The sequence below is a fragment of the Eublepharis macularius genome, chromosome 8 (genome assembly GCF_028583425.1).
Source record: "Eublepharis macularius isolate TG4126 chromosome 8, MPM_Emac_v1.0, whole genome shotgun sequence".
Classification (NCBI taxonomy): Eukaryota; Metazoa; Chordata; class Lepidosauria; order Squamata; family Eublepharidae; genus Eublepharis; species Eublepharis macularius.
The window spans coordinates 98,918,747-99,062,925 of record NC_072797.1 but is presented as its reverse complement, the minus strand read 5'-3'; the positions used below and the strand labels follow the sequence as shown (position 1 = coordinate 99,062,925).

Genomic DNA, 144,179 nt, shown 5'->3' with positions numbered 1-144,179 from the left:
GATCATCCTTGGTCTCTGCTAACAATTACAGAACATTTATCTGATACTATTCACTATTTTTAATTGGCTGTCAAAGATAAAGAAGCACCAGTTATACACCATACTAGAAAAAGAACTACAGTGAAGTTCATACAGTGTTATTTAGAATGCATATGTTTCACTAAGTATGTGTTCTAAACCATAATCAGCAGTCTACTGGTTTGAATCCCATTACTGACATGAGCTCAGTAGGTGGCCTTGGGTCAGCCACTCCTCTCAGCCCCAGCTCCATTGTGGGGATAAGAATAACACTAACTTGTTCACTGCTCTGGGTGAGGCACTAATATGTGTAGAAGAGCGGTATATAAGCACAGTTATTATTATTATTTATATTTCCATGACGCCATCCCTTGACCTGTGAAATTAAGTATTTTGATAAATATGAAAGTGATACAAAATATAAATGCATTGCATAATGTGTGAGTGTACATATACAAACTTTAAAAATTTTATTGGATAATACCGCAAAGCATGATTACTGAGAAAGCTGCTTTCACTGCTTTCAGTGTGGAGAGCTGCTTGTAGATCACCTGGCGAGCTGTCTTCATGCAGAGTGCACTTGATTCTCTTGGCTTTCAATTCTGCTTTCGTTCAGCACGGGTAAATCAATGTGTCAGCAGCAGTAAACATTTGTATCACTCCTCTCTGAATGAACTTTTAAATTTTACTTCCTATTGTGTCAAAGCAATTAAAATTAACAATACAGTTACTAAGCTGCCAAGATCAATTAATGGCTCTTAGGCTTTATCTATTGATCTAGTGACATCTTCAAAACCCACTGGTAACAGACTATACATACTTCTCTTCTATCCACAATATATACACAAGGATTAATTACATATTCTTATCTTCTAAATTACATATTTAAATGACATATTCTTATCTCCTAAATTAATTAGTCAAACTCTTACATCAAGGATTGGTGACAAGTTGTGGACAGACTATGCTTGGACAGAATGTACACTGAGAATAAATGACATCAAACAAATTGAAAACTACATCAATCACTTTTATTTAACAAATAAATTTCTTCTGAAGTCTCTTTAGAAATTAAACAGTAGAAACAAACTATGTGGCATTCCTCAAATCCACGTGTAGGATGGTATGGAAGTGGTACTTAGAGGGAAATTCATCTCCATTGCCTCCTGTCATGAAGAGCAAAAAGAAAACATTAGAAATGAAATGATATCTAGAATAAGAAAACTAGAAGATGAACACAAAAAGGCCACCCAATCTATAAACTTACTTGCTTGAAAATTAAAGGAAAAAACCTCCTCACATTCTATACAAGCTATTAAAGGCACCCAGGAAAAACTCTAATTCTGTAAATACTACCAAACCATTTGTACATCAGACAATCCTGACACTAATCACATTTTAAATTATTTATCGTCACAGGAAATTATTTGCAAAAAAACTCACAAGAACATAAACAATATCTTGACCAACCAATCACAACAGAAGATGTTACAGTCACTATCAAATCCTTGAAAAAAATAACAAAGCTTCAGACAGGGATGGATTCCCTGCCAAATTTTTACAAAAAAATACATTCACCTACTTTCAACTCCACTAACTGCCACATGCAACTCTGTTATGATAGGAGGTAGCATCCCTCTATCTGGGTCAAAGGCTGAAATAGTAGTTACTCCAAAAAAGGACAACGATATTACAAATAGTAAATCTTCGCAACCAATACCCTTACTGAATCAAGACCAAAAGATCTTTACCAGCATATTTGCCAAAAGATTGTCTAAATTTAAATAACCAACTACATTCACCTTGACGAGACTGGCTTTATGCCAATAAGGAATCTTATTGACAATACACGTAACACTTTAACTATAATTAATTTCTGTGAAGCATACAAAATCCCTGCATTACTTCTGGCCTTTGATATAGAGAAGGCATTCAATTAAGTGAAAATACCATATCTAAAACTTTTACTTCAAAAATGGGTTTTGGCGACCAATCCTAAAATGCCATTAATGCTCTTTATCTTTCTACAAAAGCTACAGTTAGGACCAGCAATGTACATTTGATAGATATCCATATAGCAAGGGGAACTAGACAAGGCTGTCCCCTTTGTATTGTCGAAGGCTTTTACGGCCGGAGAATGATGGTTGTGGGTTTTCCGGGCTGTATTGCCGTGGTCATGGCATTGTAGTTCCTGACGTTTCGCCAGCAGCTGTGGCTGGCATCTTCAGAGGTGTAGCACCAAAGGATAGAGATCAGTGGTGACACTGAGAGATCTCTATCTTTTGGTGCTAGACCTCTGAAGATGCCAGCCACAGCTGCTGGCGAAACGTCAGGAACTACAATGCCAAGACCACGGCAATACAGCCTGGAAAACCCACAACAACCAAAAGACACTATTACACTTATTAAGCAGATTTTCCCAGAGGATGTAACAGCCTTATTCCATCATTGTCTGACAACCAGTCACTTCCAATGGGATAACGAATTCTATGAACAGATGGATGGGGTGGCCATGGGGAGCCCTCTCAGCCCAGTTATAGCCAACTTCTACATGGAACATTTTGAAAAAACAGCTCTAGAATCAGCACCCCACAAACCTAGTGTATGGTTCCGGTTTGTGGATGACACATTTATCATTTGGAGCCATGGGGAGGAAGAATTGATGGGGTTTTTGAATCATCTCAACAACATCCACCGGAACATACAATTCACAATGAAGAAAGAAATCGAGGGAAAACTCCCATTTCTGGATACCTGGGTCATCCGCAAAGCAAACTTTCAGTTAGGTCACAAGGTCTACAGGAAACCAACTCACACTGATCGGTACTTACACAAAAACTCCAATCACCACCCCCGACAGAAAAGAGGCATAATGAAAACATTAGTGGATCCTGCAAGATGGATATGTGAGCCGCACTTTCTCAATGAGGAAATTAATCATCTAAACCATGCACTTCAGGCAAATGGCTACTCCAGAAATGAAATCCGAAGAGCAATCAAACCCAGGATGAATCAAACAACCAAGGAAAAACAGTCTCCTACAGGAAAAGTGTTTTTGCCATATATCAAAGAAATTACTGATCAGATGGGAAAGCTTATGAAAAAGCATAACCTTCAAGCAGTATTCAGACCCACCCGAAAAATACAACATATGCTACGATCAGCAAAAGACAGTAGAGACCCCCTCACCTCTGCAGGAGTATACCGTATACCCTGCAGCTGTGGACAAGTTTACATCGGGACCACAAAGCGTAGCATCCAGACAAGAATAAAAGAACATGAAAGACACTGCAGACTTGGACAACCTGAAAAATCAGCAGTGGCTGAACATAGCCTAACTCAAACAGGGCACAGTATCTTATTCCAGGACACCAAAATACTGGACAACACTTCCAACTACTTTGTCAGACTGCACAGGGAAGCCATTGAAATTCACAAACATAAGCAAAACTTCAACAGGAAAGAAGAAACCTTAAGAATGAACAAAGCATGGTTTCCAGTTCTGAAAAACACCAGGCTAACAATACCCAACAATAGCCCTGCAGAGAAGATTAGCACATCAAGTACCAATCCATATGCAAAAGAACCTCCTCAGGATACAGTGAAGCCTCCCGCCATTAGCATTCCACACCCTGGGAAACTCTTACAGGATGACTCAGCTCAACCCCACCCCTCCTGAGTAGATAGAAATGACCTGCCAACATCTTTTCCACACTGTGACACTGAGAGATCTCTGTCTTTTGGTGCTACACCTCTGAAGATGCCAGCCACAGCTGCTGGCGAAACGTCAGGAACTACAATGCCAAGACCACGGCAATACAGCCCGGAAAACCCACAACAACCATCGTTCTCCGGCCGTGAAAGCCTTCGACAATAAATCAGGGCCTTATTTTGGAAATATGAGAATTATTTTTGAAGGGTTTCAGGGGACTCAATTTACATTCCTGGCTGTGAGGCTGATACTTTGTTGATTCTACCACTGTAAAATCTCTTCTAGAAATCCCCTCATCAGTTTTATTATTGAACACACTTTAATAGCATTCTTTTCCATATTCTTAAAACTGTAATTATTTGTGTCCCTTTAAGGCAGAAAATCCATCTGTTTTTATGCTGGGAAATATCCTTACAACATTATATATAATATTTTTAAGCAGCAGAACTTTTGAGCAACAATCATATACAGAAGTATGCTAAATCCATAACAAATCCCTAATTGCAAAAGCATAAAGAACAAGAAAGAAACACAGTATGTGTGCAATATACCATGTTAATGGTGGTGGTAACTTTTCTTATATTCCTGTATATCATTAGCAGCTTTCCCATTCCTGAAAGAGGTATAATTTAGTTAAAAGAATTGCCTTGATTTCAGATTAAAACAACTTCATTGATATAATAGGTAGCTAAGATGGCCAAGCCCCAAGCCACTTACAATTCTGGTGGCAGGAGAATTTTTTTTTAAATGTAGCCATCTGTACTTATTGGAATTTCTTACTGGAAGTGACAGAGGGTAGCTCTAGGAATTGCCGAAAACAATGGTTTTATCATAGAGTCTCTGGCAATTTCTAGAGCTACTCTTTGTCACTTCCAGTAACAACTTCTGATAAGCACATGAGGCTGCATTTAAAAACATCTTTTGCTATGCTGCTCCCCCCCAACTCTCACGCTGGTGCCTGGCAACCCTATATCTAGCCCATATTTTGTTTCTTTCTCAGAGCAGACCTGGCATTACCTTGAACACAACTCCATAAATTTAAATATAGCAAAACAGACTGTGAAGAACGATGGTCAGTGATCAAGAAATACTAAAAACTCCATCCCCGAGAGTATGGGAGTTACCAATTATTTCTATGACAGTAAAAATGCATGAAAAGAGATTAAAAAGTCGGTGCAGAATGCTGCCACTTGTTTATTATCAGGAACTAGGAACAGCATGAATATTACTCCTTTTTGCAGTCACATGACTGGCTGCCTATCAGCTACCAGGCTCAATTCAAGATATTGGCTGTCACATACAAAGCTCTTCATGGCCTTGGTCTGGCATATGTATGGGATTGCCTCTCTCCCTATGTTCTGCATGACAGCTTTGGTCATCTCAACAGGGCCTTCTTCAGGTGCCACATTACATATGGGCAAAAGCTACCCCATAGAATGACCTACCTGAAGAGGTCAGGAAAGCTCCCACTCTCCTGGCTTTCCACAGATGATGCAAGACTGAATTCTTCAAGAGAACTTTTTACTCAGATAGGAAGGCTGTAGTGTCAGATAGTGGTCTCAAAGAGATGCACAAGTAAAGGGATAGGGATTAGGGACTATACATTTTACTTCTATGTATTGTCTATTGCTGTAAGTATAACCCTAATGGAGAAGGCAAGCCTAGGCCTGCTGGCAACTTTGGAGGGAGAATTCTCACCCTCCTCCCCACTGGCCTTTCCTATTGCCGCTTAGCTGGGTGGCGGGAGAAAAGGTTTCTAAAGGACAGCTCCACCCAAAAGAGGAGGACAGTTGTTTTGTTTTTGTAGTGCCAGGTGAAGTACTGTTGGTCACTTGAAATTAAGGAAGTGGTCTCAAAGAAATGCATAATGAAAGGGATAAGGTCTATAGACTTTACTAATCTACTGTCTGTTGTAAACCTGATCCTACTGGATAGTTTATATGTTGCTTAATATGCCAGGCTTGGAATTGCTTATGCTCTGTTTAGCATTTCTTCCGCTCTGTATTAGATACCCGCTAGTTTTAAAGCTTTGCAAATTTGCATTTATATAACCAATTTACATTGTTCATTGAAATCCCTTTGAAATTGACTACTGACTCATGCTGGGTCTTCTGACTTTTAGTGAGAAAGGCGGATTATAAATGTAAACAAACAAATAAATAATATCTATTTGAATACATTACCAATGTTATCCCAATTTACAGCTGCCATTTCTTCCAGAGGAACTGATCTCTGTAGTCTGGAGATCCATTGTAATTCATGGAGAACACTTTTAAAGAATATTGTTGCATATGTAATCCTTTGATGTGGATGAAGTCACTGTTCAAATATGGAAGAAGGAGGCAAGAGCAGTGTGGTTTAGCATTATCTTCACTGTAAAGCATAAAATAGTGGATGCATTCAACATGGCAGCTTAATTAAGTTTTCAAGGCATGGTTTTATTTTTTCTTATGGTGTTCCAAGGTGCCCTGGCCCCTGGATCACAGTTAGGCAACCTAGGGAAATTTTCCCAAGCCTCTAGAAATCATTGGGTAAAGAAGGACTTCAGCTACAAATGTGCTGAAATCTAATTAATGCAACACTACTCAAAAGATTACTTTCAAAACGTTTAACCCATGTTCTATATTTCTATGCCCCAGAACTCCATGAGAATCATTGGCAGAGCCCTTACAGCAGTGTATAGCAGTTGGAAAGATGTACTTTAAATTATTAGGACAATTACTGAATACCTGCTCTGCCTTGTATTTGGTTTTGCTTTGTTACCTTAAAAATAATACTGGCATATAGTAGTCAGTTTGCTGACCTCAGTTAACATTTTGCACACACAGGCAAATCATCTTCCAGTTTCAAACATTTGAATATGTAAAATATAGCATATAGAATACTAACATGTTTGGGAAAGGAAACTGGATGCCATTGAACAATTTATGAAGCAATGGTTTCCCTTCTTTTTGTACTGGAATAAGACTCTGCCTAATATAAACATCTGACAAGAAGTTCTTAAATTGATTCAATAGGGTAGCTATTAATAACTCAATATATCAATTTTGTGTAGTCTAGAGTGCTGATTGCCTATATTTTAGAGTGTGTTTTTCTAAGGATTTTTTGCCATGTTTGGTACTTTTATAAATATTTTTACTTTTATTTTTAAAATTATGTTTATACATAAATTATGTTGAAGATGGATGTTCCCTTTAGATACCATTGCAAAGAGCTATTGTTAATCTGAGATTTTAAAAGGCTACTCAAGTATAATGAATTTTTCCAATGCTTTTATTTTATTTACAATATTTGTATCTTGCTTTCCAATAGTTATTCACAAAGTGGTACACAGAATAAAATATAAAACAGAAATTAGTACCAAAAGCAATCGGTTAAAACTAAGAATTAATCACAGGAAAAAAATAAGATAAAACAAAGCAGCAAAAATTAGAAACCCTAGAGAAACGAACTCCAGTTAACAGAGGAATTTGTCTCAAAGTCATGGTGGAACTAGAATTTCTGCCTACAAAAGAAGGAAAGTTGTGGGGCTAAATGCATTTCCCTGTATGCAGGAGTGACAACTGAAAAAGGCCAGCCCATTGCAGATGCCAGTCTTGTGTTCTCCAAAGGTGACACCTTGACAGGCCTCATTGGCTGATCTGAAGCATGCAGGAAGGGAGTGTCCTGTTGGAGAAGACAGTCACTGAGATTCTCAGGGATGACATGAATTTTGATATGAACATGGTGTCTGGTTAAAAAGATCATGATTGCACTCCTGTTTACACACAAGTCAAGCCCTGACTGGATTGCCTTGATGTTGGCTCAAGTTAAGTTCAAACCCCATGCCAAGAAGCTTTGCACCTGCCCGGTAGCTGCTTATGCTACAAGGCCAGGAAGTGCCCTTCTAAATAAGCTACATTTTAGGGTATATGACTGTCAGCAGATTCTGTTTGGTTTTGTGCCTGGGAAGTTGGTGAACTGCTTCATCACTGGAGAAGGCAACACAGATCTCCCAGGATAATGTTTGGGTGACTGAAATAACCTACTTGTTGAGCACAGAATTGCTGGAGTTCACTCTTTCTTTATGGCTGTGGGTTTGGAGGCATCATTTAAATGAACTATAGAAGTAGATAAATTGCTTGCAAGAATGGGAAAGCAGGCATTTTCCCATAGCTTGACTGCCTTTTTGGTTAGTTTTTCATTGTGGGCATCATGTGTCAAAAATACTGCTGCAAAAAAGCCTACAGATACCTTGAAAAAGGCTACGTTTGGTAGCAGACGCATGTGATGGGAGAAAACTACAATTCCCATGAGGCAGTGTGAGAACATGAATGAAAAAATTATCTGAATAATCTGTAAAGCTCTGCAACCATTAACAAGCACTGACAGTGCCATGAGGGATACAGAGACAGCACTTAACTAAAAATTTCATTTTTTTGCGTTTAACAATGTGTCTTTTGACACTTGGAGGCAACAGACGTGGCAGCCAGGTGGCAGGGCGAGGGAGAGGCAGCTGTTGCAAAGCAATATATAGGCATGCATGCACACACAATCGTCTTTTTAAATAATCAAATCAGCTTGTGCTATTTGGAAACAGACAAACAGTGTGCTGAATGTTTGGCTCCAATGATGGCAACCTGAGAACAAGCAGATGATTGAGCATCCTAGAAGTACTCTAGGTCCCAACAGTTTACGACTTTCAACTGAGCCCAGAGACAAAAGAGCAACTAATGAAACTGGCAGAATACATTCAATATGCTCTCATTGAGTTATGCATGTTAAAAGGTGGGTAGCAGCTGTCTGAAGTTTGTAGGTTGTTTTCAAGAGCAGCTCCGTCCTAACACGTAGAGCGTATTACAATAGCCCATTGTGTGCTATGCACAGGAGAGCTTCACTTTGGTCAGAACCTAGCTCCTTCTTATCTAGTTCATTGGATAATCTTAAACTCTAGTGTTAGGAGCAGGGCTGGTGCATCCACAGAGGCAGAGCCAGCCGCCGCCTTGAGTGCTGAACTCTGAAGGAGGCACCATGCCAATAGAAAAGCGCCTGCCTGCCTCTCCAGCTCCCCCACCAGACTCGAGGGCAGTGAACTTCCCAAAGCAGAGCTTTGAGTTCAGCCCCATCAGCTGGGACATTTCTCTCTTTCCTCTTTCCCCCCTCCTCCCAAGAGACACTCTAGCTGGCTGGGGAGCAGTGAGCTCCCGTCTGACCTTTTCTCCCCCTTGCTCTCTCCTTGCTTTCTTGCTTCTCCCCCGCCCCCGCCATGTACTAAAAGGAATGACAGGAGGCTTGCCCATTGGCAATAATAGGAGAGGGTTGAAGGCCCATTAGAGATAATGGGAGCCAGGGATGCCATGCCAATTTACTTGCCTGTGCTCCATTGAAATGCATCACAACACAAAAAAAGTTGCAAAGAAACTTTGGAAAGAAACTTTTTCCATAAAGGTCTCTGGGACCAGACAGAATACTCTGGGAGTGGAATGACAGCCCCCAGAGTGCAATGTCGGTTCCTAGCTATAGAGTTTGTGTTCTGGGACCAGAAGGACAGGTTTCAGAGTGGAATGACAGTCCTTGGAATAGGCTCAGTGCTCTGGGACTGGAAGGACAGCCCCCAAAGTGCAGTGCAATGACAGCCCCTGGGAGTAGAAGAAGCGTTCTGGGACTGGAATGCCAACTCCCAGAGTGCAATGACAGCCCCTCAGAGCAGAATCTGTGCTCTGGGAAGGAATGACAGGTTGCACAGTGGAATGACAGCCCCTGGTAGTAGTAGAAGCATTCTTGGAGTGGAATTACAGGCACTACAATGGAATGACATCCCTTGGGAGTAGCAGAAGTGTTCTTGGACTGGAATGACAACCCCAGTGTGGAATGACAGCCCCTAGGAATAGAACCGGTGCTCAGGGACTGGAATGACAGATCACAGAGTGGAACGACTGCTCCTGGGAATAGGGTCAGGGCTCTGGGACTGGAATGACACTCCCTGTCATTCCACACCCACTGCCATTCCAGTCTCAGACCACTGATTCTCCTCCCAGGGACTGTCATTCCACTCTGGGGCCTGTGTTGACAGATCAATGTGTGTTTGAATTTATTTATGTATTTTTTGCAGTGTAGTTAAGAAAACATACATTGTGTCACTGATGTCGCTTGGAGATGCTCTGGTATTTGGGCAAACTACAAGTTTTTTGCACTCAAAATGATAGTTTGACCAAAAATGATTTACATTTATACTGTCTGTGTGCTATAGTGGGTCTTGATAATTTGAGCTAAGGAACTGGTAATGAGCACGGGGGCTTTTCTGTGTGTGTGTGTGGGTGGGAAGACTTTCTATACATTCTTATCTGGCCATGATGACTAAAGGGAATCTCCATATACTGAGGTAGCAAACCTCTGGATACCAGTGCTATTCTCATACTTATTTAAAAAATTAAAAATTAAAATTTAAATTAAGAAAAAAATTAAATTAAAAATGTAAAAAGTTTCAAGTTTGGTGCTTTTCATTTTTCCTACATTTCTTCTGATTTTTAAAATTGGTTGGGGGCGGGGCGCAAGTAGGCATCTCACCTCAGGTGCCAGAAACCCTGTCACCGGCTCTGGTTAGGAGGGGGAAATATTTCCCCCCCCTCATACTTTTATAACCCTTATTATGATCCCTGTCCCTATTTATATTTCATCTAAAGTGTTTCCACTCCTATTTTAATGATTGTGGCTGGTTTTGGTAGACCTGATGGTCTCATTTTGCATGGTTCAGCTTATGATTGACTCCTGTGGCTTCCAGATACCTTTCAGTATCATCCATTCCTCTGACATATCAGAAGGGAGTAATTTGAGACATTAGACCTTCTTACTTACTGAAAACCATCCAGAGAGCAACAGGACAGAAACCTGCTTTAAGTATGTTGATCAGAATCTCTACCTTAACTACTTTATGGCTTAAATGGGCACAGACACACAGACACAGACAAACATATATAAAATCAATCAGAGTACAGGAAACAATCATTGGTCAAAGAAGCCCACACTGACATTTTCAAGCCAATTAACACACATAAAATGTGACGTATAGTTCTGCAGATATGCAATGGAGATTTTATTTGTTTTGTCTTTAGGATAAGGTATTAAGTGTCTGGGGTCTGGGCCTCAGCCCCCGGACTTGCTGGGAGGGAGGCAACTGGGAGACAGCAGCCCTGCCGCCCCAGCCAGCAACCAGGGTCAGAACCCACCTACACCCAGGGAAAGGGGCAAAGGGCCAGGGCCTCAGAGGGCTAGAGGAGGCAGAGAGGCACCAGCTAGACCCACCCTCCAGGGGGGTGATAGGGGGCTCAGCAGAGCAGAGGGCAAAAGCAGGGAGACTAGGGACCCAGCAGCTGCCCAAACAGAGCTCTTACCTGGCAGAGAGGAGAAGCAGCCACAGCAGCTCAGAGCCATGCCCCAGCCTCCACCTCAGCCTGAAGACAGCAACCTGGCTTAGGAGATGCTCAGAACCAAGCCCCTCCAGGTGAAGCTGCTGAAGGCATTCTGTGGGAAGAGCTGGGCAGCCAGCCAAGTGGCCACAGCTGGGCCTACCTTCAGTAATCAGCTCAGCCAGAGAGGCCTGGCAGCCAGCCTACATGACGCAGCTGTTGCTGATCCAGGCAGAACAGCCAGCTACCCCAACTGCAGCAGCTTGAGACAGCCCAGGCCAACGCTGGAAGGCCAGGGAGGGGTGTGGCCTGGCAGGCAGGACCTGCAAGGAGGGTAGAGCGGTGAGAGAAGGCCCTATAAAGGCTGGCTGGGGAGAGCTCTGAGGTGGTGGGTGTGAGTAAGGAGTGATGGTGTAGAGCGAAAGGGGAGCGAAAAGGGAGGCTTGGAGGAGAGTTCTGGGAGGAGATGATGGAGGATGCAGGGGGTGAGCATGCCAGGTTCAGCAGGCCAGCAAGTGGACTGAGAGGGAGTCTGGGTGATGTATACCGCCCCTCCTTCCACAGAGCAGGGTCCTGCAGCATCCCTGGTACTCCTCTGATGTCAGGGCCGGCCTAGCCGGCGCCCCGCCCAGCGGCATCAGCAACAAGTTCTGACATTAAGAGCATTTGAGAAGCAGTGGCTGAAATCAGATCTCCTAACAGAGAATTCAACTCTAACAATTTTAACCAAGCTGCCAAGAGGAAGATTTTAAGGCTTGTTCTTTTTTGGAGTGTTCAGCACAGAAAAATTTTCTTTGGAATAACAATATTAAGAGATTTGGGTGGAGGTTCTCAATGAAACATAAAAAGCTGTTTGGAAGCTCTTAAGAGTTCATGAGGGGTTACCTGACTTGGCATAAAGAGATCTTATGTGCGCTGCAATTCTGAGAACCTGCACTTCTCAAGTTTCACAGCTTAGTGGTCAATAAATCAACCCTTCCCCACAGTGCTTATTTAACTATTTCAGCAAAACTGAATGCAGAGCACAGGGGAAGAAAAACAACCAGGAGGATAGCTGACCTTGAGTGCATGTTCGGCTGAACACTCCAAAAGGAATCAAATGTGTTTGATTATATTATGAAGCAATTTGTCTGGCTTGGTTAAAAGACTGGATAACGCTAAAAGACTGAGAGGAGTTAGCCGTGTTAGTCTGTAGTAGCAAAATCAAAAAGAGTCCAGTAGCACCTTTAAGACTAACCAATTTTATTGTAGCATAAGCTTTCGAGAATCAAGTTCTCTTCGTCAGATGCATGATCCGAACTGGTCAAATACAGAATTTGACCAGTTCGGATCATGCATCTGACAAAGAGAACTTGATTCTCGAAAGCTTATGCTACAATAAAATTGGTTAGTCTTAAAGGTGCTACTGGACTCTTTTTGATTTTGCTAAAAGACTGGAAATTGCTGGCTTTGGAGGGACATAAAAAAATTGTTTGGATGGCATGCCTAATTGTGGTACAATAAAGTTAAAGCGGACTCTATGTTTTTGCATCACTATATCAGAAGAAGCCTTTTCACAATCTGGAAGAAATATAAGGATTACATGGAAAGTGGCATCCCCTCATGGGTGGTACCATATGAAGTAATAGATCCGAGAACTGTCTATAATGAACAATGTTTAACTTATAAAGAGATAATGTTGATGGAACATAGAATATTAAAAATAAAGACACAAGAAGAGTTATCTCCTCATTATGGATGGTTTCAATATAGGCAAATCAGGGATCTTTACAACTCGGATTGTTTAAAGGGAGGAATAAGATAGAAAAACTCGGAGTTAGAAGAAGTGATTTTACAAGAAGGTAAAAAAGACATTTCGAAAATATACAAAATACTCTTAAAATGGCATACGGAAGACGAGACAGTCAAAGTCCAGATGGTGAAATGGGCAATAAACTTTCATAAAGAAATAACAATGGAATCATGGGAACACTTGTGGAAAAACACTCTGAAGATTTCAACTTGTACCAATATTAAAGAGAATGTATATAAAACGATGTATAGGTGGTATTTAATGCCTAAGACGATTGCGCTTGGAAATGCAAATATGTCAGATAAATGCTGGAAATGTAAAAAGCATGAAGGATCATTGTATCATATGTGGTGGACTTGTGAGGTAGCTAAGCAATACTGGGGAGAGATAATCGAAATAATTAATGAGGTTTTGCAAACCCAAATAAATAAGAACCCAGAATTGCTGCTACTGAACTTGGGAATGGAAGATGTTCCAATGCAGTATAGAACATTGCTATTTTATATGACTACAGCAGCAAGACTTTTGTACGCGCAGAAATGGAAAGTGCAAGAAATACCAACTATAGAAGATTGGATTTATAAATTGTTGTACATGGCAGAAATGGACAAAATGACAAGAAAATTGAAAGATCTTGATCCAGGAGAATACATTGCAGACTGGGGGAAATTGAAACAATATCTAGAAAAAAAATGGGATGTGAAAGGAGGACTGTGGCAGTTTGAGAACTATTAATTTGTGATTTTATAAAGGGGAGAGAGAAGTAACTTTACCATTAATGGGGAAATTTAGTTATTAATTAATCTAAGCTAATATTATTATTAAGAAGATTGTATTAAAAATAGATAGGTTAAACAGTTAGGTATAGAAGGGATATATTAGAGAATCTGAGATATAGAAGAATTTGAACATGCTTAGAATAAGGGATACAATATATATAAGATTTAGAAGAATATAGTTAAAAATAATTTAAACGATAAGATGGGTTAAGGGTTGGAAAGCTGTTGGAAGTCTATAAGGAGGGGGGGAAAGGGTGGGGGTCGTTATAATTTAGGTAATATGGAGAATTTATGTAAAATTTATGTACTCACCAATAAAATTTAAAAAAAAGGAATCAAATGTGTTTGAAATGGAACACTTCGCTGTGCCTGGAAGACATCGTTGCTATGAACTGGAGTTTTCATTTCGTTGCTACCATAGCAGTTTGTGCCACAACTGTTTTAGAACTGCCAACTAACCTTCCAGGTTTACTTTAGCTATGCCTGTAGTATTAGCCATGAAACTGTGAAGAAAAAGATGGGATGACTCAATAGCATATATCAAAATATTAGGAAATAATAGACATGACTAGGAAATGAGCTGGATTTTTAATAAAATCTCTATTTCAGTTTCAATTGCTTAACCGCAGCGTGCATAGTAGCTAGAGTTGCCAACTCTTATGTTGGGAAATTCCTGGAGATCTATGAGATGGTGACTAGAGAGGGGAGAGATCTCAGCAGATTACAGAGCCATAGAGTCCACCCTTCAAAGCACCCATTTTCTCCAGAGAAACTTATTTCTGTAATCTGGATACCAATTATAATTCCAGGAGATCTGCAGGCCTCACCTGGAGGTTGGCCAGATAAGCAGTCAAATTTTTTTAAAAAGGGGGGACTTGGCTCCTGTATGCCCTGTTTTTAAATGATGATAGCATAGCACTATCAAATATTTTTGTCAGCAGATGAAATGGATAGCCAGTGCTGCATAGTGGTTAAAGTGTCAAACTAGGATCTGGGACACCTGGGTCTGATTTCCCACTCTGTCATGGAGGCTCACTGGGTGACTTTGGGCCAGTCACTCTCATATAGCTTAATGTACCTCATGGAGTTGTTGTTGTGAGAATAAAAAGAAGAAAGGGTGAAAAGCAGGGAATATATACCTGAAAAAACAAACAAACCATCCTGCCATCTGCAAAATTGTACAATCCATCCCACCTCCTTTTGTATGTAATGGCTGGATTATAAAGGTTGAGTATACAGATATGGGATCGTGGTAGCCTATCCCATTTTGATTAAGAAGTCAAAAGGGTGTTAGTTCTTTAGGTTAAAGTTATACAAGTTAAAATTAATTGTTATATTACATGGAGTTATGAATATGATCTCAGAATACACTTAGTAGTCCATGACTGGAATAGCAGACTCCATACTGCACAATGTTTTAGAGTTCATAAAATAAAATGCACCCAATCTATCCTGTCAGATTTATTCTTATTTAAATTACTTCTGTGCCCACCTTTCTCCCAGCCAAAGCAGGACCCAACAAACAAATAAATAGTCAAATAAAATATAATAAAGTCATATAATATTACATAATTAAAAAACATAAAAATAAAAAATAAATAAAATATGTAAAAACAACACTGAAAAATACTTGTACACATCTTTCCAGTGGCCCAGACTCAATCACCATTCTGTAGAATAGTTCTGTAGAATGTTTTGTAGAAGAGTTCTGTTCCATAGCCTTACTGGCAGAAAGGCAGAAGTCCCCTGTCCTCTTCCAGGGCTGGGAGTTTGTTCAACAGGCATGGAAGTGAAACTTAAAAATCCCTAGACAGAGACGGAACACCCAGTAGTCTGTGCAGTCCTTCAAGCCCTGGGGAGAGAGCCCAAACCAGAAAAATGACAACTCTAGCAACTCACACTAACAAGAAAGTGGCCCCAAAGGCAGAACACAGACCAAAACAGAGCCATTGATTTACCAAGGACATATTCAAGGCAGAAAGGCCCCCCTTAAATAGAGATGCTTGGACAGAGTTAAGCCATGCCCTGGATGATACAAAATATTCTGTGTGTGATAGCAGGGGCTTGTGAACCTGAGACTTCCTCCCAGGGTCAGACAATGGCATTCTCAGGCAGCTGCCAACTCTCTGGCAACCCTAACATGCCTACTGCCAACCCCTGACCTGTCACCATTGTGGCTATGTACTTGCCATTTGCTTGTTCTCCTAGGGACTGGGCATGGCAGTAAGGCACTACTCTTCCTGCTGTATCCTTCTGGGCCTACGGGGCTCAATCCTGGCTGCTTAGAAGAAGAAGGCAGGCAGGCTGTGGTTTACCTTCATCATTGCCTGCTCAGTTCCTTGCCTGATAGCTCTCTATTTTAAATAATACAAAATAAGCTCATGTTGCCACCTCCAGATTGCGAAATTCCTGGAGATTTGGGAGTGGAGCCTGGGGAATGCAGGATTTGGTGACGGACCTCAGTGGGTTTAACATAATAGAGTCCTCCCTTCAAGTCCAAAGGAGCCATTTTCTCTAGGGGAACTGATCTCTGTCGTCTGGAGATGACCTAGGAGATCTTTAGACCTCAGATAGAGGTCGGAATCACTAAAAGGTGAAATTGATAATAACAAGCTAACTTAAGTTTTGTTAAGCAATTTAATTCCTGTAGTGGCTGAGAAAGATGTTAGTTTTGTTCAGGGTTTTTTTGTGTGTGTTGGTACTCATCAGATCCCAGAAGCTATGCAGGGTCATCCTTGGTTAGTAATTGGATGGGAGAACTCCAAAGAAGAACTGGTTTGCAGAGGCAGGCAATGGCAAACCACTTCTGTTAGTCTCTTGCCTTGAAAACCCTGGCAGGGGTCGCCATAAGTTAGCTATGACTTGACAGCACCACCACCACTCACTGATAGTGAGTAATGAATGACACCCTGGTGGGGGATCTCCCAAATACTGAGTGGGAATTGATGGAAATCAGTGCAACCTTTTATGAGTATGGCCACTTTTTTAATCAACAAAAAGCACGGATATTGTTTAACCCCTGGCTGATATAGTCAAATCCCTTGATAAATTCTAATTCTGCAGTTTCTCAAGCCTTCCTCTTAAGATCCTTTTCTGAAGAGCGGACTTTCAGGTCAGCAGCAGAGTAACCTGGAAGACTGAAGTTTTTTCTACAAAAGATTTCTATGGAGGTTTTCATATTCTTTACATTTTTAAAATGATCATCCTCTAAATATCGATGACCAGTTTTAATTGTACAGATTCTTTTTGATTTTTCTGACAACTGCTACATATGATTTATGGAGTTGCCTTATACTAGCAGACCATCAACCATTCAAGTCACTGTTGCTTATCCTAACTGGGAAGAACTCTCTGGGTTCTCAAGCAGGGGAAAAAATTTCCCAATATATGCCACCTGAGATCTTTCAGCAGGAGCTGCCGGGGTCTGATCACCCTCCAACTTCTCTGAAGCCCCTGAAAGACCTTTCTGCCTTGAGGGAAGACAAGAGAAGAGAATCCAAACTTGGCATCTTGATTTGTTGGGGAGTCTGGTTGCTGGTGTATATCTCTTTTAGGTGGTCTATCATTGTATTGTCGAAGGCTTTCACGGCCGGAGAACGATGGTTGTTGTGGGTTTTCCGGGCTGTATTGCCGTGGTCTTGGCATTGCAGTTCCTGACGTTTCGCCAGCAGCTGTGGCTGGCATCTTCAGAGGTGTAGCACCAAAAGACAGAGATCTCTCAGTGTCACAGTGTGGAAAAGATGTAGGTCATTTGTATCTACTCAGGAGGGGTGGGGTTGAGCTGAGTCATCCTGTAAGAGTTTCCCAGGGTGTGGAATGCTAATGGCGGGAGGCTTCACTGTATCCTGAGGAGGTTCTTTTGCATATGGATTGGTACTTGATGTGCTAATCTTCTCTGCAGGGCTATTGTCGGGTGTGGAGTGTTTTGTTAGCCTGGTGTTTTTTAGAACTGGAAACCATGCTCGGTTCATTCTTAGGGTTTCTTCTTTCCTGTTGAAGTTTTGCTTATGCTTGTGAATTTCAATGGCTTCCCTGTGCAGTCTGACAAAGTAGTTGGAAGTGTTGTCCAGTATTTTGGTGTCCTGGAATAAGATACTGTGCCCTGTTTGAGTTAGGCTATGTTCAGCCACTGCTGATTTTTCAGGTTGTCCAAGTCTGCAGTGTCTTTCATGTTCTTTTATTCTTGTCTGGATGCTACGCTTTGTGGTCCCGATGTAAACTTGTCCACAGCTGCAGGGTATACGGTATACTCCTGCAGAGGTGAGGGGGTCTCTACTGTCTTTTGCTGATCGTAGCATCTGTTGTATTTTTCGGGTGGGTCTGAATACTGCTTGAAGGTTATGCTTTTTCATAAGCTTTCCCATCTGATCAGTGATTCCTTTGATATATGGCAAAAACACTTTTCCTGTGGGAGACTGTTTTTCTTTGGTTGTTTGATTCATCCTGGGTTTGATTGCTCTTCGGATTTCTAACTGTGACCGAACTGAAAGTTTGCTTTGCGGATGACCCAGGTATCCAGGAATGGGAGTTTTCCCTCGATTTCTTTCTCCATGGTGAATTGTATGTTCAGGTGGATGTTGTTGAGATGATTCAAAAACCCCATCAATTCTTCCTCCCCATGGCTCCAAATGATAAATGTATCATCCACAAACCGGAACCATACACTAGGTTTGTGGGGTGCTGATTCTAGAGCTGTTTTTTCAAAATGTTTCAGAGACTTTCAGTTAGGTCACAAGGTCTACAGGAAACCAACTCACACTGATCGGTACCTACACAAAAACTCCAATCACCATCCCCGACAGAAAAGAGGCATAATGAAAACATTAGTGGATCGTTCAAGACGGATATGTGAGCCGCACTTTCTCAATGAGGAAATTAATCATCTAAACCACGCACTTCCGGCAAATGGCTACTCCAGAAATGAAATCCGAAGAGCAATCAAACCCAGGATGAATCAAACAACCAAAGAAAAACAGTCTCCCACAGGAAAAGTGTTTTTGCCATATATCAAAGGAATTACTGATCAGATGGGAAAGCTTATGAAAAAGCATAACCTTCAAGCAGTATTCAGACCCACCCGAAAAATACAACAGATGCTACGATCAGCAAAAGACAGTAGAGACCCCCTAACCTCTGCAGGAGTATACCGTATACCCTGCAGCTGTGGACAAGTTTACATCGGGACCACAAAGCGTAGCATCCAGACAAGAATAAAAGAACATGAAAGACACTGCAGACTTGGACAACCTGAAAAATCAGCAGTGGCTGAACATAGCCTAACTCAAACAGGGCACAGTATCTTATTCCAGGACACCAAAATACTGGACAACACTTCCAACTACTTTGTCAGACTGCACAGGGAAGCCATTGAAATTCACAAGCATAAGCAAAACTTCAACAGGAAAGAAGAAACCCTAAGAATGAACCGAGCATGGTTTCCAGTTCTAAAAAACACCAGGCTAACAAAACACTCCACACCCGACAATAGCCCTGCAGAGAAGATTAGCACATCAAGTACCAATCCATATGCAAAAGAACCTCCTCAGGATACAGTGAAGCCTCCCGCCATTAGCATTCCACACCCTGGGAAACTCTTACAGGATGACTCAGCTCAACCCCACCCCTCCTGAGTAGATACAAATGACCTACATCTTTTCCACACTGTGACACTGAGAGATCTCTGTCTTTTGGTGCTACACCTCTGAAGATGCCAGCCACAGCTGCTGGTGAAACGTCAGGAATTACAATGCCAAGACCACGGCAATACAGCCCGGAAAACCCACAACAACCATTGGTCTATCATTGTTGGTAAAAAATCCCCCCCCACTTAAGGAGCTGTCTGTAAGTGAGAAAAGGCCTGCCACCCAAGACTTGTGAGACAGAAATGTTATTATCCAGGATGGGCCACCTAAGAAAGACACAAACTCAGGGACCAGACCCCTAAGAAGTCAAGGTGCCAGTGTTGTCTCTATGTACACTTAGGCAATACTATTACAAGATTTTATAACATCCATTGTACCATCCTGAGCTTATCTATTTATGGGTAGAGTCATGTTATTTGTTAGAGAACAGGATTGTTTCTACCCATAAATGAAGTGGTCAGTCCTAAGGAGGTGGCTGCCAATTTAAAGAGAGGAGAAAAAGCTCTAGTAGCGCACTAAAGACTAATAGGTTAATTATGGCATACATTCCATCGCAGCCTAGTAATTGGATGAGAGACTGCCAACAACGATCAGGGTTGCAGAGGAAGGCCATGGTAAACCACCTCTGTTAGTCTCTTGCCATGAAAACCCCACCAGGAGTCGCCATAGGCCAGCTATGACTTGAGGGCACTCTCCACCACATCTCTAGGTAAAAGACCTCTACCTGAAGCTGTTGCCAGTTTGAGTAGACAATACTGACCTTGGAAAACCAGTGGGCTTACTCAGTATAAGGCAGCAGGCACCACGAGATTCTGTTCTGTATTGCTGTTACGGCTTACCATCAAAATTTGGCCATGTTCCAACAAATGAGGGGAAAAAGCAAAAATAATAGGAAATTAGTATGACTGAATTTATGTTATTTGTTTTCCCATTTTCCCCTTCATCTTTCCACAACTTGGACCTTCTAGCCAGTATACAACATGATAAAAAATACCCTTAAAAGCTAGATAAAATATTAAACTTTAACATGTGAAAACAATGTATCAAAAAGTGAAACCAATTCATAACCTCATCCTCCTTAATATTTCCCCAGATCAACTTTTTTAAATCGCTTTCACGTGAAGCATGAGGCTGCTGCAGTGAGTGATATTTCATTTGAAAACATTCTCTGATGGCTGCAAATACAGAACTGTGAGGAACCATGCTAAATATCGCCATCTGCTGGAAGTAGTTAAATGTAAACTTTCTCTCAGAGTATCACATTACACTATCTCTACAGATAGTACCAATTGCTGATGTCAGCAGAGATCACGGGAGGTAAAGCACACTTCTCCTACAAAATATGAGCTTCGTAATCAGCCAACACAATGAATGTTTCATTGTGTTCTACAGTTGTTCTTAGAAATTACTAGAACATTCTCAAGCATAGGGCTTGACTTGGATCTGAATGAAAGGGTTTTAATTTGCCACGATGAAAATTGACAAGGTGCAGATACTGGTGTTACAATTGCTGGGTTATTTCTTTTAAAAGATGGTTGCTATTCATAATCTTCATACAATAATAAGATATTATATTTGCTCAGCAACTCTGAAAGGCTATTTTTCCTGCCCTTCCTTTGAGGCTATTGGATAAACTACATAGATGCCTAGAGGTAGGAAAAAAGGGTAAAGGTGTGTGCAAGTGTAACCCTTGTCCACTAGAGGGAGATAAAGAGTTGGGGTATTCCTTCTAAGGAAAAAAGGCGCAATTTTCCTTGAGAGACTGGAGGGCCTGAAACTGCAGGGAGAAGCACTCTCTCCACAAAGCTGAAGTTGGTTCCCAGTTCCCAGTTCCTTATTCCTTATTCGCAAAGCCAAAGAAAAATATTGTGGGAAAACTGAAAAGCTCTAAACTCCAAAATGAAGTTTGCAGGGGCACATACTATACACCTCCATATTCAGAAGACTCAGCACTCTAAGTGGACCTATACTGGGTCATCCTACAAAATCCAGATCTTGAGTAAACAGCATCAAAATAGGATGCCCCCAGAACAATTGAATAAGAAGAAAGGGGCGGCAGCTGCAGCAGAAAAATACTTTGGATCACCCCAAATCACACACCCCTGAACTCCAGAGACTGTCCCCTACAAGAGGACATGTGCTGGTGCTGATCCAGTCTCTGGTTCTGGACCTAAGGCCTCCTATGTGGCCTGCCTGGAAAAAAATTGTATTAGGCATTGCTGTGAATAAGGAAGTGGGGAACTATAAGCCCTCTGAAACCCAAATCACACACCCCTGCACACCAGAGACCCCTACAAGAAGACATGTACTGCTGCTGATCCAGTCTCTGGTTCTGGACCTAAGACCTGGAATGTGGCCTCCCTCCAAGCACCCTGTATTAGACATGGCTTTGAATAAGGAAGTGGTGAAAATAAAAGCCCTCTGAAACACAAAACAATCTTTGGATCACCCAAATCACACACCCCTGAACTCCAGAGATTTTCCCTACAAGAGGACATGTGCTGGTGCTGATCCAGTCTCTGGTTCTGGACCTAAGGCCTGGAATTTGGCCTTCTTCCAAGCACCCTGTATTAGACAAGGCTTTAAATAAGGAAGTGGTGAAAATATAACCCCCCTATTATTAAGCTAGCAAGAAGCATAAGATGGATTCTTTATGTTTTAAAGTAACTGGTCTCTGTCTTTAGCCACCCCCCCTTCTTCTCCCTAGCTGTACATGGAAAGAGAGATTGTCTATCCTTGAAGATAGATAACTGGACATTCCTGCCAGTATATGAACAGGGCAAAGCTAGAAACAAAGGGAGAATTATAAGTTCCACCCTTTCCCCCTTTTTGGAGAAGAGAGTTTGTGTAGAAAAGTAACCAGTTGTGGAATGAAGGAAGATGCTGCTATGGAGACCAAGAAAGGATGGTACATGATGTTGTCGCGAGACTGAACGGTGGACAATAGTCCAATGTAAAGGTATAAAAGTGATCAGGTGCCTTATTTTGAATGTGACTTTCGTTTCTCCAAAATGATGTCACAAGCCCTTAAAAGTAACATGTGCTCCTTTGTTCTGGGGTACATTCTGAGCTCATCTTGAAGCCTGTACCTATATTTGCAAATATACTTTTTTTCACAACAGCCCTTATCTGACTCATCTCCTCTTTGCTCAGCGGATTGGAGGGGCAAGGGGAAAACACTTTTTGTGTTACACCAGCAGATGTCCTCTTGTAGGAGACAGTCTCTGGAGTTCAGGGGTGTGTAATTTGGGGTGATCTAAAGATTGTTTTGTGTTTCAGAGGGCTTACATTTTCACCACTTCCTTATTCAAAGCCATGTCTAATACAGGGTGCTTGGAAGAAGGCCACATTCCAGGCTTTAGGTCCAGAACCAGAGACTGGATCAGCACCAGCACATGTCCTCTTGTAGGGAAAATCTCTCTCGTTGAATTCTATCCCAATCTACTGATTTTGTTTGCTGCTTCTCCCAATTCGATGTCATCTGCAAATTTAATGCATAGCCCCTCCACACCCTCATCCAGATCATTTATAAAAATATTGAAAAGTACCAGGCCCAGGACCGAGCCCTGTGGCACCCCACTGGGCACCTTCCTCCGTTCAGATGAAATGCATTGACATCTACTCTTTGAGTGCGGTTCTCCAACCAGTTCCCTATCCACCTAACTATCCTAGAGTCCAGTCCACAGTCCTCTAGTTTACCCATCAGAACATCATGAGGAATCTTGCCGAAAGCTTTACTGAAATCCAGATAAACTACATCAATTCTCACGATCCAGTAAGCCTGTCACTTGATCATAGAAGGAGATGAGGTTGGTCTAGCAGGACCCATTGAGGACAAATCCATGCTGACTTCCGCATAGCACTATGTTGTCCATCAGATGCTTGCATACAGACGTGTTTAATATCTGTTCCAATATAAATTTTTTTGTCACTGCATCTCACTGGCTGCTCATATTTAACTTACATTCCATCTGAACCCCAGGATCAGCTGTAAATCAAGGAGAACTCTAGGCCCCATCTGGAGGTTGGCAATCTTATCCAGTCTCCCGCTCTTCAAAAAGATTTTCACGTGCAAAGTGCAAAGCTATAATTCATTAAGTGGCGTTAGCAAATTCTTTTCTCAGCCTACAGCTGCTAAATATTACATCAATCAAGAGTATCTTTACACTTATATAGCTTATATATAATAGCTTATATATATATAATTATAGCTTTGCACTTTGCACGTGAAAATCTTTTTGACTGGAGGTTTGTAAGTATGAGGACTGTTTTTTAAAAAAGTATTTTTATAAACAAAGTATTTTAATAGGTGTAGGAAATTATAATGCAAGAATTGTATGTGTTTTTACTTTACAGTAACTAATGAGAATTAACAGCAATCAAATTGGTAATTGTGAGTATGAATATCCTAAGGAATGTTTCAGGATTTCTGTATAATGATTGTGTATGTTTCATGTATATTTCATGCTTGTATCTTATAGGAGTAACTGCTTTGAGAAAGGGGAATCCGGAACGGGCACCTCTTGCTGGCGATCCCGTCAGCAGTTACATCTTTTGAATTTTCCTAGTGGCATGTGCAATAATATTATGGAATATTTGAATATCTGAATGAAATTTACATATGCATGTATGGAGCACACTGTTGCTGTACTTTGCATTCTTGAATGATAGCAGTTACATCTTTTGAATTTTCCTAGTGGCATGTGCAATAATATGTTTGGATATAAGGAATTATTGAATAATTGAATATCTGAATGAAATTAACATATGCATGTATGGAACACACTGTTGCTGTAATTTGCACTCTTGAATGATATTTAAAAGTTCTTTTGAATTGAATTTGAGGACTCCACATATTTACTTTAGTTAGTTGGGCACGGTTATTCGCATAGTTGCTAAGAAGAAAGGGGCGGCAGCTGAAGCAGAAAAAAACTTTGGATCACCCAAATCACACAGATCTGAACTCCAGAGATTGTCCTCTACAAGAGGACATGTGCTGGTGCTGATCCAGTCTCTGGTTCTGGACCTAAGGCCTCCTATGTGGCCTGCATGGAAAAAAATTGTATTAGGCATTGCTGTGAATAAGGAAGTGGGGAACTATAAGCCCTCTGAAACCCAAAACAATCTTTGGATCACTCCAAATCACATAGATCTGAATTCCAGAGACTGTCCCCTACAAGAGGACATGTGCTGGTGCTGATCCAGTCTCTGGTTCTGGACCTAAGGCCTCGAATGTGGCCTGTCTCCAAGCACCCAGTACTAGACATGGCTTTGAATAAGGAAGTGGTGAAAATATAAGCCCTCTGAAACCCAAAACAATCTTTGGATCACCCCAAATCACACACCCCTGAACTCCAGAGACTGTCCCCTACAAGAGGACATGTGCTGGTGCTGATCCAGTCTCTGGTTCTGGACCTAAGGCCTGGAATGTAGTCTTCTTCCAAGCACCCTGTATTAGACATGGCTTTGAATAAGGAAGTGGTGAAAATATAAGCCCTCTGAAACCCAAAACAATCTTTGGATCACCCCAAATCACACACCGCTGAACTCCAGAGACTGTCCCCTACAAGAGGACATGTGCTGGTGCTGATCCAGTCTCTGGTTCTGGACCTAAGGCCTGGAATGTGGCCTTCTTCCAAGCACCCTGTATTAGACATGGGCATGATAGAAGTGTACTACACAAAATAATACAACCCACTTCACCGTTTTTGACAGCAGTTGTGTTTGTGTGATTCTCTGATGTGAAGTGAGTTGTGTTATTTTTATGTAGTACACTGCTTTCATGCCCTGTTGTGCCTTCCTACTGTGTAACCTAAAGCAGTTAAGGAAATAAAGTGCTTTTGACAGCAATATTTTGGGGTGATTCTCTGATGTTAAGTGAGTTGTGTTATTTTTGTGTAAGATACTGCTGCCATGCCCTTTGGTGCGACCCCCTGCTGTGTATCCTAAAGCTGTTCAAGAAATAAAGTGTTTTTGACAGGAATTGTGCTTTTGTGATTCTCTGATGTTAAGTGAGTTGTGTTATTTTTGTGTAAGATACTGCTGCCATGCCCTTTGGTGTGCCCCCCTGCTGTGTAACCTAAAGCTGTTCAAGAAATAAAGTGTTTTTGACAGGAATCGTCTTTTGTGATTCTCTGATGTTAAGTGAGTTGTGTTAATTTTTCTGTGTGGGGGACTGCTGGTGTAATGTGTCATAATGCTTTGCCTACTTGTACTTTGAAAGGGAGAAAATAATTTTTAAAAAACTTTATTTTGTGTTGTTCGTGTTTTATTCTTTGTTGTGCAGTTGGTTCCCATCATAGGGAACAATGGGGCTGGCTGGCCAGCCATCTCTGTAGGTGGTGGGGGAATTTGAGAGAGGGTGTCTGTGGTTCAGGTGCTCTTTCACAGGGACCAGCTGGCACTCAGAAGTGTGCCCACCATTGTGGCACACCTGGGCTGTGCAGAATTGGCCAGGGAAAGAGAGTTTAGAAATTCCCAGCATAGGGAACAAAGGGAGAGGGCTGGCCTTTGCCAGCCTGTTCCTGGGGTTATGGGTGTGGGGCAGGTGGGGGTGGATTTGGGTCTGTGAGGGGCTAATGTGGGGATTTGGGTCTGTGTGTGGCAGCTGGGGGGGGGATTGGGTTTGTGTGGGGCTGTAAGGGGTGGACTTTAGGGGCTGAGAGGACCTACTTGGGGAGGCCATGAAATGCCCCCCCAAGTGGGAGCAGGCTGAGCCTTGGTGGGGGTGGGAGGAGGGGTGGGAGAAGGGCCCCTGAGGGCTGGGGGGCATTTTGCATGCAAAATGCCACCCCTGGCAAGACAAGTCTCCCCCAGCTGTCAGTGGTAGAGAAAAGAACACCTGCTTGGGGAGGCCATGAAATGCCCCCCCCCAAGTGGGAGCAGTCTGAGCCTTGGTGGGGGGTGGGAGGAAGGGTGGGAGAAGGGCCCCAGAGGGTTGGGGGGCATTTTGCATGCAAAATGCCACCCCTGGCAAGACAAGCCTCCCCCAGCTGTCAGTGGTAGAGATTAGAGCACCTACTTGGGGAGGCCATGAAATGGCCCCCCCAAGTGGGAGCAGGCTGAGCCTTGGTGGGGGGTGGGAGGAGGGGTGGGAGAAGGGCCCCTGAGGGCTGGGGGGCATTTTGCATGCAAAATGCCACCCCTGGCAAGACAAGCCTCCCCCAGCTGTCAGTGGTAGAGATTAGAGCACCTACTTGGGGAGGCCATGAAATGCCCCCCCAAGTGGGAGCAGGCTGAGCCTTGGTGGGGGGTGGGAGGAAGGGTGGGAGAAGGGCCCCTGAGGGTAAGGGGGCATTTTGCATGCAAAATGCCACCCCTGGCAAAGGAAGCCTGCTTCTTCATTTTTTCCCCATAGGAAATAATGAAGAAGATGAGCAGCAGCATGCTAACAATATGCTACTCCTTCGCTTTCTTATGGGAGGATAGGGGGACCTGCTTTGGGGGGCCATAACATGGCCCCCCCAAAGTCCAATCAGTCTGAAACTTGGGGTTTTTTTAGAGAGGGGTTAGAGGAAGGTTCCCACCAATTTTGGTCTGATTCGGTGGTAAAATGCCTCCCCCAGACGTCCGGGAAGACGAAGGCATTTTCCCATTGAAAAGCCGAAAGCCGAAAGCCGAAAGCCGAAAGAAAGCCGAAACAAAGCCGAAAGCCGAAAGCCGAAACGGCTGGCCGTTTCGGCTTTCGGCTTATTCGAAAGAGATTCTTCTTTCGGCTTTCGGCTTTCGGCTTTAGCCGAAATTTTTTGGCTTGCACACCCCTAATTATAATATACTATGTGGTTGGGTTATATTGTGTTGTGTGCTGTGCTACATTGGTGGCATAGCATACAATCTATGTTTTATGATATATACTATGTTGATAATACTTGATGGTATATATGTCTAAAAGAAGAGAAATAGAAAATGTTTAAAGTAAGAGATATTGAGATTCCGGCTATATATTATACCATATTGTTGTGTTATACTGATATGATAAATACTATATTGATAGTATCCTTGATAGAGTTTATGTAAAAGAATAAGAATGTGCTTAGAGTAAGAGATATGATTTAGAGGTGGTAGGAACATTTAAATGAATCAGATTTAAGCAATAAGAAGGGTTAAGGGTTGGAAAGCTGTTGGAAGTCAATAGGGAGGGGGGAGGAAAAGGGTGGGGGATAGAGCAAGGGGAAAATGGGATTATATGTGTTAAATTTGGAAAATTCTTTTCTTTTGTTTTTTCACTCACCAATAAAATTTTATTAAAAAAAAAAGTTTCCCGGGCTTGCAGATTATTGGCTTTGAGCGAGGTTCCCCTTCCAGGTCAATCTAAACAATAGCATGGTAGGTATACACATTAACCCCATAATGACTGAATCTCAGACCTTGCAACACACATATATTCCAACACATTTATGGTACAGGTTTCTCATACTTGTTTTACATATTGGTAAATGTCTTGTTGGGGTAGTGGTGCTCATTCGAGAGTCTTTCTCCATCAGGCTGCTCCCCTTGCCAAAGATTGCTGGCATTGATTGTGTGGGCCTGGTGTGGGATGCTGAGGAGCGTATAGCCATCTGTCTGGTGTACCGATCGCCCAGTGCACCAGGAGATGCTGTGCCTGGCCTGTTAGAGGCGGTGGCTGGCTGGGCCTTGGAGTACCCCAGGCTTCTGGTCTTAGGAGACATCAGTGTCCATGCCGATGATGCTACCTCCTCACAGGCCATGGACATGATAGCCTCCATGGCAGCATTAGGACTCTCCCAGTTTGTTTCAATGCCCACACATCGAGCAGGACACACACTGGATTTGATCTTTGGGTTCAGGCTACAGGTGGATCTGGATGAAACTATAGCTGTGCCATGGTCAGACCACCTCATCCTGAGGGCTTGTCTGGGCACCATGACCCCCTCCTGCTTGGGCGACGAGCTGATTTATGCTCGCCCGTGGAGTCAAATGGATCCAATTGAATTGCAGAACGCTCTGCAGGATCTGATGCCCCCTGGTGGCTCATTGGATGAGCTGATAGAGGACTGGAATGCCTGTTTCTCTGAAGCTATTGATGAGATTGCTCCCCGTCGCTCTCTCCGCCCCCGAACTAGAGTCGCTCCTTGGTATACTGATGAGCTACGACAAATCAAATGGGAGCTGAGACAGCTAGAGTGGGTGTGGCGGCGACTCCATGATGAAGTGACAAGAACATCTTATAGAACGTTTATGAAGGCCTATGAGATGGCACTGAAAGCTGCAAAGAGAGACTACTATGCAGCTTCCACTGCGTCCACTAGTTCTCGCCCAGCACAACTTTCCAGAGTGATTTGGTCTTTAATGTCCCTAACACATGGGACAAATAAAAATGTAAATTTGGTAATAAGCTGTAAGGCTTTTGGAGACTATTTTGCGGATCAGATCTTGTCACTCCGCCGGGATCTGTCCACCACAGTTGATGCAGTATGTGTACTGGAGGCCCCTTGGTTGTCCTCAGGGTTGATATTAGATCAGGCCACTCTCCCAGGAGGAGGTGGGCAGGGTCCTGCATGCTGTGAAACCTACCACGTGCCCACTGGACCCATGCCCATCATGGCTGGTGAAAAGTGGTGGTGATGGGATTTGGGCACCATTAGCTGACATCATTAATCTTTCTCTGAGTTCTGGTTTTTTTCCAGACTCACTGAAAGAGGCACTGGTGTGGTCCTTATTAAAGAAACCATCACTGGATCCTGCTGATCCAGCCAATTATCGTCCAGTTTCGAATATTCCGTTCCTGGGTAAGGTAATTGAGAGGGCGGTAGCGGAACAGCTGCAGGTATACCTGGGTGATGCCTCTATCCTGGATCCATTCCAGTCCAGCTTCAGGCCTGGCCATGGTACAGAGACGGCTCTGGTTGCCCTCACAGATGATCTGGACCCACACCTGGACCGGAGTGGGTCGGCACTGCTGATACTTTTAGATCTTACAGCAGCATTTGACATGGTCAATCATAATCTTCTGACCCACTGCCTTGCCGATGTGGGGATTCGTGGAACAGCCCTGCAATGGCTGAACTCCTTCCTTCACAATCTAAGAAAGAGGGTGGTACTCGGGGAACAGATGTCTGCTTACCATTCTTTGGTATGTGGCATCCCTCAGGGGGCGATTCTTTCCCCGATGCTATTTAACATCTATATGTGCCCCCTTGCCCGGTTAGCCCGCAGCTTTGGGCTAGGTTGTCACCGGTATGCAGATGACACTCAGCTCTATCTGCTGATGGATGGTGTTATGACCTTTACTTTCTCTAGGGTAGATTTTTCTTTTAATCTATCCCTTAACCCTCTGGGTAGTCTGCTGCCACCAGGAATAATTTATTCCAAGAGATTTTATTTAAATTTTCCCTTTGGTAACGTTCCTAAGCATCAGGCTCCTTTATGGTTCTATGTGGCCCTGAAGATAGGAAAGGGATATAGCAATGACAGCTACACTGGGATATAACAAAACAAAAATAAACTTTTATTTAGTCAAGAAGCGTATCGGTTTCATAAACGTAGTTCTCAGTTCTTAAAGTTACTTCATTTACTTTCATTCACACAGCTGGCCTCTCTTTCCCTGACTGTGTGTCCTTTCACAAACATGCTCAGTTCAGGTTCCACACAGGTTATATTTCTCTCATAAACAGTTCAACATATTCAGGCAGCACACAGCTAGCCTGCTTTCTTCTGACTAAAAATTTTCTCTCTACTCTCAGTCTCAAACTGCATTCACTCCACCCACCCTCTCAGTCCTCAACCAATCATATCACTCACTCGTCCATGTCCTTCACCCCCCACTCTTCACCTATCTCATCAAGCATTTAAAGATACATGCACACATTTACTTGGAATCATTACAGATGGCCAGTCCGATCTTGCTTTGGATTCCTTGGTCAAGGGTCTTGAGGCTGTGACGGTATGGTTACATCAGAGTCGCCTGAAATTGAATCCCCTGAAGACAGAGGTTCTGTGTCTGGATCATGGGGCAATCGAGCTGGGAACCGGCTCCCAGCCCTCAATGGGGTACAATTGAAACCTTCACTGATGGTGAGGAGTCTGGGTGTGACCTTGGATGCCACACATTCAATGGAGGCCCAGGTCATGACTGTTGCCAGGTCTGCCTTTTTTCATCTTTGACAGGGCAGGCAACTGGCACCCTATCTTTCACCCCAGGACCTGGCCATAGTAATCCATGCAACGGTCACCTCCAGGCTAGACTACTGCAACTCACTCTATCCTGGACTGCCCTTGGGCCTGACCCAGAAGTTACAGCTGATCCAGAATGCAGCAGCACGCGTCCTTACCGGAACGCCCATCCAAGCGCACATTCATCATGTGCTGTGCCAGCTGCACTGGCTTCCAGTGGAGTTCCAGATCCGGTTCAAGGTGTTAACCTTGGTATTTAAAGCCCTTCATGGACTGGGACCTCCATACCTGCGGAACCGCCTCTTCCATTATATCCATTATATTCCATTTAAATATGTAATTTACAAGATAAGAATATGTAATCAATCCTTGTGTATATATTGTGGATAGAAGAGAACTATGTATAGTCTGTTACCAGTGGGTTTTGAAGATGTCACTAGATCAATAGATAAAGCCTAAGAGCCATTAATTGATCTTAGCAGCTTAGTAACTGTATTGTTAATTTTAATTGCTTTGACACGATAGGCAGTAAAATTTAAAAGGTCATTCAGAGAGGAGTGATACAAATCTTTACTGCTGACACATTGATTTACCCATGCTGAACGAAAGCAGAATTGAAAGCCAAGAGAATCAAGTGCACTCTGCATGAAGACAGCTCGCCAGGTTGTTTTGATCTACAAGCAGCTCTCCACACTGAAAGCAGTGAAAGCAGCTTTCTCAGTAATCATGCTTTTTTTTTAAAGTTTGTAAATGTACACTCACACATTATGCAATGCATTTATATTTTGTATCACTTTCATATTTATCAAAATACTTAATTTCACAGGTCAAGGGATGGTGTCATGGAAATATAAATAATAATAATAACTGTACTTATATACCTCTATTCTACACATATTAGTGCCTCACCCAGAGCAGTGAACAAGTTAGTGTTATTCTTATCCCCACAATGGAGCTGGGGCTGAGAGGAGTGGCTGATCCAAGGCCACCTACTGAGCTCATGTCAGTAGTGGGATTCAAACCAGTAGACTGCTGATTATGGTTTAGAACACATACTTAGTGAAACATATGCATTCTAAATAACACTGTATGAACTTCACTGTAGTTCTTTTTCTAGTATGGTGTATAACTGGTGCTTCTTTATCTTTGACAGCCAATTAAAAATAGTGAATAGTATCAGATAAATGTTCTGTAATTGTTAGCAGAGACCAAGGATGATCTGGTCATGTAATTTTTCCTGTCATTTTTACTATCCATCTCTCTTATCTTGCAGCTGGGCATAGTGGTACTTTTGGCTAGGTAGAATGTCACACGATTGGAAATAGTAAAAAAGAATTAAATTATGATTGGTTTGATATTTATCTATGTTATCATATGAAAAGATCTTAGATTTCTGCATAAGATAATATATAAAAATGGTAATCCAAATAGCAGATCAGGGTTTGGGCCAAAAGAAATCTCATGAAGATCTAGGCAGGGAACTTACCCTTGTAATATGTGCTACGGTAACTTGAATGCATTTCATCATTAATCTGACTGAGTTAGATTTCATTAAGAAATGTTAGGAAACTTAATTCTTGTTGTGTTCATCTGTTCTATTTTTCTATGTTTTATTTAAATGAACATTTATATTTTGATACCTCACTTAATGAAAAAGACTAGCGTTTGTTAATGAAAGAAGTCATTAAACTCTTAGGAGGAGTCTGTCTCCTGGTTGGGAGAGTGCAACAAAAACATTCATCCCGTTTATTTTGTACTGACAAACAGTTTCTCTAAAACAGAGAAACGTATTTTCAGTTCTCACTTGAAGGTTTCAAGCTGCTCAGGATTTAAGATAAAACCTTCAACCCATCTCTACTGAGTATTTAATACTTTTTACTTAATGTTTAAAAGTTATGTTTAATATTTATGCCTAATATGATTATAGAAGCTATACTGTTTGAATTATCTATACACTTATTTGAGTTGGATTGTTAGTAAAATTACAATTTTATGAAATTTTTACCATGTTATAACATTACAACTTTGTACCACAAAAGTTTTAAGTTTTGCATGTAGAAGAGGTTGCCAAAAATAAATTTGCCCTCGCCCTCGCCCTCGCCCTCGCCCTCGCCCTCGCCCTCGCCCTCGCCCTCGCCCTCGACGAAGACGAAGACAAAGACAAAGACAAAGACAGCCGGGCCCCCGGGGGTCGCGGCTGTGCCGCTCCCCCCGACGCCCCCCGCCCCGCCTCGGCCCCCTGTTCATGAACAGGGCCATGTTCGTGGCTGTTCGTGAGTCCCTGTTTGTGGATGGCAATGAACATCATGTTCGGTTTTTTTCTGTTCATGCCCATCTCTAATCCTGTCCTCCCTAATGGTTCAAGGAGTTTTACAGAAAACATGTCTCATGCAGGCCTATGAATAAGAATAATAAAATTGTACAAATCCAAAGAAGCAGAACATAACTAGGACATTATATACACTAGGAATTAATATTAAACTCAGTCAAGCGGCATTCTAACCAAGACTGCCTGACCACACTTCCTGAAAGCCAGCCTGGGAGGTGCCATTCTGATCTCCAGCAGGGAAGAGGACAGTCTTCTCCAAGGACTAGATCCTGCTGTCAAAAAGATCTGTGGATAAGCTGGTTACGAGATCTCAGTCAGCAACAATTCATGAGGAAGGTGCTGAAATCATTCTGCAGTGGCTTGGAGAGGCACGACATGAGGTAAAATTGTGTTTCACAACTGAATTAAACCCCAAAGGAAAAGTGCATGAAAAAGAATTCCCTTCTGTAGGAAGAAAAAATGCTGTAGGTTTGTTGAGGTGTTAAAAGTAGTGAGACCAATATTGTGGGAATGAAAGTATGATGATTTGTACTCTGCAATTTAGCTGCATATGTGAATGAGGTCTAGTGTATGGTCAGATTTAAATGCTCATATATGCCTTGAAAACAATACTGTGCTCCCATATTGTGGAGAAGCAGTAGTGTTAAAGTGCTATTTAGTGTACTTGAAAGCATTGAATGTCCTTTAAAAAGAAATTTTAAATGTTGTAAAGTAATATTTCTGATGAAATGTTTCCTCCCCATAGAGGTGTTCGACGTATTGTCGAAGGCTTTCACGGCCAGAGAACGATGGATGTTGTGGATTTTCCGGGCTGTATAGCCGTGGTCTTGGCATTGTAGTTCCTGACGTTCCTGACTCAGCCCAACCCCACCGTCCTGAGTAGATATAAATTACCTGCCAACATCTTTTCCACATTGTGACACTGAGAGATCTCTGTCTTTTGGTGCTACACCTCTGAAGATGCCAGTCACAGCTGCTGGTGAAACATCAGGAACTACAATGCCAAGACCACGGCTCTACAGCCTGGAAAATCCACAACAACCATCAATAATTCTGAGTTCCTATACACTATATGTCATAATTATATCTATTGTTGCCACTTTTTCTGACATCATCGGGTCATTAAAAGGGAGCGTACTGGGATATTGTGCTAGGAAGACACTTCATGCTGTGAGTTTGTGTGATCTCCCGGGGTGTGTGTGAAAATGGCCATTCACTATAACTTTTGAACAGAAAGGATCTCATCTCTGTGTTGGAGGCCTGAGAAGCTAACCAAATGCAAAGGATGGCAGGGATCATTTGTCTTTAATATTTGCACAATAGTGAGAAATTCAGTGGTGCAGATTGTTAAATAGGCTGAGAAACGCTAAAATGTCCTATTTTGCACAACCATTAAAATGAATTAATGAACTTGAATTGAAAATGTTATTGTATTCCTTGTCATAAAATGGATCCAAGACAATGCCTTCTTGGGAATATTCATTTGTACTTATTCTGCCACAGATAGCATACAGAGGCTTGTATTTGTTAGATGCCAACAAGCCTGAAGTTAGAGTGGGGACTGAAATAATGATTGCAGAGGTCACGAAAACACTGCTAGGACCTTAAAGCAGGGAACAAAAGTGCTGCTTCCCTATGTGGTTCCAGAGCAGGAGGCATTTGGGAGGTAGGGTTCTCAACAATACCTTGGCAAATGCTGGGAGATTGGCCTGCAGTGCCCAGGGAGGACAGAGTTTGGAGAGGATGTGACATCACTAGGCTGCCTCCCCTAATCTCTATGGTCTTAACCACAGAGACTAGGGGAAATTCCTACAGCATCACCATGCGGCTATTTTTTCTTCCAGTCTTCAATTTCTTTGGGGCAGGACATTGAGGTTGGTGGCTCACCTGAGTGGATAAATGGGATCCCTATTGGGAGGCTGTCCTGTATGCTGACACTCTGGTCTTAGAGCGTCTGCAAGTCTTCACAATGAGGCTTTCTCCCAGGAAAGTGTCCTTAGGATTACACTCTAAACATTGTAGTTCTTCAGACTATTGATCACCTTCCCTCCTGCTTTCAGATGGTCCTTCTTTCTATATCATGACCAAAGCAATTCATATGAAAGACTGGATAAATAGCCTTGCGTGAGTCTGAGCAATTCTCAGAAAAGATCTACTAGTAACACAGGTTAGTTCTGAAGATTTACTATGGACCTAATATTTCGAATCATTCACTGCCTTAATTTTTTATAGTCTTTATTATTTCAGTTAAGGATATACCTAGTTAACAATATAGAAAAACAAACAGTCAAGTGGTATCACCCACCACACAGACCTGTATATCTTATGCCTCCATGAGCAAATTCATTATGCGTTCCAGAAAAAGTATATTATGGCCCAGGCATTGCCCTTCACAGCAGATTCCCTAAACTCTTCTCTGTTTGACATTTGGTTCATCACAAGGATTCCCCAGCACCAAATTTTCAGCACTTAAATTATAATGTGCATAACCAAAGCATGTGCCATGCCAGAATTTCCTGTAGGCCAAAGAATGCCAGAGTGTTGTGTATGTAGCGGGCCTATAGAGCCATAATAAAGTCATAGAATTCGGCTTCCTGAGAATTTCAGATTTCATGAAACTTTACAGTCCTTACAGTAGCAATAAATATGCTTGAAAGAGTATGGAATATGCCTGGGTGGTCTCTGCCACCATCAATGATGCTCCATGCTTCTGCCACCACCCAACTGAAGCCAGACGAAAGGCCAGGAAGCTGCAACATATTTTGAACAAAATCAGTTCAATAAATTCTGCCTTGGAATTACAGCCTACCTCATGTTTAAACCTGCCACACTCTGAATCATCATAAAAGAAAGAAAACCAGGTTGTGGCTTCCAGAGCCTGTTCTGTGTGAAAGCATCAGTACCCCTGTCCTAAGCATTTACTAGTTTGGGAGATTACAGTGGGCATGCCCATAAAACTTATGAAATCTCACATAACTTGCTTAAGAATTTTACACTCTCTTTTCCAAAGTGTCTGTACATTCTCGTATGGCATCATGTTCTACTTCTCTTGTCAAAATCTTTAGCTATACAATATGGTGCGCCCTGCTGGTGCCAACTTCCAGTAAGATTTCAAATGCCCCCTTCTGTTTGAGGGGGCAAAAGAAAAAGGGCAAGGTAAAGAAACGCTTCAGTCTTATTGACCCTCCTACACCATCCCTAAATGGCAAACTAAACATTCATGAAATATGAATGACTTGGGAAATTAGTACCTTCTAATGTTTCAGAGCATGAAACTGCACCAGCACCCTTTCGCCGACAGACAAAAGTATGGTGATGTGCTAGATACTTTATCTTGAACTGCTTATCCCAGTAATTGCCCTCGCAGCCAGTAGCTCCAACAGCCCTGTGAAATACAGTCAGGATGCCTAGAAGTGAAAAGCCAACCGCCTCACCAAGTAACGGTAATTACAATTTTAATTATACATCTTATTCCTGTACTCTTTAGGTGCATATTTTCAATAGTACCAAGGAGGCTGAAACTCCAGCAGTCAGTTTGGGAGAACTTTCTTGAACTGTGAAATTTGCATTTGTTTCTTTGCTTTTAAGCATCTTACTTTCATTTTGGCAGCCTAACTAACTTGTAAATCAAAACTGTGCAGCAGCAGTCTCTGGCAACCAAGACAGAAAGGAAGAAAACACAGTTGGAGCCTTTGATCAGGCAGAGATCTATTTCCCCATATCTTATTATAATAGTTGACAGTAGTAAGGAGAAGCTCCAGCAGTTCCTCCAACCTAGTGCCAATAGCATTGGAAGCACTTGGAAGCACTTCAACTGACTCTTTGAGAGTGTCAGGGTCCACAAGGCTGTATGAGCTATAGATATCAATCATATTTATTTTTGTTTAAAACTCATCAGCATGCACTAAAGAAGTGTTCACCAAACCTTTTGCAGTTGGCATCAGGTTTTTTTAGCATCTGTAGAAAAAATTATGAAAATAAATCACTCTTTGAACTTGTGGGAACTGTATTGTACCTTGCATGGTGTCCAACTCATGTCCTGCATAGTTAAGATAATTAGGTAGACCCAGAGTCACATGAAATTAGAAATGTACAAGCAGAGAACCCGTAAGGATTGGCAAGGTTCAATTCATTTCTCCCAGGAGCATCTTCTTCCTCTTCCTCTCCTCCTGGTAGCCCCATATCCTCACCCCTTTCTCTATTTTCTTCTCTACTTTCCACCCAACCTTTCTTTTACCTGCCCTCCAGTCTTTAGCTTTATTTATACCCAACCTTTCTCCTTAATGTGAACCGAAAGTAAGCTATGTTGTTCCCTTTCTATTTTACCTCACAACATACTGTGAGGTAAATTACACTGAAAACTTGAAAGTTTCCTTGGCAGACTGATGTTTTGAACCTGAGTCTTTCAGATCCTACTCTTGACACTTCAACCAGTGCTTCCTTCCCCAGCAACCTCTGCCTGGGAAGTTTGGCCAACTTGCAAAGTTGTGCAGTAGTAAGTTGCTCAGGTGAGTTGTAGTGGCCATTGTGAGGCATGGCCAAGTCACACAAGTCGTGCAAAGGCTGCTGCTGGCCCCAGGTGACTTCTGTGGCATCAAGTTGTCCATTAGCCACCACTGCAGTTGGGTCAGTTGCTCAAACTGCATGGTATGAAGTGTTTTGGCACTTGCTGCTGGGCCTGGCCCCAATGAGCCCTCCCTCCAGGGCAGGAGGGAAGGAAATAGAAGTGGACTGGGAGGCCAAAACAGCCCTGGAAAGAGCCCTGTGACAGAAACTAAAGTTTGAAGACTGACAATATTGCTGTGGTTATCTAGCAGCCCACACAAAGGTCACTGAGATCTCCTTTCTTCTATTATTTTGGTTTTTTAAAAAAATTCCACAATATGTGTGTGTGTGTGTGTGTGTGTGTGTGTGTGTGTGTGTGTTTTAAGATTTCCGATTTTTCTGCAAACTTGGTGCTTTTCTCAGGTTCATAGAAAGAACTGCCTTTTCTGTTCATGGCTCCAATCTGTGGATTTAAGTATTCACAGTTGGGGCCATGTTGAGAAATATATTGTATATTTATTTATAGGACAACATGTTGTCTTAATCAGACATTGTGGATTGTATTAAATGAATTCCAAAAGTAAATTTCAGGCATACTGAATTTTCAATAGTTTGCAATGACTTTTGTCCTGAAACTTGAATTTTATATAGACTTACTTGAAAAAATTGATCCATCTACAATTTTAGATTCAGAAAATCCTATTGTTTTGTGGTTTTTTGACTTTGGATTTAATTTGACACTTTTTTGTTTTGTTTTAAGAGTCATTGAGTTATAGTAGTTATTTATATAGTAGTTATAGTAGTTATTTAGTAGTAGTTATATCTGCCCCAGCTACTACCCACCCTCACCTAGTTGGTGGGAGAGGAATGTGGGGAGCCTGGTTGGAGCATCTGGCAGGATTCTTTGTACTTTGCAGGATCCTGATAACATTACTTCTGTTTGGGTCTCAGTGGGGCCAATTCTTTAGGAATATGCTCAAAACATAGTGAAAATACTATATTTTAGGCTGATTTCTAAAGAATTGGCCCTACTGAGAACCATTGCTTCCGGTTTAAACTGGAAGTGATGTCATTGGAAACACATGGAGGAAGAGAAGTGATAATCCCCACCAGGAGCCCCTTCCCACTTTTTTTCAAAGTAGGGAGACCTGGCAATGCTGGTCTGATGCAATTCACAACATGATAAAATAAGTTCATAGAACAAAGAAAAACAAACCAAGATCAATCTTAAAATCACCTAAATTAATAAGATAACAAAAAGGTAAGAATAAAGCAGGAGAAAAAAAAAATGAGAAGCTGGTCAAAATAAAAATTCCCATTCAGCCAGGACGCTCACCAGGGGGTGGACACTTTCTTATATTAATTTACCTCACAGGGTTCTTGTTAGGATTCCCTGCCACTATTCACTTGGCTGGTGGAGGAGAAGGGAGCGGGAATGGGTCTCCCAGGCATGCATCCTGAGGTGGCACAATGACATCACTCCCTGGAGTGACATCATTGCACTGCCCCGAGAGCACATGTGTGCTTTGCAGTGGGCCAATTTACGCCCCAAATGAGCTGACTTGGTCCCCAAACGAGCCTAATTGGGCTTGTTTGAGGCCTAAATTTGCTTCTTGTGAAGTGTGCATGTGCTCCTGCAACCGGTCGATGACATCACCCGGAAGTGATGTCACCAGAAGTCACGTCATCGCGCAGGCATGAGTGAAACATGCTGAGGCAACTAGAAAGGTAAGCCACAGGTCCCCAGCCTCCCACCGAGACAGTAAGGGGACGTAGCAACCCTTGTTCCTGTGAGGATAAAATGGAGTAGAGAATGATGTATACCACTCTGCATTTCTCAGAGGAAAAGTGGCATAAAAATTTAAATGAAAGTTATTGTTATAAATCAATTTTATAATATTATAATATTTATAATAGAATTGTTATAAATCAGTTTTATAATATTGAGCCAAATCAGTCTAGTAAAAAAAGGATTATTGGAAGTACCATAGACACACTACAAATGATATTCTATTAACATTTTAAAACTCATAACTGTAAAGTTCTATTTTCTATATAAAAGATACGTATTCTTGTCTGCACTATTATTAATTAAATAAAACATCTTTGTCCTCCCTCCCTCCATTCTTTTGGTGATATTGTTACATCACTTAGGTCATAGAAAAAATGGAAAAAGACATTTTTAAAATGTAAGATAAGGAATTGTTACATTCCCTGAACCTTAGAGACTTGAGCTCTAAATATAAATAATTAACAGGCAGCAATATTAATCTTTTCAGTATCAGCATGAAATATTACCCAGTTCAATTGTGTTCCACGGACAACTACATTAATGTTTGAAATTGCAAGTAACTCCGGAACAATTGAGTAACAAGTGTGAATTGCATCCCTAAAGAGACCGCAGATCCATTTCATTCTAGTGCCTTAAATTGTTTGTAATAGCTTAGCTTTCAATCGATATTTCTTAAAGGGGGGCATATTAGGTTATCCTATAGCTTATATGCTTGACATTGCGCATTCTTTTGCGATCCACTCTGAACCATGCTTTGTGATTGTGAGTTAATCCACTCATACTTGGCTTTTTGACAGAATCTCTCTTTATTGTTAGCTTTGCCATTTGTTTTTGTATATCTTTACTATTGAATATCAGGATGCTGATGAAATAAATGCACCAAGCTTCCCATTACTTGGAAGAAATTGTCTTCCTTCCCACTTCTGTCACCAGACACATAAGCAAAGTGCTGTTTAGAGCAACACCTTCTCTTGCCTGCTGGAAATTTGTAGCTTGTTAGTTGTTCTGTGCCACCATGCTTAATTAAACTCAATCAACTACATTGATGATGTATTTAAGGCTAGGTTATGGAGAGTGCCTTGTTTGTTTTTAAATATAATAACATTGATTTCTGCAGGAGTTATGCACTCGGCTGTAATGTACTGTGCATTCCAGCCGTTCACTTATTGCACATACTCATCGGGATCCACTGTGTAGCCTGCCAATCCCATCTCTTTAGAATGCTTCCATGAGGATTTTCTCTTTGGCTGAAAGAAGATCAGCAAAGGCATTTATTGCATATAAAAGACCATGTTCTAACCTAGTATGCAAAGCATCTTTTCAGAAGCTTTTGTCTTCAACACTGCAAGCACTCAATGGCAATTGTAATAATCTTTGTATAATGTGGATCTAGTTACTGCCTCCAACCAAAAGCATATCTCCATACTAAACAAAAGAGCACTCATTTTTTGCATTCCACTCTCGATATTGAATAACATTTTTGCATAATCCTTGAAAAAAAGATTATGCAGATGTTGGTGGAAATGACAGAATGTGTTATTGGCTTTGTGGAAAGAATTTTTGCTTCTTGCATGTGTGCCTTTTTAAAAATAAGCCTGTCAAATTCTGAATAATAACCGCTTGCACAGTAACACATGGAAAGAAACAAGACCCATAGCTGTTCTTTTCATAGCATTACATATTTAGCCAGTCTTTAATCTCCTGCTTTATCAAAGAAGTGTTCAGTTTTGTTCAATTAGTTTTTGCTTGATAAATTAGCATTTGCGTCATCTTTTTTTAAAAAAACAAGGTAGGCTTCTTCCACTATTGTTTGATTTATTAATAAATATTTCAACTAGTTACAGCAACAACAAAAATCAAAGACAATACTAAATGCACTGAACTGACTTCTTGAAAATTAATGAATGAATATAGGAAGAAAAATGACTGCAGGGATGGGGAAGAGTAACCCCAACACTCTTTTTTATTACATAATTAAGACAAACCGAGAGCCTAACTGTTTAAGACACTGAGAGATAGGTGCACATCTTTGCTTACATTTCCTCCTGTTTTCAGGGTTAATAATAGCCCCAGAGGCAATTTTGGTCAGTGAAACTGCAGGAGAAAGGTAAATCTTCTCCCCTTTTTTCCATGGTCTGAATTGGGGCTACCTAGCTTTTTGTTTTGCTTTGTCTTTCATAGCCTACCCATCCTCCAGTAAGCTTAAGGAAGCAACTAGCTTCCTTCTCAGACACTGAGGCACAAGACCCTAAAAATGTTAACCAAGTGATAAAATATATTGGAATTGCACAAACATTTGTTGCTTTCTCCTCTATAATCTGCCCACACTAAGCCAGTTTTAAATTTAGCTCTTTTCATTTTACTGTGTTTTTTCATTGCATCTTTCTTCACAAATCTCTAAAAACATATTCTCTCCTCTTCTGGCTGCATCTAGGGCTACCATTTTCTTTCCCTGCCACCAATCCTGCTGCAGGTGGGACAAAAACAATGTTAATGTTAGAAAATAATGTTTTGGACATCAGTCTGCTCTAGGAATCACTGGAAACTCTATGGTTTTACCACAGAGTTTCCAGTGATTTCAAGAGAGATATAACATCATTTCTGGGGTTTCCCCTAAAGTGACAGCACCCACCATGTCTCTGCCCTTCCCAGACTCCTGCTGGTTACCAGCTCAGCATCATTAACAGTGTGTTCCTAAACAGAGTCACACCCTTCTAAGCCCATTAACTTCAGTGGGCTGACTTTTGCTTCATGCAGATGCAGAGGTGATGCCTCCTGGGTTCTTCCGAAGTACCTTCTGCACTAAGGCAGGGGAAAGCTAGGAGCAGCTCTTGGTTTTGGGGAGGAGATGCTGTCTGGTTTTAGTTTACAAAGAAAAGGAATTATTTTATTCCACCATAGTCACAGGGAGATGTTTCAAAGCCCAGACACATAAAAAACCTTGTTTCTTTAACAAAGTCAAGGCTGCACAGTCATGATGCGCCTGCCTGACAGGAACTCAGAACTTTGCTAGTCACTCAGCTGGTAGAGGGTGAGCCAAAGCGTCCTTTCCTTTCCTTTCCCTTTCCTTTCCTTTCAGATTTTACACCCCACTACCTTAAGAAGCAACCTGAAATATATTATGGACATCATGGTGCCTCCAGGCCTCCAGGCACCATGATGGGGCTTACTGTTTTAGGGTATAGTGCTAGACCTGGTCATTAAATAAAACAAACTGCTGGGAAATAATACATTCATTTAGGACCACCATGTTAAAAGAATCCCTGGGTGGTTTTTTTTTCCTTTCACTTTTTAATCCTGCTTTTCTTTCACTCTGGAGAATCAATATAGATGACAAAATGTCAAGAAAACAAAATACAGTTCAGAGAAAGAGATACCACCAAGCAAGCCCTTATACACCCTTGAAGCATAATATAAGCCCCAAGGATGTCCCTGGCCACTGTTGTGTGCCTTGGCCCTTGTCCTTCAGCTCATGCTAAATTTCCAAGAGATGACCAGCCTTTAGATTACTTGAAGAAAAGGAGTGACAAATGCTCAGTCCAGGTCTTATTGGATGTTTTCCATTCCCTTCTTGCTATGTTTTACAGAATCTTTGCTTTTCTTCCACAGTGAACATAGATGTTGACAATGATGGAGGCAGTGCTGAAACTGGAGAAGGTAAGGATATCAAAGGAGGTGGACAGTTTGAATTCGGTACATACTTGTCTTCTGAAGGATGAAGAAACCAGACCAGGAGGGAACGTATCAGTTGCACATGAACAATGCAAAAGGGCATTATTCAGAGACCTTGGCATGCAAATGATTTTGCAGTTTATGAATAATAATACCAAACCATCTTGATTTGATACTTAACAAGAACTCAAGCAATCATGATTACAGAATAGAATGGCAATACAGTGTCAAATGAGAATTTTTCAGTTATCAGGGCAATAGCTGTTGTAGCATAGTGGAGGTCACCTTAGGTAGGCCACTCCTTTCAGCCCAGTTCCTCAGCTGTATTGTAAGGATAATAATCTGACCTCATTACTGCTCTAAGTGCAGCACTAATCTGTCCAGAAGGTGGTATATAAGCATACTGTTGTTGTTGTTATTACCTTATTCCTAAATCCATAACTCATTGCAGTTTAAATAATTTAAATAATGTATATCCCATGCTCTTGTGTTCAGAGTGGCTTACAATAAATGCACATAAAAACAACAAATGAAAACAGCTAAACTAGCCTGTCAATGGATAATAATCTCCAACAAGAAGAATAAAAATAATCATTAACTACCTTCCATAAAATGTACATGTTGTATGTGTGCGCACGCATATGTGCACGCGCGCACGCACACACACACACACTCACAAGTCACATAAGGCAGTGGTTCCCAACCCTTTTTGTATGATCACCCAAAACTCCATATCAACTTAAGAAAAACAGAGAATGCATAAATGAATAAAAAAGCAAAACCTTGGGACCCACTTTCATAGGCTTTACAACCCACTTTTAGGCCAGGACCCACAGAATGGGAAACACCAACATAAGGAATCCCACCGATATCTTCTGGAAGATTGTTCTACAGGACGGACACTACAACTGAACAAACACATATACTGGTAACAATAGAGTGGCCCTGCCTGGTCGGGGGGGGGGGCGCGGTCACCTGAAAAGCCTGTCTGCCTTATCTAAGTTGGTGAATGGACTCACAGCCATTGCGTATATAATGTAATTTCACACTTGCTTGATCAGTCAAGACTCATGCAGTTCTGTAGATCTGTTTCTTGCTGTTCAGTTGTTCAGGAAGAAGTAAGGGAGGCCACAAGTTACACAGCAACTGTGAAAAAAAACAAGTGTCATATGCGACCACCATGTACCAATACTTCCTTTCCCAGCTTGCAGATTAACATCTTCAGTCCAGAAAAGCAAATCTGCAAGCAGAAACAGGTCTCCATCATAAGACATTGCCCACAGGAACCAGAGCAACAGCATCTAGGACAGAGTGAACATACTGAAACTGGTATGCCCTGCCTAAGGTTTGATCAGCAATATTATGATGGTTGCATTCATTTGTAATAAAGGCAGTGCTCTGATGTACATCTTTCTTAGTGCTGGTCATGGGTAAGGCAAATGTGGAGGCTTCTAGTGTAATCACAATCCCTTAGGTTGGTGCCAGTATGATAAAATAAGTTGTACTGGATTTCTCAGTTCAGCTCCATGGCAATGGGACTCTTGGTTTCTTTGAGGCAGTTATGCATTTCCCTGAAATTTATGTACGCTCCTTCTAGGGAAAATATTAGCCTGGGCCATTCCAAAGCTCTTTTAAAGAACTTAGTATTTTAATTTGACACTTGTGATAGTTTCTAATGTTAGATAACAAGTTTAATACTCTAAAATAGTGCAAGCCTTGTAGACCATACTTGATCATCAAAGCCTTGGCCCTATAAAACCTTCACCCCTCCATTATTTGTGATATTTGTATACAAGTCTTCCTCTGTCAAGCTCAGAGTGATGCTTAAGCTTCAGAATATCTGCAAGATGTGTTAGACTACAAGGCCACCTAGCAAGGTTCATAGAATAGAACTGAAACGTGCTACTATCACAACCATTCATACCAGTAATGTTATGTCTGTGCTGTCGATGCTATGTTCCAGCTGAGCCATTGTCCTACAGTAGTTACAGTGTTGGGCTAAGATTGGAGTTCAAATCCCTTCTAGGCCCTGAAGCTTTGGCTAGTCGCTCTTTCTCAGCCTAACCTATCTCAGAGTGTTAAATTGGGGGCAGGGGCAGATCCACATACACCACTCTGAGCTTCTTGCAGGAAGGGTAGGATGTGCAATATAGATGGTATTTCCTGTCCTGCCTGGTAGTTGTTTTAAGCCTGGAGGTTGTAACTCAGTAGGTGTTATCCAACGGCTTACATGTGTCTACTCTCCAGAACTTCCCCTTGAGCATCCCCTTGAGCATATCTAGAGTGCAAAACCAGTGCAAAGAGGTTGGTTAACTCTCTTATTGGGGTCTATTCCTATGTATATAGGAGTACCAGATTTTGGGTAGTGAGAACTTAGAACAGGGAATTTCCACAATTATTGGAAAGGAGAATGAGGTTACTGGGCAGACAAGCAGGGGAATGGCTACAACAACACAAACAAGAAAACAAACTACAACAAATATGTAGAAGAAAAGTGGAATATCGACAGAAACACACTTCATGATGGAGCAGTCCAGACAGTTGCAGAACAGACATTGCTACCATTTACTATCTTAAATGATCCTATGATAGAGTTGCCAGATCCCCTCATCCTCCCGGCAGGAAGGGGGGCATTTGGCACACACCATGGAAGTCTTCTCATGCGCATGTGCACTCCCAGATGGGGGCGCAATGATGTCACTTCCAGAAGTGATATCATTGTGCCTGGCAGTGGACATGCTGCCATACTTCACAGGGGTCAATGTGGGTTTGATGTCATTGCGCCTGACATGATCTCGCTTGCGGCATGTTGGCTTGGGTTTTTTCTCTCCTTCCTATGCCATTCCTCAAACCTCCCCCTCCCACCGGCCATGTGAGTAGTGGCAGGGGGCAGAGTCTGGGAGTGGTGGAGCCCTTGCCCCCACCGAGGGACCTGGCAACCCTCTCCTCTAATCCTACTGTGTGTATGTTTGTGTGTATAAGAAAACTATGTGACCTGTCCTGTAAAGGCACATCCCTGGGCTGATGCAGTAGTAAGAACAGAGCAGTGTGGAAAAATGCTCTCGGCACACCTGACCCTTGAACTGATGCACAGGATGACCTCACATACACTTGAGGGGTGGGTGGTTCCAAGAAAAAATACTAAAATGTATATGCAAAATAATTAAAAGAAGGGAGTTACTAGGGACACAGTACATGTCTCAGTCCATATTGGACTGTCCTGTGGATTGGTTTGGATTGGATTGGATTGGAAATTTGGGATATTAGAAATTCAGTGGGGAAAGTTAGGGGGTGTAAGACTGATGTTAAGGGATGTTACGAAGGAGGTGAGAAGATGGGTAAGGACAGATTAATGAGAGGCATGTTTCTGTGATGCAGGTGCTTATCTGGAAGGGATCCAACTTGAATAACACCATTTAGTTGGTGGGGGACAATAAACTAGACTGAGAAGGCATGAGAGACAACCTAATTAAAGTTAGCTTACTCCTTAAGGGTTAGATATACAAGTAAATCTAAAAGTAAATCTAAAAAAAATTTAAACTTAGCTGAAGCCTATGTTAGCTGAAGAAATAATCTCTCTGTGTTGGGTACTAGAACTGCAAAGTGAAATAAAACATAGCTAGGATGCCAGTACCATATAATGAGTGTGAAGGGGGTGGTGGTGGCAGGAGAGAGTGAGGTGGAAAGGGTCTATTCCAAGTTGGCATGCTCTTTTATGACACAAAAGTTCTGCTTGCAGAGCCTCAGCAGCTTTAATGTTCTCGGTGAGACTATGTGCAGAAATCAAAATACATAATACACAACACAATATGATACATAGGCTCTACCAAGAGCCACAGCTTCTCTGAAGCCACAGTGCTGAGCTCAATCAATACTGTATCAATGTTGCGGCGTTGCAATATGGACGCTGTGACATCACATAGGCATGATTGTGCCAGATTCTAATAAACCAGTCACATAATTTAATGGGTTAAATTAATTAAAACTATATGACTAACAGTGCGATCCTAAGCAGAATTACTTCAGTCAATTGTCTTAGACTGGAATAACTTTGCTTAGGATTGCACTCTAAGACTCTCATCTTTATAACACCAAAGGACATACAGCAGAAACACAATGTAAATGCTATATTGATCTACATTATGTATTGCTGTTGTCATGTTTCAGTTCAAACCAGATATCAAGTACCATTCTGAGGTAAGAAGATGTCTGAACATCTCCTCAGCTCTTTTTGCTTCTGCTAACCGCTTCCAATTGTCAAAAATGTCAACTATCTTTTAACTGTCAAACTTCTTTCCTGATTGAGCCTCTGTGGAATGGTCAGGGGCTCCATTCAGATCACTCATCAAGTACCTTTCTTTGACAAAGTTTTTTAAATATAGCAGTTTTTCAGCTTCCATACAATAAAATATTTCATCACAGGAACCTAGGTTTCCCACATCCACATATAAACATTTTAACTATTACATGGATTGATCATTCACGACTTTCATCTGGGGCAAAATTATGACACCAGAAAAGACTTTGGTGGTGGTGGTGGGGTTGGGAAAGAAATGGGTGCTTGATAAAAGTGAACTGTTTTTTGTTCATCTCCCTACTCAAGATGCAAAACAAAAGAAAAAAGCAGCCAACAGAAAAAACAGAGAGAAAAATGAAGCCGATGAGGATGAAGATGACGAAATAACAGCCGCGGAACGTAGGCGGCGATACAAAAGACGTCGAAGAATAGAAGCTGGGCTTGAGGATGACGAGTCTGATGGAGAAGACGGCAAAGACAGGAAGAACAGAATAAATCAGAGAAGCAGGGATGGGTCATCATCAGAAGATGATATATGGGACAGAAAAATGAAGAACAGGGGGAAGAAAGACAAAAAGAAAAAGAGAAAAGGATCAGGGTAATGCATTATTATTTACATCTCTCAAAAAGATATAGTTTTTAAAGGCTTTATGTGCTTATGCACTGACTGAAACTTGTGTGACTCCTTTAGCTCTCAGAGCCAGGACTACAAATATTCAGCACTCATAGAAATGCATTATTTTCATAAGGACTTCACAGTCCCAGTCAAAACTGAGCATTTAGAATTTAGAAAGTGTATGTGTAATGTTAAGTATATAAACATATTTCAACAGCTCATTACCTAAAGGAATAAACTCATTTGAAAATCTGATTACTTATTGGAACTGCAATTTGGGGAGGGGGGAGGGGAATGATCTCTTTTATGAACTCCCAGCTGCTTCTAAAAAATTCTGGCCTTTGCCTCTTTCACCACTTCTTGGCTTCCACCTCATCCATTTCTATTACTTGCATCATCCTTTGCAAATTAATCATATAATGGAAATACCATAATATTCAGTGTAAGAAAACAGATATCCATATTTCAAAGATAAAGAAAGAAGAACATACACTGATCCTCTCACTCAGTTCACAGATAGATGATGTGATAACTAAGGTTGGCAGCCTCCGAATGGGGCATGGAATTCTCCTAGAATTACAACTGATCTTCAGACTACATAGATCAGTTTCTCTGGAGGATATGGCAGTTTTGGAGGGTAGACTCTATGGAATTACATCACTGCTGCTGAGCTCTCCCTTCCCTCCCCAGGCACTGTCCCCAAAGTTACAGGAATTTCCCAAGAGTAGGGATCCCATCTACCTAGTAGGGGATCCCCCACTCCCAGCCTCGCCACCTGCCACTACTCATCTGGGTTGTGGGGGGCAAAGGTGGTGGGAACTGGCTTGCAAGGCAAGAAGCCTCCTGGGCAAGCATGCAGTGGGCATGCTCCCGATGGATGTGACATCACTTTCTGAAATGACGACATTGCACCCAGTGGCAGGCACGCTCCTGTGTTTCGCAGTGGCCAGTTTCGGTCCCTACCGGGCTGAATGGGCCTTGTGCAAAGTGTGGGGACACGCCCACTGGCAGTGTGATGACGTCTCTTCCTGTGGGAAGGAGAGTCCTAGTAAGTGCCAGGTCTCCACTCTCACCAGGATGGTATAGGGACTTAGCAACCCTACAAGCTGACAATCATACAATTCTATAGAACTGGTTTATTAAATATGTAAAAAGGAAAAAGGACAATTTAAATAAAAATTCCCAATCATGAAAGTGTGTATCTGTGCTTAAGGTGCTTGAAACACGATTTGGAGTTGCTCAACATTGCCTTTTGACTCTTAAACCAGATTTTTGTGTGTTGGGGGGCATTTGACTACCCTGAGATACCCTGAGACTGAAATTTCAGTTGGGGATGGAGGAAAGAAATATTTGTGTAAGATTTTACACAGTGTTGTAATAGTAAACATCACACAATAAGTACAGCAATATATAAAAAACAACAGTACTTAAAAGCCAGCTAAAAGACAAAAGTGATAAAAAGAAGCCAGTAAAATAACATGGCTAAAACCAGAAATTCAATCATGGAATCAATTACCTAACCACATAAACAGAACTTATAGGTTTAAAGATCTCTTAAGGAACATAGCAAGGACAACGAAAAGGGACAAGCAGACTTTGCTTAGGAGGACATCCCAGAGTTGTGGTAGCTATCATCTTGCTATCAAGATGGCCATTCAGTTTCAAATGATGGGACACATGGAGCAAGACTGCTAAAATTGCCCTCAGTGTCTTTGCAGGACTGTAGGGGAAAAGACAATCCATATTACACTATGGTCCCGGACCCAGACCATTTAGAGATTTTAACAATACTTTGATTTCGTCCTAGAGACTATCTGGAAATCAGTGTAGGTGAAACAATATAGAAGTCATACGTTCCAGGTAGCCTGTCTCAATGAACAACCTGAAGGCTGCAGCTGCTTCTTTCTAATACTTACAAAGACAGTTCTTCCCCTGAGAATGTTAACAGTATTCTAGCCTAGATGTCACTAAGGTATACAGGTGTAGCAGTTGGTCCAGAAGCACCCCAAGTTCCAGACCTGGTTTTCAAGGGGAATAGATTTTAATCTAGTGAAGGTTATGTTGGCAGAGTGCCTATGCCGCAGTTAGGACACTGAACTCACTAACAAAAGCTTTATTAATAGAACGAACAAACTGGATATGAAAGAAAAGAAAACAAGTCTATCTGCCTTGCTAGCTCAGAGTATGCCAAGAAGTAGAAGAAAAGCCTAAGGATAGCATTCTGCAGGCAGACAAGGAGAAAACGCCTGGTTAGAAAGATGGTACTCCCCCTAAAGCCCTATCTAACTAGAGTTTGCTGCTCCCTGCAGGATCTTCTTTTGCTAGACTTCAACAGGGTCAACACCCATCTTCAACTTAATCATGTTAACAAACATGAACATTTCTATCTTTTCTGGATTAAGTTTGAACTTGTTTCAGCCCATCCAGTCCATCTCTAATCCCTGGCTCAGAATCTCTTCTGTCTCTGCAGGATTTGACAGAAATGAGAGAGAAATTGGCATATTGATGATTACAAAGCCCTAATCTCTGGATGATTTCCCCTAGTAGATGTCAAATGTTAAAAAGCTTAGGAGAATACTTTTTTATTAAATAAGATCAACAGCCCAATAAAAAGGGCAGAGAAAAGAGAAAGTAAAGAAAAAGGAATAGAAAAAGAAAGTATTCTGCAAAAAAAAAATCACAAAGCTTAATGTGTGCATTTGTAAGTGGGAGACATTTAATTTTGAATATTAAATGTTTGCTTATATTCTGAGTAGGTGAAAAAAAGCTAGGGAGACAGAACCTTACAGCTTCCTATGAGTTAAAGGCCACGGTTTAAAGCAGTAATCTCTCAGCACTACCTTCAAAACCTACTTTCCAGAAAGTAATGCATCCATCACAAAATAGTCCAGTCCCGATCCAGCCAGGTGATCAAGAAAGAGACAAGATTAATAATATTGAAAATCCTTGCGATATCCAGGGAGACCAAAAGCGATGGACTCCATATTGACGTGAATCTAAATGAAAAATGTTCTCCCTGGAGGCATGTGGCCATCACATATTCAAGCAGGTTGCCCAATAATAGAGCATTGGCGACATGATTAAAATTAGATGGCTCAAGTGAGGATTTCATAAATTATAGTCTCACCACAGTCTTCTTTAGCAAGATAAGGATCCTACCCTCCCTTAGAGAAGCATTTATTACACCCCCCGCCCCCACCAAACTACCTTCCTAGTCTTTCCTGGCTGATTTAACTAGCCAGAGGCAAGAGCCAGGAATATACAAGGTAGACTTCACATCTCAAAGGATTATGCCCTTATCCACAGCTGGAACAGGCTTAAGGTATCTAGTTAAAGTTGTTATACAATGAGATCCCTAACTGAATGTGGTACTCAACTTGGAATGAAGATGAGTATTTTGTCCACAAAGTGAATTGGACACAATTCATCTACTTCCTGTTGTGGACCAATATATAACAAGCTTTGGGCAATTTGGAAAAGTCTGCAAGGTGTCTCCATAAAGATACAGTAATAGTGAAGAAGAACATTTGGTATCATTGAGGTAATTGAATAAGCTGCAAAATGGACTTTACTTTGTGTCTGCTTAGACTACTTCTAGTTTTGTTTTGTTTTTTTAGTCATCGTCAGTCTACCCATTATCCGGGCTGTTTTATTGTCTGAAGCTGTTCAGTACACCAGGGAACCAATCGGGTTTTTATTAACTGGAAGAGGGCAACTTGGTACTGTAGTGGGAATCCCTGTCCCACATGACTGATAGCATGAACAACCATGGCAGCTGGAAAATCCTCAAGAATCATCAGGAAACCATCCAGACATATTAATCTCTAGGGGCATACCATTTGAATCAATCACTCACCCCTGCAGAGTTTCAAAACCTATATTAATTTAACCCCTACCAGGCAATGATAGGTTCAGAACAAGGAAGGCACCATGAGCTTTCCTACCCCAAGATCATGTTCTTCATGTCCAAAACAGAATATCTGTGGTGAATTTACCCAGCAAAGAGCATGGGGTGAGAAAAAAAAATCTGAGCCAAATTATTACAGCAGCTACAAAATCCTGAGCCATACCCAGACAACGAGGTGCCTGGGTATATGTATTGATCCTAAGGGAAGCCAGTCTGGAACTCCTCTCACCCCACCCCCAGTCCATCTTTGTCAGCTCAAGAAGGAGTTTGTTGAGCAATGGAGTGGGCAACACACCAATAGAATCACTACGTTCTATCATCTAGCATGAGTATAAATATGAACGCTCTACAACTTTTCTAGAATTTGGACAGAGTTATGAGAACAGTGTTGGGATTTCCATTCACCAAGTCTTGACTTCTGAACTCTGTTGGACAGTCTAATAAATCTGTCTACCCAAGCTTGGTAGTAAAAATGGGAATAAATACCGCTGTGTGTGTGTGTGTGGAGTCCTCCCAGCTGAGGGATGTAACTTTGAAGTTCCCTAAGGATCTACTTTGCTTTATAATTTAATCTTAAATGATTTGGAATCAAATGTGAATAATGAATTAGTGCATTTTTAGATGACTCAAAATAATTTAGGATGGTGAAAATCCAAGCAGACTTGGACTAGGTGAATGGCCAATGGAATGGCAAGATTCTGGTGAAGTTCAAAGTGATATACATCATGGCAAACAAACAAACACTCCTGCAGAAAGAGAGCTTTTGTGAATACTTGTAGTATTTATTAATGACCTTTTTTCTAAAATGTTGCTGCTGAATATGGATCAAATAAAGATTAATTAAAATGATGCAACTCATTTTACAGTTGGTGATTTCAGAATGGCTGAAGGCCTAACTTTCCAGGTCTATGTTGGTGTTCTCCAGCAATGCTTCCATCTATAGACCCTAGGGTTGCCAGGTCCCCTGACCCTCCCAGTGGGAGGAGGGATCCAGCACTCACCTTTTTGTTGCTTCTCGTGTGTGCATGCACACGCTTCTCAGTGGGCCCCAAACGGTTCTGATTCAGGCCCAAATCAGCCTGCTGAGAAGCATGGGTGCACTCTCAGAGCAGCGTGATGATGTCATTCTTGTCACCCTGGAAGTGCGCCCAGGAGGCCTCTTTCCCCGCCTTCCCCCCTGCTGGCCAAGTAAGTGATGACAGGAGGCAGAGGGTGGGAGCAGAGGATCCCCCATCCTCACTGGGGGGGGGGGCTTGGGATTCCTAATAGGCCCATTCACAGAACTCTTTGGTTCCTACTATCATACTTCTCCCCTTTTAAAGAAAATATTACTGTCTGTATCTGATAGATATTCTTATCACTCTATCCTTTGATGCAAACATTTCAGTGTTTGATATCTCACTGGCAATGTTTTTCCTGGCCTGTCTCAAAACTCTTGTTTGTCTGTAGCTAGATTTGCCAACCTCCAGGCAAGGCGTGGAGATTTCCTAGAATTACAACTGATCTCCAGACTACAGAGATAAGTTCTCCTGAAGTAAATGGCTGCTTTGTGAGCCCTATCCTACTGGTCTCCTGCTCCTCTCCTTAAGTGGCTCCAGTCTTAGTCCTCTGCATATCTCTTCTGGGCTTCCTATAGATATCTACATGCATCACCAGTCTGAAGGAAATACAATCTTGAGGACATAAGTTGCTCACTCATCACACAAGAAGGATTACATGTGGATAATCAAGTGAAGGGGGCTGCAATGTTAGCTGGGAATGTCACCTGGGAAAGCGTAGTTTGAATTTCACCTTTCAACAGAGTTGGCAAAGATGACTCCTCAGAGGGTTTGTTAATTTCACCTCTCTACAGAGCCAGTAAAGATTGTTCCTCAGAGGGTTTGTTAATAATTGAGAGAGCCTTCCCTGAAGCAAAGAGGAAATTAACAAACCCTCTGAAGAGCAATCTTAGCCAGCTCTGTAGAGAGGTGAAATTAACAAACCCTCTGAGGAGCGATCTTTGCCAGCTCTGTAAAGAGAGGTGAAATTCAAACTATGCTTCCCGGCTAATGTTGGAGTTCCCTTCACTTGAGCATCCACGTGTATTCATCTCAAGTGGTATAGCTCTCACTGTCATAGGCTTCCATATCACATTCTAAGTACAGATGGTACCTACCTGAATCTTTTCTTTTTTATTTATGAAGAACTTTTGCACTGTAGAATATTTTTTTCTCCTGTTGCCCCAGCTCTCTCAACTACTTAATACTTTCTTTGTCTCACATATATCCAATGAAGGAGTGAGGGCTGAATCAAATTGTCTCAGTAATTTGGTTCTCTCAGTCTGTTTGATTGTATACCATGCCCTATGCAATCGTAAATTAGTAATTTAAATTTACTAAATTTAAGTTAAATTTAAGTAAGTTAAATTTAAACAGTTCTCTAATTTCACAAGTTTTTGCTAAAAGCTTTTCATCCATCACATATGGATATATACTTTCACTTTCATTTGGAGTTCCAATAATTTGTGCTTTCCATATATACTATTTCTTCCTGATGCACTGTATGCTTCAAACTGAATTTTTCCTGCTCTGCATTGGCACAAGACTGAAAAGTATTACATTCATATATTGATCTTCACTTGCCACATGAAAAATTATTTCTTATATGCTCTACTTGCCCAACTCAAATCCACCTGTTTAATCCACTTCTGTAGCCTTTTGGCAAACATCAGTTTTATTACATTACATCAGTACATTTCTTGCTTCACAATTTTACTTGCAGTTTCTCTTCTGATATCATGTAGCATTTGCTCTTGCAAACTTCATACAAAGTTGTCACAAGAGACCAGTGTGGGACAAACATGTTTCACTAAACACAGGGCAATTGTTACTCCAACTGCTGTTTTTAAAAGAGCTGTCTTGATGGTTTGATTCTCTAATTGTATTTCCCAGGACTACTTTGATCTCTATAGCCACTCACAGAGGACACTATTGTGTCCATAGCAGAAGGTTTACTGGAAAGGCCAGCTCAGTATGTTATCATAATAAAAAAGACCATGTTGGCATTTATAAAGAAATGGGAATGAAAGAGAAATAGAAGTAGAAAAGCCATTTTCTGTCAGGATTTCTGTATCTTTAGTAGTTGCATGAGAACACAAAGTCATCACATGAACCTTTGCCTAATATGATAAAAAGCACTTAACTTACTGAAATCCTACTTGTCATATAACTGTTAAAAATATTGGGGGAAAAGTGAAAGTCCTGTCACTGTAATATGCAGAACCAGGCAAGAGACAGTTATTTCATCTGATGGGGGGAACAGTCCATGACTGTAGAATAACACCTTCGCAAGGGGAATGGAAGAGAGACGGATGGATAGTGCTTCTGTGCAACAAGGAATTAGACTCTTTGTTTTTTCTGATTTAGGAAATGGTTAAACAATTACTCTCCCCTTTCATACATGTAGTTTATAAAAATGGTTAAGTCCCCTCTTCATTTAGTAGTCCACTGACTGGATACTTTCCAGAGAAACTGATTGGGTGCCATATAGCAGCTGAACTACCAGATAAAGAGCTTCTCGCTGCAAACTGGGGTGGGTCTGTACGTCAGAAGTGTAATAGGTGGGTTCCAGGCTGCTGCCTCCCCTTCTTCCAAAAGCTGAAGCATCATTAAAGCATTGGCTTGGAAAAGGGGAGCCTTGGATGGAACTGAGAGTTGGACATTTATTTATTTCATATATACCCCATTTTTTCCCCCAATGGGGACACAACTCAATTAACAACATTCTCCCCTTCTCCATTTTATTCGCACAGCAACCCTCTGAGGTAGGTTAGACCACAAATGCGTGAGTGACCCAAAGTCACCCAGCAATCTTCCATGGTAGAGAGGGGTTTTCAACCAGCATCTTCCAGATCTTAGTCCAACACTCTAAACATTATATCATGCTGGCTGTTGCAATTGACTTCTGCTTCCCCTTCTTCCATTAGAAAAAATTAATCATGCTAGGAAATGACTTATGGGGGGGGTAGTTTTCTCAAACTATGATATGTAAAAGAGCACATTTTCAACCACTTACTTTGGAGTAATCCCATTTAAATTGTTAAGGTCAAATTCTCATTCATTTCTGATGCTTATAGGATAACCATCAGATAGCCATTCCCTCTCAGCCTAACCTTCCTTCTAGGATTGTTGTGAGCAAAATAATAAAATAATGAAATGAAATAATACTCATCCAGATACACCATTTAAAGGGTGGGATTTAAGTGTGATGAATAATAAAATTAATTAATGGGTTGAAGATTTCAGTTTTCTGGCTTTTGGATTCTCTGTAATGTTTCCTGTAACGTTGGGAGATCAAAATGTCCACAATAAGGCATATTTAGAGCTGTGGCATCTGAAAGAAAACACCTCTAAGGAAATGTTTTTTAAAAAAATAGAAATATGGGACATCCATCAGGCTCTATGAGATTGTGATGGCAGGAGATAAAAAGCTCCTCAGAAAATGAAGGACATCCAACAACCAATATGTCTTGAGATAATAACTAAGGTAATTTAAAGTAATCTAAGTGTCTGTAAGAAACACTTCTCTTAGATTTAGATGAACAGTTCATCAAGATCACATACTTTTCCGAGGCCTGATTTTTATAGAAACAAGCTATTTTTAAGTCAGATAAAATCCTGCAGGATACCAAAAATAAATAAATAACAACCCTCTGCTTTCATCACGGAAGAAAAGCAAGTGTATCTGAAAATGACATCCTGAAGACTAAACAGTTTATAAAATGTAAAGAGAAATGCTTTTCAAAGTGTATGATAGCACTGACAGCTCTATATAAAACAGCAAAGATGTTTTATGGCAATACAAATAGACTATATAAATGAGGTACATACATCCATTCAGAAGCCACTTAGCTCTAATTCTGAGATGGATCAGAAAGATATGAGCTTTAGCAAGTTGGCCAATTTCCATAAACCCCTCCCTCTTTCACCTCACATGGCCTCCATCAAAACTGAGCATTTTCAAAACATTAGTAAGATCTGATCACAGTGTTTGGTTGCCAACATGACAACTGATCACCAGACAACAGAGATCAGTTCCTCAGGGAAAATGGCTACTTTGGAGGGTGAACTCCATGGCTTCATATGCTGCTGTGGTCACTCCCCAAATTCCACACTCTCCAGACTCTACCACCAAATCTTCAGGAATATCTCAACCCATAGTTGGCAATCCTAGCCCAGTGTCTTGTCTATATTGAACCTAAGCTATTTTTTGAGCCAGGTGTGATCAAATGGGGCAGGGTTTCCTGAGATCGGCCTTATCTTGTGGAATTCTTTCCTTCTTGAATAACTTGGGTGACCATCTTTGTTTGCATCTCGGCAGCCGGTTATGATCTTATTTGAGAAAAAAAATTAACTATGCACTCTAGATTGTAATTGATGTTGGATTTATCAGGATGAAGCTAAGTTTTAAATTTACTTTTTAGACTCATGTTTTATTGCTTTTTCAGTACAAATATCAGTACTGTAAATATACAACAAAGAAAAGCAGTATAGAACTTCTAACCAAGTTCCTAAGTTTTTCTTCTATATTTGCTTTTTTTAAAAAAGATCTGATTCTAGTTCTGATGAGGATGAAATGACAGAGGAGGAAATGAATAAGTTGAAGGAAGCAGTGGAAGAGAAAAAGAAGTTAATTGCGACATTACGAAACAAGCCTTGGAAGATGAAAAAGAAAATGGAAGTCTTAAAGTATGGTCTCACTGTAATACCTTCTTGTTGTAGGGCCAGTTCATAGATTCATATATGTTATGCAGTTATTCAGCTGTTAATGACTTGTGGATGAATGTGTGAAGTGACAGCATTCTCTTGTTTGAGATAAGTTCTGTCTATGGTGATCTGATTGGCTCATTCACACAAGCAAGTTACAATTTGATTTGGCTGTCATCAATGCCTTGTAACAGTGACCCATGTGTTTGAAACTCAGAGCCAAGCTACAAGTGACGCCTTACACAGGTTGGACACTTGTCAGCTTACCTCAAGTTTTGATGGGAAATGTAGGCGTCCTGGTTTTACAGCTTGGCTCTCCATTATAGCTGCAAGACCAGGATGCTTACATTTCCCATCAAAACTTGAGGAAAGCTGACAAGTGTCCAACTTGTGTCAGGTGTCACTTGTAGCTTGGCTCTCAGGGTCATATAGTGCTGCCAGTGGGCTTGTAGCTTGTTAGACGTCACTTGTGAAATATGGTGCCTCTGTATGGGGGATTTTGTGCCTGCCATCATCTTCCCAATTGCCACAGTCCTTTTATAAATATCCATAATTGTGCATATCACAGTAGTCACGCTGTCAGTTCTTACCAAGGCTCCTCCATATGAGTAATGAGTTCAGTGTTTTGTGGTGCTTAGTGTTGGGCTACAATCAGCAAGAACTGAGTTCAAATCCTTATTTTGTCCTGAAGCTGACTGGGTGACATTGAGCCAATTACTCACTCACTCTTAGCCTAATTAACCTTCAAGAGTTGGTGAGGATAAATACAGGCACAGGGTAAATCCATGCACACTCCTTTGGAAGGTGGGGGGACAGACAGAATACTGCTGGGTATCAAACCTGGTCTTCTACATGTGGTTGTTGTTGTATTTGGAATGATGAACACACAAACCAGATAATATTGTACCATATGCCCATTGTCACTTGCACATGTGACTGTGTCATCACAGATCAAACACCAGGGACAAAATTTTAATCTCATATGATATCATTTCAAACAGAAAGTTTTACAATGCCTTTTGCATACTTCTGATGGTGTACACTATTGTCTGTGTAAACCCATAGCACAATACAAAAAGGTAGTCCCCTGTGCAAGCACCGAGTCATTACTGACCCATGGGGGGACGTCACATCATGATATTTTCTTGGCACACTTTTTGTTATGGGGTGGTTTGCCATTGCCTTTCCCAGTCATCTACACTTTACCACCAGGAAACTGGGTACTCATTTTACCAACCATGGAAGGATGGAAGGCTTAGAGCCAAGCTACAAGTGACGCCTTACACAGGTTGGACACTTGTCAGCTTCCCTCAAGTTTTGATGGGAAATGTAGGCATCCTGGTCTTGCAGCTGTAATGGAGAACCAAGCTGTAAAACCAGGATGCCTACATTTCCCATCAAAACTTGAGGGAAGCTGACCAGTGTCCAACCTGTGTAAGGCGTCACTTGTAGCTTGGCTCTAAGTCAATCTTGAGCTGGCTATCTGAACCTGGCTTCCGCCAGGATCGAACTCAGGTTGTGACTCGTGAGCAGAGCTTGGGCTGTAGTGCTGCAGCTTACCACTCTGTGCCACAGAGCTCTTCCACAATACACGGGTGATTATTTAAGGTGCCGCAGAACTCACTTTGTTTTGTTGTTTGGATCAGTCAAATTATATATTTCTCTCTTTACTTTATTCATCCCCCATCTTTTTTCCCCAGTGGAGTGGGTCTCTTCATGATTCTTCATGATTCAGATCTAAACCGCTTACATTCTTCTTCTTTCTTACTATTTTACCCTCACAACAACCCTGTGAGGTAGGTTAGGCTGAGAGCATGTGACTGGCCCAAGGTCACCCAGCGAGCTTTCATAGCACAGTGGGGATTCGAACCTGGGTCTCCTAGATCCTAGTCTAACTAATGACTATACCACACTGGCTAATTGGCTCAAAATTGTTAGAACGAGTATAAGTATGAAGGGCCATATAACCTTAAGGAGCAACAAAATCTGGCAACAGTGGTGTTTTTGCCATTTTTTAAAACCAGTCATCTTAAGTCCAAGTTGATCAATATTAACAGCACATTGCTCTTAATGAGACCTGAGCTGGTGACTGTATCCATCCTGACCTGTTACTGAAAAGTTGAGCAATCCTCCTGAATCGTCTGCTTGTGCTGCAGCCTCTTAAGTTCAGTAATTCATTCCCCACTTTTGCAAGCCTTAAACAGCTCAAGTACAGGACACCTAGCACTCTGAGAGTTGCAACCTCATACCTACAATTAATTATTAAGCCAGGCCATTTAAGGACAATAATACCTGGCCTCATGAAGCATTGATGCATCTTGTGTTGGTAATTAGATTAATGTTTCTTTGACTTTAATAATGCTTTCATGGTTAGCTAAAAGGGAACACTTTGGCCGGTCTTGTGTTATTGATAATTTACCTATAACACATGATCCAACTGATTACAAAGCTGAGTTTTGTATTTCCTGTGTTCTGGCACTTTCTCACTCTTGAATAAGGATGCAAAAGGTTTGCTTTATGTTTTAAAGAGGCTTTATAAACTTTCAGATAATTTAAGAAAATGACTTGGCGTTTATAAAGCACTCTAGAATGTCCATAGAATTTCTCTCTCATGCACACACACACACACACACATTAACTCACATTCTCACTCTCTCACACATATTCTCTCTCTCTCTCTCTCTCTCTCTTTCTCTCTCTCTCTCTCTCTCTCACACACACACACACACACACACTTATCTTAGTAACAACCTTGTAAGGTAGGTCAGTGTTATTTCACCTCTCTCCATTCTTTGCTAAAATAAATTTTGTTCCATTGGCTATTCTAAATAGATCAGATCTAAGGTCTTGCAGGATTGCATTATCAATATATTCTCAACATGACTACATCTGTGGATACTTAAATCCAGAGACTGCAACCATAAATTGACAGTACAGAAATATATATATATATATATATATATACATATACTGCACTTGCCCAGCGGCCTCCTCGGTCAGCACAATGGGGAGCCAGGCCATTGATTGGCTGGGCTGTGCGCTTCCCCCCCCCCCTGCAGAGCCGACTCGTCACCCAAGTGGCTGGGTGACATAGGCGCTTGCCTTGAAGAGCAGGGTGCGGAGCCGGGGCCACAGCATGACTGGGCTGCATGCTTGCCTCCACCCCACCCTGTAGAGCTGACCCGTCACCCAGGTGTCAAGCCACGGGTGGCTGAGAGGTGCGGGTGCCTGCCTAGCAGAGTGGGGCAGGGAGCCAGGTGTGTGGCTCAGCTGGGCAGTGCGAGCTCACCTGGCAGCTGCCATGGCAGATCAGCTGAGCTACACAGGTTGCCTCCCGCCCCCGCAGAGTGAGCGCAGGGAGCCCGGGCTGAGGCGTGCATGGGTGGCTCAAGCTTGCCCAGACCTGGCAGCCTCCATGGGTGGTGCCATGGGAGCCGGGCCGTAGATCAGCTGGGCTATGTAGTTCGCCTCCCCCCCGCAGAGCGAGGGCAGGGAGCCAGGGCTGCGGCACGGCTGGGTGGCTCGACCTTGCCCGGGCCCGGCAGCCTCTATGGGTGGCATGGCTTGCTTCAGCTCCCCGCCTGTCAGCTGAAGCAAGTTTAAAGCACCTGGATTCACACAACCCAACAGACTGTTGGACCAGCCAAAAGTTGTTGCATCCATAAAAAAATGGGTGTCCCACGACCCACTGGTTTGCAAATGCTGAACCTAGCCAGTCTGTGTTAAATTTTGGTCCATTATATATGTTTATGTGTGTGTGTGTGTTATGTGCTGTCAAGTCATCTCCGACCTATGGTGACCCTATGAATGAAAGACTTCCAAAATGTTCTATCTTTCACAGACTTGCTCAGATCCTGTAAATTGGAGGATGGGGCTTCGTTTATTGAGTCCAGCCATCTTGTTTGAAGACTTCCTCTTTTTCTGCTGCCTTCCACTTTTCCTAGCATTATTTTTTTTTATATTTTTTTTTTATTTTTCATAACTACAAAACACTACACAGCACTACACAAGACTATCACAAGGAAAGGGGAGAGGGAAGGGACAAAGGGGGGTGGAAAAAGAAAAAAAGAAAAAGAAAAAAAAGGGGGGGGAATGAACTACAAACACTAAACACTACACTTCAATGTTTTCCCTTCATACTGTCATAATACAAAAATAGTTCCATAGGATAATGATGGAGTGGTTAATCATACAGAGAATAAAAATTTCAAATTCTGATTAAACTTTCCTCCCCCTTCTAGGTCCCGGACGCAGTTCTCTCTGTGCAACCGCTGTTGCGGTGCTCTCCTCCTCCTCCTCCCCCCCCTCCGGCTCCTCCTTTTCTTCGTTCTCGGTGCAGCAGAGTTCTGGGTTTTTATTCTCAAAATCCTTTAGTTGATCTTCTGATAATATCTTATAGGCCTGATCTTTATATCTGAACCATATTCCTTCCGGGAATAACCATTTGTACTTTATTCCATGGTCCCTCAGAAGAGCTGCAAACTTTTTATATTTAAAACGCCGTTTCCGGACTAGAAATGGAACGTCCTTCAAAATCTTGACTTTCAAACCCATAAAGTCCAAATCCGCATTGTATGAGTTATATAGGAAGGTGTCCCGAATCTTTTTAAATGAAAAGTCAATAATGATCTCATGAGGCAACTGTCGCTTTGTTGCATATTTTGAAGAAGCCCGACGGAGCTCCAAAATGGCGCCAATAGTTCCGAGACCACCTCCCACAGATCCTCTTTTTCCTCCTCTTTCACGTTTTGGAGACGCAAAATTGTCTGCGTTCGTTCCATCTGTAGCCCGATCAGCTGGTTCTCAACCAGCTTCAGCTCCTTTTTTGTAGCCTTCACAAGTGATGCACTTTCCAGAGCAGACTTCTCTGCCCCCCCCGCTGCTGCCTTAATGGTTTTCACTTCGCTTTCAATTAAGCCCACCCTTTGATCAGTTTCGTTCAGCTTGTCAACAAAGGGTTTTATGGCTTCCACCACCGCCCTGCGCACCAACTCTTCGAGCGACTCCCCCTTCAAGGTAGCCGAGATTGACTTACCGAGAGCGGGACTTTGCTTCTTTGCTGCCATTTTGGGGGGGGGGGGCGCCAACAAAATTCTGGAACTCAGCGAAGGGGAAGAACGAGTCTTCTTCAGATCAACCTCTCCTTCACAAACGCTTGTAGAACAGAAGAGATTCGCTTGTTTACGGGCTTCCGCCTGTTTCTTTTATTTGCCGTTTCTCGTTGCCTGGCGGCACTCGAGGCGCCGCGCACGTCTGCCGGCCTCCATAGGGACAAACGGGCAATTCCCCCCCCCCCCCGCATTGATTTCGGGGAGTTCTTCCCGCCGCGTCCCGGACCCTGGCTCCCTCCCTGGGAGTCCTGGGGGCTAATCCTTGCGGATCAGCCGCCCGGTCAGGGTGCCCGGTCGTTTCCTCCCGAACCAGCCGAGAGGAGCGTCCGGCATGGCTGAGAAAACGAAACCGAATCACTTTTCCTAGCATTATTGACTTTTCCAGAGAATCTTGTCTTCTCATAATATGACCAAAGTACGATACCTTTAGTCTTGTCATTTTAGCTTCTAAGGAGAATTCAGGCTTGATTTGATCTAGTACCCACTTATTTGTCTTTTTGGCTGACCATGGTATCTGCAAAATTCTCCTCCAGCACCACATTTCAAATGAATCAATCTTCCTGTCAGCTTTCTTTACCATCCAACTTTCACATCCATACATGGCAATGGGGAATACCATAGTTTGGATTATCTTGATCTTGGTTCCCAGAGAGACATCATTATCTTTAAGGATCTTGTCTAGCTCCCTCGCAGCTGCTCTTCCAAGTCTCAATCTTCTTCTGATTTCTTCACTGCGGTCTCCCTGTTGGTTGATGATTGAGCCAAGGAATAGAAAATCTTGAACAACTTCAATTTCCTCATTGTCAGCTTTAAAATTGTGTAATTCCTCGATAGTCATTACTTTTGTCTTCTTCTTCTTTTTTTTTAAAGTTATATTGTGGAGAAAGTACAAAGATTTATTAATCAATTTTAAACATATATTTTGGCAATGTTCTTTTTTTTCCAACAGCAAAATAAGATATTGTACAAAGATTTTTAGCGTTACATTATCACAAGGATTCTACATCTAAAAGTGATTATAGTTAAAGCTATGAAAAATAATAATTTGGAAAATTTTACCAACATGCCTTAACATTTACGTAAACAGTTGTCTACCCTCCCTCCTGCTGAAATTGCCCACCCCTCCCTCCATCCTTAACAAACCTTCCCTCCCTAACCTCCCCCTCCCCCTACAAAGATAGATACAAATTGCTAGATTCGCTAATCAAGTGTTATGCACTAAACAAAAAAAGAGAAGAATTACAGTTAAACTTAAATCACTTGATCATGTTATTTAAACAGCTCTCTATACCTTGTGGGTATATACCCCACTCAGGTACTTGGTATCACTTACCAAGGTAGAAGAGCCGTAATACTTCCAGGAGCTGAACCTGAAATAATATAATGCTTTAACTTTTCCCACCCCCGAACCTTAATTAGTAAACTAGAACATTGTATTTGTTAGAATACATACAGAGGCTTCTATGCAGAAAAGTTAGAATTATAAGCAGGCTACAATGAGGAAAATGACTATTAAGTATGTCTGATTGGAATTTTACTACCCTACTTTTGTCTTCTTGATGTTCAGTTGTAATCCTGCTTTGGCGCTTTCTCCTTTAACCTTCATCAGTAGTCATTACAAGTGTTCACTATTTTCTGCTAGTAATATGGTGTCATCTGCATATCTCAAATTGTTAATGTTCCTCCCAACAATTTTCATTCCACCTTCTTCTAGCTCTAATCCAGCTTTCCTTATGATATACTCTGCATAGAGGTTGAACAGGTAGGGGGATAATATGCATCCTTGTCTGACACCCTTGCCAATTGGAAACCATTTAGTTTCCCCATATTCTGGCCTGACAGTAGCTTCTTGTCCAGAGTACAGGTGGCACATCAAAACAATCAGATGTTGTGGAACCCCCATTTCTTTTAAGACTCCATAGCTTTTCATAATCTACACAGTCAAAAGCTTTGCTGTAACCTATGAAACACAGGCTGATTTTCTTCTGAAATTCCCTGGTATGTTCCATGTTTATGTATTCCCTCCATCAGACAGGCAGTACCTGTACATTTAAGAAGTGGTTGACCTCTTGTATCTGGGGGCATTGTGTGGGTTGCTTCGCAATGACACTATTGCTTGACTTCAAATCTTGGTTTTTGTCATTAAATGGTAGTTGGAGGGCCCCTTCCAGGGCTAGTTTGGCCTGCCACTCCATGAGGGATGACTAATTGAGGCCTATCCCAGCAGCAATGGCCAGACATCTTGTGTCATCAGAGAGTCCCTCGTCCTTGGTTCCTGGTGATGAAACAAAATACTTGGGGGGCGGGTCAGGAAAACCCTGCCCCCACTTTCCTCTGACTAACCCTAGGCTCAGAAACCAAGGGAATAAAGTCTCAAGCCTTATCAGGTGTTACTTTGGAAATCAACCCAGTTTGAGAGAGCCAGTTTGGAGTAGTGGTTAAGAGAGGCAGGGCTGTATTCTGGAGAACTGGGTTTGATACCCCACTCCTCTGCCAGAAGCCAGCTGATCAGTTCCCCAGGAGAAAAATGGCTGCTTTGGAGGATGAACTCTATGGCATTATACTCTGCTGTTTTCCCCTCCTTCCCCAGTCCCCACCCACAAAATCTCTAGGTATTTCCCAAACCAGAGTTGGCAACTCTAGCAATTGGCCAAGGTGCTGATTTAAATGGAAGCCCAAACCCAGAAACACCACTCAGGATTAAAGAATACATTATTTATTAAAATTGTGCATAAAAGATAAACTGTTAGAGTACTAGACAAGATAGTTAAAATAATAAAAGACTAATTAAACTAAAAGCCCTAAACATCCCTTGGAGGATCTTCTGCCAACCATGCCTTGTAAAAATCAGCAACACAATGGCCGAGGGCCAACACTCTAACTGAACGTTGGTCCAAGAGCAAAGTACCATACTGAAACCCCATCTTATTCCATATTGGCCAGCTGACTTTAAGAACCAATCAGGGCCTTGCTAGGACATGTGGTTAAATCATACCACCCATCAGAGCAATTATTCCAAACTAGTTTCTGATAAGCTTAGCCAAATGGAATGAAGGAGATGAACCACCCCTTGGCTGCTTGGTGCCTGTATGATCTTACACCTGTATTCTGCAAAACAAGTTGGAGGAAAGGCAGGGGAAGTGGCCTCCTGGGTGTGATCCTAGGATGTTGCCATGACGGCACTCCTGGGAATGATGTCATTGCTCCGCCCTGAGAGTGCTCCCATACTTCACAGCATTTAGAGCCCAAATTGGCCCGCTGTAAGCATGTGCACGCTCCCGCGCCTGTGCGATGAGCACTCTCAGGACGGCACAAAGGTGAGTGCCGGTTCTCCCCCTCCCCCACACCAGGTGGGTAAGGGGACCTGGCAACCTTACAGGAGACTCAGGTTCAATTCCCCTCTCTGCAATGGAAGCTTGATGGGTGGCCTTAGACCAGTCACACCTTTAAGGTTGCCAGATGTCCCATTTTCCTCCGGACAACTTGTTTTTTTATTGCAAAGTCTGGGAAAAAGCAATTAAATTAACAGAGATATAAATGTCTGGTATTTTTGTGCACGGGAGAGGAGTGGCTGACTGCTGGGCTGCAGAGCTGGTGGTAGTGCCAGCAGGCCTTCCTGCGCTACCTCTGCCCCCTCTCCCCCGCTTTCCTGGTGGAGTTGCTGTTGTCCCTGCCCAGCATCCCATGATGTCTGTGCCACCTCCCCCCTGCTTCCAGCTCACTTGCCTGCTGGATTGCTGGAGGAGTGACCGACTGGCTTGGCCTCTTCCTGCGTGCCTGGGAAGCAGCAGTCCTGTTCACTCACCTGAGCACTAGAGAAGCGACCAGCTGGCTTGGCCTCCTCCTGCACACCCAGGAAGCGGCAGACCTGCTTGCCCACTGCCCAGCCTCAGCCCCAGGGGGACTGGCCAGCGATGATGTCACTCTGAAATGACATCATCACACAGGCCCCGGTGCACGTGTGCGCATGAAGAACTCCATAGTCTGTTGAATTTTTTAATGCAATATAGCAACTCTACACAGACCTACCTCACTGGTTGTTGTGAGGATAAAATGGAGGAGGAGAGTATGATGTAAGCTGCTTTGGGTCCCCATTGGAGAGAAAGGTGGGATATAAATGAAATAAATAAATATTAAAGCTGAAGATGGTGGGGAGCAGATAAAAGAAATGTTGGTTAGTGAATGGGATCGAGAGAAGGAAGCAGGGAAGGGGGAGTGGAAAGGGGGTGAACGAAGGAACAGTGCGTGGAAGGTAATACAGAGAAAAGGGAGGTGACCCCAGCAAGTTGCTGCAGCTTCCCCTCCTTGTAGAACCTAATTCAGCACCTTTGAATAATTTATGGTCCAGCCTTAAAAGTGGTAATAAGAAAGTTTTTAGTTTGATGTTAATGAGCATTATAAAAACCGATAATAGTCAGCCCATTGAATTAAGTCCCACGCAGCAAATAACTGTTTGCTTTCTTTATATGCATCGCATAATTTAATTTGGTTGGGTTAGAAATGTCTGTAAGCTGCCCTGGGCTCCTCTGTGAGAAAAGCAGCATAGAAATGACTAGCTAGCTAGATATTTACAAGAATGAAGTCAATGCAACATGAAATCAGGATCTGTAGGGGAGGCAGCTTGAGGAGAACAAAAGCGAGAGTGTTGTGCCACTTGGCTTAACGGCTGCTGCAGCGCTCAGGCCCTTTTAATTAGCTCATGGGATGCGCTCATATATACATTATTTCTCTCATTATCCAGTAGTCTTCTTTTGTAATCTTCCACTCTAGCAGCAGAATTGCTATTTATATATTTTACTTTTAAAAGATCCAGTGGGGATGCTTCCTGGAGATGCATACTTAAGTACCTATTCAATAACATATTTTAATTCATCATGTAAATGTTCCTGGGGTTGGTTAATGAGTAAGTTGTGGGAGAATACATACTGGTTATTCTATACCCTCCTGGCATATGGCAAGGCCAGTTTCTAGTACTTTTAGAAAAGAGCAAGAGTCTAGTAGTAGCACCTATAAGCAGGGCTCCTTTCAAGGGGGAATGCACTGGAATGGCGTTCCGGCAGTTCCCCCAAGTCAGGTGGCCCTGCCCACCAGACTTTAGGGCCGTTTAGGCCTCGATTGGGGTAAAAATGACCTGAATCCAGGCCAAAACAGCCGGGATCAGGTCGGTGCCAGGTGGGGGAACCTTCCCCCACCCAGCACTGACTGATCCCGGCTGTTTTGTCCTCAATCTGGGCCGAAACGGGCCCAAAATGGCCATTTTTGGCCATTTTGGACCCGTTTCTGCCTGGATAAGGGCCGAAATGGCCCAGATTGGGGCTGCAACAGCACAAATTGGGTTGGTGCCAGGTGGGGGAAGCCTCCCCCACCTGGCACCAACCCGGTCCCGGCCATTGTGGCCCCAATCCGGGCTGAAATGGGCCAAAAATGGCCATTTGGGGCTATTTTGGGCCTGTTTTGGCCCAGATTTGGCCTGAAACAGCCCGGATTGGGTTGGTGCTGGGTGGGGAAAGCCTCTCCCGCTGGGCACTGACCAGGTCCTGGCCTTTTTGACCCCAATCCCAGCCAAAATGGGCCCAGATGGCTATTATTGGCCATTTGGGGCCCATTTTGGGGCAGAAGGGGCCTGGATTGGGGCTGAAATGGCCTGGATCTGGGTGGTGCCACATGGGGGAAGCCTCCCCCGGCCAGCACCAACTCAGTCCTGCCCATTTCATCCCTGATCCGGGCCAAAACGCACCCAAAATGGCCTATTCTGGCAATTTTGGGCTCCTTTTGGCCCAGATCGGGGCCGAGTGGGCCCAGATCTTATCAGTGTCAGGCTGATCTGGGCCATTTTGGGCCTGATCCAGGCCAAAACGTGCCCAAAATTGGCTATTTTGAGACATTTTGGGCCTGTTTTGGCCTGGCCATTGCCAGGTGGTGGAACACTCCCCAGTCTGGCAGCAGCCAAATCCTGGCCATTTTGGCTCAATCAAGGGGTGTGGCATATGCTAATGAGTTATGCTAATGAGTTTCTGCAGCTCTTTTTCTATGAAATGACCTCTGCCTATAAGACTAACAAAATTTGTGGTAGGGAATGAGCTTTTGTGAGTCACTCACAGCTCATGTCTTCAGATACAGCTAGAATGTGAGTCCATCTGTTCTTATATCTTGGGGAGTCGAGTGATTGCAGAAGCCAAATGATAATAGCTGGGAAATGACAATGACAGGTGTGTTAAATAGGGTAAGGTATGCAGAGGGGCAGTGGATGTAGAGAAATCAGTATTGGTAATGAGATTGGAAGCCTAGGTCTCGATTCAGTCCATCTGGATGCATTGTCTCGAGCTTCTTTATCAGTTGTAATTCAGCAGTCTCTCTTTCTAATCTCCCTTTGAAGTTCCTCTGCAGGATAACTACTACTTTCAGGTCAGAAACTGAATGTCCTGGAAGGTTAAAATGTTCTCCCACTAGTTTTTTGAATGTTTTGGTTTCTGATGTCAGACTTATGTACATAATTCTTTGTTGAAGGGATTGGCCAGTTTGTCCAAGAGGGTGGAAAGGCATTGCTAACACATGATGGCATAAATCACATTAGAGGATGAGCAAGAGTATGAACCTGAGATGATATGGCTGATGTTATTGGGTCCACTGATGGTGTTGTTAGGATCTCGTGCTTTTATGCATTTTCAGCTGATGCAACAGTACAATTTCAAATGGAGGTGACTTAGAATTTGTGGGTGAGTATGGACCTCTTTCACTTGAGTCAGTCTGTGGTAGGGACCAGTAAAGAAACATGGTTGTTGTAGTGGTCTGTATGCTATTTTGCATGGTGTGATATCCAGATTTTATTTTCCATTGTGCTTTCTACTTCTGCCAACTCTGCCACAATTCCTTTTTATAGTTTTCTCAACTCTAACAGACTCACAGTTTACCAAAGTTATTTTTTGGATAAAGGTGTTTGAGCTTAAATGGCTGGTGCATGCCCAGTCGGGGGCTGTCAGTCCACCTCACTCCCATGTGGCAGAGGGGTGTACACCCACATGGCATCCCACTGACTGTCATCCCATGGTTCCCCCCCTCATCAGGGGTCTGAGGGGGTGTGTGGGTCATTGGCATGACAGGTGGGTCAGCCGATGCTCAGATCTGTGCCCTATGCGCACCTTTGTTCCTTGAGCTGTAATCTCAATAAAGTTGTGGCCTCTTTACCTCCAGCACTGTGTCTGTGTGTTTTGTCACCGTGCCTCCTCCCCACTCTCCTCCCCCACTCAGCACTCGCCTGCAAGGCAGCTTCAGGTGCACCCTGAAATAATATCCAGGGCCTGTTTACAATATCAGTGCAAAGTGGTGAACTGTGAGTAGAAGACTTTACACCTTATTCTAGGGGCTGTTTGTTAGTACACCAGAATTAAGATCCTGTAGTCTGGTGCTTCACATATTGAAATGTCTGCTAGCTCATGATGCTCTACGAGTTGCTGTTAAATATGCAGTATATTCCTTTTATTGTGAAACATAACTCTTTTTAAAAAGCAAAAGGCGTTCATGTAGATAGTCATCCCAGTCCAGAGCCTTGTGTGTGAGCCCATTCATTTCCGAAGGAGTAGTGTACCACTTGACCAATGAGTAATGTACCAGTTGCCTTGCCCTGGATGACCCAGGCTAGTCTTGAAAGCTAAGCAAATTTAATCTTGGTTAGTGCTTAGATGGGAGACTACCAAGGAAGTCCATGGTCACTACACAGAGGCAGGCAACATCAAACCATCTCCATTCATTTCTTTCCTTGAAAACCCTACAGGGGCACCATAAGTTGGCTGTGACTTGGTAGCACTTTCCCCCACCAGTGTACCACTTATGCGAGGAAGCACAAGTACCTATCCTGTGGGAAGAAGATTTAATTGTTCAATCATGATAAATTTTACAAATGCTATTCAGTTTGTGTACACCACAGTGGGTGACAAATTGTGCGGGTCTGCCTTACAGGGAATATGGGATACAAATGTGGTAAATTATAATCATTATGCACACAAATAAGATACTATTATGTAGTAGAAAACCAGGAATGCCATAATATCAGCATTTATAAAAATATAGTATATATTCCATAAGGAAAAAAATCAACTAATTCAACTGTAATTTGTTCAGATGAGGCAATCTTGGTGATCTTGGATTCTCTGTCAGAACAGTAGCTAAGAAGAATTGCATTTGGTGACTCCTAGCTGTGCTAAGGCGAAATATAATGTTAGACTAAACACAGGACTACTGGTAAAAATGGCAGCTGCCTGTCTAGTTTCTCCTTTTCTCCTTTAAGACATCTATTCTGATGTCAAGATATTTGCCCCTGGCCCTGTTTCGTATCATTAGATGTGGCAGGAAACGGGTGGGGAAATGCAGAATACTGTAGAACTGGGACAAAGGCCAGTTGTATTAGACAGGAGAAAGAGGGAAGTGACTTGGCTGCCATTTTGGGTGGCAACCACACAATTAATGTGTGTATGGTGTCTACTTTGGTCCTAAGGTCTCATGTGGAAAGATCAGTCTTGAGGAATGTAATATGCCTTTCAGCATTTCAGCGGAAGAGACTACCAGTCATACAATTATCCCATGTATGCCTTTTTATGTTCCTTTTTTTCAGAGAAGCCCAGAGGTTTGTGGACAAATTTGAAGGGGCTCTTGGCAAAGGCAAAGGCAAACAGTTTTATGCATATAAAGTGATGATGATGAAAGTAAGGTTTATTTTTGTTGTTTCTATTTAATGACAATGACTTTGAGTGTCTTCTAGCATGAATGGTAACTGTAATTTGGGTTGTATTGAGTTGTTTTTAAACAATCCTTGTACATTTTTGGTACAGGACATTTCTTTCAATGCTGTGTAATATTGTTTAGATTTTATATAAACTGTTGTTGCTCATGTTTGTGTTCTCTTCTCACCTTTACATTAAAGCTCAGCAAGAATCAAGCAGAGGAAAACAAGAAACAAACAAAAATGAAATTCTGAGAATTCAAGTATTGACCCAATCAGTGGGGGATATACCTTTTCATGAAGATTTACACTAGGTGTAAACAGAGAATAGATGTACACATCAAAAACAGACAATGCTTTAAAAAAATCACAGACTGAGAAATCCAGATAATTTTATATTAGAATATAACTTTGTTAAACTTTCTGCAAAATCAATGGATGTTCCATTGCGCATACTTAACAGTGGTATGCAACCTAGAAACATTTTAAAAAGCTAAATTTAGGATCCTGATATTTAGGATCATGTTTAAGTCCCAGTGCCTTCACTAAGAGGTTTAGGGAAATAAGAAGCAGCTTCAAATGTTGAAGAAATACACAGATGGGGAGGCAGATGCATGCTTTCTGTCTTTGTATTTCTCATTTCATCAAAAAAATGAATTTTCACTTAACTCCTGATAAGCAGATATACATGCTCCTTATGGGAGAAGTGCTGCACATCTCTTTGCTGGGAGAAGTGGAAATACTCAATTTTGGATAAAGTAAAGAAGTGCAGGAACAGGAAGCACAAAGCACTGTAAAGAAAATAAAACCCACTAGCCCAGAGGAATCATTTAGGAGTAGGGTTAAAGCCCTGCTCCTAAGTGAACGCACACTGAATGCAGCATTGGTAGTGCTGCTACCGTTTTCCCCAACCAAGTCCTAGTTGGACTAAACTGGTCAGGGCACTCGTTTAGGTTAAAGCCAAGGGTCAAAGAAATGCCACACAGTCATAAATAATATTTTGTTTATTATAAATGTGCATAAAATGTTATATTTTGGCAAGTGTGTAAAAGGACAGATAAAACAATGAAGATCTAACTAAGCCTAACACTGTACATACCAGGCTGAGACTCTTGCTCTTCTAAGACGTGATGGTACAACATAGGTACAACAGAGCATTCTTAGCATCAACGTTTCTAAGTCCAAAGCATCAAGTCAAAGATCTATTCTAAGGGTGAGAAGTAGGGGTGTGCAAGCCAAAAATTTTCGGCTATAGCCGAAAGTAGAAAGCCGAAAGAAAATTCTCTATCGTTAAAGCTGAAAGCCGAAACAAGAATCTCTTTCGGGATTCGGGATTCGGGATTCTTTCGGCATTATTTCGGCATTCTTTCGGCTTTTTTCTATGGGAAAATGCCTCCGTCTTCCAGGACGCCTGGAGGAGGCATTTTCCCACCGAATAAGCCCAAAATTGGTGGGGACCTTCCTCTAACCCTTCTCTAACAACCACCCAAGTTTTGTGCAGCCGGTAAGACGTGTGAAAACAGCCTATGTGGACTTGGTGTAACTGCAGAGCACTAACCTCACATGATGTTGCACGGTGCTGATCGGTAAGTGAAATCTTCCATGTTGCTATGTAATTGGGAATAAATGGGGAATGTCAGTTGTGCTTGTTTCTCTCTGTCTGTCTCTTTTTGGGATCTCCCTGAAGCCCTTATGTATTTTTTCAGTTATGGGTGCCTTCTCACTAGGGATGTGCGTTTCGGCATTCAGAATGCCGAAAGAATGCCGAAACAAAAGTGTTTCGGCTTCTTTCAGGGAATGCCGAAACGTTTCGGGGAATCCCGAAACGTTTCGGGTAGCCGAAAGAAAAAAGCCGAAACGTTTCGGGATTCTTTCGTCTTTCATTCGGCTTTTCAATGGGAAAATGCCTCCGTCTTCCCGGACGTCTGGGGGAGGCATCTTCCCACCGAATAAGCCCAAAATTGGTGGGGACCTTCCTCTAACCCTTCTCTAACAACCACCCAAGTTTCAGACAGATTGGACTTTGGGGGGCCATAACATGGCCCCCCAAAGCAGGTCCCCCCATCCTCCCATAAAGGAGCATCTTCTTCATTATTTCCTATGGGGAAAAAATGAAGAAGCAGGCTTCCTTTGCCAGGGGTGGCATTTTGCATGCAAAATGCCCCCTTACCCTCAGGGGCCCTTCTCCCACCCCTCCTCCCACCCCCCACCAAGGCTCAGCCTGCTCCCACTTGGGGGGGCCATTTCATGGCCTCCCCAAGTAGGTGCTCTAATCTCTACCACTGACAGCTGGGGGAGGCTTGTGTTGCCAGGGGTGGCATTTTGCATGCAAAATGCCCCCCAACCCTCTGGGGCCCTTCTCCCACCCCTCCTCCCACCCCCCACCAAGGCTCAGCCTGCTCCCACTTGGGGGGGCCATTTCATGGCCTCCCCAAGTAGGTGCTCTAATCTCTACCACTGACAGCTGGGGGAGGCTTGTGTTGCCAGGGGTGGCATTTTGCATGCAAAATGCCCCCCAGCCCTCTGGGGCCCTTCTCCCACCCTTCCTCCCACCCCACACCAAGGCTCAGACTGCTCCCACTTGGGGGGGCCATTTCATGGCCTCCCCAAGTAGGTCCTCTCAGCCCCTAAAGTCCACCCCTTACAGCCCCACACAAACCCAATTCCCCCCCAGCTGCCGCACACAGACCCAAATCCCCACATTAGCCCCTCACAGACCCAAATCCACCCCCACCTGCCCCACACCCATAACCCCAGGAACAGGCTGGCAAAGGCCAGCCCTCTCCCTTTGTTCCCTATGCTGGGAACTTCTAAACTCTCTTTCCCTGGGCAATTCTGCACAGCCCAGGGGTGCCACAATGGTGGGCACACTTCTGAGTGCCAGCTGGTCCCTGTGAAAGAACACCTGAACCACAGACACCCTCCCTCAAATTCCCCCACCACCTACAGAGATAGCTGGCCAGCCAGCCCCATTGTTCCCTATGATGGGAACCAACTGCACAACAAAGAATAAAACAAGAACAACACAAAATAAAGTTTTTAAAAAATTATTTTCTCCCTTCCAAAGTACAAGTAGGCAAAGCATTATGACACATTACACCAGCAGTCCCCCACACAGAAAAATAACACAACTCACTTAACATCAGAGAATCACAAAGCACGATTCCTGTCAAAAACACTTTATTTCTTGAACAGCTTTAGGTTACACAGCAGGGGGGAACACCAAAGGGCTTGGCAGCAGTATCTTACACAAAAATAACACAACTCACTTAACATCAGAGAATCACAAAAGCACAATTCCTGTCAAAAACACTTTATTTCTTGAACAGCTTTAGGCTACACAGCAGGGGGGGGGACACCAAAGGGCATGGAAGCAGTATCTTACACAAAAATAACACAACTCACTTCACATTAAAGAATCACCCCAAAAAATTGCTGTCAAAAGCACTTTATTTCTGTAACTGCTTTAGGTTACACAGTAGGAAGGCACCACAGAGCAGGAAAGCAGTGTACTACACAAAAATAACACAACTCACTTCACCTCAGAGAATCACACAAACACAATTGCTGTCAAAAACGGTGAAGTGGGTTGTATTATTTTTTGTAGTACATTGCTATCATGCCCTTTTGTGCCCTCCTACTGTGTAACCTAAAGCTGTTCAAGAAATAAAGTGTTTTTGCCAGGAATTGTGTTTTTGTGATTCTCTGATGTTAAGTGAGTTGTGTTATTTTTGTGTAAGATACTGCTTCCATGCCCTTTGGTGTTCCCCCCCTGCTGTGTAGCCTAAAGCTGTTCAAGAAATAAAGTGTTTTTGCCAGGAATTGTGTTTTTGTGATTCTCTGATGTTAAGTGAGTTGTGTTATTTTTGTGTAAGATACTGCTTCCATGCCCTTTGGTGTTCCCCCCCTGCTGTGTAGCCTAAAGCTGTTCAAGAAATAAAGTGTTTTTGACAGGAATTGTGCTTTTGTGATTCTCTGATGTTAAGTGAGTTGTGTTATTTTTGTGTAAGATACTGCTGCCATGCCCTTTGGTGTTCCCCCCCTGCTGTGTAGCCTAAAGCTGTTCAAGAAATAAAGTGTTTTTGACAGGAATCATGCTTTGTGATTCTCTGATGTTAAGTGAGTTGTGTTATTTTTCTGTGTGGGGGACTGCTGGTGTTATGTGTCATAATGCTTTGCCTACTTGTACTTTGGAAGGGAGAAAATAATTTTTAAAAAACTTTATTTTGTGTTGTTCTTGTTTTATTCTTTGTTGTGCAGTTGGTTCCCATCATAGGGAACAATGGGGCTGGCTGGCCAGCCATCTCTGTAGGTGGTGGGGGAATTTGAGGGAGGGTGTCTGTGGTTCAGGTGCTCTTTCACAGGGACCAGCTGACACTCAGAAGTGTGCCCACCATTGTGGCACCCCTGGGCTGTGCAGAATTGCCCAGGGAAAGAGAGTTTAGAAGTTCCCAGCATAGGGAACAAAGGGAGAGGGCTGGCCTTTGCCAGCCTGTTCCTGGGGTTATGGGTGTGGGGCAGGTGGGGGTGGATTTGGGTCTGTGAGGGGCTAATGTGGGGATTTGGGTCTGTGTGTGGCAGCTGGGGGGAATTGGGTTTGTGTGGAGCTGTAAGGGGTGGAATTTAGGGGCTGAGAGGACCTACTTGGGGAGGCCATGAAATGGCCCCCCCAAGTGGGAGCAGGCTGAGCCTTGGTGGGGGGTGGGAGGAGGGGTGGGAGAAGGGCCCCAGAGGGTTGGGGGGCATTTTGCATGCAAAATGCCACCCCTGGCAACACAAGCCTCCCCCAGCTGTCAGTGGTAGAGATTAGAGCACCTACTTGGGGAGGCCATGAAATGGCCCCCCCAAGTGGGAGCAGGCTGAGCCTTGGTGGGGGGTGGGAGGAGGGGTGGGAGAAGGGCCCCTGAGGGTAAGGGGGCATTTTGCATGCAAAATGCCACCCCTGGCAAAGGAAGCCTGCTTCTTCATTTTTTCCCCATAGGAAATAATGAAGAAGATGCTCCTTTATGGGAGGATGGGGGGACCTGCTTTGGGGGGCCATAACATGGCCCCCCAAAGTCCAATCTGTCTGAAACTTGGGTGGTTGTTAGAGAAGGGTTAGAGGAAGGTCCCCACCAATTTTGGGCTTATTCGGTGGGAAGATGCCTCCCCCACACGTCCGGGAAGACGGAGGCATTTTCCCATTGAAAAGCCGAATGAAAGACGAAAGAATCCCGAAACGTTTCGGCTTTTTTCTTTCGGCTACCCGAAACGTTTCGGGATTCCCCGAAACGTTTCGGCATTCCCTGAAAGAAGCCGAAACACTTTTGTTTCGGCATTCTTTCGGCATTCTGAATGCCGAAACGCACATCCCTAGTGAGAAGGCACCCATAACTGAAAAAATACATAAGGGCTTCAGGGAGATCCCAAAAAGAGACAGACAGAGAGAAACAAGCACAACTGACATTCCCCATTTATTCCCAATTACATAGCAACATGGAAGATTTCACTTACCGATCAGCACCGTGCAACATCATGTGAGGTTAGTGCTCTGCAGTTACACCAAGTCCACATAGGCTGTTTTCACACGTCTTACCGGCTGCACAAAATCATGCAAAACTCCCGGAACAACAGTGTCTTCCTGGCGCAATTTCCCATCATGACTCTGGTCTGTGGAGTGAATTGCCGTCATTCCAGGAGTTTTGCATGATTTTGCACGGCCGGTAAGACGCGTGAAAATGGCCAAGGTGTTACCATGACACTTACCGTTTTCTCTTAGGAACCACAGCTGAGTCAGATAAGCTTAAACGGCTGAAACGCTTGGCCTTGCCTCTAACCTGGGAGGGTTCAGCAGCACCAGCGCTTGTCTTATAGAAGAAGCTTCAGTGGATTCCCACTCACGATGGCCTCAGTTTCCCACCATTCATACAGACTTTGGCAAGCAGGCCTTTCTCTTTACAGGCATTTGCACTTTCTATGTCCTTCACTTTCCTACCATCTGTCTACACTGTGCACAGACTATAGATTTTTTATGAACACAGGAGGTTTACTATATCAAATATAGTATTTGTTTAAAATGCTTTCCACTTTTTCTAGCTTTTATAATATAAATGCTTTTTTTTCAGAAATGGATGAAATTTCAACGTGACTTTGAGAATTTTAAAACAGCTTGCATACCGTGGGAAATGAAAATCAAAGAAATTGAAAGTAAGGTTCTGAAAAAACAAATATAATTGGTGCGTATGAATCTCTACTCAGACTTTACCCATGAGTTTACTGAACATACGTAGAGGGGACAGGACAGTTTGGTGTTATGCTTGCCAAACTCCAGGTGGGACCTGGAGATCTCCTGGAATTACAAATGATCTCCAGTTTACAGAAGTCAATTCCCCTGGAAAAAATGGCTGCTCATTCCTCTCCTCATCAAGCTCCAACCTCCCCAGGCTTCATCTTTAGATCTGCAGGAATTTCCCAACCTGGAAAACGTGTTGTCTTCACCTACACACATTCACATGTTCAGCCAAATAACTGCTTATAGATTTCACCTATGAGACCTTGTTGATGCATTTTTATGTGCAAAGAGGAGCCTATGCTCATAGCCAGTTGCTGAAAAATGTAGGAAGAATGCATAAATGATGGGGGTCAATGAATGTGTGAAGAGGGCATTCATGAATAAGAATTCCTGGGTTCCAACATAATGTTCACAATGTATCATTCCCCCAATATTAAATAGTGCCATTCAATGAAATATTAATTACAAAAATAATATACTTTAGAGGGAAAAGACCTTCCTATCTACTAATGTTTTCAGTCTACATTCTAATTCCAAAAAAGGGGATGCCAAAGAGTGCAGCAACTATCAGATCATCATATTAATTTCCCATGCAAGCAAAGTGAGGCTCAAAATTCTACAGCAAAGACTCTTACCATATATGGAACAAGAAATGGCAGATGTTCAAGCTGGATTCAGAAAAGGAAGAGGCACCAGAGATCACATAGCAAATTTATGATGGCTAATGGGACATACGAGGGAATTTCAGAAGAAAATCAGTCTACGATTTATAGATTACAGCAAATCTTTTGACTGTGTGGATCATGAAAAGCTATTGATGGTGTTAAAAGAAATGGGGGTACCACAGCATCTGATTGTTTTGATGTGCAACCTGTACAAGAGGCTACAGTTAGGACAAAATATGGGGAAACAGAATCATTTCCAGTTGACAAAGGTTGACACCTTTGTCAACCTTATCTCCCTACTGTTCAAACTCTATGCAGAGTATATACTCTATGCAGAGTATATAATAAGGAAAGCTAAATTAAATTTAGAAAATCATTGAGTGAAAATTGGTGGAAAGAACATTAATAATTTGAGATATGCAGATGACACCACGTACTGGCAGAAAATAGTGAAGACTTGAAATGACTACTGATGAAGGTTAAAGGAGAAAGTGCCAAGCAAAATTACAGCTAAACATCAAGAAGACAACAGTAATGACTACTGACTATTGAATTGCAGAATTTTAACTTTGACAAAGAGGAAATTGTGAGGGAGGCAGCCATGAGGGAACTAGAAAAGATCCTTAAAGATAAGGATGTCTGTCTGGGGGCCAAGATCAAAATAATCCAAACTACGGAATTCCCCATTACTATGTATGGATGTGAAAGTTGGACAATGAAGAAAGCTGACAGGAAGAAAACTGATTCAGTTGAAACGTGGTGCTGGAGAGAATTTTGCAGATGCCATGGATGGAAAAAAGACAAATAAGTAGGTTCTAGCTCAAATCAAGCCAGAATTCTCCCTAGAAGCGAAAATGACAAAACTGAGGCTATCTTACTTTGATCATATCGTGAGAAGACAAAACTCTGAAAAAGTCAGTAATACTAGGAAAAGTTGAAGGCAATAGGAAAAGAGGAAGAACTGTCAGACTATGGAATACCTGTTATCTAGAGTTCGTCTCCCCCTTCTGCAAGAAGCACAATTTCTTGATTTCAAAAGGTTGTATTGAAAGACTAGGCTCTGATACAAGTATTCATATTCCAAGGCCCAGGATGGACCTTAGCTGAACACAGTCATTGTCGAGAATGGGAAAAGATAGCACAACATGTGATACATCAAACCCTTCATTCCCAGCCTCCCCCCATCTTCCAGGGCGATGAGAACTTTGCTGTGAGAAGGCTCGGCTCGTCAAGTATTCTCTCCCATGGAAAGCGCAGTCAAAATAACACTTGGACCTGGAGGGAGAGAAAGACTAACAACTATCCATTTAATATGGCGTAACTCAGGTTAAGAACCTAAAACATGACAGATCCTGACAAGAACGAGATGACTTGACTCAATAAAAGAAGCCACATCCTCCATTCTGCAAGATCTGAGCAAGTCTGTAACGATAGGATGTTTTGGAGTTCTTTCATTCATAGGGTCGCCATAGGTCAGAGGTGACTTGACAACACCTAAAACACACAATGTTAAGTTTAACATGTGATCTCCACAGTGACTTGCCCAGGCCTGATTCAGTTTGGGGCCATGGCATGGTGGCAGAAGGGACTACAGCCTTTCCCCCATGTCAGTTTCTCAACCTGATGCATCCTGGGCATACTATATGCCCTTTGGTGCTGTTGCTCTTGCAGCCCTCAATGCACATGCAGCCAGTTCCATGCAACAAATAGTGCTTCCCAGGACTGTTCCAAATTGGGAAAACAGCATTGGGGGAAGGCTAAACCTCCTCTTCCCACAACGTGGTCTTGATCCAGATTGGGCTGTGATCCAGATCCGTGGCACTGCAGAATTGACTTTCCAGAAAGAACTTGCAGCTACTATCTGGCTACAAGTTCCTGGGACAATCATGTGTTAATGTAGTTCAGACTCAAAGCAGCAAAGGGCACAAAAGCCCGTGTGGTACAGTGAGGACAGTTGATTTGTGAAACTCCATATCAAAATCTTGTTCAGCCATGATATTCAGTCGATTATCTTGGAATGGCCATCTTTTAGTGGGTGGAACTGGATTTTCATGTAAGTGTGATATTCCATATAAAATAGTGGTGGGGACTTACCAGCTTCTGGTGGTTTCTATTGTCGTACTGGGCCAGCATAATCTATGTCAGGGGAGTCAAACTTTTTGATCCAGGGACACCTTAAAATAACTTTGGTGGGCTGGGCAATGTCTGTGGTGGGGTATGCCTCATTTTGCAAAGCCTTGCCAGTCCAGCATCATAAGCACCTGCAACTAGTATTGTCAGTCTCCATGCTGGGCTTGGAGAGCTCCTGGAATTACAACTGATTTGCATTCTATAGAGATGGCAACCAGACTTGGCAACCATAGCTGCAATTCTGCCTTTTAAGTAGTTCCTGCCTTGCTTCTTATGGGCTGGAAATGGACCAAGGGTCAGTGCTGGCCTGTAGGACCATAGTTTGAATACACCAAACTATATGTTTCCCATTTTCTGTGTGAGCCTGGCTGCTTATGTATCGCTGGGGCTCCTTGCCTGCTGAGGCCTCCAGACAATGTTTCTATGAGTCAGTGTTATGTAGCAGTAATGGATGACTAATCAATATTAAGACTGCTGATTTCAGCTTGGAAATCTCTGGAGATTTGGGGTTGGTGCCTGGGGAGGGCTTGGCAGGGTGATGCCACAGAGTCCAGCCTCCAAAGCTGCCATGATGTGTTGATCAAAAGCTTCAGCTGTTGAACAGAATGGCTACAAAAATCAATTGGGCTTTGAGCTTACAAATGCATGGCATGAAGAGAGGTACAGAGTTTCTGGCAATTCCTAGAGAGGTGTGCTATCACTTCCAGGTTCTCCTGGAAGTAGTGTCATGCACTCACCAATGGCTATGAAAAAATTGTTTCTCCTGCTGGCTGCTGGAGTGTCTGCTACCCTCTGGAATTATATAAAGCCTCCCCAGGGTGCAGGGGGAATGAGAGCAGATTTCTTCCCACTTCCCCCTTCCTCCCACAGCTCAGTGGTGGGAGGATCACGAGCACCTTCTTCCCACCTTCTTGCAGTGGTGGAGGTGGCTTGGGCACCATACCCTTGGGTGTCCAAAATACTGGAGCCAGCTCTGCTCTCAGGGGCCACTGCTTCTCCCCATTGGATACACGAATTTATTTCATAATTGTTTAAATGAAAATGCAGCCCAGTATGGAGCAGAGAAGATAATATTCTACTGATTAGTAGGATTTGGGGTTAATAAAACAGGCTATCAGATAGTTTGACCCACCTTTACAAATGCTTTGGTTTTATCCCACTATTCTGATCAAATATTCTGCAACATTTATTATCAACAGCCTATGAGGAAATCCCTAATTTGTAGTCTGTTAAGCATAAACGTTCTAGATTGTATTAATTTCCGTTTCAAAGTTCAGAGAAAATGAAGGAGAATTCATGTGCCCATTTATCTCTTTTATTCATGCATTATAGGTCATTTTGGCTCTTCAGTTGCCTCCTATTTCATATTTTTGCGATGGATGTATGGAATAAACTTGGTTCTTTTTGGACTGACCTTTGGTCTTATTATGGTGCCTGAGGTAAGGATGACTCAGTGGAGATGCCCAGCTCGTTTGTTGTCATGTCTCTGATTTAAATGTCAAAGATAAGCCTGGTGTGCTAAAGTGAGAACTGTAGCCTTTGGTAAAATTTCACTGTGAGGAAGACCAGCTTCAAGCCAAAGCTGTACTGGAGCAAAAGAGTCTCCCTTCATGCTGCAGCACTTTGCGTTGTATCCCGCACTGTTCCAGAGAGTCCCCAGTCTTCAGAAGCAGCTTTGAACGGGACAAGGGGGGGCTGGAATGACAAACTCAGCTCCTTAGAATCCAAGCCACATATTGGAATCACTGAGGTCTCAGTGAGGCATTGTGGTGATCATTCTTTTAATTAGTGTCTGAGGTAATGTTTATAGGCCCTACTTTCAAATGCAAATAATTGAACATCACCTTTCAATTAAAGAATGAGCAGAAGCAGTAGCAAGAATGTAATGTTTAAAAATTACTAGGCAGGAAGCTCCCTTATTGCAATATTTCTGGATTCACAGATATGGGTACCCAAAAGAGGAATGGCTTGGAGCAACTTTAATATGAAGAACTAAAACATCTTGTACTGCAAGTTCTAAGCCAAACAAAGGTCATGTAATTTGGGGGCAAGTTCACAAATGACCAATTCCTTAATTCTATAAAATATAAGGGGAAGTCTGTAAATGCTATCGATCCAGTTCCTGCTTTATTTGCAGGCTGGACCTTTGCTTGTTGGGGATGTGATTAAAATGTGAATGCTTTCCTCTGTGTTTGAACACAGGCCCTGATGGGGAAGCCCTACGGCAGCTTAGCCAGAAAAACTGTCCCAAGAGCTGAGGAAGCGTCGGCAATGAACTTTGCTACTTTGTATGACTTCAGTGTAAGCGTGCAATTCACAAGCACCGTGTGCTTAGCCGTTTTTTTTAATTGGATGGATTTTTGGATTTTACGTCTTAACAATTTGTTTTTTATGTTCCTTAAATTGGCATGTGGCATTCAAGCAGGTTAACTACTCCCTCCCTCCCTCTCCCTCTCTCTCTCTCTCTTTCTCAATTTCTTTATCATTGGGTCAAGGAACACAATTTGGCATCAAAAACTCAGCAGAATTGTCCCATGTCACGAAGAAAATCAATATGCTGCCTTGACTCTAAAGTTTGTGACATATAAAATTAGTAAAAAGGGACCGTGAAGGTGCATCTGAAAAATTGCTATTTTTCTCTCTCTCATGTATGAGTTTACATGTCATAAAATAAGCCCCAGAGGTTTCCATGTTGAGTCACCTCAGGCCAATTTCAGGATGTAGCAGCCGGTAGCAGTAAACACGGCATGTAGCAGTAAAGGTACCCTATGGAGTTAACGTGACCCTCTGTGGTTGGCTGAAATAATAATCCTGTAATCTGACAATGGACATGAGAACGAAAAAAAAAAATAAAGGAGGGGATACAATAATTGAACTCCTGTGTTTCATGCTTTTTACTTTTCCCATTCCATGGTACTGTTTGTGTTGACAGCTATCATGCAATTTGCAGTCTGCTACTTTCCTAAGTGTGTTCAGTTGCTGTGGGAACTTCAGGGCCAGTGCGAGGTTTTCTGAGGCCAGATACCTGCACCTGGGGGCAGCTTCAGGGGTGTTGCTACCCCACCCAGTCTGCGTGATGACATCGCTGCATGTGACGTCATCATGCAGGGTGTACTGCTGCGAGCCGGCTGCCCCACTGGAGAGGCAGGCAGCTGGGATGGCATGCAGATGACCTCCCACCCTTCTGCTCAGTTGCCCCACACCTCCCTGACCACCTGCTGCACCTGGCTGGCCCACAGCTGTGTGCTGGTGGTGGCGGCGGCAGCACAGGGCAACTGAGTGGTTGGGCTGGGAGGCTGCCTGCTCAGTTGCCTCACACTGCCACCATCAGCATGCTCTCCTGGCCAGGCACCTGCAGGCCAGGCACGGCAGGCAGCTAGGGAGGCACACAGGAGTGGCTTCCCAGCCCTCCTGTTCAGCCGCCAGTGCTGCTGCCACCAGCCCCGCAGCGCGTGCCCCCACCCCCGGTCAGCGCTCGAGGCGGCTGCTGGCACCGCCTCAATGGATGCACCGGCCCTGAGGAACTTTATCTAGCAGTTTAAAATGTAGTGGGAAGAGGTTTCCAGTGGAATGCATGTAATCCCAATCCCCATATACTCTACATATTTGCTACACCCTCCTTAACCTTGCAAACCCACAGGCTGAAAGTTGCTAGGAACCTGACCACACAGTTGCTTTCTTCCTTGACCACACTATGGCTCATGGCTAGAAAGTAACTGTGTTGCCCAGCCAGACCCTTGCTATTGTCCTGGATGGTAAAAAAGAAGGGGCCTCTGTCTTCTCTCATTGCCAGGACAAGCGGCTAGTGAATCAGTTCTGGCTGTTGGGAAGTCAGAAGCATAGTCCATCAGAAATGGTGGTCAGTCCCTGAACTCATATGAGAGGGCAATACAAGGACTGGAAATGCAGATATTTTTAATTTACTGTAAAATTCTTTGCAAGTAATTAAAACATTGACGACTTAAGAGTTCACTACTTCCTCATCCTGGGAGTCAATATCAGTACTGAAGCAAGGAAAGAAACAAACTGATCAGCAACCTAGGGACCTATTCCTCTTTCCTTGTCATAGTGTTACTATTTCATTTTTGCTACTCCCAGGATAGCAAATGTTTATCAGGCAGGTGCTGTAACTCATGTCAGACATCACACTAGTCACAGTGCATTAAATGCATGGCTTGTGAGTAAATGAAACAGAAGGATGTTCGTGTATTGACATTTTAATCTACCAATGGCTTACTTTCAAGAAAGAACCAGCAGCTTAACTGCAGAAAGAGAAGGAGGCAATAGATATATTTCACTTCAGAAGGCTAAAGCCCTCTGTATTACCAAAGTCAATTACAACCTTTTCCAATTCATCCACAAGCTGTTGTCAGATAACAAAGGCACACACTGAACTCTAGCATCTGATAGTAATTCTTTCTGGCCACTTGCACTTTTTTTGCCATGTGAGTGGCATTCATGAAAGAACAATCTGCTGTCCAAGCTGCAACAGATGGTTTTATAGCTAAAAGATTGAATGAAATGTTTTGGCTTTTAAAAAATATATAATTTAAACAAGTGTTTCCTAATGACATTAGCCTTTAGTAGGCCTAGATTAGTTTATTGACTTTTGGGTACAAACCAGGCTGCTGGTTTTGACATATAAAGCCTTGTATTACTTGATCCCGACATACTTCAGAGGCTGCAACTTCCCTTATTTCCCCTTGTGATATTTAAGATTAGTCTGGATGATCTCAGCACATGAGGGTTAATCCGTTACAGCCGCAGCAGGGATAAAATCTAAATACAATGAAGACACACGAGAATACGTTGCAATTTCTTATAGTGAGCTTAATCTCCATGTCAAAAATAACACTTCTTGTGACATTTCCCAAACTTGCACATGGGTAAGGTGCTTGCTGCATGTTATCTACTCGCCTGTATGTTTATGCATGATAGAAAACACATTCATGCCGTTCTCAGAACAATTAGAGGTGGATGAAATCCTCCAAGCTTCCTCTGAGACTTTTCTAAAATCTCAGAAGCACCTGACCCAAATGCTTTCCTGCCATCCTTTCACTGTTAAGAGCCTGACAGAAGTGGAGGAAGGACTAAAATCAGAGTCCTCTACTCTTTCTTAAAACATACTTTCCAACTGTGAGACATGGGAGAGAGAGGGGACAAAAGAGACAGCTGCTCCTCAGATCTTTATAGGCCTTTCTAACAGGAAATTCCTAGGGTAAAGATTTCTGAGTTGGAGATTCTGGGCCCTTACTTAAATGTTTTGTGCATATCGCAGGCTAAAGAAAAATAAAAAAGAGTCCAGTAGCACCTTTAAGACTAACCAATTTTATTGTAGCATAAGCTTTCGAGAATCACGTTCTCTTCATCAGATGCATCTGATGAAGAGAACGTGATTCTCGAAAGCTTATGCTACAATAAAATTGGTTAGTCTTAAAGGTGCTACTGGACTCTTTTTTATTTTGCTACTACAGACTAACATGGCTAACTCCTCTGGATCACAGGCTAAAGAGACAGCTCTCTCCTTTGCAGTCTCCTCTCCTCCTCACCCATTTGGAAATAAGTCTGATAAGACAGGAAAAGAGTAGGGTTGCCAATCTCCAGGTAGAACCTGAAAATTTCCTGGAACTGATCTCCAGACAACAAAAATCAGTCATCTTGGGAAAAAATGGCTGCTTTTGAGGGTATACTCTATGGCATCACATCCCTGCTCAGTTCTGTTCCATTTCCAAACCTTGTTCTCCCAGGATCCACCTCCAAATTTCCAGGATGTTCCCAACCTAGAGTTGGTAACTCTGGTGTAGAACATCTTGGAATGGGCCCAATATATGAGCTGAGCCAAACCTCAAAGAGATTTGGGCTTGTATAAAGTTCCAAATTGCATGTATATGGTGTTTAATTTTTCGGTGTAAGAAGAAGCCTGAGGTGCTGTTCTGAGTGGTTAGTTTGGTTTTTCCAGTTGTTGGCCATAGTGGAAATCCGCTGTTGTGTTGCTTGGAAACACAGGAAGCCCCTGGGACTTGCCTATGCTCTTCTATTATTATTTATTATTTATTTGATTTATAGCCCGCTCTCCCTGTGAACAGGCTCAGGGCACGTTACAATAAAAAGATAAAATACAGGATCATAGAATCCACAATACAACACAATTTTTTTTAAAAAATCACCAGCTCACCATATATAGAAAAGGTGAAGGTCTGTATCAATACCTTGTGGCTGCTCATGCATGGGGGGGGGTGGCCATATAGTCCCCCCCCCAAGTAGGAGACCGGCAGGGAGACTCATTTGATGGATTTAATGTTGGCCTCAACAATATGGTTGGCAGAACATCTCCGTCTTGCAGGCCCACTGTAAAGATAGCAGATCTTGGTGAGCCCAAGTGTCTTCTGACAGAGAGTTCCACCAGGTTGGGGCCAGGACTGAAAATGCCCTGGTCCGGGTTGAGGCCAGTCAAGCTTCCCTAGGGACAGGGACCACCAGTAGGCTGATCTCAGCATCCTCTGGGGCATACACAGGGAGAGGCAGTCCCTCAGGTATGCTTGTCCCAGTCCATTTAGGGCTTTATAGGTTAAAACCAGCACCTTGAACCTGATCCGGAACTCCATGGGGTGCCTTGTGTGTTCTCATCTCGGCATAAGCAGTAGAAACTCTTGCTTTTCTTTGAAACAAATTTGGGAGGAACAGCAGAGATGAACAACATGAGGAAAGTGACAACTGGTATTAAGGGAGAGGAACTGGGGGGAGGTGATGCTTGTCCCAGCTTCAGAACAGAAGAAGGTGCATTGGGACAACCTTTGACCCTGGTGAGGCATACATATAGAGTCTATCATTTGCATTTGCATTTATATTTGTTTATTTATATTCCACTTCTCTCCTGAGTTGGGGATTCAAAACAGCTTAGAAAATCATTCTTCCCCCATTCATTTTCCTACAACAACAACCCTGTGAGGTAGGCCAGGCTGAGAGTTTGTGATGGACTCAAAATCATCCAGTGAGCTTCCACGGCAGAAGAGAGGATTTGAACTCGGGTCCCCCTGGATCCTATCTACCACTCTATCCACTACAATGGAAAGGGTTTATTTCCCCCCAATTCTGGTGGCTCAGCAGTTAATTAGAAGCAGAGTTTGGACATTTGAGGAGAAGGTGGCAAACACAATACGGGCTGGTACTTCTCTGACCCTCTTCCTTGCCTATAAGGGAACTTTTCCTGCCCTTCTATGATCTTGCTGCTTTCCTTCCTCTTTGCCTCTGAGCCCTACTCTGGTTTGCATAATGATTTTGGGGGATGTTGTCAAATTAGTGGAATCCTAAACAGAGTTACAGCTTATATTGCATTTGTTATTGCTATGACTGTTCTGTTTCCTGTATGGAATTGCATGAAGTTGCTTTGTTGAGAGTTTCTGAATTGCTCCTTTTCAGGGCTTTGCACAATATTCTGTGCTCTTTTATGGCTATTACAATAATCAGCGAACCATCGGATGGTTGAAGTTCCGGCTGCCCCTCTCCTATTTTCTTGTGGGAGTTGGGTGCATTGGTTACAGTTTCATGGTTGTCATCCGCACGTAAGTTTCACTTGCAAATGAAGAAATTACGAACATGGATTAATCAACTGATTTGGATTTTTTTCCTGCCCCACCCCAAAGTGGATAATTCAAGAGAATTTTAAACTGTCAAATCAGTTCTCAATGACAAAATTTTTAAAATAGTCTCTAAAGATTAAAACTCCAATTAAACCAATTTCAAGTATCAGTTTAAACCCAGCCACTATATCACAATCACAAAATGTAAGTTTATTACCACTTTCAACTTGGAGGAGTAGGGAGAAAGGCATTTGGATTTAGCTGAATTGTTTTCTCTGGAGCTGCACCATAAACATCAGGAATTTTGGTGGTGGGGGGGGGGGAGGAAGCAGGAAACTGAATTGTTTTAGTATTATTTACAATGCAATGTCAGTATTCATATATTCATACTAGAAGTACTTTTGCAGTCTGGCAGAGGTGGCAAAAACTTTATTAAAAAAACATAACACATTTTCTAAGAAGCTAAGAAGTGTAAAGTAAATGTGTAACAAAAAGAATAGCAATGCCAATGTTTCATTTTTAAAAAAGTATTCCATCTAGCACAGTGTCAAAAAAACACTAAGAAATTTCAATTGACCCCTTTTCTCTTGCAAGTGGAGGAGGGAAAGGTCAGGAACAGATTGTGAACAAATAGTCAATTGCTATGTGCAAGATTACAGTAGAGTTTGTTTTCAAGAATTAGTGACAACATGTGGGAGATCTGCAAGGATATGTGGGGGGCATCTAATTTCCCCCTTCCCTTCCCTAGCAGCCCCATAGCCTCTCCACTTCCCCTTCTCTTCTTCCTACCTACCAGCCATTCTACCTTTATCTGCCCTCCTATCTTCTGCTTTTCCTCCCCCCCTCATATTGTACCCTAGATAATTTTTTCTCAAAGCCTAATGCTGTCATTGAGATGTATACTTTGATGCTCTAAGGAACCTTCTGAGATATCTTGTGTTTACTTGTGAGATGGCAGAATCACACTTTTACCTAAAGAGTTACCTCAGAAACATTTCTCATGAAGTTGCTATTTACCACTCTGGCATGTGGTGGAGAAAGATGTCAGGAATGAATGAAACCACCACAACAGTCTCCCTGTAGTGTAAAATGTAGGCACTGTGTATGTGTGAGTTGCATATGTGTCTCTCTCTGTGAGAGGAAGATGATGGTCAAGGGCTGGACTGAGGGTTGAATTCCTTTGCCATAGAATACGTTGATGCCAGACTGGCAGTATTTAAGAGAAACTAAAGTCAAATGATATCAAGTTTCAAAGCTAATAAAACTACACATGTCTCAGTTTCAGGCTTGTAAGCTTCCAAAATATGCCTGATTAATTTATTAAGGATTTACAGTGCAATCCTATGCTCTGTTAAATGCCTAAGGCATTGTTTTTGACCCAGTTATGAGAGAACTATTAAAAATATTTCTTTGATAGGTATTTGTGAAAATTCTTTTGACTCTGTCCTCTCGGGGAATTATAGCTGATGAGCTGCCAGTTATGGAGTTTTTAAAAAATCCTTACAGGACAATCCCTTGGGCCAAAACAAAAGAAATATCCTTGAGTGAGCATATTCTGTATGTGCTAAATTTCCATCTGGGCTCAAGATAATCTTGATCTATATTTAGGTAACCTTAAGAGTAAATCCTCTTATATCTTTGGTTTGTTGATGATTTCACAGAAAAATAAAATGATAAACGCAAAGTCCCAATATTACTGAGCTTTTTGTTTTGATGGCTATTTTTTGCTATTGGCTAGGTACATAGAGAGAAGAAAAGGGAAGAGCCAAAAGGAAAGGGAAATGATATTGCATTTGTCAAAATGATTACTAGGGCATCATCAGTTCTCTACATTCCTACTTCCCATTTCTGAGCCCTTCAACAGAATTATCTATCGGTCTGAAATCCTGATAACTCCAATGTCTCCTTAATTTCATACACTCTTAGGTATTCCTGCCAAATTCAGAATGCCATCCATTGAATGCTTCTTTTGCACAAGCTCAGTATATTTATTTAAATATTTATATCCCACTTTTTCTGTAAAATCTCCAAAGCGGTTTACCAGGAAAATTAAAAATAAGAGAGAAAACCTAAAATTAATGTAACAAATATAACGATATTATAAAATGCTAATACAGGCAAATCAAGTGGAAGCAGTAACAAGCTCAATCATTAAAAGGTTTGGATTTTTAAAAAATCTGGCACCTCTGAATCTGTTCAGGAAGGGTCCAGTAGCACCTATGAGAATAACAAACTTTGTAGTAGGTATGAGCTTTCATGAGTCACCGCTCACTTCTTCAGATACATGCCTTCAGATACAGTATCTGAAGAAGTGAGCTTTGACTCACAAAAGCTCATACTCATACCCTACCACAAAGTTTGTTAGTCTTATAGGTGCTACTGCCCTTTTCTATGGCTACAGCTACAGACAGACTAACATGGATACCTATCTTGATCTATTTCCAGTGGTGGTGCTTTTACTCTAAGAATAAGCAGTATGTTTTGAAATTAAATTGCCGGTTATCTTGAATGTCTCAAAAAGCATAATTTCTCTGGATCCCATGCTAAATCTCCACTAATGGAAGCGGTATTTCTGGCAGTGGAAGGGTTGCCAACTCTAGCTTGGGAAGTTCTTGGATAGTCTCAGGTGGAGCTTGTGAGGGGAAGAGTCTGCTGTTTTCTCCTGGAGAAATGATACTTGTAGTCTGGAGATCAGTTGTAGTTCTGGGTGATCTCCAGGCATCACTGGGATATATGCAAACCTAGATAGATTTCCTCATCTCCCTACCCCTGCTGCAGCCTGAAATACTTCTCAAAATGCTTCTTCTTGGAGCATAAAGGGTGAACTGGGGGTCTGCGGGGCGGTGGAGAGGATCATTGTTGAAAATTGTCCTTCCTTCTTACTAGTAGCAATTTACTGGGGGATCCAAGCCACTGAACTGGTGTTTTGGTAATGGGAACATTTAATTAAATGTAACTGGTTTATTAAATAGTGTGATGGTTAAAAAAGATGATTAATCAGCTAAAATAATCTTGTGGCATCATTAAGAAATGGAGATAGAACTTATATTCAAATGTTTTTGACCTTTTCAGAATGGCAAAGAATGCAAATGATGATGGTGGTGGAGATGATACAAGTTTTAATTTCAGCTGGAAAATGTTCACCAGCTGGGATTACTTGATTGGTAATCCTGAAACTGCAGATAATAAATTTGCATCCATAACAACTAGTTTTAAGGTAATATATGACCTGCTGGAGAAGAAGGGCATTGCTTTCTCTGCCCAGTATCAAGAATGAATAGAAAATAAATACAGTAATGGTAATTACTATAGTAATTACTATTTATAGTAATATAATTAGTTATAACATACAGTTATATTACTAGTTACAAGTTTTGATTTATAATAATAAAAGAACCATGATAGTAGAAGTATCTTTCTTTAGATATTTATACCCTGCTTTTTTTCCACAATGGAGACCCCAAGTAGCTTACAACGTCATTTCCCCCTCCTCCATTTCATACTCTTAACAGCAACCCTGCGAGGAATGTTAGGCTGCAGGTGGCCCAATCACCCATCAAGTTTCCATGGCAGAGTGGAGATTCAAACCTGGGTCTCCCGGATCCTGGCCTGACACTCTTGGCCGATTCCAGACAACTAACCTGAAGGCGCTGCATGCCGCCATGTTCCGGATCGCGACGGGGAAAACGCGATATTTCACGTTTTCCCCGTCGCGATCCGGAACATGGCGGCATGCAGTGCCTTCAGGTTAGTCGTCTGGAATCGGCCCTTATATCAGACTGACTAATGCAGATTAGAAGCATAATTAGTCTACAGAATTTAACAATGTGGTTTCTTTTGGGGTCTCATTACACATTACAATTATACAATCCACGTGTTTCTTGTTAACTTGTGTCTCTATTTTATGGCCCTGAAAGATAGGTGGAGAGAACAAAGGAGTTACCATCCTTGCATAAAAAGAGGCTGGCAAGAGCAGGGAGGCTATTCTCTCTAGTTTCCTTTTATACGGAAATTGCTTGCCAAACTGGAGCCAAAAGAGTAATATTTTTTATTTTGCATGTTAGCATCAAATGTAGATATATAGAAATAGAGAGAGATTACATAGAGATATTTTATAATGTTTAAAATGCTGTTCTTTTTATGGAAGATGAAGTTTTGAGTCCCAAAAATAAAACCTCTGGCAGGCAAAGAGAGGCAGGGCAATCAAATTCGATAGCAACAAGTCCCCTCAGTGTTTCCAATTACCATATAAACCACTGGTAATTAGAGGGTAGTTGAATGAAAGACACCATCAACTGGCTAACATTCAGTTAAATAAAACAAAAGTCCAGTTATGCCTTAAAGACTAACAACATTTATTTCAATATTAAATATTGAAATATTATTTATTTCAATAAGATGCCACTGGGCTCTTGTTTTATTTTGCTGTACCATACTGACACAGCTACTGCTTTGCAACTGACAGAGAAACATGAGTTGTTTATTTTTAATAACTCATTATTCAGTTCTTAAAAATGAAACCAGATGCAGGCTTAGGAGGAGCTGTTACACAGTTTTAAAGGATAAAGCAATCATGAGGGTTGTGCATACACTTACCCATGCTTGCTTATGGCAGGCAGTCTCCCAGTGATCGTTTCTGTTGCCTGCTGCCACTCTGAGCAGTGGTGGGAGAAAAATAAGAATACGTCACTTCTGGATACCATAGAGTAAATCCAGAGAGTTTTCTCATTCGGTTGTGGTGATTCCTAGAGCTACCATTCCTAGATCTACACTCCCCATGTTCCCGCCCCAAGCCTCCCTTTGGTTGCCAGACTTGGCCTAGCAACCCTAGATATGTAGTGTGTAATGAGACTCTTAGAGCCAAGCTACAAGAGACAAATGACACGAGGAAGAGCACGTGAAGGGAGTCGCAATGTTAGCTGGGAAGCTGAGTTTTGAAAGAGATCAGAAGGCTTTGTCAATTTCCCCTCTCTACAGAGCCAGGGAGATCACTGGTCAGAGGGTTTGTTAATTTCCTCTTTGCCTCCCAAAGGCTCTGTCAGTTTCACCTCCCCTTCTAAGAGGCAAAGAGGAAATTAACAAACCCTCTGAGCATTGATCTCCCTGGCTCTGTAGAGAGAGGAAATTGACAAAGCCTTCTGATTTCTTTTAAAACTCAGCTTCCTGGCTAACATTGTGACTCCCTTCACATGCTCCTCCATGTGTAATTTGTCTCTTGTAGCTTAGCTCTCAGTGCAGTGTCACACTGAGGACCAACCTACATGTAATGGACCACGCTGTGAAGTGTTCAAATGCTTGTCAACAGCCCCAGTGTATTTGTAGTTTGACCAGAAGCTTGAGGCATCCTCATTGGGTTGAGACCACTGTGGGCCCTATACTGTCTACAGGCCTAGCTGAAGGAGCTGATATTTTCCAATGTGCTTACTTACATGAACCTTTTTCTTATTTGTCTCAAATAAGTATAGGAAGCAATTGTGGAAGAACAAGAGAGCCGAAAAGAAGAGAATGTCCACTTGGTCCGATTCCTGAGGGTCCTTGCTAACTTCTTTGCATTGTGCACGCTGGCTGGGAGTGGTTATCTCATCTACTTTGTTGTGAGGCGATCACAGCAGTTTGCTTTGGAAGGCCTGGAAAACTACGGGTGGTGGGAGAGAAACGAAGTTCGTACCAGCATACTTTCTAAAATAGATGTGATATAGAAGACCTGAATTTTACTCTAATTTGTGATGAATGTAGGGGTTAGGAAAGAAATCTAAAAAAATTGCCATTTATTTCTTTGAGATCCCTATAGTTGGTACAATAGCTAGATGGAAAGGCTAAATAAGATCAGTCCACAGACTATGGAAAACTAAATCCGAGTAACTGAAGATTTAAGTTATACAACAGTTCCTTTCCCTTTTACATTCACCTATGCTAGACATTTCTGGACAGTTGCAGCAATTCAGACCCTATCAGTGAATGTAGAATTTGGGGCTCTGCTGTGCATCACTTTATTTACCCTTAATCCTATTGTGCATACATGCGTGGAAGGCACCCAGAGTTTCCTCACATTCATCCTCTTTCCTGCAGCTCTGTCTGACCCTTGGAATGATGATTCCTGGGGTTGCAGGATCTGTGCAGATGAACAGCCGCGAGGAGTGGTAGGTAGGGGTGAAAAAGAACAGCTTTCTTCACCATCCAACTTTCACATCCATAAATAGTAATGGGGAATAAAATCATTTGGATTATCTTGATCTTGGTTCCCAGAGAGACATCTTTATCTTTAAGGATCTTTTCTAGCTCCCTCACAGCTGCTCTTTTGATTCTCAGTCTTCTGATTTCTTCATTGCAGTCTCCCTTTTGGTTGATGATTGAGCCAAGGAATAGAAAATATTGAACAATTTCCTCATTATCAACTCACAGCCAAAAATACCCATGTGCCGTAATCAACCATTATGGTGGTGGTGGAGAGTGCTGTCAAGTCATAGCTGACTTATGGCAACTCCTAGTGGAGTTTTCAAGGCAAGAGACTAACAGAGGTGTTTGCCTTCACCTGCCTCCACAACGTGGCTTTCGTTGGAGGTCTTCCATCCAATTACTAACCAAGGTCAAACCTGCTTAGTTTCTGAGATCTGATGAGATCAGGTTTGCCTGAGCTATCTAGGTCAGGGTAATCACCCATTATAGGTACATATAAATGTTTTACATACACCTGTTTAAAAATCTGGTAACATAGAAAATCTATTATCAGGACATGCAACATATAATTTAGCCACAAAAAGCAGCTGTAGAGTGGTGGGCATGTGGATTAGGGCTGCAGCACTGGGGAAAAGTGGGAGGAGGTTAATTCTTTCCTTTTCACTGTTTCACTAATAAAAATTCCCTCCCAGGCTGCTTTTGTCCCAGCACTGAAAAAATGCAGACATGTTTTAAAAGATACCTCCCTTTCTCCCCTTCCAGGCCTAAAGAGAGCCTGGTGTTTGGGTGAGCGTGTAATTTTTTGATCAGAAAAAAATGCAGGTGGGGGATGAAAAATGTAACTCTTTTCTCTAGTTTCTCTAGTGTGGTAATCCTAATCTGTATTAGACTGTCTCTTCTTCATGGTTTCTTTTTGCACTAAATCCCCAACATCGTGCATAGCCATTGTCGCATGTAGTTTGACTTTCATACTGAAGATCTACTTGATTATTTTTGTGCACTCAAAGTGCTTTGGACTTGTATTTTTGCTTCTGTGGTACCTGCCAAAAAACTTCTGAAACCAAAGAGAGTTGCAAAAGCAGTCTGTAACATAGTACATGTGTGTGTGTGAGTAGAGTAATCTACGAAAAATGTCTAAAGTCCCACTGTGCCAGTGCAGTCCTTGAAGTTTCCTAAAGTAGCTCTCTGGATCGCAGCCAGTATTGAACACATATACACCAAACTGCATGCAGTCATGACCACAGAGTGACATCTGCTAGGGCTGGAAACATCGCTACTCATTCGGAAAGGAAGAAGAACAAAGGATCTTATTCTATTGATCGGATACCTCCTATTCTGCAGGGCTCCTTTACTCTAACTTCCTTTTCATCTTCTCTGTTTCCCTTTGCTACAGATTTTACTTTATATATCAGTCTGACATCATTCAGATAGGATAACAGGAAACATATCTAACATCTGAATAAATAAGGTGCAGAGCCAGTCACTCTACATTTCTTTCAACCATAGCCATAAATAATATCCACATTGCAGCTTGAAATGCATAGCTCTGCTCAACTGAACATCATGCATGCAGAGTTCTACAGAAATGTTTAGAATATACAATACAAGAAAAATAGTAAATCAAAAAGAATGGTGGTAGGTGTTAGATTTACATATGTATTACTTTGTAAATGTATGGGCCATAAGAAAACTAGGTACAACATCATCAAAATGAAACTACAATTGGTTTGTGTACATGCACACCAAATTCTCTGAAACATTTTGGAAAGATTTCCTCTTATAGCAAACCACATTAGCTCTCTGCAAACATTGCATGGGCATTCCATTCATGCAGAGTAGCAGCCCATCAGCTGTGTGTTTTCAGAGAGTATTATGAGTGATTGCTGTATCGTGTAAATAGGGTGACAGGGTTTCCATGGGGGTACAGCTTCCCTTCACTCTTGAATGCAACATCAACATAATATCTGCACAGGGCTACAAGTCTGCAATAAATCATAAAATGAAATGAGAGCTGCAGAATGCACAAAAGCTTCTGAAGTAAGATACAATGAATTGGATTCAACCTTTCCATATGTGAAGCAGGTTCATATAAGGAATCTTTGAACACGTGAAATCACCAGTTTCCCCTTCCGAGGGCCAAGCTGCAAGTGACAAATGACACTTGAACAGACTCACGTGTATTCCTCTCTGTTCACTTGCGCTCCACTTGCGCTCCACTTGATCACTCTGGGCCAAGCTACAAGTGACGAATGACACTTGAACGGCAAGTGGATTGAGTGGAGGGCAAGTGAACAGGGAGAAATACACTTGCCGTTCAAGTGTCATTCGTCACTTGTAGCTTGGCCCACAGTGATCACTATGTGATCAAGTGGAGCGCAAGTGAACAGGGAGGAATACACATGAGTCTGTTCACTTGCCGTTCAAGTGTCATTCGTCACTTGTTATGTTGAGACATGTTGCTCCACTTGTGCAAGTGTGGGTGTGGGTGTGGGTGTATGTGACAGAGGGAAAAAAAAGGAAAATTGCCCTCTTCTTGCTGCCCCGTTACAGCCTCCTGACCCACATGACTATTAGGGGAACAGGGGGTAGATCTATGGCCCTCCCATCCCTGGATTGTGAGGTCCATCCTAAGGTAAGCAGACCCCAAATTCCACAGGTAATAGTGTTAGAATGTTATAATAACACTGATTAGGTTGATGTACCTAAAAGCTGTAAATGAGATAGAAATCAAGGTAAACAACTGTTGGTAATGATACTCATGAAGTTTGGGCTGGGTCTGAGGTGGAGACATCTCCAAAGCATTTTTTGCAATGAATTAGCAGCATTATTTTTTTTTTTTATTTTTCATAGCTACAAAACACTACACAAAACTATCACAAGGAAAGGGGAGAGGGAAGGGACAAAGGGGGGGGGGGTGGAAAAAGAAAAGGGGGGGAATGAACTACAAACACTAAACACTACACTTCAATGTTTCCCTTCATACTGTCATAATACAAAAATAGCTCCATAAAATAATGATGGAGTGGTTAATCATACAGAGAATAAACATTTCAAATTCTGGTTAAACTTTCCTCCCCCTTCTAGGTCCCGGACGCAATTCTCTCTGTGCAACTGCTGTTGCGATGCTCTCCTCCTCCCCCCCCCTCCGGCTCCTCCTTTTCTTCGTTCTTGGTGCAGCAGAGTTCTGGGTTTTTATTCTCAAAATCCTTTAGTTGATCTTCTGATAATATCTTATAGGCCTGATCTTTATATCTGAACCATATTCCTTCCGGGAATAACCATTTGTACTTTATTCCATGGTCCCTCAGAAGTGCTACAAACTTTTTATATTTAAAACGCCGTTTCCGGACTAGAAATGGAACGTCCTTCAAAATCTTGACTTTCAAACCCATAAAGTCCAAATCCGCATTGTATGAGTTATATAGGATGGTGTCCCGAATCTTTTTAGATGAAAAGTCAATAATGATCTCACGAGGCAACTGTCGCTTTGTTGCATATTTTGAAGAAGCCCGACGGACCTCCAAAATGGCGCTTTTAACCTCTTCTTTAGTCGTCCTCGCGGGTGTCGCCAGTAGTTCCGAGACCAAATCCCACAGATCCTCATTTTCCTCCTCTTTCACGTTTTGGAGACGCAAAATTGTCTGCGTTCGTTCCACCTGTAGCCCGATCAGCTGGTTCTCCACCAACTTCAGGTCCTTTTTTGTAGCCTTCACAAGTGACGCACTTTCCAGAGCAGACTTTTCTGCCCCCCCCCCGCTGCTGCCTTAATGGTTTTCACCTCGCTTTCAATTAAGCCCACCCTTTGATCAGTTTCGTTCAGCTTGTCAACAAAGGGTTTTATAGCTTCCACCACCGCCCTGCGTACCAACTCTTCGAGCGACTCCCCCTTCTGCAAGGTAGCCGAGATTGACTTACCGAGAGCGGGACTTTGCCTCTTTGCTGCCATTTTGGGGGGGGGGGGCGCCAACAAAATTCTGGAACTCAACGAAGGGGAAGAGCGAGTCTTCTTCAGATCAACCTCTCCTTCACAAACGCTTGTAGAACAGAAGGGATTCGCTTGTTTACAGGCTTCCGCCTGTTTCTTTTACTTGCCGTTTCTCGTTGCCCGGCGGCACTCGAGGCGCCGCGCACATCTGCCGGCCTCCATAGGGACAAACGGGCAATTCCCCCCCCGCATTGATTTCGGGGAGTTCTTCCCGCCGCGTCCCGGACCCTGGCTCCCTCCCTGGGAGTCCTGGGGGCTAATCCTTGCGGGTCAGCCGCCCGGTCAGGGTGCCCGGTCGTTTCCTCCCGGACCAGCCGAGAGGAGCGTCCGGCATGGCTGAGAAAACGAAACCGAATCCGAATTAGCAGCATTATTTATTTTAGTAGGAGATGTTTCGGTGGAAACAAAGGGAAAAAGGGTTGATGCCCCAAGGGATATTTTAATTCTGCTTCCAGATGCATAGAAGCTGCTGTCCGATTTCCTGGTTTCTGTAGAGCAAGGATTGCTCTTGATCACAATTTCCCTCTTCTTGGGTGAGAAGATACATTCCCAGTTATAAACTTGTGGACATTTCTATACTACTGGTTCTTTGCATTTAATTTAATTTAATTTAATTTAATTTAATTTAATTTAATTTAATTTAATTTAATTTAATTTAATTTAATTTAATTTAATTTAATTTATTACATTTATTACATTTATATTCCGCCCTCCCCGCATCAGCGGGCTCAGGGTGGATGACAACAACTCAACATATTAAATATTACTAAAAACTTTAAAAACTCTAAACTTTAAAATCACTAAAAACTTTAAAAACCTTAGATCCTAAACACTTTAGGATCTAAAAGCCAATGAGATGTCAACTAGAGCCGAACCAAAACAACCTATCTAGTTTTTTGGGTGCCTTTACTGTTGTTGAGAAACATTTTGTTCCCCAAAGTATCTTTTTACTCCATTCATTTAGGAATTTTTATATCCCACATTTGAAAACTGATAATTTATTACAAATCCTAGTTAGATAATTTATTATTTAAATCCTAGTTAGGTTCTGAGGCTGTAAATAAATAAATAAAGCTTTAAATTATTAAAAATGAAATTGCTTTCGCATGAATGATAACCCTTGATTGTTGTCTTCTGTCAAGGTATGTTAGACAATACCATTAATGCTGCAGACACCATGGGTAGTGTAAGTGTGATTTATATATGCTAAACTGTTTACTCTTAATGAACATATTATTTTAGCAGCAAGCAATTAGAATTACATATTCATTTTGATGCTAGCGTGGTGGCTGCTTAGGGCTGGAATTTAGACTTGGCTGCAATTTCTGTCTTGATTATTAAAAATTATAACATCACTTGTTAGGACCTGAGAAATCATGGCATCATTACAGAGTGTAGTTTTTCAGACTGGATATGTGGAACTCAGGGTTCCTGGTAGTGAACCTCTCTGTGAGAAGATGCAGTCACAATTACAGATCGGTGGAAGTTGTTAGAGAATGGATAGATGAGATCAGTGCATTTATTGTTATACATCACTTATTTTAAAACAATGTAGATTCCCCCCCCCCCAATTAGAGTTACCCCTCACTTCAGATGGTCCAGTACTGAGGGTGTTGTTGCCCTCAACTGAGATGTGCTTGTTGATTAAGCAGTACATTTTTTCTGTTTTGTTTGTGATGTTCGGTTGAGCCCTTTCTACTTCTGGCTAACAAGTAAGCCACAGTCTCAGAATGTTTAATATTTTTAGATAATCTCAATAAGAAATTTTACGTATTAACTGATTCACATAACAACTATGTGGATATGATTTCATTTCCACATATCCTTTGGCCATTGTGTGCATCGTGCAATGTGCTGCCCTCCACATAGAAATCAGAGGTATTTGGAAGGGGGAGGGAACACAATTCTTTGTTTTCATTTCTGTCTGAGACTTACCATGATATAGCTTAGCTCTGTGGCATATGCTGCTACAAAAATTGTCTGCTTCTTTTCAGATGTGACTGTGAAAAGAGATCTTTTAGTGCAGAAGATGCAAAAGAAATACAATTACTGGTGTTCTTTAAACATCTTAGTGTTTTAACCTAGTTCCATCTTTTTTTAAAAAAGATGTAACACCAGCTTTCTTTATGTACCAGCAGTGTAAGAAATATGAGCGTAGAATGAAATCTTTAAACTCTTTCCCCCCACAGGTGAACATGGTCATGTCTCTTCTGGGAATGTTCTGTCCCACAGTTTTTGATATAATCAGCGCTCTGGAAAACTATCATCCTCGAATAGCTCTGCGGTGGCAGTTGGGACGCATCTTTGCTCTCTTTCTAGGCAACCTATATACATTCATCATTGCTCTGATGGATGAAATCAATCTTAAGGCAAGGAAGATCATTATTCCTATATGGTGTGTATGTTTTGACAATAAAGTCCAAGGCTGAAGTGATGACCTCCAGAAATTTACAAAGATATAGTTTTTGTACCTTGATCCAGATTAATGTATTCCTCACTTTTCAATTAAAATTAATCATAACTTACTATAGCACAACGGGAAATGCGTTGTTTTCATTGTTCTGTCTTTTCCATATGGATAAATAGGAAAGGCCTCATTGATAGTTTGATTAACTTGAAATAATTTTATGCCAATTCCTTCCTAATGCTGTGTCCAATAAAACAGCAGTGAATAAGTACCAAGGGCACCATTAAAATTATTAAAAGAAATCTTAAAGTATCTAAACATAATAAAGCATGACAACAGTAATCAGCAGCAGCAGCAAATCATTAAAGAAACAAAAGTCCCAGGACAGTCTGAGGATCAGCCCCCTTCCCCAAGCCTACCTCTTGCCAATGACCCAGGAGAATGAAATCATCTTCATCAGGCACCTAAAACTCAAGATGGAATGGCAGGTGAAAAAGTTTATTGACAGAGTGCCACAAACAGGGTGCTACGAGGAGGCCCCCTCAGAAGCTGGTGATTTAAATAATCTATCTCATCCAAGGCTGGTGTTGAACAGCCATCATTTGGTGGAACATCTTCTCCACGAAGGGGACATTTACTGCTTGATAGTTTTAAAAATAATTAGAATCTACAAATGGCATTTTAGGAAGGATCTCTCATAGGGTTGCCACTGCCAGCTCCAGCTTTGGAAATTCCTGGAGATTTGGGGGATGGAATCTTGAGAGGTCACGGCTTGGGGAGAAGAGGGGCCTCAGCAGGGTATAATGCCATAGAATCCACCCTCCAAAGCAGCCATTTTCTCCAGGGTAACTGATCTCTGTTGTCTGGAGATCAGTTGTAATTTTGGGAGATCTTAAGCCACCACCTGAAGGTTGGCAACCCTGTCTCACAATGCCTACCTTCAAGTGGTCAAAACAATGACCTCTTTTACACTTCACTCCCTCTGGCAAGAAATAATAAGCTATAATGGGGAAATGATCAAGGAAAAGAAGTAGACCAAGGATTCCCAAATAACTTTTCTATTTTTTCACCACACAAGCTAAGACTCATAGACCCAACATTCATCACTCCAGTTCCAGAAAGGTAACTGTGTTAGTTTGTTGCAGCAAAAAAAAAAAGAGAGCAAGAGTTTTGTTTAAATTTTATTCTAGCATAAACTTTTATGGACTAGAGCCCAATTCTTTATGCAATGAGAAGGAATGAGAGGTCCGGTCATCTAGTTTGCAAAAGCTTATGCTGGAATAATATTTGTTAGTCTTTTAAGGTGCTACAAGACTCTCCTTTTTAAAATTAGTCCAGTAATGTTCTAATAAAACCTGTGGAATTCTGTGCAAAACCTATGCAAAACCTTTGTAAATGTAACCAATTTTATTACGAAAATATCTTGCAGATAAGCCTGAATTGATATAATCTAGCTAGGGGAGAGAAACATTATTTTGGGCAGAGGGACAGCAATGGAAGCTTATAATAAATTTGCATTTTCGAAACACCTTCACCAAAGATATGCCCGCGCATCTGAATATCCCAGTAACCCTGGCAGCCCTGCTGAGAAGTACATCACAATTCTTATTCCCACATGCGGCTGAGAGCTGAGTTAAAGTCGCTTGCGTAGAACCACCTTCTGAGTTCATGGCAGAGACGAGAGCTGAATGCTCTGGTCTGTGTTTACAATGCAATCCCATGCAGAGTTACTCCAGTCTAAGCCAATGTACACAGTAATGCTATGTTAAGTCTGCATGATATGAACAAATGTAATTTATGCTACTAAAATATCTAATTTCTCTTAGCTGGAGGAAGAGAAGATTGTTAGGCAGAACATGACAATTTGGTTAACCGGTCTCTACAATGGGACAATCCCTGAAAATGTCACTGATCCTCCGCCACATGTGAGTCTTGCTGATGTTCCTAGAGGCCCATGTTGGGAAACAATGGTCGGTCAGGTAATGTTATTTTCCTCATAAAACTATTCTTACTGATTCACATAAGAGTATTTATTGCATATTCATTAGCAAGCCAACATGATGTCAGCGTCTTTTATCATTATTTGTTGTGTCTGGAGCCACTGGGGAGTAAAACTGCACACAAACATAAGTTTTAGGTAGGTACTAGGTAGTCTTCTTGATAGAAGAAGAAAGAACATCTGGCAGCCTTCTGGAGCTTTAGCTGTATGCAGAGCACTCCATGACTTGGATCAAAGAACAGATGTCCCATAACTGTCTTTCTGTGACACTTGGATATGAAAGTAGCAACTTCTTTCATTGTCGAAATGGGAATCACAGCTTAATCCCAAATTAGAGTGGACCTAGTTTTTGCAATGAAACTGCCCTGTTGCTTTGGCAGTACTACTAACAGGCTAACTAAAGATATTTTCATCCTGATCTGATTCTTCTCTGCCCCCCCACCCCCATCATGATGGCCCAGGAACAGGATTCCAAGTGGCATCTTGGGTTGTTGCGGAAGAGGAAAGGGGAGAAAGTCACAGTTCATGGGTTCATCTGTATCCAAGATGGTGCTTTTAACTTGCTGCAACATTACTTTTTGGATTAATTGGGCAGGAAGACATTACTCCTCCATTCCTTGGGCATGCACACAGAAGACTGTGCCTTCAAAGGGAAAGGATTTTCATGCCTCAATGCTCTATGTATCAAAGCAATGTGCAGATGCAAAGTCCATTGGTGTTAATACACAAATGACCGCTTTAAGATTATCAGTTACAGAGAGGCAACCTGTTTTTCTCCAACTATGGTGGAAGTGGTACCCACAGAGGTACCTATGAAGCTGTGCTGTGAGATTTGGATATAGGAGACCTAAACTGCAATTTCAACTCAACCAATGGTTGCTTATGACCTACAGAGAAGTCACCTTAGCAATCCATGGTGAGGATTGCCTGTGGTTTTTCAAAAGGGTAAAAACAACTGCCTGGAGAGTGGAGAGCTGGTTGGGTCTGTGGCAATGGAAGAATTTTTTTTGGCCCTTCCACCATACTGTTTTTGTCATCTTTATTGTCCTTCCTGGAACTCCTGTTTGCCTCATTTAGCAGTTCAGGACAATTTGCATCAGGAAAATGGTGTAAATGGAAAGAGTTAGTTTCTAAAGTCTCATTCTTCCTGATATGGCTGCTTTTAGCCTTTTAGCCGGCCAGGTAAGACGGGGAAGGGGCTGGGAGCAAGGGACCCCTGCCCCAATCAGGGGACTGGGAACCCTAGAAGGAGAATGGCAAATCTACCATTGTTCCCTATGAGGGACTTGGGGGGAGGGTTCAACCTCAAAATGCCTGCAGCTCCTGCTAAGCACAGAGATACAAAAAAATATGGATTTTTTAGGAGGGTGTTTTTCATAATGCCCAAGAATCTTGGATTTGTGTAACTATTCCAGAAAATCACGTTAAGGATCTGAAATGGCATTTTTTGTTTATATTTTTATCTCAGGAATTCCAGAAAACACACCCTTTCTCCACATGGCAGGCTTCCTGGATTTCCTTCCCCCAATTCCCTGAAAGTAACCCACTCCCCTTCCCTGGGCTATCAGGCTTTTTGCAATTTTTTAAAATTGTCGCAAGAATATTTTATATAACATTGTAACCATTGGTGTGGTAGGTTCTCTGAATTCCCAGCTTCTATTTTTAAAAAAACAATAGGCCTCTAGCCTCTTCGCTTGTGAAGATATGCTTTTTCTCTTCTCTAGGAAGGGAGTAGAGACTTACTTAAAAAAAAAAAGCTACCAATTCAGAGAACCTGCTACACCTATTGTTACAATGCATATCAAAAATTTATTTTTTATTTTATTTATTTATGTCATTTATAGTTCGCCTTTCTCACTCAATGCAGATTACAGAATGTGAAATTAGTACAATCAATATCAGAAACATTTCCATAAATAATGCCATAGGTAGATACACATTCACAAAGACATAGCATTAGTAGGAATCCAATACAGCATAGTGGTGAGGTCTATGGTTCCTAACTCATTAGAGGATAATTTGAGATCCCCTCCCTACAATACAGCCCTCCTATCTGAGTAAAAAGCCTTTTTGAATAATTCAGTTTTGCATCATCTGCAGAAAGCCAGGAGAGTGGGGCTCTCCTGTCCTCTTCAGGCAGCCCGTTCCACAAGGTGGGGGCCACCACAGAGAAAGCCCACGTATGGGCTGCTGTCAATTTTGCTGATGTGCAGGGTGGCACCTGCAGGAGACCCTGTTCAAAAGAGCGAAGCTGCCGTGGAGGAACATAGGGAGGGAGGCAGTCCCATAGGTATGCCGGACCAAGAACATGAAGAGCTTTGTAAGTGATAACTAATACCTTGAACTGAGCACGGTAACTAACGGGTAGCCAATGGAGTGACTGCAGGATGGGAGTGATGTTCACAGTCATGCCCACTCCTGATAACAGTCAAGCTGCAGCATTTTGCACCAATTGAAGTCTCCTAGTTAGTTTAGATGGAAGACCTATGTATAGTGCATTACAATAGTCGAGTCTTGATGTTACCATAGCATGGTTCCTGGTGACTAGGTCAGCCATGTTGAAGTAAGAAGCCATTTTCCAGGCTAGTTTGAGGTTGTAGAAAGCAATTTTTGTGGCTGCCTTAACTTGTTTTTCTAGTAATAGTGCTAGATCCAGTATAATCCTTAGTCTCTTACCTGAGTCTGCAAGGGTCAGATGAACTCCATCGAAAGTGGGGAGTACAATGTCCTTCAGGATCTCTGCCTTCCCAACAAACATCACTTCTGTCTTGTCTGGGTTTAATTTCAGTTTGTTCATTTTCAGTCATTGCACCACAGCTGTCAGGCAGCGATTCAAGATTTCTACTGTATCTTGTGGGAACCTGGATAGAAAGATATAGAGTTGGGTGTCATCTGCATATTGGTGACATCCATCTCCATACCCGTGAATGAGTTCTCCTACATAGAGGTTGAATAACATGGGAGATAAGATTGTGCCCGGCTAACCCCGCAAGATAGCTCCCATTCTGGAGACAGCTTATCTCCGACAGCAGCCCTTTGAGTCCGTTCCATGAGAAATGATTTACACCAGTCCAAGGCACATCCATTGCTGCCCACTTCTGTCTCTAAATGCTTCAACATGGTCGATCCTCCCCCAACATGGCGGCTGACTGAGTGACTCATTTTTATGAGCTCTTGTGCTAGTTTCTGCTTTAAGGGCTATCACAGACAGGGAGGACTGGAGAAATCAGCCTGAAATCTGTCTCTCGCTGAGAGGCACCCAGCGTGCAATATCGGATTGATCGGGGAACTGTTTGGCTTTCTTTAATTAGAGAATTAGATACTCCCCAGTTCCCGAAGATGCAGACCATCCGCAAAGCAGAACTGAGGCAGCCGAAAGCCAGATAAGCCAGCCTGGGACTGCTGTAAATATAACTTAACTATCTAACAGTGCTAGGATCTCCTCTCTTTTTTCTCTTCTATTTCAAGAGGAAGAAAATTGTCAACTGTGCTTCATCTTTCATGCCTTATTTCTGATCTCCGGGCACAAGATGAAAGACGTGCAAGCCCAGCACTGATTCAACCAAGTAATAGGTAGTTAATCTCGTTAAGTTTTTGAGACTTAAAAATAATCAGGACATTGTTTCATCTTGGCATGTTTACAGATAATTGTGGAACTTTCTTAATTGCATCTGGGAATTCAGCCAGTTTAGGACGTTATCTTCGCTTTCATTTTTCATGGCTGCTTTATTTTACTCTTTTCTTAAGAAGAAATGAAATAACTGATTCCAAATAGATTTGATTATTGGGTCAATTTTGGATTATAAACTACCTAAAAGGCAGGACCTAAAGGATTTCAGTTAAATGCTTTATAACTTTATTTTGAGATTGAAAACACATGGCTGAACACTGACTGTTTTCCAACTGTGTAGTCTAGACTTGGGTGTTACAGGCTGATTGAAAAAAAATTATGCTACGCTATCACCACCTACTGGCCTGAAGAAGGAAGAACTAAACTGATGAAAAAATGGTTGCAGTTATGAAAAAACTGGTTACAGAGGATTTTACAGATACAATATCTCAAAAAATAAGTCTTCTCTCTCAAAATTGGACATTTGTTTATAGAATTAAAGCAAGACTATGAAAATACTTTAACCTAGATGCGCCAAGTGGATCAAGAGACCCAAGAACCAGGCCTAGAAGATAAGAAATCATTGTATTTTCAAAATAGCAACCAGACCATGAACAGATTTTTCAAGTATCAGGAGTCTAGATCTGAATCATCTTTCGGACTGCAAAAAACAAATCAGGGAATCCAAGGAACCAATCAAGTTATTTAAGAACTTAAAGAACTTAAACAGCTGAAGAAATCTAGCGAGCCACAAAGGGAAACTGAATCATCACAAGCATTACAAGCAGACCCTATATCAAGAGCTGATGGAAGAAAATGAATCTTGGAAATGGAACTTAGAAGCAACAATTTGGGCTTCCGTGAGGACTATGTGAAGGTTCAAGGCAACTTTGATCCAGGAGGCCCTCTTTATTAAGATTTTAAGGATTATTGAAGCAAAGATATACTTTGAGTGCATATGCTCTGTTACCCACAATTATGTCCAATTCTATTAACTATGCTATGGATTTTTTTTCTTTCATGATTAGGCCCTGTCTAAAACAGAAACAGGATGCTAAAATTCAGACCAAAGAAAGAGAATTCTCTCTTTTAATTTCTTCTTTTTCTTTTACATAATCAGCCTACAGAAATAATCAACTATCTTTTCTATAAACCATTTTTCTTATATGCCTTATTATGTCTTTATTATTTCTTTGTTCCCTTTGCATGATTGGACCTATTAATTATACATATAGTAGGTTAATCTAACAAATTTAGAATATATAATTAATATTAAAATAGATAGCAAAATGTTTAAAGTTCCATGTATGTATTCTCTGAGTTTACATACCCTCTTACTTATAATTATTGTTGTTCTAAATAATTATGTTATGGAATTCTCAATGTCATTCTTACTTTTGTGGATTGTTTGTTAATTTTTTCCCCTTTTTCTGTGTTGGAAGAACTACTTAACTATATAGTAGGCAATTCATAACATTTGGTATATACAACTAATATTAAAATAGATTAAAAGGTAAACAAAATAATTAAACTAACAATTTAAGATAATAAATTTTATCAGGCTGAGTAAAATCTTGAAAGCAAAATGTTTGGAGTCTTATCTTCAGACAAACCTCAGAGCCTTTTCATGATCTAATTTAGATGTAACTCACTGATGATGGAGGGAAAAATCTTTTTGAAGCTCATATATATTATCTTATTCATAATTAATGTGATTTATATATCTAGGTTGTAAAACTTTTTTTCTAAATATTATTTTTCATATTATGTTCCTATTATCTCTCTGTTATCTCTGTGCTTTCTCTCTATGATTGAATTAATTCAGTATATATATAATAGGTTAATCTATCAAATTTAAAATGGACAACTGACACTAAAATAGACTAACAGTTGAGCTAAATAGTGAAACTAATAACTAAATATGCTGAATATTGTGTGATAGAATATAAGGTAGAATGTAAAATGTTTTACCTATGCTGAATTCCCCTAAAATAGGTTATTAAATATATTTAGAAACATTATAGCTTATTCCTTTTCTCCTTTACTTTTATTTTTTTATAATGGATTAGGGAGATGAATAAAAGTATTTTATATATTTTGATTATATCTTTCATGCAGTCCAGATTTATTATTATACATACTCTCTGTGAAATAGTCTAATGTACTTTGTATAAGGTTCTATGCACTTTCAACTGTTACTTCTTTCTCTTTTTAAAATAAAATTTATATATTTTTTAAAAAAACAGGATGGCATGGTCTACTGTGTCAAAGGCTGCAGATAGATAAAGGAGGAGCAATAAGGAGGCATGGCCTTTGTCTATGTTCAGACAGAGATAATCTACTAACACCACTAGTGCCATCTCTGTCCTGTGCCCTGGTCAGAATCTAGACTAGAAAGGGTCCAGAATAGAGGTTGGCATGGACCGAAAAAACCCTGTGTTTCATGGATCACCCGCCACCATGGACCTACCTCATTCATGGACCAGTTCATTAATCTGTAGTCTGTCACTTCTGGGGGCCCTAGGACTGCCCCCTGCACACTCAGAGGTGCCAAACTCACAGCATGTCTTCAGCAGGTTCTCCTCCAGCCAGCCTCCAAGTTTGGTCAAGATTGCATTTTGGAGGTCCGAGCTTACAGTTACAAAGCGGCCCCAGGAAACTTCCAGTAGATACTAGGAGTTGCAAATGCCAATTGACTTGCATTGGCTTGTAGCACCAAAAAGTTGCAATGAAGCAAAATCAAACAGAAAAGGGTGGGAGAAGAGCCCTCTCACTCACCACACAAACACCTTCCCAGCCATTGCCTAAGGAATTTATTCTTGCTCCTTGCTCACATAGAGAAGAATAGGAACACTCTGGTTGGCAGCCAGAACTGCCTATCAAGTTTCTAAGGGCTAGGATTGGTGTGTTCCAAGGGCTGCAGAACGTCCCAATTAATTCTTGCTCCTTGCTCGCATAGAGAAGAATTGGAGTTCTCTGGTTGGCAGCCAGAGCTGCCTATCAAGGTTTTGAGGGCTAGGATTGGTGTTTTCCAAGGTCTGCAGAAGGTCTGCAAACGTCCATTCCATTGCCTAGGGAACTGATAGATTAGTGCCAGGATGTCTGGACTCATGGACCACAGACCGGTGGACTGGCTCAAATGGACCAAAGTTCGTGAAAAATGTGAGTCCCATGAACTGCGTGTTTGTGAACCATGAACCGGGCTGGTCCATGTCAAATTTAAATTGGTTTTGCGAACTGTGCCCACCTCTAGTCCAGAGAGCTAGAGTTATCCAAGAAAGTCTGGAGTTGATCAGCTACTGTTCTCTCAATCACTTTGCCCAGAAAGGGCAGATTAGAGACTGTGTGATAATCGGCCGCATCATTTTTGTCTAGGGATGGTTAGCAGCTTTCATAGATGTCAGAATCCTATTAACATCTATCATTTTTATTGGTTCAAGGCATTCCAAATGTAAGACAGATGGTGCATTAACCATTCCTTATATCTTGTCTGCATTGCAGCTAGCATCTGGATCAGAGCATATTTGTGCTATTTTATTAGTGAAAAACTTAACAAAGGCCACGCAGCTAATTGTCTGTTCCTGGGACTGTAAGGGTTCAGATTTAGGAGTTAGAAGGTATTTGGATATCTTAAATAATTGGAATGGTCATGAATTAGCCAACACAATGATTGCTGAGAAATATCATTTCTTTGCCATCTTCATTTCTGCTTCATAGGTCCTCTAGTGGTCTCTGTAGCATGCTCTATCAGCTTCTGCATGAGTTTTTCTAGATGTCTACAAACTGTCTTTAGGTCAGCCAGCTCCATGGTAAACCATGGGTCTGGCTTCCGTCCCAGGGGACAAAGGGGTTGACAAGGAGCAATGATGTCTATAGCTTCAAGGAGCTATTTGCTCCACATTCCTACAGCGACTTCCATGGTGCATGTGTCTGAAATTCTCCCCCAAGGCATTTTGGAATCTAGAAGGCTCCATGAGCCTTTGTGGGTGAATCATTTTAACTGGACCCCCCATTTTGCAGGGTGTTGGGGCCATGTTTACTTTTGCCTTCAGTAGATGATGGTCTGACCATGGTTCAGGCTGAATCCCCAACGTTGAAACAAGACTTTCTGTCAAAGGTTCAATGAAAAATATTAAGTCCAAGGTGTGGCCTCTTTCATGTGTAGGGCCTGTCATTATTTGAGAGAGGCCCAGGATTGCCAGGGAAGCTACATATTCCTGATTTTTTTTTTAAAAAGCCACCCGGCAGCAGGGGGGAAGGAAATGATTGCCATGGGGGCAGGAACAGGGAAAATAGCTGCCTTGTGGGCCATAAAGTCTGAATTTACCCATCGACACAGCAGCCATTCAGGCTTTGCTATGATCTTTCCCAAAACTTTAGAGCAAAGCAAGTTTTAGGGAGATCAGATAAAAGCTGCGGAAACCCCCAGAGGTGCATGAATGCACCATGATGCTGTGGAGAAGCAAGAAAAAAACCTGCTTCTCAAAAGCATTGAACTGGGAGCATATAACTGGTGTGGAAGACCCCTGTATGTAAACATAAAGAACTAGGTGAAGAGGTGATCGGCACTATGGCAAACAATCTACGCATGGTTTGCATTCTTCTTTCCTATAAAAATGAGTGTAAGAAATGTCACAAGTTTTGAAAAACACTGGGCAGAGGAATGTTCTGAACTTTGAAATTTTAGAGAGAGGTAAAGGGCACCCAGGAGATATTCAGTAAGACTGTTCACCTGACAGCAAACTTTATTACAGTCCTTCCTTTTGTTAGCATATATAATTCAAGAGTAGTACTAAGGTGCTCCTGAATAATTCCAAGTGTCAGTTTCAACAAAAGCAAAAGATGGCTTTTTTGGTGTTTGCTAAGCACTCCAGCAGATGAGATGGCATACCTATGGAACCACCTCTCACCTGAGTGAGAGATCAGTCAACAAACATTGACTGGTGGTCCTGGGCCCCAGGGAGGCTAAACTGGCCTCAACCAGAGCCAGGGCCTTTTCAGTCCTGGCTCTGGCCTGGTGGAACTCTCTATCAGAGGATATGTGGGCCCACCAGGATCTTCTATCCTTCCAGCGGGCATGCAAGACTGAGATGATGACACTGAGAGATCTCAGTCTTTTGGTGCTACACCTCTGAAGATGCCAGCTACAGCTGCTGGCGAAACATCAGGAACTACAATGCCAAGACCACGGCAATACAGCCCGGAAAACCCACAACAACCATCGTTCTCCGGCCGTGAAAGCCTTCAACAATACAAGACTGAGATGTTCCACTAGGCATATGGTTGAGGCCGGTCCAATAGTCATCAGATAGCCTCCCAACCGGCCACCTATCTGGGGGCCGTGTGATCATCTGGCCCCCCATATGAGTTACAGCTAACTGAAAGGCCTATTCCCCCTCCTTTTGGCCCACTCCTTTGTGTATTATTGGCAGGGATGGGGTGTAAGGTTGCTGTTTGGGGGTGGTGTTAATTCTGTGGTTTTACTGAAGTTTTTAATGTAAATTATGTTTTACTGTTGTAACCCGGCCTGAGCCTGCTTGCTCAGGGTAGGATAGAAGTTTAATAAATAGATAGATGAATAGATAAACAAATAAATGCTTTGCTTCTGTTAAAAGAGGAAAACTCTGTTTCTGCAGGAATTTGTGCGGCTGACAGTCTCCGACACTGTGACAACCTATGTCACTATCTTAATTGGCGATTTCTTGAAAGCTGTCTTTGTCAGGTTTTTCAATTACTGTTGGTGCTGGGACTTGGAATATGGATTTGTAAGTATCCCATTTTTTCTTGTGTAAATACCCATTCCGAAATTAGCCTCATTATCAATGTTCCTAGTCCTATACTGTATTAGCCGCTTTATATCATTATTGAGTTTTAAAGAATATAACTAATTTTATATCCCAAAGCAATTATCCTAGGATACAGTAGTCCATCTAAAAGGGACTGACCCTGAACTGTTCTTTAGTACCGTTATAGAAGAAAAAACACTTTCAAAATAATGAAAGGTCTGTGATTTGGAAGTTTATTGGAAGTATGACACGCTCAAACGGAAAGCATAAAGAAAGCCTTGCTTTCACCCAAGTGGTTTCATTGATGGAAAGACTTCTACCCACACTGCATTACTTTCTCACCTCGGCCCTCCTATCAAATCCCAAAATGTCCCATGAAATGGGCAACATAAACATTTTACAAATAAATAAATAAATAAATAAATAAATAAATAAATAAATAAATAAATAAATAAATAAATAAATAAATAAATAAATAAATAAAATGAGATGCCACTGCTGAGACAGGAGCAGTAATAGGCGATATTTGTGGCTGCAACTAAAGAAGATAAAGATATGCTTCATGGGCAGAATTCCTACATTCCATAGAAATGCTCAGATGGATCCAAGCCAATGTTTTCTCGTCAGTTGTATCATAAAGATTAGAAAACACAAGAACAGCTTCACGTGATGAAACTCAGATTTGTCAAGTCCAGCATTTGGTTTCCAGAAACAGACAGCTCCTGTGCCTCTGGATGTTCCTAGCAGGGCATTAGCGGCAATAGCCATTCTGCAGCTTGTCCCAAGGATTCCTTGTTCAGAGGTTTACTGAACATGAAAGTTCTCTTAAACTAGCCTGGTGGTGGTGTTAGAGAGTGCCCTCAAGTCATAGCTGACTTATGGCGAACCCTGATGGGGTTTCCTTGGCAAGAGACTAACAGAGGTCGTTTACTATTGCCTGCCTCAGCAACTCTGGTCTTCATTGGAGGTTCCCCATACAATTACTAACCGAGGCAGACCCTGCTTAGCTTCTGAGATCTGACAAGATCAGGCTCACCTGGGCTATCCAGGTCAAGGCAAACTAGCCTGGTAAGGACCATTAATAAAACCGTCTTCCTTGAAACACAATTCAAGCTTGTTATCATTGGGTTGGATCCTACTCCTATCCCACCACTCCATTGAACAAAAGTGTATTCATTTATTGAAAATATTTATACCCCACCTCCTTTTGGCTCCCGTTTGAAGTCTTCCACCAGTCTAAAGAGGCTTCCTCCAAATTAAGTGACTCTTCCGTTGGAGGAAAAGCCTGTTAAGCTGGTGAAGGCTACTTAGAGGATGGTTGTATCCACCCCACTATGACTTTTTGAGGCAAAGGATCCTGCATGAAACATATACATCATCTTTTGTAGCAAAGACTTGAAGTTTAAGAATAAATAATTGTGAGAGAAGAGTCTGTGCAACACAGAGGCACCCATTTGTCTGTGTTACTTCATAAGTATGATGCTTCAGTAGAAAATTACTATAGAGATCAGAGAACAAAAGTATATGAAATGCTCGGAATGAAAGAGCTGATTAGTACTTTCAGATGCTACATCCATGCATATGGGGAGCCTTCGAACAGAGGCAATACACATAATTTGCATGCATGTTCAGCTTCAGTACATGTGATCTGACTATTGGATTTTCCAGGGTTCTGATTTTGGAGGAAATTGATTTTGTTTGACAGTGTGGCATGAATTTGCCACGTAGCTGTTAAGCGAAAACCTAAAAGGGCTCCTCTGGGAACTAAGACTAAGCAACAAAAAGATATCCTTCCCGGAGTAAACCATCAGAGCTATTACAAAATCATTTTTATATATATATATATATAAAGTGCAAGAAGTGCAGAAAGTGCTCAATTTCGTCAATAAATAGCAATATCAAACAATCATCTAATCCATATACATCACAATAAATAAGCTACTTTACAAAAATGCCAATATCAAACAATCATCCAATCCATATACATCACAATGAATCAGCTTCTTTACGACAATATCCAACTGGTGGAAAAAATGTACAGAGACAATACAAGAACATGTCATACATGCAGGTGCACACCGGCACTCTAGCTGAATCAATCACACTTACTGAGAGCAGAACCACAAGTGACAAAAGGCACAGATTGGACACTTGTCAGCTTCCCTCAAGTTTTGATGGGAAATGTAGGCATCCTGGTCTTGCAGCTTCGCTCTCTGACTGCTGTCCAATGGACTCTTCAACTGTCACTTGTCCAACATTCCGCCAAGCTGCCTACATTTCCCATCAAAACTTGAGGGAAGCTGACAAGTGTCCAATCTGTGCCTTTTGTCACTTGTGGTTCCGCTCAGAGTCAGTCATCTGAAGCTATACAGTTGCCTGCAGTAGTGTGCGCGGAACTGCGGAGCTGCAAAGTGCCACACCTATGGGTTTTGCCGGCATAAATTGTCCAATCCTGTTTCGTACATACACTTCTTCATAGGCATTTCTTCCATGTAGCAAATGCTTCAATCAATAACACACCACCATGTTGGTATTCCCAGGAATATAGCTATATAGCTTCAGATGACCAGTTGGGTATCGTCGTAAAGAAGCTGATTCATTGTGATGTATATGGATTAGATGATTGTTTGATATTGCTATTTATTGATGAAATTGAGCACTTTCTGCACTTCTTGCACTTTATATATATATAAAAAAAATTGATTTTGTAATAGCTCTGATTGTTTACTCCAGGAAGGGTGTCTTTATGAAGCTGTTAAGGGCAGAGAAGTCCTGCCTGGAAAAAAAGTTGATTACAGTGCCAAGGACTGCCTCTGATATGTCATTTTCCTCCTTGCATTTTAAAAACACATGTAGGAAACTCTCCCATGTGTGAAAGATATATCTATGTTATGTACTTTCAGACTTTCCTTGTAGCAGCCCACAGAGAACATCCCGGGTCTTATTGCTTCTTCCAGCAGAGTTTTCTGTTTTCCTGGGATAGGTATCTTCACACGTTTTCTCTTGCTTTTTGACATGCATTTTCAAAACAAGTGTCTCCCTACTACCATTTTTGTGGATTCCTATCACAGCACCTACTAATATGGGGGAAAGTAGAATCCTGCATTGTGTATGGATTCTTTTTCCTTATTCTGGAGTTTTGTTTAATTGTTCTAGGCAGCGCTTTTTTTCTGGGAAAAGAGGTGGTGGAACTCAGTGGGTTGCCCTTGGAGAAAATGGTCACATGGCCAGTGGCCCCGCCCCCTGATCTCCAGACAGAGGGCAATCTAAACTCCCCTCTGTCTGGAGATCAGGGGGTGGGGCCACCAGCCATGTGACCATTTTCAAGAGGTTCCGGAACTCCGTTCCACCGCGTTCCAGCTGAAAAAAAGCCCTGGTTCTAGGGGTGGGGGACCTTTCATAATGTAGTGCAGCAGTCTGAATCTCACATCATTTAAAAACTTTATTGCAAATCTGAGTCTGTGATATTTCCCCCTTCAGCCTTCTTATTCAGAGTTTGATATCAGTGGCAATGTGTTGGGTCTGATCTTCAATCAAGGCATGATCTGGTGAGTAAGTCCCAACTCACACTACCAGCTAAATAGATCTGGCATAAACTGGCTGGATGAAGACCTGACTGTGAATTCTTTCACATTGCTTGGTAATGCTGGTAGAAATGCAGAAAAATTACACTTGCCATTTGGGGTCTTAATTCTCCACCTCATCGCTCCACTTTTATGCTGGTGGGGCAGAACAGAAACATGCCTGGATGCCTCAAAGAAAATTGGCATAACCTGGAAGTCCTAGAAAGGTGAGTCAGACTTCGCTTGTGGAGTGATGTTGGGTATCATCTGTTAGGAAGCATGTATGTGGCAATGATGATTAAATAAATGGAATCCTACGTTCCTCCCACTACATCTTGCTTCTCTCCCCAAAGAGAAGCACAGGAGATGGAGAAATGCTGTTACACAATATTATTATATTGTGATGTCTGTTTCTTTTCTCAAGGAGGAGTCCTGGCTTCAAAGCCTACCACTGGCAAGCACCTCCTTAAATGCTTCCATGCAGAAAGCCTGTAATCTGGGGGTGGGGAGTGGGGGGGAGGAAGACAAGAGCTATGGTATAGATAAAACATGCCCTGGAGGGCCAGCTTCCTGCTGCACACAACCTTGCTTATTTTATGAGCTGTAGATGCTACATCATAATCACAACAATGGAATCTGATAGATGTTGGGATAATCAGGATGTGAAATGAGTTACAGTGGAAAGTGGCATGAAGTCACAGCCGACTTATGGTGCCCTCGATGGGTTTTCAAGACAAGCGACTAAGAGCCAAAACACATGTTAAGAAATACCTAGGTTCAGCACGTGTTCTCTTACCTCAAGGTTTGCCGGGATCTGTAGGCGTCCTGGAAGCTTAAAGTAGGCGTCCTGGAAGCTTAAAGATCTGTAGGCGTCCTGGAAGCTTAAAGTCCTGGAAGCTTAAAGGATCTGTAGGCGTCCTGGAAGCTTAAAGGCGTCCTGGAAGCTTAAAGCTTAAAATACAGGCGCCTGTATTTCCCTTCCCCTTTTTGCTGCTCTGTAAATGCTAAACTTTAAGCTTCCAAGACGCCTACAGATCCCGGCAAACCTTGAGGTAAGAGAACACGTGCTGAACCTAGGTATTTCTTAATGTGTGTTTTGGCTCTAACAGAGATGGTTTCTTGTTGCCTGACTCTGTGTAGCAGCCCTGAACTTCCTTGGTGGTTTCCCATTCACGTAGTAATCAGGGTGGACTCTGCTTAGCTTCTGAGATAAAATCAAGCTAGCCTGGGTCATCCAGAACAAGGCATGGGATGAGTAGACATATTTCAAAGAGTTGCTAAAAAGCTATAGACGACTGAATGAAGTGTCTGTGATTGGTTTGGGATGGTCATGTAGTTTAAAAATGGAAGCTACAGGTTTAATAATAGGATCGATACTGAGAATTGTCTAAAGAGTATAGCTGATCTTAGATCTTTTCCATTATAAAAAAATCCCACATTTTTTGTACCAGGATGCCAATGGGGGAAGGTTGGTTTTGTTCCATGAAGAAGCCATTAGTACTTTAGCAGCTGAAAGAAGAAAAAAGATTAAGCCTTTTCTGATATTCTGGAATAGCCTCATCTCCCACAAATTCAATAAAATGGTTTCTGGTATGGAAGTTGCAAACAAAACATTTACGTCTTTGTCTAGCAAAAAGAGGCCTATTCCTCCACAGAATAGCTTAGCTTGTACAAAAAGGAACCACTGCATACATAAAATAAAAGCCTTCCCCATACCAGTGAGTGGGCAATGTAATTGATATTAATACATTAGAGAAGCTGACTGCTAAAAAAAAAATCCCTTCAGTGGTGAGACCCATTTAACCCTGTTGACTGGAAAATACCTCTGTCAGTTACATTATTTGCTGGCTCATCTTTTTCTGTTTCTCTGACCTCTGTGAAGTCTAAGATAGGTATTAACATAACAAATAGATCTAAATATTGTCGGATATAACAGAATGCCATTACTTTCCCTATAAGGACTCAAAGATAATAATGGCATTAACAAAAATGCCCCTTTCATTTAATTAGTCAGTTTATTAATACCGCAGTGTACATTCCTAATGTGGGTTTGTTATGCCTTCTGAAGTCTGCAGCTGTGCATGCAAAAGGGATAATATTATTTATGCTGCTTTGAGTCTGGAGAAATGGTAGGTTATTATACAATAAAATAAGAGCACCTTAGCTCCAATTCCACATAGAAAGGAAGATCACAGTCGTCAGAGTCTGAAAGATTTGTGTTTTGGGTTGGATTTTGTAGTTCTGTGGAATTCTCTAATTAAGTGGTATAATGTAATATCATATTAGTTAGTCTCATAGCTAATTGGTATTAAGCTATCACATTAACAATGTAATTCTAAGAACTCTTTCCTGGGAGTAAGCCCCATGGAAAGACTCAAGTAGAATTCTGTGTAAACCTGCTTAGGATTGCTCTCTAATTACTTGCATTAGAGATTCTTACTAAATCCTTAGGTACACTTTCCAGAAATCCCTTAATTGCAGAAATGTGTATTGAGGAACTTGGGAATACCCCTCTCCTCAGTAGCCATTCTTGGTGGACGCAGGGATCCTTAGCAAAACAAGGGAGATGCTTCCCCAATGATCCCTAAATTGTAAGATCTTGGAAGTGAAAACAGATTTTCTCCAGTGTCCACATGACCTTTGCAAATACTGGGGGAGAATGGGTTTCTTAAAGTGTGATGGGAGGAAGGAAAGAGAAGCCTTCTGCAGAAGACTGACGGGCTGAATCCCCAGAAGGAGAAATTAATTGAATCTTAAACAAGATGAAGCTGGAGGAATTTGATCACCTAGTTGTGGCATATATTTTGTTGCTTTCTTATGACAGAATTGCTTATTGATTGTTTCCAGGATGGGTGCCTTTTATGCACCCTGCCTCCCAGCTATCAACATGATCCGCCTCCACACTTCCATGTACCTGCAGTGTTGGGCCGTGATGTGCTGCAATGTTCCTCATGAGAGAGTCTTCAAAGCTTCGAGATCTAATAACTTCTACATGGCAATGCTGCTGTTTATACTCTTCCTTTCGACACTGCCAGTTGTCTATACCATAGTTTCCATCCCACCATCTTTTGACTGTGGTCCATTCAGGTCTGTTGCATTTCTTTATTGACTCATGTGGGGAAAGCTAAAGAAACATAGATGTCAGGCATGCTCCTTTGAAAGAAAGCTGTGACTCAATCCCATCAAAATCAATGAAATGATAAAAGGCAGCAGTCCTGTGTACATTTGCTCAGTAACACTGGTGACAAACTAGTGATCCATGACAGGATCCTCAAATGTCTGAAATATTCTTTAAAATCAGACAAGTTGTGGGCAGGGAGGTTGGGATCAGTCTTGTAGTTATCGGCAGGGCTTTTTTTCAGCTGGAATGTGGTGGAACGGAGTTCCGGAACCTCTTGAAAATGGTCACATGACCAGTGGCCCCGCCCCCTAATCTCCAGACAGAGGGGAGTTTAGATTGCCCTCTGCACCGCTGAGCGATGCGTAGAGCAATCTAAACTGCCCTCTGTCTGGAGATCAGGGGGCGGGGCCACCAGCCATGTGACCATTTTCTCTGAGGGCAACCCACTGAGTTCCACCACCTCTTTTCCCAGAAAAAAAGCCCTGGTTATCGGCCTGTAGGTATCAGCCTCAATGAGGAAAAAAAGAGATTTTGTAATTGTACTTGTGATTGTACTTAGTACATGTAATTCTGGGATAATTTTAACTGCCATTTTGTTATTTGCCTGGGAATAAGCCCCCCCCCCATTTAATAAGACTTGTTTCTAAGTAAGGATGCATAGCATCAAGCTATGTAGGAACAATTACTCAGGAGTATTGCAATTGCATTTGGAGATTGTATGTTGGGTGAAATTTTTCTAGAGAACAGAAGAAGTATAATTAAGCTTCACAAGACCCTAGAAAACCTAATGCAGGCAGAGAAAATACTGACATTGTTGAACCAGAGGTCACTGTGGGTCTTCTTTATTGTTAAGGATCTCATGTGCAAACCATTTGTCCATTTTCTTCCTCACTGATAAATGATAGAAACATTTTAAACTGCTAAAACTAATTAAAGTTGCATAGCTCTATGAAAGAAGCACAATATTTTGGCTTTTTAATGAACAGCTTCATTAAAGTTTAAGCAACTCTATGAGACCAGAATCTGAGTCTTCACTGGGCTTTTTTGTCACCCTGCCCACACACTGGTTTCCCTCCCCATTTTGTGTCCTTTAAAGCTCCTCTCAATCTATTTTAGTGTCCTTGTTTGCACTATATCATACTCCTCATTTATAATCTTTCTTCCTATGCTTCAGCCACCCGCCCCAACTGCCCAAAGGTCTCCTGTTCCCTCAAACAAGCACACACTACCCTCCCTTGTTGTCTCTTTGTCTCTAAGTCCCTGTCAGGACAACTACAGAAGGCCAGATCTCCATCTCTCACTTTAACCCATCCCCTGAAAAAAAATACACATGTTGTATTTGGGGTATATTTCCATCCCAAACCAAGCTCTCCTTGCATCTAGCGGCAAAAATGTTCCACAACGTTTTCTTTGTTTGTGGTTCTCTTGAAGTGTTGTCTCTCTCAGGAGCGTATAATAACCGTTCCCTGGACCACTGTTTTCTTAATAAATGAATGGGTTAGAAAAAAGATGCCCAGTGGGGCTATTTTTAGCACTACAATGGAGTATTTTAGTTCACCATGGGGTAAAAAATACCCCAATTTCAAAAATACGTGGATTGTCTGGGATTTATTTTCTACCCAAGTGCTTTTTTAAAACAGAAAGTAAACTGTGATTGGCTGTTCTCTGGGGAAAGACAGTGTGCAAGGTGGCAATGTACTAAGAGGAAAAGGCTCTACCATCACTTTTCTCTGATTTCTACCCAAAAACTACAGCTGGGGTAGCAAATTCATTCTAATAGTGTTTCCAGGTCCTTCCTTGGAACTCCTTGGTCTTCACCTCCAGCTCAAGTTATGTGCCATTGCATTTTCTCACATTGAACCATGCCCCCTCCTTCCTTCCAACTCTTTTTTTGTTCGTTTTTTTACTCAGAAAAATTATATTGGACATTGCTAGCTTTACATGAATAACCATAATTTATGATCTTTTTGGAAATCCAGCCACAGTGTTTTTGTTACATGTAGATTGTCTGAATTAACACCATCCCCATCAAACTTGTGCTAGTTTAGCATGCTGTCAAAGACCTTTTAAAATTTACAGTCCATAGTTCGCTAGCCAACCCCCTCCTGTCCTCCTTCCATTCTCCTCTGTCTCTCTTTCCCCCTTTTAAAAGGAAAACTGACATTTTTCTAGGCATATTCCCAGAAAATTTCAGTCTTATCGGTCCAGGGCACAATCCACCATAGTCAGTCCCCTTCTCTCCCTGTTCTTGATACTTCAGGTCACTGTTGAGTGGCAGTTATCACCTACATGCTCTGGTTACTATGGGAGCATATGGCTACTTTCCATGGAAAACCATGGGTGACATCTAGAGGTGGTTTTAGGTAAATGCAATCTCAAAACATGTACTAGAGTAGCACAGAGACAAGTAGTTATAAATGGTTTTTGGCCATTCTTTTCAGCTACCTTACTATACGCGTTAAAAATTAGAAACCTTTCAGGATGGGAAAGTCTAAAAAATATTTTTCCAAAGCGCTATGGATCTTTTTATGCAGTAGGCAAAAATAACAACTGTCCATAGAAATTAAGCATGCCATCTGGAATTTTAGCATGGATGGCTGTGTGCTTGTCTGCCTCAAAAAAAGCAGTTCATACTTATCACATGTAAAAAGTGACATTTGCAATATCTGAAGATTTTTTAAAAATGTCTTGCTAATGCAGATACATTTCAGAATTAGTATCCCTATATCGCAGAAGAATAGGTTTCAGCTGAAAGTGTGATTTACAACAGCCATGCAATGCCTTTGTATCCATCGTACTTTAACACTTTAGCAGTGTAAAATAGAGATCTCAATCCAACATGAAGTTAGGGAGTGTTATGCTAGTCTTTCTGTCAACCAACAGGGCAGGAATAGAGATACTCCACTAATGTGAATCCTTCTGCACTGTTTACTTAGGTCTTAATGCTCATGTCTGATGAATGCCTTCATTTTGGCCCAAGCACATACCAGCATGAGGCATACAACTTGGATGGAATTATGACTTGGCTTTTTTTGTTCAGGGCTGCCAATCACTTTACTGTTTAAGCAAGAATTAAATAGAATTTTGCTTGAGTAGTATTCTGAAAACTGGGTGGATTTTTAATTTTGTGAATTATTCTTCTAGGACAACTTCAAGTTTAAGTAGTATTTGTTGGATACTGGCCCAGCATTTTCTCAGTTCCTAACCATGGTCACTCTGCATGTGCCTTTTGTGGTACATAACCATCCTATAACACTAACCCAGTTGTAAGAAACTAGATCTCTGAGGCTCTTCTTCACCGTACAACTGCTCAGCCGAGTATTTGAGAGCACCATTTCCTGTCTTGTGTGGAGTGGTCAATTCTCAGATTTATCTATTGCTTTCACAGCCATGTGTTTGGCCTCCACTCCAGTAGTAAAATAAAGTAGCTGAACAGACTGCTCCGCTCTAGACTGCAGGTGGAATTACAGTTTTGAATGCTGGTATTTCCCTGCAAAGTGACCACCAACTCAGTAAGCAATTGGTTTGGCTTTCTCCCAGCTATACAAGTGTTATCTTTGCTTGGGAGGGTTTCCTCCCCAACATGAAGGAGCATTTAAACGATAGTAGGTGCAATGCAATCCATTTTACCAACCATATAGCTGAGTAAGCAATAGTATCTCTGTGTGAGTTTGACAGTTGCCCCCCAAACTGATAACACAGTGGCTGGCTACCATATCTATGAACAACCCAAGAAGGAGAATTTTTGTAGACTAGAGTTGTCCCTTCTTCCTTGATATTAAAAGTGAACTTGTAGCATAATAAATATAGTAGTTGCACAGGATTGTATTTGACATCAGAAATATTCTTCTAGTATCCCTATTGATGAAATTTACTTTGTAATCTTTTGACAAAAAAACACCTTAAACTTGTTTGTGTGTGTGTATCAACAGTGGGAAAACCAGGATGTTTGAGGTCATTGGAGAAACTCTGGAGCATGATTTCCCTTCCTGGTTTCGGAAACTTTTTAATCTTGCCTCAAACCCTGGAGTGATCCTACCCTTCATTCTGCTGATGGTGTATGTACAACATCACCCCTTCGTTTTCCTGTGGGAACATGTACTCAGTGCCTTATGGTTAACGTCCCTTGATTTCTAAGGCTGCGTTTGATGGCAACTCCCCTGCAGCTTCTTCACTGCACAAAAAGTGTGTGTTTGTGGGAGGGGGGGAGCTATCTAAGAGAAGTGCCAAATAATGTGCATGTCTTTTGTGGGGGAATTGCATTACAAATACATCAATAACCTTACACTACTGTTTTTATATGGTTCAATTAACCTGGATCTGCTGTGGACAGCCTAAGGAGATTTATTGGGTTAGACCAAGCCAAAAACTTTGTTAATGGAAGTGCAGCAATTCTCACCAATTTCCTACTATCCAATCCAAACCTCTTTTTCCTGAAGGCCCTCTGTCCCCCTGTGCTTGGCATTTGGGGATGCATAAGGAAAGGGAATACAAGGAAATCCCACTCTACTAAATAAGGCTGTTTTCACACTGCTTACTGGCCATGGAACATCGTGCCAAGCTCCGGGAACGGCAGCGTCTTCCTGGCATGATTTCGTGTGAGAACTGCTGTTCTCACGCTAAATTGCACCAGGAAGACGCTGTCGTTCCCGGAGCTTGGCACGATGTTCCGTAGCCAGTAAGCAGTGTAAAAACGGCTTATGATCTCTTACTTTAACAGAGATTTTCTGTGGGATTTTCCGTGGTTTCAGAATAGTAAAGGGGGCTTGCATTGCTATAACCATTATCTGACCATGCTCATTTTGTTTTTCTCTTCAGCTTGAGTATCTACTATCTCAATGCTACATCCAAATCCTATCAAGAAGCTATCTTGGAGCTTAAAAAGAAATTGCAAAGTGTAAGGATGTTGCACTCACTGCTGTTAATTTTTTCCTTGTTAGACGTAGGGATTCAGAAGAATAATTATGGGATGTTTGTCTTATTTCTCACCATCAGCAAGCTGAAGAAAACAAAAGGAAGAACAAGGAAAAAGCTCAGGCAGCCCGAAAGGCTTTAGAGGAGGCTCAGCAGACAGAGACGAATGAGAACAACTCAAACAGCATTCAGGGTGAGGAATGGTTTGCGAGCCTTTGCTGTCATAGATGGTTTCCTTACTTCTTTCCCAACCCTTTTTATTCTTAGTGCTTTCAGCTAGGAGTAAGCTACCTTTTCTTCATTTAATTAGCCCAACACTGCACCTGCATGCCTGTATCTTTATGTGCAGTGATGGAATGCACTTTGTTTCATAAACAGAGTTACAACTAGACTGTAAGAGTTGACATTTTTGGTCATAAAGCCTGCATGATATTTTGCTCCTCCTTCCAACAAATATGAATAACTGTCCTGGAATATGGTGTGTGGTCATATAGCTGCAAGAGCATATAGCTGTGCTGGGCAAGGAGAACATATCCAGATTGTCATGAGACTTGTCATTTACAATCCCTTTCAAGCACCAATCAAACTAAATGTCAAGTCTTGCCAGATAAATCCCCCAAGCACTTCACTGCAGACACTCAGGTGTAAGAGTTAAAGTTACTTTATTGAAGAGACATATCAGTATCAAGGTACTCAGACAGGGTCATTGGCAGAAGTGATGCAGGGTGGGTGAGCAGAGTTAATTATAGGGGAACGTTCCCACCCCTGGGAAAGGGAGACCGTTAGAGTTTTGGCGCAAAGGGTCCAGGTCTGGGGGAGAAGGGAACAGGGCGGAATGAGTTCATCACTATTCTCAGGGAGGACTAGCTCCGGCCGGCACTCCAAGGACATGTTCTCAGGCTGGCCAGGAAAGTGAAAGCAAAACACCTGCAAGATAAGCAGTTAACAGCCAAGTAGCAACTAAGTTCCCTTTATAAATTCTCAGAGGATCAGAACATTATGCATAGAAACAATCATGGTAGATATGCTGGGATATATCTGACATACTGCCCCCCCAAAGGTGCCCCCCTCTAGCAAAATGGCTCCGGTTTCCCCGGGTAGGCTTTATGAAATCTGCGCACAAGCTTTTGGGCATTGACATCAGAGGCTTTTACCCACTTCACATTACTTTTATCAAAATGCACCCATTGAATCAAATAAAACAATTCTCCACGTTTCAGTTTAGAGACCAAAATATCTTCAACTTCATAGTGCATCCACCAGGAGAGGGGGGGAAACCCCCTGGTCTGGATGCCACTTGTCATGGGGGGAGCTTTCTTCAGGAGGCTGAAATGAAATACAGGTGAACATTTCTCAGATTTTTAGGGAGTTTCACTTCCACTGTCACCTCGTTGATCACCCTTACTACCTCAAAAGGCCCTAAAAATTTCCAGCCTAGTTTTTTGCTTGGCTGCTCCCCCCACAGGTTCTTGGTAGAGATGTACACATAATCTCCCACTTGCAATTTCCAGGGAATGGAGTGCTTTTCATCAGCCAGCTTTTTATAATCCTCTTTAGCCTTGTCCAGGGTCTTCTTGATTACTTCCCACTGGTTTGTTAGTCTGGACCACCACTCCACCAAATCCCTTTTTTTGCTAGTCTTTGAGGTCTGAACAAACGGCATGGCTTTGCCTTCAAACCCCTGTGCCACCATGAATGGGGAGGCCCCAGTGGAACTGTGTACAGAGTTATTATAACAGTACTCTGCAAAAACAAAAAAATCCATCCAGTTGTCTTGTTGATAATTAATGTAGCATCTTAAAAATTGCTCCAACACCTGATTAACTCTTTTGGTTTGTCCGTTGGTCTCTGAGTGATGGACAGAGCTTAGCCCCTGTTCTATCCCCACTACTTGTAGCAGCTCCTTTCAGTATTTAGCTACGAACTGCACCCCCCCCATTGGACATTAACTTCTCTGGGAAGGAGTGCAATCTGACCACATGTTGCATGAATAACGTTGCCAATTTTTTAGTGGTCAGGATTTTAGAACAAGGAATTAAGTGATCCTGCTTCGAAAACAGATCCACCACCACTAAAATCACAGTCTTTCCCTTGGAGGGGAAAAGGTCAGTAATAAAATCCATAGACATTGTGGCCCAATGCCAGGAGGGGGTTTCCAACGGTTGCAAAAGTCCGGGGAGTGTCCCCCCCCTTTTCTTTCCCATCAAGCACACTCAGCAATTAATAGAGAATTCGGAACTAGAGCAGACCCTTCTTAAAGAAGACAAGAAAAGAATATCCAAGGTATACCAAATACTGTTGAAATGGTATACCGAGGATGAGACAGTTAAAATACAAATGGTGAAATGGGCTATAAACTTTAATAAAGAAATAACAATGGAGGCATGGGAATACTTGTGGAAAACTACAATGAAGATAACGACATGTACTAATATTAAAGAGAACATTTACAAAATGATTTATCGTTGGTACATGACACCAAAGAAGATTGCGCTAGGGAATTTGAATACTTCTAATAAATGTTGGAAATGTAAGAAGCATGAGGGCTCCCTCTATCACATGTGGTGGTCGTGTGAGGTAGCTAGGCAGTACTGGGGGGAAGTAATAAGAGAAATGAGTGAAATTTTACAATTTCAAATAAATAAGAACCCAGAACTCCTGCTACTAAACTTGGGAATGGAGGGAATTCCAGCTCATCATAGGACGTTGATATTTTATATGACAGCAGCAGCCAGACTTTTGTATGCGCAAAAATGGAAAGTACAAGAAGTGCCAACTATTGAAGATTGGATCTACAAATTGCTGTACATGGCAGAAATGGACAAGATGACAAGAAAACTGAGAAATCTGGACTCAGGGCAGTTTAACACAGACTGGGAGAAGCTGAAACAATATCTGGAGAAGAAATGGGAGGTGGGAGAAAAACTGTGGCAGTTTGAGAACTACTGAAGTATAATAAAAGTATAATAGAGGGGGGTGACTTTACCGAGGGAGGAAAAGATAAATGTGAATTAATAAGCAGTTAACAGATTGATATATAAATAGATATATATAGGTTAATAGATAGAATATTGATAGAAAATAATTAATGATAAGGTTTAAATATAAGGAGTGAATAACTAACAATATTTTCTTTCTTTGATAAGATTTATATGCACCAAACTGAACGTACAGAAGAGTCAAATTGATTGATTATGTGATGTGTTATATAGAATTACCATAAAAAGATAGAATGAGGAATATACTGAGAATAAGTCAAATGGTTTGATTTAATTATAAGATTTTTATGGTTTATGATATATAGAAATATTTGAAACTGGAAAAGGGGATAAATTGTTTATCTAAGATGGAAACAAAGATTTACAGTTTGGGTATATAACGAGAAAAGTAGTTAAGGATGTACTGCTTAATATAATAGAGAATGTATATCTGTTTTAGATAGAGGAATTTAACAGAAGTAAGGGAAAAGGGACAAAGGGTGGGAAAGCTGTTGGAAGTCAACAAAAGGGGGGGAAAGGGAGGGGGTTAGGAATGAAAAATTTGGGGAAAATTGAATGTAATGTAAAAATAATGGATTCTAACCCAATAAAAATTTTTTCAAAAAAAAAAAAAAGCACACTCAGCAATTAAAGACGTACTGCGAAAAGTCCCGCCTCATAGCCGGCCACCAAAATGGTCTCTGTACTAGGTGTAGGGTTTTCAAATACCCAAAATGCCTTGCCAACTTTGCGTCATGGCAGCTTTTCAGCACTTCCCCTCTCAGGCTAGCTGGAATGTATAATTTCCCCTGTCGGTACCAGCCACCATGCTCTCCTGGTTCTAGTTCCTCCCTGGGCAGGGCATCTCCTTCCTTCTCCACCTCCCCCATTACCCTTGCCTCCCATTCAGAGATCTGAGGAGGTGGGGCTGCCTGTTTTGCCTGTTGCTGGGTGATGACTGCCCCCCCCAGCAGAGCAGGCGAGAACATAGTGTCCACCACCTCCTGTCTCTGGCTGTCATGTTGGGGAGGTGCAACATTTGATTTATATACCGCCTTTCAGGACAACTTAATGCCACACTCAGAGCTGTTTACAAAGTGTGTTATTATTATCCTCATGGCAATCACCCTGTGAGGTACAGAGCTAAGAGAACTCTGAGAGAGCTGTGATTGACCCAAGGTCACCCAGCTGGCTTCAAGCAGAGGAGTAGGGAACCAAACCCAGTTCTTCAGATTAGAGTCTTGATGCTGTTAACCACTACATGAAACTGGCTCTCCCTAGGGAGGGAGAGTCTACTTGAAGGAAGGAAAAACTAGCAGGGAGCAACCTTGGCTATAGTCATGATTAATTCAAGATTTCCATTGTCACTAGAGTTTCAAACAACTCCCAAAATCTGCAGAGCATTCTGGAAGCCTCTAGGAGCAGACCATTCAAATTTGTCCCCTGTAAGAAGGGAGTAGTGACAAACCCAGCCATGTTTTCAACAGGCTGTGATCTGTCCATGATGTTGCACTCATTTCCAGGCTCCTCACTAGATCACCAGCACACTGCTCAGCACAGAAATATAGATCCAGTTTACGACCTTTTTCATGCGTAGGATCCACTACAGCCTGGGACAACCTTATCATTGTCATGGCAGCCATGAAGTCCTGAGGATAGTTGAATAACAACACAAATGTCGAAGTCTTCCAGAACCAATTTAGTAGGAATCTAGAGGAAATGAGAACTCTGCATGCTGCCCTGAGCTCTTTGGAATAAGGGCAGGATGAAAGCATTTTAGGTAGAGAGACAGAATCTTGAACAACAAACAAAAAACAACCCACCAAGTCAACCAGGTAACCCTTATCAAAGTAAGCAGATAGTAGCTCAGAAAGAGTCCTAACAAGTTCTTTTTACCCAAAGTAAGGAACATAGAAACAGTGCTGAGCCTCCTGCTAGAGAGAAACACTAGAAGGATGAAGGCACATTCTCGTTGTCATGGTGTAATTGCTGTCACATTTTACTGCCAAGCATTTGCTAAATGAGTATTAGTTGCTATTTTCCAATTAGAAACACATGTTCTGAGTTTGACTTTTAAAGATTCTGTTTTCCAAAACATGTTGCAGATAAACAAAAAGGAGACAACGATGCCAAGAAAATGTGGGGTCAGCCGCAGAAAGAAAAGCCCCCTCCTGCTGGTGTCACCAACGGCAACTGTCTTTCCCCAGGCAGCAGAAGAGGAAGAGGCTTGGCTCCTCCCCTGCACATAGCAGTGACACAGTCATCAGGGCAAACAACTATTGCATGAAGGGATGTTCTCCAGGGAATCAGCCAAGGATGCCAAGGCCACATTGACAATAGTGATGATAAACATTTACTGACTATTCTACAAGACAAGCTCTCCACAGAATTGTATAACTAATAATGGACTTCAGATACTAATAAAAATGTTCAGAGTCAGAAGGAGATGCAGAGCTAGGACTGGGGGATGTCAGCTAGTGAGAACCTGGTTTAATGAATTTTTGGACTCTATTTGGCCAGGAATTGTTATATCCAGAAGACAAGGCAATCGGGTCTTGAGACAGCACAGTTTTAAATAGGTACAGAGCAATAAAGAAGTCCCTCCTCTACACAGAGTTACAGCAATAACTAACTTAACTTGCTGCTAAAACTTCCTTTTTGTCCTTCTAGTTCGCTATAAATTCTGGAGTGGATTGAAATGTGGTTAATCCAGGACAGATTAAAATACAGCCTAGATTAAGAAATAGAGTTTACAACAACGCAGGACTCTCTGAGCCCAGATGGGTGTGGGGATTCCCCACAGTGGCTTTATAGATTGTTAAATGGTTGCAAGGCTCTGATCAAGCCAGATGTGCATCACAGGAGCTTCACCTTGAATCTCAGGGCCTAACTAAATGTGGTGGAGAGGATGATGTTGACATTTTAAAGTCATCTAAAATGCTACAAAGGCTGTGCAGTCTGGTGGGCTGAGGTGGTCTTATTTCCCTCCTCCATCAAGTGCTGAAATGGCCACCCCCATGGCATTTCCAGCACTTGAAAAGGCCTGGCGGGGGTGGGTGGGAACAAGAGCGCCACGTTGCTGGCCTGATAAGGACTGGGATCTTGCAGTGTTTTTAAGTGACTCTAAAATGGCAGCAGCATCCTCATGGCGCCAACAAGGGTACTGCTGTCACATCTAGTTGGAGTCTCACTTAATAAAGAGAAGCAAATCCCAGAAGGGCTGTTATCAGGTTCTCTGCTTGAGACTGTCATACTGCCCATCTCTTAACCTTGCCTCTTTGTACCCTAGTGGCATCCTCTTAGCCCATTCTTTAGAGTCTGCTTAACTTTGCTTTGTAAGTGGCCCAACTCAAGAAGTCTTGCTTCCAGCAGCCCATGTTCCATCTTGGCCATAATACCTACATGTGCAAATAGAGCATCTATGTCACTTTCTAAGCTTGTTTACTAATATTTATTCAGTTTCAGAGAGGCCAGCTTGTCTGACTTTCCTGTCATGACTTTCATCATTTTCTGAAGCCCCAAACTATACGAGATTGTGGAACTTCTATGCATTATGTGATTTATTTATTTATTTACTTCATTCATACCCCATCTTTCTCCCCAGCAGAGACCCAAAGTAGCTTACATCATATTCCTTTCCTCCATTTTGTCCTTACCACAACCGCATGAGGTAGATTAGGTAGAGAGTGTATGACAGGTCTAAGGGCGCTCAACAACCTTCCATAGCAGAGTGGGGATTTGGACCTGTATCTCCCCAGTCTCAGTCCGGCTCTCAGATGGTTGAAAATATTTTGGTGTATTATGAAGACACAAATGAAAAAAGAAAAACAGTGAAGCAACAATGTAAAGTAGATCATTTAAAAGCAAGAGATCAGTTATTTGAGAATGTTAAAAAAAAGTGTGTTGACAGTGATGTGACAGAATCGGAATACTTTTGTAACATTCAAATCTTGATTGGTAGTGAAAACTTTGCTTTGAAATTAAGGTGTCAGCGCCATAATTAACACTTTCCATTCCATTAACACTTTCCATAACACAATAATTAACACTTTCCATTCTTTTCACTATTACTTTGAACTCATATGTGGTGAGAAAGAGGAGAGTTGACTCCTGAATATGAGTGTCTGCAGATGACAACATTATAATTTACCTGACCTCTTGGGCATAATTGCATAATTGAATGGAAATTTGCCTGCTCGAGCCCCATTTAACTGAACGAGGGCAGTGTGAGCAAAGAAGCTGACAGAGGCTTCTGACAGAGGCACATGTTACTCCCCCTTTTCCTAAGCAGCCTCCAGGGATTCCAGTAATCCTCTGCAGGATTTTGGGGGACCTTGTGATCAAAATACACCATGGCAGTGGTGGGTTCAGTAAAGAGGAGGAATCAGGCAAACCCCCGCCCCCCCAGGCAGAGAGCTTGCTTCTCCATTAGCAGAAAAGGGAAGTCTAGATGATTTTGCCAGAATTCCCCCTCCTCGATAAATTCTCCAGTGCCACAATACTTTTGGCTCATAAGGATCCCCCAACCCTTTGAAGAGAATTATTGGAGGCTGCTGGAGAAAGCGGGAGATGAGGATTATCTGCTTCTGCAAGCTCCTTCCACTTGTGCTTCTGTGGGATCCATAATATTTTTATTGGTAAAATAGTACTTAAAATAATGTTTATTAATAATTTCTCATGCATAAAACCCTGATTTTGTTAGCGGTAGAAATGAAAACAAAGGTGAGTTTTTAAAACATGAATTTTTGTTTTGGTGTTCTTTGTATTTATTGCTTCCTTTCCATCTTTTACTTTCTGTTCATCCTGTATAGGTTTCATGTTATTGTAATGCAACTAGGGTTTAAAACACACACCAGAAAGTTTTCTCTTTTTCAAATTAGGATGTACACAAATTAGGATGTATACTTACAAAGTGGATTTTTTTGAAATCATGTTTTTACAACACCTGCATGTAATGAAGCCATGACACCACCAGGGGGCAGGGCTCAGCTTGGCTTATCTGAATCCACAATTCTATCTTCCGTCTTAATGCTCTGAGGAAGAAGTTCCAGGTGGGTATGCTCAAGTAAGCAGATACGTCCATGTCATATTGATTTGCCAACAGATGTTAGTGTTAACAGGTAAAGAGAACCTCTAGATTCAGAGGAAGGGCAGAGCATCTGTTTGGCATCTTAACAGTCCAGATTCAATCTAGGTTTTTTTTTTTTTAAAAAAAAGGTTAGGTTCTAGGTAGGGTTGCCATATGCCCAGGAGAGGCAGGATATCTCACTGGCACTATAGAGGCCAATGGGAGACACCCCCCCCCAAAAGAAACACCATTAACAATGCTGGATGTGATGTCAGTCCTCTCTAGAAATCGCTGACAACTCTATGGTAATTCCTAGAGAGGTTTTCCTGGAAATGTCATCAAGCTATCGCCAACTGCTGCTCCCCTCATCCCCCTCATGTCCCCACCCCCTGGTCTCTGACTGGGCCTGGAAACGCTAGTAGTAAAAGATGTGAAAGATCTCTACTATCTCAGACCCTGGCGAGCTGCTGCTAGTAAGAATAGACAATACTGACCTCAATGGACCAGTAACCATGAAGGCAGCTTCATGTGACTGCAGCATGTGACAAGTGCACTATACCAGAAGCTAGGGGTGAGAAAGTGGGATGATTTTCATGCCTTGAGCTTTTGAAGGCATCTGGCTCTCCTTTGTTGGCCTAGAACGGATCTCAGGGCCAAGCTAGAAGTGACGAGTTACACTTGAATGGCAAGTGAAATAGACTCACATGTAATCAATCACGTGATCGAGTGGAGTGGAAGTGGAGCACAAGTGAACAGGGAGGAATACATCACTTGCCATTCAAGTGTAATTCGTCACTTCTAGCTTGGCCCTCAGTCTCCAATATACCAAAGTAACCAAGCATGAACGTCTCTGAAATGAACTAACTATCCTGCATGTTCCAATGATTTATCTGTACAAGGTACAATCTCTCCCTAGTCAAATGTTATCCCCACTGGGTAGATGCCAGGGATGCCTTTTAAAACTAGGTTAATGCTCATACAGGAAGTGCAAGTAGGTCAATGTCCATACAATAAATTACCCTGGGCCCCCTCACAGCCCAGCAATTCCTCTTCTGTGCTTCACAGCTAAGCATTGTGGCTTGGCTTGGTGGGGGGAACCTATTAAAGGGCTTAAGGAGTGGGGATGTGGAGCTTAGCAATCCCCATGTTGGCTGTTTGGAGTGTCGGACTAGGAACTGGGAGACCCAGGTTCAAACCCCCAGTCTGCTGTGGAAGTTTTGCTGAGTGACCTTGGGCCAGTCACACACATTCAGCCTAACCTACCTCACTGGGTTGTTGTGTGGATAAAATGGAGGGGAGGAGAATGATGTAAGCCACTTTGGATCCCCATTGGGAATAAGATGGATATAAATGGAATAAATAAATATTTTTAATAAAGAAAAAAATAGTGGCTAGAACCAAACACAGCTGCTTCAGCCTAGCCAAATATGTGTTTGGAGGTACCACCACAAGAAAACAAGAAAGGCCCTGTAGTATGTGGCCACCCTCCTTATTGTGGATAACAGTGGCACACAGTATGTGGTCTCTGGTAATAATCTTTATTCATATTAGGTTCATATTAGAGCAGCCAGTCCCTCAAAGAAAGGAAGGATCAATATTACTATGGCGGTGGGAACTATCCACCATTCTGAGCGGTTTTGATAGGACATCTTACATATTTTTTTATAATACTTTCTCCTAGATATTCATCATGATGATTACTTGCAAAGCATTAAGCTGATTCTGGTGTCATATATGTGTGTGACATCTGTCTGTCTGTCTATCTGTCTATCTAGGCATTTTACAGTGGCTCTGATGAATAAAAACTAAACAGACCTTTTCTACTTATTTGCACAATGGCTTATTTAAACAATGAGAGTTTTTAGTTTTAAATATTTAGCTTGTTTCTGGCTTCTTTCCGTTTGTGGGTTCTGGTCTCTGCAAAGCTTCGTGTTTTGGCCTTCAATTTGTTATACATTTCCTTAGTGTCTGGTCCAAGGCTGTTATTAAATGTTTTACCTTAAAAATAAATAATTTATTCTGTGAACATCCAAAAGTGACTGTTTTAGGAAGAATTGTTGGATATGTTTAAAAATGTGAGAGCCACTATATATCTCCCTGGTCAACTTTTCCAGTATGTAACATCTTAGCAACCAAACCAATTTTAAACTTTCCTTCCCTTCCCCTTCCCATTATCACTATCTAGATCTTGTTATGGAAAGGCCCATCTGGCATTCTCCTCCCTACCAATGTCCATTTAAAGAAACTCCAATGTGGCCAAGAAATGTTGGCTATGTAATGCCCAGCTGCTGTAGCTAATTTTTCCACGTCTTTTGAACTGTTACAAGGATAGGCATCTTTCCCTCCTTTGCATCTGGTCTGTCTATTACTACTTCTTTCAATACATATCTGAAGAAGGGAGCTTTGACTTTTGAAAAATTATATCCTGAAAACCGTGTAGGTCTTTAAGATGCTACTGGTCTGGACTTGAAACTTGCTTTCAATACATTGATTTTTTAAAAAGGGAACACAGTAGAGACTTCAGGGCATCTAGCAGCATCTGGTGAGATGCACGGTTGTATGCTTGAGCCTGATAACTTGGCCCAAGAGGACAGAGATGAAGGTACCTCTGAACCTTTTGGGGAAGGGACAAGGGTGGATTGGATGTTTGGCATTCAGAAAGTCCCAGGTTGAATTCCGTCCATTTCCACTGAAAGGATCACAGATAGGAGGTGTTGGGAGGGACCTTTCCTGCTTGCAATCCTGGAGAGTTGCTACCTCTAGCAGGCACAAATGGCCTAGTGGCAAGTTGGCAACCTGTGCATAGTAGTTGCCCTTTTTATTTAACTGGCCCTGCTTCTATGCCATGAAAAGCTGCCTTCCAACTTGAGCAGGTGAAACTTTTCATAATATTGAGATGCATGGTGAGTAACTAAATTCTGGCACGTTGAGCTGTTTTAGACACAAGAGCAGGACACTTTAAAAAATGGTCATTCTTAGTGTGGAGAAAAGTAACTTCAAAGAAGATGCTTAAGGTTAACTTAGGGTTGCCATCCTTTGTTTCTAGCAGGGTTCCTGTGCCTTTCAATCCTGCCTTATAGGTAGACATTTGACAAATGGGAGCTTTCTCCTTGTCTGTGCCATGCAGGGTTGCCAACAGGCCTGAAGAAAAATGTCTCATCCCTTTAAGAGAGTCTCTCTGTGTGGAAACGTACAGCTGAAGCTTCCCATGGAATGCAGGTAAATAATATCACCTAGTAAACAACATCCCATGCAGCCTCTGTTAAAGGGGCAGAACATATTTTCTTAAGACAGTTGGCAACCCTAATGCCAGAAAAAACATCTCTATAGACCCCTCTATGCTAAGAAAAAAATATTGACAATGCCGTGTCAAGTGACCAAAGTGAACCCAAATATTAGCGTGGCTATTTGAACTCAGAGAAGCCTCAAATGACCTGGGCTGCAAGAGCAACCATGAGAGAGAGATCTATGGGCTCTTATGCCTCCACCCAAGAACTGGCAATCAGGCTGTTTCTCAAGTGTGGCCAGAAGAATTCAATCAGGGGTTCATTTCCATCTGACAATGGCATGTAGTTAATCCTCCTTTTCCACACAAACCACTCATGTGAAGAAAGGAGGTTGCTGTGGTTATGCTGACGCTCTTAATGGAGAAAAACAGGAAAAAATAATAAGGTAAAACCAATATGCTTCTCTAAAGAGCCCTTTTTGCTCCCCTCAGCGCTTTTCGTTGAAAGCAAGTTCTATTTATTTCCCCATGTTTATCAGCCCCCTTGAAACTGTTAAATAACTGTTTTATACTGCTGATGCTCAATTGTAAAAATAATAGGCAGACCTGGGACAACCTCTGATGTTGATGGGTTTTTTTGTTCATTTTCAGTAGATTTTTTTTTAAAAAATGGAATATTTTCATTATCAGCATACAAATGTTCAGTAGTACCACAGAACCCTCAGACTAAAAGATACTGAAAAAATAATTTCTCTACATTGCTTCACTCCTTGTAGCTTTACCTGTTTTATGTCTGTCGGGTGTGAATCTGTTAAAGGCAGAGAAACTCTGCCAAGTGACAATCCCATCTGAGGAGTAATTTCTGGATTATATCTACTGCAGCAGAGGGAGAAGTGTGTGAGAGAGAATAGATAGGCCGTCGGTTAACAAGGTTGGACAAGGCTAGCTGTAGATAGTACAGTAACGCTTATTTGTTGAGAAAGGGTTACCATGAGGTAAATTTTTCCCTCACAATATTCGCACGGCACATTTCTCATTTGAATCAATGTAACAGCATCACACTTTGAGCAACTGTGGCATTTTTCAGAATATAATAGACAATTTATTAATTATTCATTTATACCCCATGACTCCCCGATGAGGGATCTAAAGTGGTTCACAACATTATTTTCTCCTGTTCCACCTTATCTTTACACTTGCTACTCTGTGAGGTAGGTGAAGCTGAGAGAGAGTGTGACTGCTGCAAGGTCACCCACCAAACTTCCATGGCAGAGAGAGGGTCTGAATCTGGGTTTCCCAGGTCCTACTCTATCACTCTAGGCACTATATCATATGGGCAGTTATTTTACTATATTGTATTTCATTCACAAAACAATTTCCCCAAGAGGATATTTATAGGAAAAGCTACACATGTAGGGTTACCAACGCCAGCTTTGTGGGTGGAGCCTGAGGAGGGTGGAGTTTGGGGAGAGGAGGAAGCTCAGCAGGGATGTGATCCCATAGAGTCCCCCCTCCAAAGCTGCCATTTCCTCTAGGGGAATTGATCTCTGTAGTCTGGAGACCATTTGTAATTCCAGGAGATCTCTAGACCCCACTTGGTATGGCAATCCTAACCTTAGATGGGATTGCCAAATCCAGGTTGGGAAATTCCTGGAGATTTGGGGGGGTGGAGCCTGGAGATGGCAGGGTTTGGGGAGGGGTTTCAGAATGGTATAATGCCATAGAGTCCACTCTTCACAGAAGCCATTTTCTCCAGTGGGAGCTGGTCTCTGTGGCCTGGAGATCAGTGTTAATTCTGGGACATTTCCAGCCAACACCTGGAAACTGGCAACCCTACTAACCTACAAGGCAACCTCCTTGCCTCAAAAACGGTTGTCTGTGAAGTAACCCCACTTCTGTTTCTGGGGCTAACAGTGCAAACCTTTGCAGAGTTACTGACATAACTGCTTAGGATTGCACTGAAAGTATTGTCTTAATCTTTATGAGTGACAGTGCATTTTACTAACTCAAGACTAAAGAGAGAAGCGAAACAAATAATACACTAATTATTTGTTTGCATGGTTTCTTGGGCTGTGAAGGCAACTGTCAGATTACATAACTGTGTGTCTGAGGAAGCAGATGTAATTCAAGTAAAGGGCAGGAGGAGGTTGCCAGATTTACCTTTGGGAGTTGGATAGGCATGAGACAGCTTGATGCCCACCTGGTCTGGTAAGGGCAGCACCTGAGGGAGAAGCACAGCAAGCATCAGCAAGTTTCCAGCAGGTGTGCAAGAGGTGCCAAGGGGTTTAAGGATTGCTTAAAATGTCCTCTTTCCTCAGAGTGATTGCTTGCTGCGGTCTGTGCAAATGACCCGTCACTGAACATTATGGTTGGTGTGGAAAGATGAAACGGCTCACCCTTGGAATGTATGCAGGGTAGATTTTTGTGGACGCTGCTCACTCACAGAAGGGTGGGGTGGTACGAAGCATTGCACAACAGGAACTGCCATTTACCTGCGTTCCTTCTGGTAGGGCCCATTTTCAGATGCTTGGCTTGTTCAGAAATGCTTGGGAACTGTTTGAGATGCATCGGAGCATTCTTATTTCAAGGCTGAGGAACTCTGTTGATCAAGACGTCTGTAATATTCACCCTTATTTGTCAAGAAGTTATTTTTCCAAGTCATGGTTTAATAGTCTATCTTAATGACAGAATTTGTTTCTGAGAAGCCTTAAGCTTTATGCTGAACTTAGATGTGCAGATTTCCTTTAAGACAGCTGTTATCTAAAATCCTGCCCCCCCCTTCCTTGGTAGGGATCCTTCCTGAGCCTTTCAGAGATGCAAAAAAAAAGCACTACCTTTTGAATTTTGTCCTCATCATTGACTCTACTGAGAATAGCAGCTAAGAAAGTTAGCTCTCTCTCTGTATCTGTCACCAGAGGACAGCTGTAAATCCTCATGTCACTAGCAAGATACCTCTAACAATTGCTAAGGCTGACCTTGCAAACATCTGTAGTTACTTGTCTATTCAGATACACACACCATATATCTAATAGCCAAGTGGACCCAATGTGAGGATACTTAAATCTGAGAATCAGGACAATTTGCCTACAAACCAGATGGTTCTGCAAATGTGGGGGAAACGCCAGGTTTGCAGAATAAGCTGAAAACTTGGGAAAATACATCCAGAGGTTTAACATTCCCCCTCCCAATACTTTACTTCTCTCTGTGCTTGTGCAGCTGCCACCAGATTCAGATAGAGCAGCCAGGCAAAGCCATGCAGATCTAGCAGGCAGCCACAGCAGCAGAAGGCCTGGAGAAGGAGTGCTTTTATGAGCAGCCCGGGGAGTTCTAAAGGAGGGCCTGTCAGGTGGGGAGGGCTCCGCTGCCACTATTGCCTCCATTGGTGCAGTGAACATGGAGGTGGACGGGAGATGGGAGAGCCACCATCACCAGGCTACAACTGGAGTCGGGCAGCCTGAAGTGATAGGCAATGCCACTGCTGCTTTTGAGGTGGCAAGACTGGACTCAGCCGGGCTGGCAGGGGATCCCCCTGTGATTCTTGTGGGGCCCCCTACTTGTGTGTGTCTGTATGTGTGTGTGTGGGGGAGGGTATTTCCAGTACAGTAGTCTAGCAACTCTACTGCAACGTGCCTTGAAAACTTTCATTTCTCTTACTTCAGGATCTTAGATATGCAGAAGTAAATTGCTATTGTTCAATGGAGAGAAGGGAAGCTTTCTGTACATGTTTCTAAGGCGCTTCTTACTTCATATTTCTGCTTAATCCTGGCATTAAAAATAAGTACCAGAACAAAACTTTGGCTAAATTAAGCCTATCAGATGGACAGAGAAGACTTCTGCTCTACTAGGGTTGCCATTGCCAACTATTTGGAAAAAATAAATGTCCTTTCTCTTTAATAAAGACTTAATGAACTATTATTTTCCAGATTATGTTACTTACCTCCATGGAATGAAAAGCTTCAGCTGCCCATTTCCACACATTAGGCCTCTATTAAAGGGACAGGGCATTTTTGTCCAGGCTTGTTTGTAACTCTAGCTTCTTCTGAGCAGTTTAGAGAAGATTTCTTTCTATAATGCAGCTTTGCAGCTTCCCCAGTTGACCATGGTTTTAAACTATCAACAACCAGTCATTAATGGGATGTAATTCAGTCTTTCCCCAAATCTATTGCAATGCAGTTCTGTAGCAAATCACACCTATGATGGCAAACCATTGCAAAGTGAGGATAAGTATTTAATCTCCGGCCAGATCTTGTAGGACCTGCTGAGTTGGTGGTTTTCTTACTTGGATGCTTTAAGCAAACATAAACATGTTCAGTCTTAGGCTGGCCTGAATTCTTAATTGATGAAAGGTGTATCTCTGCTTTGGCAGGATTTGTGAGCATGTTCAGTACCACATTGAATTAATCAAGGTCTGGGCTTGTCTCCAACAGAGAGGGAAAAGGGTGCTTTCTCCTTTGAATGGAAAGCAGGAATTCATATTTGTTTGTAGATATTAATGCCCAATGTTAAATTAGATCTCTCAACACTAGAAACACTTCCTGGTGTCTAAACCTGCCAATTTACTCACACTGCACAAATCTTTGGGGGTGGTTCCTGATTAGGAGAGCTTAACCCTTGTATCTTCTAGCCCCCACCCACCATTTCCCCCCTTTTGAACCATTCTTACTCTCCTAAGTTAGGAATACTACCGATTTCTATGAAGGACATCTCATGTCTTCAAGGTACACAAACTCAACAGTTGCAACTTTCTCACAATACCTAAAAGGAACCTCCATATTCAGAGGCAATATGCCACAATATCACTTGCTAGGGGACAACATCACAAGAGAGCTTTGCCTCCTGGCTCTGATTATGGGTTTGCAGCTGCATCTTGTTGGCTATTGAAAGAAACAGGATGTTGGACTAGGTGAGCTTTGTCATCTTCAGTAGCTAGGGTTGCCAGATGGTTTCAACACAAATACTGGACACACTCCCTGTTTCTTGTGAGCATGCCTAGTGTGTGTGTGGTCCAGAGGCCCCGATAAAATCAATTCTGGTTGAAAACTGGAAGCTGCAGGGTCTCAGTGGGCTCAAAATCAGCCCAAACATAGCATTTTTGCACAAACCTCACATAGCACAACCATAAGCATGCATATTCACAAATAAATCCCTTGGCGTCGTGGGTCTTACAGCCTAGTTTAGGATTGCGTAATATTTCAGTTATGCTACAATAAGAAAGAAACATGCCTTGAATCATGTACAGAGTGCCTCTCCTTTTCTTCCCCACGTTCATATATACTGTTCTCCCGCTTTTCTCCATCAGCTTCATTTAGTCTGATGTCATGCAGCAAACCATGTCTCTCTGTGTAATCACATACCTTCCCAACCTTTTTGGGGCTCCATTTCTCACTTTCCTTGGCTGCACAATTCACTGCTTGGGGGTGGAGGAGCGAGGACAACTCTTGGACTCTCCCAGTTTCCTCTGTTTTATTTACTCCATGTCCCTCAAGCTCAAGAATAAAGTGGGAATGCTTACAATGCAAGCAGCACAACCATCTTGGAAGGGAACAACAGAGTTTTACATTCAGTAGCTCCTGTGAGTACAGAAAATTACTGTATTACCACTAGGGGTGTGCAATAAATAAATAAATCCAGGTTTCCCACTTTGGCCCCAAACCCGAAGCAGAAATAAAGAGTTGGAAATAAAGGATTCCCAAAGTGGCAAGCCGCTTCGAGAATCCCTTGTTTGACCCACTTCAGTGTGCTCCATAAAGATTTGGAGCACACCAACAAACTACCCCCCATGCTTATTTCACCCGATGGGAGGGGGAGGAGGGAACCCTCTCCTTCCCCTCCCATCAGGTGAAATAAGCCATGGGGGGGGGTTCAAACCCCACCAAGCAGATCAGCTGCTTGGCGGGGTTTGTGGCCGGCCCTTTAAACTCCATCTGGAACCCCCCCCCCACAACCCAGGTGAAGCGCAGCTGGCTGGAGGAAGGGGGGGAGAGTTTGAAGGGAAGAAGGTTCCTGGTGCTGCTTGCAAGCGGCGTGGGGAACCTTCTTCCCTTCAAACTCTCCCCCTTTTCCAGCTGGCTGGAGGAAGGGGGGGGAGAGTTTGAAGGGAAGAACATTCCCCACGCCGCTTGCAAACGGCATGGGGAACCTTCTTCCCTTCAAACTCTCCCCCTTTCCAGCTGGCTGGAGGAACTTCAAACTCTCCCCGCCTTCCTCCAGCCAGCTGGAAAGGGGGAGAGTTTGAAGGGAAGAACACTCTCTGGCAGGCTGCACTCAGCTGCTTGTCAGGGAAACCCCTGACAAGCGGCATGGAGAGGGGCATTTCAACCCCTTGACCCGAAGCTTCTGAAGCTACACAAATAGCTTTAGGAAACCCCATGAAAAGTGGCTGAGTCGGGTGAAATGCCCCTCTCCCTGGGCAGCAGCAGGGAGAAGGGCATAGGAAACCCCTGACAAGCAGCTGAGTCAGGGATTTAAATGTCCCTCTTTGTGCCACTGCACAGCAGCACAGAGAGGGAAATTTAAACCCTGGCAGGCTACACTCCGCCGCTTATCAGGGAAACTCCTGACAAGCGGCTGAAGCAAGGGTGAAATGTGCCTCTCCCTGCCACTGCGCAGTGGCATGGAGAGGGATATTTCAGACCCTTGACCCAAAGCTTCCCGAAGCTACACAAATAGTTTCGGGAACCTTTGATTTGAGGGTTCCTGAAATGGCCCCGGTATCCTGGGGCCATTTCAGAAATCTCGAATCTTTGCAAATCAGATCTGATTCGAGTATTTTTCCCAAATTGGAAACCTGAAGCACACACCCCTAATTACGACAGAGTGACTACAAAATTGGCGATGAAGATGGGATTGTAAGCATGGCCTTGTATAGAAAAATTGGGGAATTTAATCTAGAAGAGGAGGATTGGCAGCAGGACATTGAAAGACTGGGCCACTATTTTCAGGCAAATGAGATCACAGAGTCAGCTTTTCCTCAGGAAGATGTTAATAATAATAATAACAACATTAAATTTATATACCGTCCTTCAGGATACTTAATGCCCACTCAGAGTGGTTTACAAAGTGTGTTATTATTATCCCCTCAACAATAATCACCCTGTGAGGTGGGTGGTGGAAGCATACCACTATCCAGTGAGAACAAGAAGACCTCCTGGGTATTTGAGACACTATATTCGGGTGATTACAAAAGAAGAAGAAGAAGTAAAACTTAAAGGGGAGGGATGTAGTAAATGGATAGTAAAAAATTAACTGGAACCTAATTATGGGATGGAGGAAAACTCCATCCCCTAGATTGTTCTCTTACTTACTTTCTTTTTCTGTGTTAATTTGTTATACGTTGAGAATAAAGCAGTGTTACATTCAGTAGCTCCTGTGAGTACAGCGATTTGCTGTATTCCCACAGAGTGATTACAAAAATATGTTCAAATTCAGTTCTCTGAAGTAAGAAGGAGAGGAGCTGGATGGGTGAGTGAAATGTGCCCTGATTGGACGGTAGCTGTACCCTTGGGGGCGGAGTGAATTGCAGTTTTAGTCAGTGCTGAGGGAAAGATTTTCAGTCATCCTTTGTATATATCAGACAATGGTTCATTCTAGTTAAATCAGGCCAACTATGTGTGTTTTTGAGAGAAAGTGTTCATTCTGTCTAAGCCAGGCAAATTGTGTGTGCTCCTGGGTCAGTTTGCATATATCTGGGAGAGTGATTATTTTATCTAGGTCAGGCAAGATGTCTGGAAGAACCTGAGTAAATCTATCTCTGCATGGATGAGAGTCTCTCTAACAAGACATCTGACACATGAAGAACGTGTGTTGGGAGATGCAATGTTAGCCAGGAAGGGTAGTTTAAAAAGACAGAGCCGGTGGCAGGGCAAAGGCTTTGATATACATTGGAGCTGTGTGAAGGGGCTGTGAAATACCAGAAGGGAAACTTCAGCCCATTATAACCTTTCCAGGTCCAAGCCCAGCTCTGGAAGACAGCTCCAGCCCATTTCCATTCCTTGCTGCCCTCTGGTTGCGATTCCACAGTTTTAGACTGGAGAAGTGAAATTGACAGAGCCTTCTGGAGGCAAAGATGAAATTAACAAACCCTTTGAGGAGCAATCTCCACTGGCTCTCTTTTTAAACTATGTGTTCAGGCTAATATTGCGTCTCCCTACACTTAGCAAACATGCACTGAGGGCCAAGCTACACATGACGAATGACACTTGAACGGCAAGTGGATTGAGTGGAGGGCAAGTGAACAGGGAGAAATACACTTGCCGTTCAAGTGTCATTCGTCATGTGTAGCTTGGCCCTGAGGCATTTCATATAAAGAGACTCTGAGAGAAGGGGTTGTTCTGTTAGTGAAGATCTGTGCGGAAAACAGGTCTTTGTTATGGGGTCTGTGAATATATAACTGTTTTTGAAACTGTCAACTTAAGAATTATCTTGAAACCAATACTCTTCAGCCATCATGCTTATATACTTATAAATAAATTCTACTTATGATTAAATTCTACCTCACAGCCCCCTCTCTCCACATGCTGATTGTGCTGTCAGACTAAGAGATATAACAAAGCATTCCTATAATACCAGTTAAACAGGAGGTCTAAGGCAAAAATCTTTGATGGCAGTAAAATTTTTTGTGGGGGTCGGGGAGATAATATATAGGTCACCACAAACAGGTCAAAACACCCTGAGTGATCAGTGGAATTCAAACTCCAAAGGGAAGGTTTTCTCAAGGTAAAAGTCTAGGTAAAGTAGAGAACACCTGAAGCTCTGTTTGTGTGGAGACAAATGGAGTGTTGGTTATGACTAGACATGGCACGAACAGCATTACGAATGGAAAAAAACCCATGAACAGCCTGTTCGTCTGTTCGGGAACAAGCCGTTCGTGAGGCTCCATTCTAAACAAACAAGTGGTCATTGCAAGCCTCGTTCGTTGCCTTAGTCAGCCATTTGTCAAGCCAGACAGTCTGGGGCCTTTCAATCAATTCCCCTGGCAACGGCAGGGACTGAACTCTGACTGAACTCCTTTTGGCTTTAACCCTTCAAAGTACTTCCAGCAGAGAGTCCTGTTTTTGCCACTGTGAAGAGAAAATGACAACAAAGGGAAGGACCCATGGATCATGCCTTTCCCCGGGGGGGGGCAATCTCTCTGAAACTTGGGGGGTCTTTGGAGGACAGTGAGGACTATGTCCCCTGTAAATTTGGTGGGTATTGGACATTGGACAGTTTGTGCAGTGTTTAAAGGGCCCTGCCCCTTGCATGTGGCAGGAAAGGGCCCTTTAAACTATCAGCTGGCAGGCGGCAGGGGGGAATTCCCCCTGCCATCTGCCAGATGATAGTTTAAAGGGATCTTTAAGGGGCCAGGAACAATGAACAATGAACATGTTTGTGAACAGGGTCATGTTCATTACTGTTCGTTGTTCATTGTTCGTGGATGGCAACAAACAATGAACAGCTTGTTTGGGTTTTTTTCCATTCGTACCCATGTCTAGTTATGAATAGAGCCCTTATGATATAAGTTTAAGGTA

General features: G+C 42.1%; 1 protein-coding gene and 1 long non-coding RNA gene across 2 annotated transcripts; one reads left to right on the top strand and one right to left on the bottom strand.

Moving 5' to 3' along the window:
• Positions 1-951: 951 nt before the first annotated feature.
• On the bottom strand, positions 952-11,545 carry LOC129335005 (uncharacterized). The gene is made up of 4 exons (XR_008597555.1): positions 11,101-11,545; positions 5,914-6,049; positions 4,282-4,343; positions 952-1,184 (listed from the first exon to the last, which is right to left on the bottom strand). It is a non-coding gene; the product is annotated as an uncharacterized LOC129335005 (long non-coding RNA).
• A 45,666-nt stretch (positions 11,546-57,211) lies between these two features.
• On the top strand, positions 57,212-128,663 carry TMC1 (transmembrane channel like 1). Its single transcript, XM_054987595.1, has 17 exons — positions 57,212-57,345; positions 71,083-71,173; positions 77,295-77,376; positions 81,589-81,695; positions 82,459-82,557; positions 87,676-87,818; positions 90,909-91,053; positions 93,302-93,496; positions 100,188-100,367; positions 102,232-102,384; positions 111,651-111,779; positions 115,281-115,348; positions 118,211-118,450; positions 122,417-122,542; positions 123,303-123,381; positions 123,480-123,591; positions 128,482-128,663. The coding sequence occupies exons 1-17, from the start codon at positions 57,233-57,235 to the stop codon at positions 128,661-128,663; spliced, it is 2,244 nt and encodes a 747-aa protein (XP_054843570.1). The 5' UTR covers positions 57,212-57,232.
• The last annotated feature ends 15,516 nt before the right edge of the window (positions 128,664-144,179 follow it).

Bases quoted from the DNA above. Each gene is read 5' to 3' on its own strand.
- TMC1 (XM_054987595.1), top strand. From the start codon at position 57,233: ATGACAGAGGAGGAAATGAATAAGTTGAAGGAAGCAGTGGAAGAGAAA. The intron at 91,054-93,301 runs GTAATATATGAC...AAATAAGTATAG, and splicing joins CCATAACAACTAGTTTTAAG to GAAGCAATTGTGGAAGAACA. The intron at 93,497-100,187 runs GTTCGTACCAGC...TTCCCCCCACAG, and splicing joins GGTGGTGGGAGAGAAACGAA to GTGAACATGGTCATGTCTCT.